At 47.0% G+C, this 144,179-nt stretch overlaps 1 protein-coding gene across 2 annotated transcripts; it reads left to right on the top strand.

The window, feature by feature from the left end:
* The first annotated feature begins 39,915 nt into the window (after positions 1-39,915).
* On the top strand, positions 39,916-127,784 carry P2RY2 (purinergic receptor P2Y2). 2 transcript variants are annotated; one of them, XM_063951219.1, is made up of 2 exons: positions 39,916-40,028; positions 125,445-127,784. In XM_063951219.1, the coding sequence occupies exon 2, from the start codon at positions 125,465-125,467 to the stop codon at positions 126,515-126,517; it is 1,053 nt and encodes a 350-aa protein (XP_063807289.1). In that variant the 5' UTR covers positions 39,916-40,028; positions 125,445-125,464; the 3' UTR covers positions 126,518-127,784. The 2 variants fall into 2 exon arrangements, with proteins under 2 accessions (XP_063807289.1, XP_063807288.1); XM_063951218.1 differs by having other exon boundaries at positions 125,442-127,784.
* The last annotated feature ends 16,395 nt before the right edge of the window (positions 127,785-144,179 follow it).

The following is a 144,179-nucleotide window of genomic DNA, read 5'->3' as shown; positions in this document are numbered from 1 at the left end:
TTACATACACTGCACTATGTATGGCTGGTACTACTGCCGCATATACCGGGTTACTGTGATCGCTGTACCTGTATATGTCTGATATATTACATACACTGCACTATGTATGACTGCTCCTACTGCAGCATATACCGGGTTACTGTGATCACTGGTCCTGTATATGTCTGATGTATTACACACACTGCACTATGTATGGCTGCACTACTGCCGCATATACCGGGTTACTGTGATCACTGGTCCTGTATATGTCTGATGTATTACATACACTGCACTATGTATGGCTGGCACTACTGCTACATATACCGGGTTACTGTGATCACTGGCCCTGTATATGTCTGATGTATTACATACACTGCACTATGTATGGCTGGCACTACTGCTACATATACCGGGTTACTGTGATCACTGGTCCTGTATATGTCTGATGTATTACATACACTGCACTATGTATGGCTGGCACTACTGCCACATATACCGGGTTACTGTGATCACTGGTCCTGTATATGTCTGATGTATTACATACACTGCACTATGTATGGCTGCTCCTACTGCCGCATATACCGGGTCACTGTGATCTCTGGCCCTGTATATCTCTGATGTATTACATACACTGCACTATGTATGGCTGGCACTACTGCCGCATATACCGGGTTACTGTGATCACTGGTCCTGTATATGTCTGATGTATTACATACACTGCACTATGTATGGCTGGTGCTACTGCCACATATACCGGGTTACTGTGATCACTGGTCCTGTTTATGTTTGATGTATTACATACACTGCACTATGTATGGCTGGCACTACTGCAGCATATACCGGGTTACTGTGATCACTGGCCCTGTATATGTCTGATGTATTACATACACTGCACTATGTATGGCTGGCACTACTGCCGCATATACCGGGTTACTGTGATCACTGGTCCTGTATATGTCTGATGTATTACATACACTGCACTATGTATGGCTGGCACTACTGCCGCATATACCGGGTTACTGTGATCACTGGTCCTGTATATGTCTGATGTATTACATACACTGCACTATGTATGGCTGGCACTACTGCCGCATATACCGGGTTACTGTGATCACTGGTCCTGTATATGTCTGATGTATTACATACACTGCACTATGTATGGCTGGTGCTACTGCCACATATACCGGGTTACTGTGATCACTGGTCAAGTATATGTTTGATGTATTACATACACTGCACTATGTATGGCTGGCACTACTGCTACATATACCTGGTTACTGTGATCACTGGTCCTGTATATGTCTGATGTATTACATACACTGCACTATGTATGGCTGGCACTACTGCCGCATATACCGGGTTACTGTGATCACTGGTCCTGTATATGTCTGATGTATTACATACACTGCACTATTTATGGCTGGCACTACTGCCGCATATACCGGGTTACTGTGATCACTGGTCCTGTATATGTCTGATGTATTACATACACTGCACTATGTATGGCTGGCACTACTGCCGCATACACCGGGTTACTGTGATCACTGGTCCTGTATATGTCTGATGTATTACATACACTGCACTATGTATGGCTGGCACTACTGCTGCATATACCGGGTTACTGTGATCGCTGGTCCTGTATATGTCTGATGTATTACATACACTGCACTATGTATGGCTGGCCCTACTGCCGCATATACCGGATTACTGTGATCACTGGCCTGTATATGTCTGATGTATTACATACACTGCACTATGTATGGCTGGCACTACTGCCACATATACCGGGTTAGTGTGATCACTGGTCCTGTATATGTCTGATGTATTACATACACTGCACTATGTATGGCTGGCACTACTGCCACATATACCGGGTTACTGTGATCACTGGTCCTGTATATGTCTGATGTATTACATACACTGCACTATGTATGGCTGGCACTACTGCCACATATACCGGTTTACTGTGATCACTGGTCCTGTATATGTCTGATGTATTACATACACTGCACTATGTATGGCTGGCACTACTGCCGCATATACCGGGTTACTGTGATCGCTGGTCCTGTATATGTCTGATGTATTACATACACTGCACTATGTATGGCTGGCACTACTGCCACATATACCGGTTTACTGTGATCACTGGTCCTGTATATGTCTGATGTATTACATACACTGCACTATGTATGGCTGGCACTACTGCCGCATATACCGGGTTACTGTGATCACTGGTCCTGTATATGTCTGATGTATTACATACACTGCACTATGTATGGCTGGCACTACTGCTGCATATACCGGGTTACTGTGATCGCTGGTCCTGTATATGTCTGATGTATTACATACACTGCACTATGTATGGCTGGCACTACTGCCGCATATACCGGGTTACTGTGATCGCTGGCCCTGTATATGTCTGATGTATTACATACACTGCACTATGTATGGCTGGCACTACTGCTGCATATACCGGGTTACTGTGATCACTGGTCCTGTATATGTCTGATGTATTACATACACTGCACTATGTATGGCTGGCACTACTGCCGCATATACCAGGTTACTGTGATCACTGGCCCTGTATATGTCTGATGTATAACATACACTGCACTATGTATGGCTGGCACTACTGCCACATATACCGGGTTACTGTGATCACTGGCCCTGTATATGTCTGATGTATAACATACACTGCACTATGTATGGCTGGCACTACTGCCACATATACCGGGTTACTGTGATCACTGGTCCTGTATATGTCTGATGTATTACATACACTGCACTATGTATGGCTGGCACTACTGCCACATATACCGGGTTACTGTGATCACTGGTCCTGTATATGTTTGATGTATTACATACACTGCACTATGTATGGCTGGTGCTACTGCCACATATACCGGGTTACTGTGATCACTGGTCCTGTATATGTTTGATGTATTACATACACTGCACTATGTATGGCTGGCACTACTGCTGCATATACCGGGTTACTGTGATCACTGGTCCTGTATATGTCTGATGTATTACATACACTGCACTATGTATGGCTGGCCCTACTGCCGCATATACCGGGTTACTGTGATCACTGGTCCTGTATATGTCTGATGTATTACACTGCACTATGTATGGCTGGCACTACTGCCGCATATACCGGGTTACTGTGATCACTGGCCCTGTATATGTCTGATGTATTACATACACTGCACTATGTATGGCTGGCACTACTGCCGCATATACCGGGTTACTGTGATCACTGGCCCTGTATATGTCTGATGTATTACATACACTGCACTATGTATGGCTGGCACTACTGCTACATATACCGGGTTACTGTGATCACTGTACCTGTATATGTCTGATGTATTACATACAGTGCACTATGTATGGCTGGTACTACTGCCTCATATACTGGGTTACTGTGATCACTGGTCCTGTATATGTCTGATGTATTACATACACTGCACTATGTATGGCTGGCACTACTGCCGCATATACCGGGTTACTGTGATCACTGGCCCTGTATATGTCTGATGTATTACATACTCTGCACTATGTATGGCTGGTGCTACTGCCGCATATACCGGGTTACTGTGATCACTGGCCCTGTATATGTCTTATGTATTACACACACTGCACTATGTATGGCTGGCACTACTGCTGCATATACCGGGTTACTGTGATCACTGGTCCTGTATATGTCTGATGTATTACATACACTGCACTATGTATGGCTGGCACTACTGCCACATATACCGGGTTACTGTGATCACTGGTCCTGTATATGTCTGATGTATTACACATACACTGCACTATGTATGGCTGGCACTACTGCCACATATACCGGGTTACTGTGATCACTGGCCTGTATATGTCTGATGTATTACATACACTGCACTATGTATGGCTGGCACTACTGCCACATATACCGGGTTACTGTGATCACTGGTCCTGTATATGTCTGATGTATTACATACACTGCACTATGTATGGCTGCTCCTACTGCCGCATATACCGGGTTACTGTGATCACTGGCCCTGTATATGTCTTATGTATTACACACACTGCACTATGTATGGCTGGCACTACTGCTGCATATACCGGGTTACTGTGATCGCTGGTCCTGTATATGTCTGATGTATTACATACACTGCACTATGTATGGCTGGCACTACTGCTGCATATACCGGGTTACTGTGATCACTGGCCTGTATATGTCTGATGTATTACATACACTGCACTATGTATGGCTGGCACTACTGCCACATATACCGGGTTACTGTGATCACTGGTCCTGTATATGTCTGATGTATTACATACACTGCACTATGTATGGCTGGCACTACTGCCACATATACCGGGTTACTGTGATCACTGGTCCTGTATATCTCTGATGTATTACATACACTGCACTATGTATGGCTGGCACTACTGCCACATATACCGGGTTACTGTGATCGCTGGCCCTGTATATATCTGATGTATTACATACACTGCACTATGTATGGCTGGCACTACTGCCGCATATACCGGGTTACTGTGATCGCTGGCCCTGTATATGTCTGATGTATTACATACACTGCACTATGTATGGCTGGCACTACTGCCGCATATACCGGGTTACTGTGATCACTGGATCTGTATATATCTGATGTATTACATACACTGCACTATGTATGGCTGGCCCTACTGCCGCATATACCGTGTTACTGTGATCACTGGTCCTGTATATGTCTGATGTATTACATACTCTGCACTATGTATGGCTGGCACTACTGCCACATATACCGGGTTACTGTGATCACTGGCCCTGTATATGTCTGATGTATTACATACACTGCACTATGTATGGCTGGCCCTACTGCCGCATATACCGTGTTACTGTGATCACTGGTCCTGTATATGTCTGATGTATTACATACACTGCACTATGTATGGCTGGCACTACTGCCACATATACCGGGTTACTGTGATCACTGGTCCTGTATATGTCTGATGTATTACACACACTGCACTATGTATGGCTGGCACTACTGCTACATATACCGGGTTACTGTGATCACTGGTCCTGTATATGTCTGATGTATTACATACACTGCACTATGTATGGCTGGCACTACTGCTCCATATACCGGGTTACTGTGATCACTGGTCCTGTATATGTCTGATGTATTACATACACTGCACTATGTATGGCTGGCACTACTGCCGCATATACCGGGTTACTGTGATCACTGGTCCTGTATATGTCTGATGTATTACATACACTGCACTATGTATGGCTGGCACTACTGCCGCATATACTGGGTTACTGTGATCGCTGGCCCTGTATATGTCTGATGTATTACATACACTGCACTATGTATGGCTGGTACTACTGCCGCATATACCGGGTTACTGTGATCGCTGTACCTGTATATGTCTGATATATTACATACACTGCACTATGTATGGCTGGCCCTACTGCCGCATATACCGGGTTACTGTGATCACTGGCCCTGTATATGTCTGATGTAAAACACACACTGCACTATGTATGACTGCTCCTACTGCAGCATATACCGGGTTACTGTGATCACTGGTCCTGTATATGTCTGATGTATTACATACACTGCACTATGTATGGCTGGCACTACTGCCACATATACCGGGTTACTGTGATCACTGGTCCTGTATATGTCTGATGTATTACATACACTGCACTATGTATGGCTGGCACTACTGCTGCATATACCGGGTTACTGTGATCACTGGATCTGTATATATCTGATGTATTACATACACTGCACTATGTATGGCTGGCCCTACTGCCGCATATACCGTGTTACTGTGATCACTGGTCCTGTATATGTCTGATGTATTACATACTCTGCACTATGTATGGCTGGCACTACTGCCACATATACCGGGTTACTGTGATCACTGGCCCTGTATATGTCTGATGTATTACATACACTGCACTATGTATGGCTGGCCCTACTGCCGCATATACCGTGTTACTGTGATCACTGGTCCTGTATATGTCTGATGTATTACATACACTGCACTATGTATGGCTGGCACTACTGCCACATATACCGGGTTACTGTGATCGCTGGTCCTGTATATGTCTGATGTATTACACACACTGCACTATGTATGGCTGGCACTACTGCTACATATACCGGGTTACTGTGATCACTGGTCCTGTATATGTCTGATGTATTACATACACTGCACTATGTATGGCTGGCACTACTGCCGCATATACCGGGTTACTGTGATCACTGGCCCTGTATATGTCTGATGTATTACATACACTGCACTATGTATGGCTGGCACTACTGCTGCATATACCGGGTTACTGTGATCACTGGTCCTGTATATGTCTGATGTATTACATACACTGCACTATGTATGGCTGGCACTACTGCCGCATATACCGGGTTACTGTGATCACTGGCCCTGTATATGTCTGATGTATTACATACACTGCACTATGTATGGCTGGCACTACTGCCGCATATACCGGGTTACTGTGATCACTGGCCCTGTATATGTCTGATGTATTACATACACTGCACTATGTATGGCTGGCACTACTGCCACATATACCGGGTTACTGTGATCACTGGTCCTGTATATGTCTGATGTATTACATACACTGCACTATGTATGGCTGGTACTACTGCCGCATATACCGGGTTACTGTGATCGCTGTACCTGTATATGTCTGATGTATTACACACACTGCACTATGTATGGCTGGCACTACTGCCGCATATACCGGGTTACTGTGATCACTGGCCCTGTATATGTCTGATATATTACATACACTGCACTATGTATGGCTGGCACTACTGCCGCATATACTGGGTTACTGTGATCGCTGGCCCTGTATATGTCTGATGTATTACATACACTGCACTATGTATGGCTGGTACTACTGCCGCATATACCGGGTTACTGTGATCGCTGTACCTGTATATGTCTGATATATTACATACACTGCACTATGTATGGCTGGCCCTACTGCCGCATATACCGGGTTACTGTGATCACTGGCCCTGTATATGTCTGATATATTACATACACTGCACTATGTATGGCTGGCACTACTGCCGCATATACCGGGTTACTGTGATCACTGGCCCTGTATATGTCTGATATATTACATACACTGCACTATGTATGGCTGGCACTACTGCCGCATATACCGGGTTACTGTGATCGCTGGTCCTGTATATGTCTGATGTATTACATACACTGCACTATGTATGGCTGGCACTACTGCTGCATATAACGGGTTACTGTGATCACTGGCCCTGTATATGTCTGATGTATTACTAGAGATGAGCGGGTTCGGTTTCTCTGAATCCGAACCCGCCAGAACTTCATGTTTTTTTTCACGGGTCCGAGCGACTCGGATCTTCCCGCCTTGCTCGGTTAACCCGAGCGCGCCCGAACGTCATCATGACGCTGTCGGATTCTCGCGAGGCTCGGATTCTATCGCGAGACTCGGATTCTATATAAGGAGCCGCGCGTCGCCGCCATTTTCACACGTGCATTGAGATTGATAGGGAGAGGACGTGGCTGGCGTCCTCTCCGTTTAGAATAGATTAGAGAGACACTTGATTTACTAATTTTGGGGAGCATTAGGAGTACTCAGTACAGTGCAGAGTTTTGCTGATAGTGACCAGTGACCACCAGTTTTATTTATAATCCGTTCTCTGCCTGAAAAAAGCGATACACAGCACACAGTGACTCAGTCACATACCATATCTGTGTGCACTGCTCAGGCTCAGGCCAGTGTGCTGCATCATCTATTATCTATATATAATATTATATATATCTGTCTGACTGCTCAGCTCACACAGCTTATAATTGTGGGGGAGACTGGGGAGCACTACTGCAGTGCCAGTTATAGGTTATAGCAGGAGCCAGGAGTACATAATATATTATATAGTGAGTGACCACCAGACACACAGTGCAGTTTATTTAATATATCCGTTCTCTGCCTGAAAAAAGCGATACACACAGTGACTCAGTCAGTCACATACCATATCTGTGTGCACTGCTCAGGCTCAGGCCAGTGTGCTGCATCATCTATATATATTATATATCTGTCTGACTGCTCAGCTCACACAGCTTATAATTGTGGGGGAGACTGGGGAGCACTACTGCAGTGCCAGTTATAGGTTATAGCAGGAGCCAGGAGTACATAATATTATATTAAAATTAAACAGTGCACACTTTTGCTGCAGGAGTGCCACTGCCAGTGTGACTAGTGACCAGTGACCTGACCACCAGTATATATAATATTAGTAGTATACTATCTCTTTATCAACCAGTCTATATTAGCAGCAGACACAGTACAGTGCGGTAGTTCACGGCTGTGGCTACCTCTGTGTCGGCACTCTGCAGCCCGTCCATAATTGTATATACCACCTAACCGTGGTTTTTTTTTCTTTCTTTATACATACATACTAGTTACGAGTATACTATCTCTTTATCAACCAGTCTATATATTAGCAGCAGACACAGTACAGTGCGGTAGTTCACGGCTGTGGCTACCTCTGTGTCGGCACTCGGCAGCCCGTCCATAATTGTATATACCACCTAACCGTGGTTTTTTTTTCTTTCTTTATACATACATACTAGTTACGAGTATACTATCTCTTTATCAACCAGTCTATATATTAGCAGCAGACACAGTACAGTGCGGTAGTTCACGGCTGTGGCTACCTCTGTGTCGGCACTCGGCAGCCCGTCCATAATTGTATATACCACCTAACCGTGGTTTTTTTTTCTTTCTTTATACATACATACTAGTTACGAGTATACTATCTCTTTATCAACCAGTCTATATATTAGCAGCAGACACAGTACAGTGCGGTAGTTCACGGCTGTGGCTACCTCTGTGTCGGCACTCGGCAGCCCGTCCATAATTGTATATACCACCTAACCGTGGTTTTTTTTTCTTTCTTTATACATACATACTAGTTACGAGTATACTATCTCTTTATCAACCAGTCTATATATTAGCAGCAGACACAGTACAGTGCGGTAGTTCACGGCTGTGGCTACCTCTGTGTCGGCACTCGGCAGCCCGTCCATAATTGTATATACCACCTAACCGTGGTTTTTTTTTCTTTCTTTATACATACATACTAGTTACGAGTATACTATCTCTTTATCAACCAGTCTATATATTAGCAGCAGACACAGTACAGTGCGGTAGTTCACGGCTGTGGCTACCTCTGTGTCGGCACTCGGCAGCCCGTCCATAATTGTATATACCACCTAACCGTGGTTTTTTTTTCTTTCTTTATACATACATACTAGTTACGAGTATACTATCTCTTTATCAACCAGTCTATATATTAGCAGCAGACACAGTACAGTGCGGTAGTTCACGGCTGTGGCTACCTCTGTGTCGGCACTTGGCAGCCCGTCCATAATTGTATATACCACCTAACCGTGGTTTTTTTTTCTTTCTTTATACATACATACTAGTTACGAGTATACTATCTCTTTATCAACCAGTCTATATATTAGCAGCAGACACAGTACAGTGCGGTAGTTCACGGCTGTGGCTACCTCTGTGTCGGCACTCGGCAGCCCGTCCATAATTGTATACTAGTATCCAATCCATCCATCTCCATTGTTTACCTGAGGTGCCTTTTAGTTGTGCCTATTAAAATATGGAGAACAAAAATGTTGAGGTTCCAAAATTAGGGAAAGATCAAGATCCACTTCCACCTCGTGCTGAAGCTGCTGCCACTAGTCATGGCCGAGACGATGAAATGCCAGCAACGTCGTCTGCCAAGGCCGATGCCCAATGGCATAGTACAGAGCATGTCAAAACCAAAACACCAAATATCAGTAAAAAAAGGAATCCAAAACCTAAAATAAAATTGTCGGAGGAGAAGCGTAAACTTGCCAATATGCCATTTACCACACGGAGTGGCAAGGAACGGCTGAGGCCCTGGCCTATGTTCATGGCTAGTGGTTCAGCTTCACATGAGGATGGAAGCACTCAGCCTCTCGCTAGAAAACTGAAAAGACTCAAGCTGGCAAAAGCACCGCAAAGAACTGTGCGTTCTTTGAAATCCCAAATCCACAAGGAGAGTCCAATTGTGTCGGTTGCGATGCCTGACCTTCCCAACACTGGACGTGAAGAGCATGCGCCTTCCACCATTTGCACGCCCCCTGCAAGTGCTGGAAGGAGCACCCGCAGTCCAGTTCCTGATAGTCAGATTGAAGATGTCAGTGTTGAAGTACACCAGGATGAGGAGGATATGGGTGTTGCTGGCGCTGGGGAGGAAATTGACCAGGAGGATTCTGATGGTGAGGTGGTTTGTTTAAGTCAGGCACCCGGGGAGACACCTGTTGTCCGTGGGAGGAATATGGCCGTTGACATGCCAGGTGAAAATACCAAAAAAATCAGCTCTTCGGTGTGGAGGTATTTCACCAGAAATGCGGACAACAGGTGTCAAGCCGTGTGTTCCCTTTGTCAAGCTGTAATAAGTAGGGGTAAGGACGTTAACCACCTCGGAACATCCTCCCTTATACGTCACCTGCAGCGCATTCATAATAAGTCAGTGACAAGTTCAAAAACTTTGGGTGACAGCGGAAGCAGTCCACTGACCAGTAAATCCCTTCCTCTTGTAACCAAGCTCACGCAAACCACCCCACCAACTCCCTCAGTGTCAATTTCCTCCTTCCCCAGGAATGCCAATAGTCCTGCAGGCCATGTCACTGGCAATTCTGACGAGTCCTCTCCTGCCTGGGATTCCTCCGATGCATCCTTGCGTGTAACGCCTACTGCTGCTGGCGCTGCTGTTGTTGCCGCTGGGAGTCGATGGTCATCCCAGAGGGGAAGTCGTAAGCCCACTTGTACTACTTCCAGTAAGCAATTGACTGTTCAACAGTCCTTTGCGAGGAAGATGAAATATCACAGCAGTCATCCTACTGCAAAGCGGATAACTGAGTCCTTGACAACTATGTTGGTGTTAGACGTGCGTCCGGTATCCGCCGTTAGTTCACAGGGAACTAGACAATTTATTGAGGCAGTGTGCCCCCGTTACCAAATACCATCTAGGTTCCACTTCTCTAGGCAGGCGATACCGAGAATGTACACGGACGTCAGAAAAAGACTCACCAGTGTCCTAAAAAATGCAGTTGTACCCAATGTCCACTTAACCACGGACATGTGGACAAGTGGAGCAGGGCAGGGTCATGACTATATGACTGTGACAGCCCACTGGGTAGATGTATGGACTCCCGCCGCAAGAACAGCAGCGGCGGCACCAGTAGCAGCATCTCGCAAACGCCAACTCTTTCCTAGGCAGGCTACGCTTTGTATCACCGCTTTCCAGAATACGCACATGGCTGAAAACCTCTTACGGCAACTGAGGAAGATCATCGCGGAATGGCTTACCCCAATTGGACTCTCCTGTGGATTTGTGGCATCGGACAACGCCAGCAATATTGTGTGTGCATTAAATATGGGCAAATTCCAGCACGTCCCATGTTTTGCACATACCTTGAATTTGGTGGTGCAGAATTTTTTAAAAAACGACAGGGGCGTGCAAGAGATGCTGTCGGTGGCCAGAAAAATTGCGGGACACTTTCGGCGTACAGGCACCACGTACAGAAGACTGGAGCACCACCAAAAACTACTGAACCTGCCCTGCCATCATCTGAAGCAAGAAGTGGTAACGAGGTGGAATTCAACCCTCTATATGCTTCAGAGGTTGGAGGAGCAGCAAAAGGCCATTCAAGCCTATACAATTGAGCACGATATAGTAGGTGGAATGCACCTGTCTCAAGTGCAGTGGAGAATGATTTCAACGTTGTGCAAGGTTCTGATGCCCTTTGAACTTGCCACACGTGAAGTCAGTTCAGACACTGCCAGCCTGAGTCAGGTCATTCCCCTCATCAGGCTTTTGCAGAAGAAGCTGGAGGCATTGAAGAAGGAGCTAAAAGGGAGCGATTCCGCTAGGCATGTGGGACTTGTGGATGCAGCCCTTAATTCGCTTAACAAGGATTCACGGGTGGTCAATCTGTTGAAATCAGAGCACTACATTTTGGCCACCGTGCTCGATCCTAGATTTAAAGCCTACCTTGGATCTCTCTTTCCGGCAGACACAGGTCTGCTGGGGTTGAAAGACCTGCTGGTGACAAAATTGTCAAGTCAAGCGGAACGCGACCTGTCAACATCTCCTCCTTCACATTCTCCCGCAACTGGGGGTGCGAGGAAAAGGCTCAGAATTCCGAGCCCACCCGCTGGCGGTGATGCAGGGCAGTCTGGAGCGACTGCTGATGCTGACATCTGGTCCGGACTGAAGGACCTGACAACGATTACGGACATGTCGTCTACTGTCACTGCATATGATTCTCTCAACATTGATAGAATGGTGGAGGATTATATGAGTGACCGCATCCAAGTAGGCACGTCACACAGTCCGTACTTATACTGGCAGGAAAAAGAGGCAATTTGGAGGCCCTTGCACAAACTGGCTTTATTCTACCTAAGTTGCCCTCCCACAAGTGTGTACTCCGAAAGAGTGTTTAGTGCCGCCGCTCACCTTGTCAGCAATCGGCGTACGAGGTTACATCCAGAAAATGTGGAGAAGATGATGTTCATTAAAATGAATTATAATCAATTCCTCCGCGGAGACATTGACCAGCAGCAATTGCCTCCACAAAGTACACAGGGAGCTGAGATGGTGGATTCCAGTGGGGACGAATTGATAATCTGTGAGGAGGGGGATGTACACGGTGATATATCGGAGGGTGAAGATGAGGTGGACATCTTGCCTCTGTAGAGCCAGTTTGTGCAAGGAGAGATTAATTGCTTCTTTTTTGGGGGGGGTCCAAACCAACCCGTCATATCAGTCACAGTCGTGTGGCAGACCCTGTCACTGAAATGATGGGTTGGTTAAAGTGTGCATGTCCTGTTTTGTTTATACAACATAAGGGTGGGTGGGAGGGCCCAAGGACAATTCCATCTTGCACCTCTTTTTTCTTTTCTTTTTCTTTGCATCATGTGCTGATTGGGGAGGGTTTTTTGGAAGGGACATCCTGCGTGACACTGCAGTGCCACTCCTAGATGGGCCCGGTGTTTGTGTCGGCCACTAGGGTCGCTAATCTTACTCACACAGTCAGCTACCTCATTGCGCCTCTTTTTTTCTTTGCGTCATGTGCTGTTCGGGGAGGGTTTTTTGGAAGGGACATCCTGCGTGACACTGCAGTGCCACTCCTAGATGGGCCCGGTGTTTGTGTCGGCCACTAGGGTCGCTAATCTTACTCACACAGCTACCTCATTGCGCCTCTTTTTTTCTTTGCGTCATGTGCTGTTTGGGGAGGGTTTTTTGGAAGGGACATCCTGCGTGACACTGCAGTGCCACTCCTAGATGGGCCCGGTGTTTGTGTCGGCCACTAGGGTCGCTTATCTTACTCACACAGCGACCTCGGTGCAAATTTTAGGACTAAAAATAATATTGTGAGGTGTGAGGAATTCAGAATAGACTGAAAATGAGTGTAAATTATGGTTTTTGAGGTTAATAATACTTTGGGATCAAAATGACCCCCAGATTCTATGATTTAAGCTGTTTTTTAGTGTTTTTTGAAAAAAACACCCGAATCCAAAACACACCCGAATCCGACAAAAAAAATTCGGTGAGGTTTTGCCAAAACGCGTTCGAACCCAAAACACGGCCGCGGAACCGAACCCAAAACCAAAACACAAAACCCGAAAAATTTCAGGCGCTCATCTCTATGTATTACATACACTGCACTATGTATGGCTGGCACTACTGCCGCATATACCGGGTTACTGTGATCACTGGTCCTGTATATGTCTGATGTATTACATACACTGCACTATGTATGGCTGGTGCTACTGCCACATATACCGGGTTACTGTGATCACTGGTCCTGTATATGTCTGATGTATTACATACACTGCACTATGTATGGCTGGCACTACTGCTACATATACCGGGTTACTGTGATCACTGTACCTGTATATGTCTGATGTATTACATACAGTGCACTATGTATGGCTGGCTCTACTGCCACATATACCGGGTTACTGTGATCACTGGTCCTGTATATGTCTGATGTATTACATACACTGCACTATGTATGGCTGGCACTACTGCCGCATATACCGGGTTACTGTGATCACTGGTCCTGTATATGTCTGATGTATTACATACACTGCACTATGTATGGCTGGCACTACTGCCGCATATACCGGGTTACTGTGATCACTGGCCTGTATATGTCTGATGTATTACATACACTGCACTATGTATGGCTGGCACTACTGCTGCATATACCGGGTTACTGTGATCACTGGTCCTGTATATGTCTGATGTATTACATACACTGCACTATGTATGGCTGGCACTACTGCCGCATATACCGGGTTACTGTGATCGCTGGCCCTGTATATGTCTGATGTATTACATACACTGCACTATGTATGGCTGGTGCTACTGCCGCATATACCGGGTTACTGTGATCACTGGTCCTGTATATGTCTGATGTATTACACACACTGCACTATGTATGGCTGACACTACTGCCACATATACCGGGTTACTGTGATCACTGGTCCTGTATATGTCTGATGTATTACATACACTGCACTATGTATGGCTGGCACTACTGCTACATATACCGGGTTACTGTGATCACTGGTCCTGTATATGTTTGATGTATTACATACACTGCACTATGTATGGCTGGCACTACTGCTACATATACCGGGTTACTGTGATCACTGGTCCTGTATATGTCTGATGTATTACATACACTGCACTATGTATGGCTGGCACTACTGCCGCATATACCGGGTTACTGTGATCACTGGTCCTGTATATGTCTGATGTATTACATACTCTGCACTATGTATGGCTGGCACTACTGCCGCATATACCGGGTTACTGTGATCACTGGTCCTGTATATGTCTGATGTATTACATACTCTGCACTATGTATGGCTGGCACTACTGCTGCATATACCGGGTTACTGTGATCACTGGTCCTGTATATGTCTGATGTATTACATACACTGCACTATGTATGGCTGGCACTACTGCCGCATATACCGGGTTACTGTGATCACTGGTCCTGTATATGTCTGATGTATTACATACACTGCACTATGTATGGCTGGCACTACTGCCGCATATACCGGGTTACTGTGATCACTGGCCCTGTATATGTCTGATGTATTACATACACTGCACTATGTATGGCTGGCACTACTGCTGCATATACCGGGTTACTGTGATCACTGGTCCTGTATATGTCTGATGTATTACATACTCTGCACTATGTATGGCTGGCACTACTGCCGCATATACCGGGTTACTGTGATCACTGGTCCTGTATATGTCTGATGTATTACATACACTGCACTATGTATGGCTGGCCCTACTGCCCCATATACCGGGTTACTGTGATCACTGGCCCTGTATATGTCTGATGTATTACATACACTGCACTATGTATGGCTGGCCCTACTGCCACATATACCGGGTTACTGTGATCACTGGCCCTGTATATGTCTGATGTATTACATACACTGCACTATGTATGGCTGGCACTACTGCTGCATATACCGGGTTACTGTGATCACTGGTCCTGTATATGTCTGATGTATTACATACACTGCACTATGTATGGCTGGCCCTACTGCTGCATATACCGGGTTACTGTGATCACTGGTCCTGTATATGTCTGATGTATAACATACACTGCACTATGTATGGCTGGCACTACTGCCGCATATACCGGGTTACTGTGATCACTGGCCCTGTATATGTCTGATGTATTACATACACTGCACTATGTATGGCTGGCACTACTGCCACATATACCGGGTTACTGTGATCACTGGTCCTGTATATGTCTGATGTATTACATACACTGCACTATGTATGGCTGGCCCTACTGCCGCATATACCGGGTTACTGTGATCACTGGCCCTGTATATGTCTGATGTATTACATACACTGCACTATGTATGGCTGGCACTACTGCCACATATACCGGGTTACTGTGATCACTGGTCCTGTATATGTCTGATGTATTACATACACTGCACTATGTATGGCTGGCCCTACTGCCGCATATACCGGGTTACTGTGATCACTGGCCCTGTATATGTCTGATGTATTACATACACTGCACTATGTATGGCTGGCACTACTGCCGCATATACCGGGTTACTGTGATCACTGGCCCTGTATATGTCTGATGTATTACATACACTGCACTATGTATGGCTGGCACTACTGCTACATATACCGGGTTACTGTGATCACTGGTCCTGTATATGTCTGATGTATTACATACACTGCACTATGTATGGCTGGCACTACTGCCGCATATACCGGGTTACTGTGATCACTGGTCCTGTATATGTCTGATGTATTACATACACTGCACTATGTATGGCTGGCACTACTGCCGCATATACCGGGTTACTGTGATCACTGGCCCTGTATATGTCTGATGTATTACATACACTGCACTATGTATGGCTGCTCCTACTGCCGCATATACCGGGTTACTGTGATCACTGGCCCTGTATATGTCTGATGTATTACACACACTGCACTATGTATGGCTGGCACTACTGCTGCATATACCGGGTTACTGTGATCGCTGGTCCTGTATATGTCTGATGTATTACATACACTGCACTATGTATGGCTGGCCCTACTGCCGCATATACCGGGTTACTGTGATCACTGGCCTGTATATGTCTGATGTATTACATACACTGCACTATGTATGGCTGGCACTACTGCCACATATACCGGGTTACTGTGATCACTGGTCCTGTATATGTCTGATGTATTACATACACTGCACTATGTATGGCTGGCACTACTGCCACATATACCGGGTTACTGTGATCACTGGTCCTGTATATGTCTGATGTATTACATACACTGCACTATGTATGGCTGGCACTACTGCCACATATACCGGGTTACTGTGATCACTGGTCCTGTATATGTCTGATGTATTACATACACTGCACTATGTATGGCTGGCACTACTGCCGCATATACCGGGTTACTGTGATCGCTGTACCTGTATATGTCTGATGTATTACATACACTGCACTATGTATGGCTGGCACTACTGCCGCATATACCGGGTTACTGTGATCACTGGCCTGTATATGTCTGATGTATTATATACACTGCACTATGTATGGCTGGCACTACTGCCGCATATACCGGGTTACTGTGATCGCTGGTCCTGTATATGTCTGATGTATTACATACACTGCACTATGTATGGCTGGCCCTACTGCTGCATATACCGGGTTACTGTGATCACTGGTCCTGTATATGTCTGATGTATTACATACACTGCACTATGTATGGCTGGCCCTACTGCTGCATATACCGGGTTACTGTGATCACTGGTCCTGTATATATCTGATGTATTACATACACTGCACTATGTATGGCTGGCACTACTGCCGCATATACCGGGTTACTGTGATCACTGGCCTGTATATGTCTGATGTACTACATACACTGCACTATGTATGGCTGGCACTACTGCCGCATATACCGGGTTACTGTGATCACTGGTCCTGTATATGTCTGATGTATTACATACACTGCACTATGTATGGCTGGCACTACTGCTGCATATACCGGGTTACTGTGATCGCTGGTCCTATATATGTCTGATGTATTACATACACTGCACTATGTATGGCTGGCACTACTACCGCATATACCGGGTTACTGTGATCACTGGTCCTGTATATGTCTGATGTATTACATACACTGCACTATGTATGGCTGGCCCTACTGCCGCATATACCGGGTTACTGTGATCACTGGTCCTGTATATGTCTGATGTATTACATACACTGCACTATGTATGGCTGGCACTACTGCCGCATATACCGGGTTACTGTGATCACTGGCCCTGTATATGTCTGATGTATTACACACACTGCACTATGTATGGCTGGCACTACTGCCGCATATACTGGGTTACTGTGATCGCTGGCCCTGTATATGTCTGATGTATTACATACACTGCACTATGTATGGCTGGTACTACTGCCGCATATACCGGGTTACTGTGATCGCTGTACCTGTATATGTCTGATATATTACATACACTGCACTATGTATGGCTGGCCCTACTGTCACATATACCGGGTTACTGTGATCACTGGCCCTGTATATGTCTGATGTATTACACACACTGCACTATGTATGGCTGGCCCTACTGCCGCATATACCGGGTTACTGTGATCACTGGTCCTGTATATGTCTGATGTATTACATACACTGCACTATGTATGGCTGGCCCTACTGCCGCATATACCGGGTTACTGTGATCACTGGTCCTGTATTTGTCTGATGTATTATATACACTGCACTATGTATGGCTGGCACTACTGCTACATATACCGGGTTACTGTGATCACTGGCCCTGTATATGTCTGATGTATTACATACACTGCACTATGTATGGCTGGTACTACTGCCTCATATACCGGGTTACTGTGATCACTGGTCCTGTATATGTCTGATGTATTACATACACTGCACTATGTATGGCTGGTACTACTGCCTCATATACCGGGTTACTGTGATCACTGGTCCTGTATATGTCTGATGTATTACATACACTGCACTATGTATGGCTGGCACTACTGCTACATATACCGGGTTACTGTGATCACTGGCCCTGTATATGTCTGATGTATTACATACACTGCACTATGTATGGCTGGCCCTACTGCCGCATATACCGGGTTACTGTGATCACTGGTCCTGTATATGTCTGATGTATTACATACACTGCACTATGTATGGCTGGCACTACTGCTACATATACCGGGTTACTGTGATCACTGGCCCTGTATATGTCTGATGTATTACATACTCTGCACTATGTATGGCTGGTGCTACTGCCGCATATACCGGGTTACTGTGATCACTGGTCCTGTATATGTCTGATGTATTACATACACTGCACTATGTATGGCTGGCCCTACTGCCGCATATACCGGGTTACTGTGATCGCTGGTCCTGTATATGTCTGATGTATTACATACACTGCACCGTGTATGGCTGGCCCTACTGCCGCATATACCGGGTTACTGTGATCACTGGCCTGTATATGTCTGATGTATTACATACACTGCACCGTGTATGGCTGGCCCTACTGCCGCATATACCGGGTTACTGTGATCACTGGCCCTGTATATGTCTGATGTATTACATATACTGCACTATGTATGGCTGGCACTACTGCCACATATACCGGGTTACTGTGATCACTGGTCCTGTATATGTCTGATGTATTACATACACTGCACTATGTATGGCTGGCACTACTGCTGCATATACCGGGTTACTGTGATCACTGGTCCTGTATATGTCTAATGTATTACATACACTGCACTATGTATGGCTGGTGCTACTGCCGCATATACCGGGTTACTGTGATCACTGGCCCTGTATATGTCTGATGTATTACATACACTGCACTATGTATGGCTGGCACTACTGCCACATATACCGGGTTACTGTGATCACTGGTCCTGTATATGTCTGATGTATTACATACACTGCACTATGTATGGCTGCTCCTACTGCCGCATATACCGGGTTACTGTGATCACTGGCCCTGTATATGTCTGATGTATTACATACACTGCACTATGTATGGCTGCTCCTACTGCCGCATATACCGGGTTACTGTGATCACTGGCCCTGTATATGTCTGAAGTATTACATACACTGCACTATGTATGGCTGGCACTACTGCCGCATACACCGGGTTACTGTGATCACTGGTCCTGTATATGTCTGATGTACAGTGGTGCAAGTGGGCGGGTACGGGTGGGTACGGCGTACCCGTAAGAATTTAGCCGTGGGTACGCCGTACCCACACCGACGGGCCGCCGCTCCTCGCACCGCCGCTGATGTGAGGGAAGGAGAGCGCAGCCTGTGCCAGTCCTTCCCCTCAGTCTCCGGCGGCTGTCATAGTTTAATTCAGCGCCGATCCGTGAGCCAATCAGAGCTCGCGGTGCGAGCTCTGATTGGCTCACGGATCGGCGCTGAATTAAACTGTGAGACACCCGCCGGAGACTGAGGGGAAGGAGAGGCACAGGCTGCGCTCTCCTTACCTCACACAGGACGGCAGCGGCCAGCGGCAGCGGTGAGCAGGGAAGGGGGGTTATACCTGGCACTGGGGGATATCTGGCACTGGGGGGGCATTTCTATCTGGCACTGGGGGATATCTGGCACTGGGGGGCATATATACCTGGCACTGGGGGGCATATATACCTGGCACTGGGGGATATCTGGCACTGGGGGGGCATATATACCTGGCACTGGGGGATATCTGGCACTGGGGGGCATATATACCTGGCACTGGGGGATATCTGGCACTGGGAGGCATATATACCTGGCACTGGGGGATAGCTGGCACTGGGGGGCATATATACCTGGCACTGGGGGGCATATATACCTGGCACTGGGGGATATCTGGCACTGGGGGGCATATATACCTGGCACTGGGGGATATCTGGCACTGGGAGGCATATATACCTGGCACTGGGGGATATCTGGCACTGGGGGGCATATATACCTGGCACTGGGGGGCATATATACCTGGCACTGGGGGATATCTGGCACTGGGGGGCATATATACCTGGCACTGGGGGATATCTGGCACAGGGGGGCATGTATACCTGGCACTGGGGGATATCTGGCACAGGGGGGCATGTATACCTGGCACTGGGGGATATCTGGCACAGGGGGGCATGTATACCTGGCACTGGGGGATATCTGGCACTGGGGGGGCATGTATACCTGGCACTGGGGGATATCTGGCACTGGGGGCATATCTGGCACTGTAGGGGCATTTCTGTATCTGGCACGGGGGGCAATGTATATCTGACACAGTGGGGGCATTTGTGTATCTGGCACTGTGGGGCAATGTGTATCTGGCACTGTGGGGCAATGTATATCTGGCACTGTGGGGCAACGTGTATCTGACACTGCGAGGCAACGTATATCTGGCACTCTGGGGGCATTTCTGTATCTGGCACTGTGGGGCAATGTGTATCTGGCACTGTTAGTCAATGTGTATCTGGCACTGTGGGGCAATGTATATCTGTCACTGTGGGGCAATGTGTATCTGACACTGCGAGGCAATGTATATCTGGCACTCTGGGGGCATTTCTGTATCTGGCACTGTGGGGCAATGTGTATCTGGCACTGTGGGGCAATGTATATCTGGCACTGTGGGGCAATGTATATCTGGCACTGTGGGGCAACGTGTATCTGACACTGCGAGGCAATGTATATCTGGCACTCTGGGGGCATTTCTGTATCTGGCACTGTGGGGCAATGTGTATCTGGCACTGTGGGGCAATGTATATCTGTCACTGTGGGGCAATGTGTATCTGGCACTGTGGGGCAATGTATATCTGGCACTGTGGGGCAACGTGTATCTGGCACTATTGGGGTCATACGTGTATCTGCCCCTCCCCCATATGTGTACCACGCCCCCATTTCCATTGGCCACGCCCCATGTGGCATTTGGCCACACCCATTTGGTCCTGTATATGTCTGATGTATTACATACACTGCACTATGTATGGCTGGCACTACTGCCGCATATACCAGGTTACTGTGATCACTGGTCCTGTATATGTCTGATGTATTACATACACTGCACTATGTATGGCTGGCCCTACTGCCGCATATACCGGGTTACTGTGATCACTGGCCTGTATATGTCTGATGTATTACATACACTGCACTATGTATGGCTGGCACTACTGCCACATATACCGGGTTACTGTGATCACTGGTCCTGTATATGTCTGATGTATTACATACACTGCACTATGTATGGCTGGCACTACTGCCACATATACCGGGTTACTGTGATCACTGGTCCTGTATATATCTGATGTATTACATACACTGCACTATGTATGGCTGGCACTACTGCCACATATACCGGGTTACTGTGATCACTGGTCCTGTATATGTCTGATGTATTACATACACTGCACTATGTATGGCTGGCACTACTGCCGCATATACCGGGTTACTGTGATCACTGGTCCTGTATATGTCTGATGTATTACATACACTGCACTATGTATGGCTGGCACTACTGCCGCATATACCGGGTTACTGTGATCACTGCCCTGTATATGTCTGATGTATTACATACACTGCACTATGTATGGCTGGTACTACTGCCGCATATACCGGGTTACTGTGATCACTGGTCCTGTATATGTCTGATGTATTACATACACTGCACTATGTATGGCTGGCACTACTGCCGCATATACCGGGTTACTGTGATCACTGGTCCTGTATATGTCTGATGTATTACATACACTGTACTATGTATGGCTGGCACTACTGCTGCATATACCGGGTTACTGTGATCACTGGCCTGTATATGTCTGATGTATTACATACACTGCACTATGTATGGCTGGCACTACTGCTGCATATACCGGGTTACTGTGATCACTGGCCTGTATATGTCTGATGTATTACATACACTGTACTATGTATGGCTGGTACTACTGCCTCATATACCGGGTTACTGTGATCACTGGTCCTGTATATGTCTGATGTATTACACACACTGCACTATGTATGGCTGGCCCTACTGCCGCATATACCGGGTTACTGTGATCACTGGCCCTGTATATGTCTGATGTATTACATACACTGCACTATGTATGGCTGGCACTACTGCTGCATATACCGGGTTACTGTGATCACTGGCCTGTATATGTCTGATGTATTACATACACTGTACTATGTATGGCTGGTACTACTGCCTCATATACCGGGTTACTGTGATCACTGGTCCTGTATATGTCTGATGTATTACATACACTGCACTATGTATGGCTGCCACTACTGCCGCATATACCGGGTTACTGTGATCACTGGTCCTGTATATGTCTGATGTATTACATACACTGCACTATGTATGGCTGGCACTACTGCCGCATATACCGGGTTACTGTGATCACTGGTCCTGTATATGTCTGATGTATTACATACACTGCACTATGTATGGCTGGCCCTACTGCCGCATATACCGGGTTACTGTGATCACTGGTCCTGTATATGTCTGATGTATTACATACACTGCACTATGTATGGCTGGCACTACTGCCGCATATACCGGGTTACTGTGATCACTGGTCCTGTATATGTCTGATGTATTACATACACTGCACTATGTATGGCTGGCACTACTGCCGCATATACCGTGTTACTGTGATCACTGGTCCTGTATATGTCTGATGTATTACATATACTGCACTATGTATGGCTGACACTACTGCCACATATACCGGGTTACTGTGATCACTGGTCCTGTATATGTCTGATGTATTACATACACTGCACTATGTATGGCTGGCCCTACTGCCACATATACCGGGTTACTGTGATCACTGGTCCTGTATATGTCTGATGTATTACATACTCTGCACTATGTATGGCTGGCCCTACTGCCGCATATACCGGGTTACTGTGATCACTGGTCCTGTATATGTCTGATGTATTACATACACTGCACTATGTATTGCTGGCACTACTGCCGCATATACCGGGTTACTGTGATCACTGGTCATGTATATGTCTGATGTATTACACACACTGCACTATGTATGGCTTGCCCTACTGCCGCATATACCGGGTTACTGTGATCACTGGCCCTGTATATGTCTGATGTATTACATACACTGCACTATGTATGACTGGCACTACTGCCGCATATACCGGGTCACTGTGATCACTGGTCCTGTATATTTCTGATGTATTACATACACTGCACTATGTATGACTGGCACTACTGCTGCATATACCGGGTTACTGTGATCACTGGTCCTGTATATGTCTGATGTATTACATACACTGCACTATGTTTGGCTGGTACTACTGCCGCATATACCGGGTCACTGTGATCACTGGTCCTGTATATTTCTGATGTATTACATACACTGCACTATGTATGGCTGGCACTACTGCCGCATATACCGGGTTACTGTGATCACTGGTCATGTATATGTCTGATGTATTACATACACTGCACTATGTATGGCTGGCCCTACTGCCGCATATACCGGGTTACTGTGATCACTGGTCCTGTATATGTCTGATGTATTACATACACTGCACTATGTATGGCTGGCACTACTGCCGCATATACCGGGTTACTGTGATCACTGGTCCTGTATATGTCTGATGTATTACATACACTGCACTATGTATGTCTGGTACTACTGCCGCATATACCGGGTTACTGTGATCACTGGTCCTGTATATGTCTGATGTATTACACACACTGCACTATGTATGGCTGGTACTACTGCCGCATATACCGGGTTACTGTGATCACTGGTCCTGTATATGTCTGATGTATTACATACACTGTACTATGTATGGCTGGCCCTACTGCCGCATATACCGGGTTACTGTGATCGCTGGTCCTGTATATGTCTGATGTATTACACACACTGCACTATGTATGGCTGGTACTACTGCCGCATATACCGGGTTACTGTGATCACTGGCCCTGTATATGTCTGATGTATTACATACACTGCACTATGTATGGCTGGTACTACTGCCGCATATACCGGGTTACTGTGATCACTGGTCCTGTATATGTCTGATGTATTACATACACTGCACTATGTATGGCTGGCACTACTGCCGCATATACCGGGTTACTGTGATCACTGGCCCTGTATATGTCTGATGTATTACATACACTGCACTATGTATGGCTGGTACTACTGCCGCATATACCGGGTTACTGTGATCGCTGGCCCTGTATATGTCTGATGTATTACATACACTGTACTATGTATGGCTGGCACTACTGCCGCATATACCGGGTTACTGTGATCACTGGTCCTGTATATGTCTGATGTATTACATACACTGTACTATGTATGGCTGGCACTACTACCGCATATACCGGGTTACTGTGATCACTGGCCCTGTATATGTCTGATGTATTACATACACTGCACTATGTATGGCTGGCCCTACTGCCGCATATACCGGGTTACTGTGATCACTGGGCCTGTATATGTCTGATGTATTACATACACTGCACTATGTATGGCTGGCACTACTGCCGCATATACCGGGTTACTGTGATCACTGGTCCTGTATATGTCTGATGTATTACATACACTGTACTATGTATGGCTGGCCCTACTGCCGCATATACCGGGTTACTGTGATCACTGGCCCTGTATATGTCTGATGTATTACATACACTGTACTATGTATGGCTGGCCCTACTGCCGCATATACCGGGTTACTGTGATCACTGGCCCTGTATATGTCTTATGTATTACATACACTGCACTATGTATGGCTGGCCCTACTGCCGCATATACCGGGTTACTGTGATCACTGGTCCTGTATATGTCTGATGTATTACATACACTGCACTATGTATGGCTGGCACTACTGCCGCATATACCAGGTTACTGTGATCACTGGTCCTGTATATGTCTGATGTATTACATACACTGCACTATGTATGGCTGGTACTACTGCCGCATATACCGGGTTACTGTGATCACTGGTCCTGTATATGTCTGATGTATTACATACACTGCACTATGTATGGCTGGCACTACTACCGCATATACCGGGTTACTGTGATCACTGGTCCTGTATATGTCTGATGTATTACATACACTGCACTATGTATGACTGGCACTACTACCGCATATACCGGGTTACTGTGATCACTGGTCCTGTATATGTCTGATGTATTACATACACTGCACTATGTATGGCTGGTGCTACTGCCGCATATACCGGGTTACTGTGATCACTGGTCCTGTATATGTCTGATGTATTACATACACTGCACTATGTATGGCTGGTACTACTGCCGCATATACCGGGTTACTGTGATCACTGGTCCTGTATATGTCTGATGTATTACATACACTGTACTATGTATGGCTGCTCCTACTGCCTCATATACCGTGTTACTGTGATCACTGGTCCTGTATATGTCTGATGTATTACATACACTGCACTATGTATGGCTGCTCCTACTGCCGCATATACCGGGTTACTGTGATCACTGGCCTGTATATGTCTGATGTATTACATACACTGCACTATGTATGGCTGGTCCTACTGCCGCATATACCGGGTTACTGTGATCGCTGGTCCTGTATATGTCTGATGTATTACATACACTGCACTATGTATGGCTGGCACTACTGCCGCATATACCGGGTTACTGTGATCACTGGCCCTGTATATGTCTGATGTATATTACATACACTGCACTATGTATGGCTGGCACTACTGCCGCATATACCGGGTTACTGTGATCACTGGTCCTGTATATGTCTGATGTATTACATACACTGCACTATGTATGGCTGGCACTACTGCCGCATATACCGGGTTACTGTGATCACTGGTCCTGTATATGTCTGATGTATTACACACACTGCACTATGTATGGCTGGCACTACTGCCGCATATACCTGGTTACTGTGATCGCTGGCCCTGTATATGTCTGATGTATTACATGCACTGCACTATGTATGACTGGCACTACTGCCGCATATACCGGGTTACTGTGATCACTGGTCCTGTATATGTCTGATGTATTACATACACTGCACTATGTATGGCTGGCACTACTGCCGCATATACCGGGTTACTGTGATCACTGGCCCTGTATATGTCTGATGTATATTACATACACTGCACTATGTATGGCTGGCACTACTGCCGCATATACCGGGTTACTGTGATCACTGGTCCTGTATATGTCTGATGTATTACATACACTGCACTATGTATGGCTGGCCCTACTGCCGCATATACCGGGTTACTGTGATCACTGGTCCTGTATATGTGTGATGTATTACATACACTGCACTATGTATTGCTGGCACTACTGCCGCATATACCGGGTTACTGTGATCACTGGTCATGTATATGTCTGATGTATTACACACACTGCACTATGTATGGCTTGCCCTACTGCCGCATATACCGGGTTACTGTGATCACTGGCCCTGTATATGTCTGATGTATTACATACACTGCACTATGTATGACTGGCACTACTGCCGCATATACCGGGTCACTGTGATCACTGGTCCTGTATATTTCTGATGTATTACATACACTGCACTATGTATGACTGGCACTACTGCTGCATATACCGGGTTACTGTGATCACTGGTCCTGTATATGTCTGATGTATTACATACACTGCACTATGTATGGCTGGCCCTACTGCCGCATATACCGGGTTACTGTGATCACTGGTCCTGTATATGTCTGATGTATTACATACACTGCACTATGTATGGCTGGCACTACTGCCGCATATACCGGGTTACTGTGATCACTGGTCCTGTATATGTCTGATGTATTACATACACTGCACTATGTATGTCTGGTACTACTGCCGCATATACCGGGTTACTGTGATCACTGGTCCTGTATATGTCTGATGTATTACACACACTGCACTATGTATGGCTGGTACTACTGCCGCATATACCGGGTTACTGTGATCACTGGTCCTGTATATGTCTGATGTATTACATACACTGTACTATGTATGGCTGGCACTACTGCCACATATACCGGGTTACTGTGATCACTGGCCTGTATATGTGTGATGTATTACATACACTGCACTATGTATGGCTGGCCCTACTGCCGCATATACCGGGTTACTGTGATCGCTGGTCCTGTATATGTCTGATGTATTACACACACTGCACTATGTATGGCTGGTACTACTGCCGCATATACCGGGTTACTGTGATCACTGGCCCTGTATATGTCTGATGTATTACATACACTGCACTATGTATGGCTGGTACTACTGCCGCATATACCGGGTTACTGTGATCGCTGGCCCTGTATATGTCTGATGTATTACATACACTGTACTATGTATGGCTGGCACTACTGCCGCATATACCGGGTTACTGTGATCACTGGTCCTGTATATGTCTGATGTATTACATGCACTGCACTATGTATGACTGGCACTACTGCCGCATATACCGGGTTACTGTGATCACTGGTCCTGTATATGTCTGATGTATTACATACACTGCACTATGTATGGCTGGCACTACTGCCGCATATACCGGGTTACTGTGATCACTGGCCCTGTATATGTCTGATGTATTACATACACTGTACTATGTATGGCTGGCACTACTGCCGCATATACCGGGTTACTGTGATCACTGGTCCTGTATATGTCTGATGTATTACATACACTGTACTATGTATGGCTGGCACTACTACCGCATATACCGGGTTACTGTGATCACTGGTCCTGTATATGTCTGATGTATTACATACACTGCACTATGTATGGCTGGCACTACTGCCGCATATACCGGGTTACTGTGATCACTGGTCCTGTATATGTCTGATGTATTACATACACTGCACTATGTATGGCTGGCACTACTACCGCATATACCGGGTTACTGTGATCACTGGTCCTGTATATGTCTGATGTATTACACACACTGCACTATGTATGACTGGCACTACTGCCGCATATACCGTGTTACTGTGATCACTGGTCCTGTATATGTCTGATGTATTACATACACTGCACTATGTATGGCTGGCCCTACTGCCGCATACACCGGGTTACTGTGATCACTGGTCCTGTATATGTCTGATGTATTACACACACTGCACTATGTATGGCTGGTACTACTGCCACATATACCGGGTTACTGTGATCACTGGCCCTGTATATGTCTGATGTATTACATACACTGCACTATGTATGGCTGGTCCTAATGCCGCATATACCGGGTTACTGTGATCACTGGTCCTGTATATGTCTGATGTATTACATACACTGTACTATGTATGGCTGGCCCTACTGCCGCATATACCGGGTTACTGTGATCACTGGTCCTGTATATGTCTGATGTATTACATATACTGCACTATGTATGGCTGGCACTACTGCCGCATATACCGGGTTACTGTGATCACTGGCCCTGTATATGTCTGATGTATTACATATACTGCACTATGTATGGCTGGCACTACTGCCGCATATACCGGGTTACTGTGATCACTGGTCCTGTATATGTCTGATGTATTACATACACTGCACTATGTATGGCTGGTACTACTGCCACATATACCGGGTTACTGTGATCACTGGTCCTGTATATGTCTGATGTATTACATACACTGCACTATGTATGGCTGGCACTACTGCCGCATATACCGGGTTACTGTGATCACTGGCTCTGTATATGTCTGATGTATTACATACACTGCACTATGTATGGCTGGCACTACTGCCGCATATACCGGGTTACTGTGATCACTGGTCCTGTATATGTCTGATGTATTACATATACTGCACTATGTATGGCTGGCACTACTGCCGCATATACCGGGTTACTGTGATCACTGGCCCTGTATATGTCTGATGTATTACATATACTGCACTATGTATGGCTGGCACTACTGCCGCATATACCGGGTTACTGTGATCACTGGTCCTGTATATATCTGATTTATTACATACACTGCACTATGTATGGCTGGCACTACTGCCGCATATACCGGGTTACTGTGATCACTGGTCCTGTATATGTCTGATGTATTACATACACTGCACTATGTATGGCTGGCACTACTGCCGCATATACCGGGTTACTGTGATCACTGGTCCTGTATATGTCTGATGTATTACACACACTGCACTATGTATGGCTGGCCCTACTGCCGCATATACCGGGTTACTGTGATCACTGGCCCTGTATATGTCTGATGTATTACATACACTGCACTATGTTTGGCTGGTACTACTGCCTCATATACCGGGTTACTGTGATCACTGGTCCTGTATATGTCTGATGTATTACATACACTGTACTATGTATGGCTGGCACTACTGCCGCATATACCGTGTTACTGTGATCACTGGCCCTGTATATGTCTGATGTATTACATACACTGCACTATGTATGGCTGGCACTACTGCCACATATACCAGGTTACTGTGATCACTGGTCCTGTATATGTCTGATGTATTACATACACTGTACTATGTATGGCTGGCACTACTGCCGCATATACCGGGTTACTGTGATCACTGGCCCTGTATATGTCTGATGTATTACATACACTGCACTATGTATGGCTGGCACTACTGCCGCATATACCGGGTTACTGTGATCACTGGTCCTGTATATGTCTGATGTATTACATACACTGCACTATGTATGGCTGGCCCTACTGCCACATATACCGGGTTACTGTGATCGCTGGTCCTGTATATGTCTGATGTATTACATACACTGCACTATGTATGGCTGGCACTACTGCCACATATACCGGGTTACTGTGATCACTGGTCCTGTATATGTCTGATGTATTACATACACTGCACTATGTATGGCTGGCACTACTGCCGCATATACCGGGTTACTGTGATCACTGGCCCTGTATATGTCTGATGTATTACATACACTGCACTATGTATGGCTGGCCCTACTGCCGCATATACCGGGTTACTGTGATCACTGGCCCTGTATATGTCTGATGTATTACATACACTGCACTATGTATGGCTGGCCCTACTGCCGCATATACTGGTTACTGTGATCACTGGTCCTGTATATGTCTGATGTATTACATACACTGCACTATGTATGGCTGGCACTACTGCCACATATACCGGGTTACTGTGATCGCTGGTCCTGTATATGTCTGATGTATTACATACACTGTACTATGTATGGCTGGCACTACTGCCGCATATACCGGGTTACTGTGATCACTGGCCCTGTATATGTCTGATGTATTACATACACTGCACTATGTATGGCTGGCGCTACTGCCGCATATACCGGGTTACTGTGATCACTGGCCCTGTATATGTCTGATGTATTACATACACTGCACTATGTATGGCTGGCACTACTGCCTCATATACCGGGTTACTGTGATCACTGGTCCTGTATATGTCTGATGTATTACATACACTGCACTATGTATGGCTGGCACTACTGCCGCATATACCGGGTTACTGTGATTACTGGCCCTGTATATGTCTGATATATTACATACACTGTACTATGTATGGCTGGCACTACTGCCACATATACCGGGTTACTGTGATCACTGTACCTGTATATGTCTGATATATTACATACAGTGCACTATGTATGGCTGGCACTACTGCCGCATATACCGGGTTACTGTGATCACTGGTCCTGTATATGTCTGATGTATTACATACACTGTACTATGTATGGCTGGCCCTACTGCCCTATATACCGGGTTACTGTGATCACTGGTCCTGTATATGTCTGATGTATTACATACACTGCACTATGTATGGCTGGCACTACTGCCACATATACCGGGTTACTGTGATCACTGGTCCTGTATATGTCTGATGTATTACATACACTGCACTATGTATAGCTGGCCCTACTGCCGCATATACCGGGTTACTGTGATCACTGGTCCTGTATATGTCTGATGTATTACATACACTGCACTATGTATGGCTGACACTACTGCCACATATACCGGGTTACTGTGATCACTGGTCCTGTATATGTCTGATGTATTACATACACTGCACTATGTATGGCTGGCCCTACTGCCGCATATACCGGGTTACTGTGATCACTGGTCCTGTATATGTCTGATGTATTACATACACTGCTCTATGTATGGCTGGCACTACTGCCACATATACCGGGTTACTGTGATCGCTGGTCCTGTATATGTCTGATGTATCACATATGGTACATAAATTAGACCCTAAGCCTTAGTTTGTAGAGATGAGCGGGTTCGGTTTCTCTGAATCCGAACCCGCACGAACTTCATGTTTTTTTTCACGGGTCCGAGCGACTCGGATCTTCCCGCCTTGCTCGGTTAACCCGAGCGCGCCCGAACGTCATCATGACGCTGTCGGATTCTCGCGAGACTCGGATTCTATATAAGGAGCCGCGCGTCGCCGCCATTTTCACACGTGCATTGAGATTGATAGGGAGAGGACGTGGCTGGCGTCCTCTCCATTTAGATTAGGAGAGAGAGAGAGAGATTGACCTGAGGCTGATACTGTAGAAGAGAGTGCAGAGTTTAGTGACTGACCACAGTGACCACCAGCAGTGCAGTTGTTTTATTTAATATATCCGTTCTCTGCCTGAAAAAAACGGTACACACAGTGACTCAGTCACATACCATATCTGTGTGCACTGCTCAGCCCAGTGTGCTGCATGCCTGCATCATCTATGTATATATTATATATCTGACTGTGCTCAGCTCACACAGCTTATAATTGTGGGGGAGACTGGGGAGCACTGCAGTGCCAGTTATAGGTTATAGCAGGAGCCAGGAGTACAAGACAGTCACATACCATATCTGTGTGCACTGCTCAGCCCAGTGTGCTGCATCATCTATGTATATATTATATATCTGACTGTGCTCAGCTCACACAGCTTATAATTGTGGGGGAGACTGGGGAGCACTGCAGTGCCAGTTATAGGTTATAGCAGGAGCCAGGAGTACATATTATATTAAAATTAAACAATGCACACTTTTGCTGCAGGAGTGCCACTGCCAGTGTGACTGACCAGTGACCTGACCACACTGACCACCAGTATAGTTAGTAGTATACTATATTGTGATTGCCTGAAAAAGTTAAACACTCGTCGTGTGACTTCACTTGTGTGGTGTTTTTTTTTTATTCTATAAAAAACTCATTCTGCTGACAGACAGTGTCCAGCAGGTCCGTCATTATATAATATATATACCTGTCCGGCTGCAGTAGTGATATATATATATTTTTTATATCATTATTTATCATCCAGTCGCAGCAGACACAGTACGGTAGTTCACGGCTGTAGCTACCTCTGTGTCGGCACTCGGCAGTCCATCCATAATTGTATACCACCTACCCGTGGTTTTTTTTTCTTTCTTCTTTATACATACATACTACTACATCTCTTTATCAACCAGTCTATATTAGCAGCAGACACAGTACAGTACGGTAGTTCACGGCTGTGGCTACCTCTGTGTCGGCACTCGGCAGTCCGTCCATAATTGTATACCACCTAACCGTGGGTTTTTTTTCTTTCTTCTTTATACATACATACTACGACATCTCTTTATCAACCAGTCTATATTAGCAGCAGACACAGTACAGTACGGTAGTTCACGGCTGTGGCTACCTCTGTGTCGGCACTCGGCAGTCCATCCATAATTGTATACCACCTAACCGTGGTTTTTTTTCTTTCTTCTTCATACATACATACTACGACATCTCTTTATCAACCAGTCTATATTAGCAGCAGACACAGTACAGTACGGTAGTTCACGGCTGTGGCTACCTCTGTGTCGGCACTCGGCAGTCCGTCCATAATTGTATACCACCTAACCGTGGTTTTTTTTTCTTTCTTCTTCATACATACATACTACGACATCTCTTTATCAACCAGTCTATATTAGCAGCAGACACAGTACAGTACGGTAGTTCACGGCTGTGGCTACCTCTGTGTCGGCACTCGGCAGTCCGTCCATAATTGTATACCACCTACCCGTGGTTTTTTTTTCTTTCTTCTTTATACATACATACTACTACATCTCTTTATCAACCAGTCTATATTAGCAGCAGACACAGTACAGTACGGTAGTTCACGGCTGTGGCTACCTCTGTGTCGGCACTCGGCAGTCCGTCCATAATTGTATACCACCTACCCGTGGTTTTTTTTCTTTCTTCTTCATACATACATACTACGACATCTCTTTATCAACCAGTCTATATTAGCAGCAGACACAGTACAGTACGGTAGTTCACGGCTGTGGCTACCTCTGTGTTGGCACTCGGCAGTCCGTCCATAATTGTATACCACCTAACCGTGGTTTTTTTTTCTTTCTTCTTTATACATACATACTACGACATCTCTTTATCAACCAGTCTATATTAGCAGCAGACACAGTACGGTAGTTCACGGCTGTGGCTACCTCTGTGTCGGCACTCGGCAGTCCGTCCATAATTGTATACCACCTAACCGTGGTTTTTTTTTCTTTCTTCTTTATACATACATACTACGACATCTCTTTATCAACCAGTCTATATTAGCAGCAGACACAGTACAGTACGGTAGTTCACGGCTGTGGCTACCTCTGTGTCGGCACTCGGCAGTCCGTCCATAATTGTATACCACCTAACCGTGGTTTTTTTTTCTTTCTTCTTCATACATACATACTACGACATCTCTTTATCAACCAGTCTATATTAGCAGCAGACACAGTACAGTACGGTAGTTCACGGCTGTGGCTACCTCTGTGTCGGCACTCGGCAGTCCGTCCATAATTGTATACCACCTAACCGTGGTTTTTTTTTCATTCTTCTTCATACATACATACTACGACATCTCTTTATCAACCAGTCTATATTAGCAGCAGACACAGTACAGTACGGTAGTTCACGGCTGTGGCTACCTCTGTGTCGGCACTCGGCAGTCCGTCCATAATTGTATACCACCTACCCGTGGTTTTTCTTTCTTTCTTCTTTATACATACATACTACTACATCTCTTTATCAACCAGTCTATATTAGCAGCAGACACAGTACAGTACGGTAGTTCACGGCTGTGGCTACCTCTGTGTCGGCACTCGGCAGTCCGTCCATAATTGTATACCACCTACCCGTGGTTTTTTTTCTTTCTTCTTCATACATACATACTACGACATCTCTTTATCAACCAGTCTATATTAGCAGCAGACACAGTACAGTACGGTAGTTCACGGCTGTGGCTACCTCTGTGTCGGCACTCGGCAGTCCGTCCATAATTGTATACCACCTAACCGTGGTTTTTTTTTCTTTCTTCTTCATACATACATACTACGACATCTCTTTATCAACCAGTCTATATTAGCAGCAGACACAGTACGGTAGTTCACGGCTGTGGCTACCTCTGTGTCGGCACTCGGCAGTCCGTCCATAATTGTATACTAGTATCCATCCATCTCCATTGTTTACCTGAGGTGCCTTTTAGTTGTGCCTATTAAAATATGGAGAACAAAAATGTTGAGGTTCCAAAATTAGGGAAAGATCAAGATCCACTTCCACCTCGTGCTGAAGCTGCTGCCACTAGTCATGGCCGAGACGATGAAATGCCAGCAACGTCGTCTGCCAAGGCCGATGCCCAATGTCATAGTACAGAGCATGTCAAATCCAAAACACCAAATATCAGTAAAAAAAGGACTCCAAAACCTAAAATAAAATTGTCGGAGGAGAAGCGTAAACTTGCCAATATGCCATTTACCACACGGAGTGGCAAGGAACGGCTGAGGCCCTGGCCTATGTTCATGGCTAGTGGTTCAGCTTCACATGAGGATGGAGGCACTCAGCCTCTCGCTAGAAAAACGAAAAGACTCAAGCTGGCAAAAGCAGTAGCACCGCAAAGAACTGTGCGTTCTTCGAAATCCCAAATCCACAAGGAGAGTCCAATTGTGTCGGTTGCGATGCCTGACCTTCCCAACACTGGACGTGAAGAGCATGCGCCTTCCACCATTTGCACGCCCCCTGCAAGTGCTGGAAGGAGCACCCGCAGTCCAGTTCCTGATAGTCAGATTGAAGATGTCAGTGTTGAAGTACACCAGGATGAGGAGGATATGGGTGTTGCTGGCGCTGGGGAGGAAATTGACCAGGAGGATTCTGATGGTGAGGTGGTTTGTTTAAGTCAGGCACCCGGGGAGACACCTGTTGTCCGTGGGAGGAATATGGCCGTTGACATGCCTGGTGAAAATACCAAAAAAAATCAGCTCTTCGGTGTGGAACTATTTCAACAGAAATGCGGACAACAGGTGTCAAGCCGTGTGTTCCCTTTGTCAAGCTGTAATAAGTAGGGGTAAGGACGTTAACCACCTCGGAACATCCTCCCTTATACGTCACCTGCAGCGCATTCATAATAAGTCAGTGACAAGTTCAAAAACTTTGGGTGACAGCGGAAGCAGTCCACTGACCAGTAAATCCCTTCCTCTTGTAACCAAGCTCACGCAAACCACCCCACCAACTCCCTCAGTGTCAATTTCCTCCTTCCCCAGGAATGCCAATAGTCCTGCAGACAATGTCACTGGCAATTCTGACGAGTCCTCTCCTGCCTGGGATTCCTCCGATGCATCCTTGCGTGTAACGCCTACTGCTGCTGGCGCTGCTGTTGTTGCTGCTGGGAGTCGATGGTCATCCCAGAGGGGAAGTCGTAAGACCACTTTTACTACTTCCACCAAGCAATTGACTGTCCAACAGTCCTTTGCGAGGAAGATGAAATATCACAGCAGTCATCCTACTGCAAAGCGGATAACTGAGGCCTTGGCATCCTGGGTGGTGAGAACCGTGGTTCCGGTATCCATCATTACTGCAGAGCCAACTAGAGACTTGTTGGAGGTACTGTGTCCCCGGTACCAAATACCATCTAGGTTCCATTTCTCTAGGCAGGCGATACCGAAAATTTACACAGACCTCAGAAAAAGACTCACCAGTGTCCTAAAAAATGCAGCTGTACCCAATGTCCACTTAACCACGGACATGTGGAGAAGTGGAACAGGGCAGGGTCAGGACTATATGACTGTGACAGCCCACTGGGTAGATGTATGGACTCCCGCCGCAAGAACAGCAGCGGCGGCACCAGTAGCAGCATCTCGCAAACGCCAACTCTTTCCTAGGCAGGCTACGCTTTGTATCACCGGTTTCCAGAATACGCACACAGCTGAAAACCTCTTACGGCAACTGAGGAAGATCATCGCGGAATGGCTTACCCCAATTGGACTCTCCTGTGGATTTGTGGCATCGGACAACGCCAGCAATATTGTGTGTGCATTAAATATGGGCAAATTCCAGCACGTCCCATGTTTTGCACATACCTTGAATTTGGTGGTGCAGAATTATTTAAAAAACGACAGGGGCGTGCAAGAGATGCTGTCGGTGGCCAGAAAAATTGCGGGACACTTTCGGCGTACAGGCACCACGTACAGAAGACTGGAGCACCACCAAAAACTACTGAACCTGCCCTGCCATCATCTGAAGCAAGAAGTGGTAACGAGGTGGAATTCAACCCTCTATATGCTTCAGAGGTTGGAGGAGCAGCAAAAGGCCATTCAAGCCTATACAATTGAGCACGATATAGGAGGTGGAATGCACCTGTCTCAAGCGCAGTGGAGAATGATTTCCACGTTGTGCAAGGTTCTGATGCCCTTTGAACTTGCCACACGTGAAGTCAGTTCAGACACTGCCAGCCTGAGTCAGGTCATTCCCCTCATCAGGCTTTTGCAGAAGAAGCTGGAGACATTGAAGGAGGAGCTAACACGGAGCGATTCCGCTAGGCATGTGGGACTTGTGGATGGAGCCCTTAATTCGCTTAACAAGGATTCACGGGTGGTCAATCTGTTGAAATCAGAGCACTACATTTTGGCCACCGTGCTCGATCCTAGATTTAAAGCCTACCTTGGATCTCTCTTTCCGGCAGACACAAGTCTGCTGGGGTTGAAAGACCTGCTGGTGAGAAAATTGTCAAGTCAAGCGGAACGCGACCTGTCAACATCTCCTCCTTCACATTCTCCCGCAACTGGGGGTGCGAGGAAAAGGCTCAGAATTCCGAGCCCACCCGCTGGCGGTGATGCAGGGCAGTCTGGAGCGACTGCTGATGCTGACATCTGGTCCGGACTGAAGGACCTGACAACGATTACGACATGTCGTCTACTGTCACTGCATATGATTCTCTCACCATTGAAAGAATGGTGGAGGATTATATGAGTGACCGCATCCAAGTAGGCACGTCACACAGTCCATACTTATACTGGCAGGAAAAAGAGGCAATTTGGAGGCCATTGCACAAACTGGCTTTATTCTACCTAAGTTGCCCTCCCACAAGTGTGTACTCCGAAAGAGTGTTTAGTGCCGCCGCTCACCTTGTCAGCAATCGGCGTACGAGGTTACATCCAGAAAATGTGGAGAAGATGATGTTCATTAAAATGAATTATAATCAATTCCTCCGCGGAGACATTGACCAGCAGCAATTGCCTCCACAAAGTACACAGGGAGCTGAGATGGTGGATTCCAGTGGGGACGAATTGATAATCTGTGAGGAGGGGGATGTACACGGTGATATATTGGAGGGTGATGATGAGGTGGACATCTTGCCTCTGTAGAGCCAGTTTGTGCAAGGAGAGATTAATTGCTTCTTTTTTGGGGGGGGTCCAAACCAACCCGTCATATCAGTCACAGTCGTGTGGCAGACCCTGTCACTGAAATGATGGGTTGGTTAAAGTGTGCATGTCCTGTTTTGTTTATACAACATAAGGGTGGGTGGGAGGGCCCAAGGACAATTCCATCTTGCACCTCTTTTTTCTTTTATTTTTCTTTGCGTCATGTGCTGTTTGGGGAGGGTTTTTTGGAAGGGACATCCTGCGTGACACTGCAGTGCCACTCCTAAATGGGCCCGGTGTTTGTGTCGGCCACTAGGGTCGCTAATCTTACTCACACAGTCAGCTACCTCATTGCGCCTCTTTTTTTCTTTGCGTCATGTGCTGATTGGGGAGGGTTTTTTGGAAGGGACATCCTGCGTGACACTGCAGTGCCACTCCTAAATGGGCCCGGTGTTTGTGTCGGCCACTAGGGTCGCTAATCTTACTCACACAGTCAGCTACCTCATTGCGCCTCTTTTTTTCTTTGCGTCATGTGCTGATTGGGGAGGGTTTTTTGGAAGGGACATCCTGCGTGACACTGCAGTGCCACTCCTAAATGGGCCCGGTGTTTGTGTCGGCCACTAGGGTCGCTAATCTTACTCACACAGTCAGCTACCTCATTGCGCCTCTTTTTTTCTTTGCGTCATGTGCTGATTGGGGAGGGTTTTTTGGAAGGGACATCCTGCGTGACACTGCAGTGCCACTCCTAAATGGGCCCGGTGTTTGTGTCGGCCACTAGGGTCGCTTATCTTACTCACACAGTCAGCTACCTCATTGCGCCTCTTTTTTTCTTTGCGTCATGTGCTGATTGGGGAGGGTTTTTTGGAAGGGACATCCTGCGTGACACTGCAGTGCCACTCCTAGATGGGCCAGGTGTTTGTGTCGGCCACTAGTGTCGCTTAGCTTAGTCATCCAGCGACCTTGGTGCAAATTTTAGGACTAAAAATAATATTGTGAGGTGTGAGGTATTCAGAATAGACTGAAAATGAGTGGAAATTATGGTTTTTGAGGTTAATAATAATATGGGATCAAAATGACCCCCAAATTCTATGATTTAAGCTGTTTTTTAGTGTTTTTTAAAAAAAACACCCGAATCCAAAACACACCCGAATCCGACAAAAAAAATTCGGTGAGGTTTTGCCAAAACGCGGTCGAACCCAAAACACGGCCGCGGAACCGAACCCAAAACCAAAACACAAAACCCGAAAAATTTCAGGCGCTCATCTCTATTAGTTTGTTAATATCTCAGAGTTAATCCTTTGTGTGGTTACAGAACTCCAGCACTGGGAGTACAGCTGTAACACAGCAGATTCCAGGAGACGTCTTCGGAAGTTTTGGAATCTTCCAGTAATCCTGTTCGCACTGTCAGACCAGCTCCTAGTAGTGAGACAGACCTGTTTCTGTAAAGGCTGATCCTTTGATCCCTGATCCTGCGATTTTTATGTGATTCTATGACAGCAGCTCAGTCAGTGTGAGATCAATGTGCTGTGTTTATTACCAGCATGCCTGGAGATCAGTCCCAGTCACTCCCAGTCACTCCCAGTCACTCCCAGTACTCTGCCTTCCACCCACTGGCTCTATGAGAGGAGGGGACGAGCCTGGGCTAGTGAGCAGGCACACCATGCTTTCTCTAGACTTTGGATCCAAGGCTCGGTCTATGGCAAGACATGTAGCCTGCTGGGGTCTACAGGAGCATCAAGGAACTAGGCTGGACCTGTCCTGGTGAGGCTGTGCTCTGTGGGGTCATCTCATGTATACAGTGTGGGGTAATCTCATGTGTACAGTGTGGGGATTATCTCCTGTATACAGTGTGGGGATTATCTCCTGTATAAAGTGTGGGGTCATCTCATGTATACAGTGTGGGGTCATCTCATGTATACAGTGTGGGGTTATCTCATGTATACAGTGTATATGCCTGAGCTGGTGAGGCTGTGCTCTGTGGGGTTATCTCATATATACAGTGTATGTGCCTGGGCTGGTGAGGCTGTGCTCTGTGGGGTTATCTCATGTATACAGTGTATGTGCCTGGGTTGGTGAGGCTGTGCTCTGTGGGGTTATCTCATGTATACAGTGTATATGCCGGGGCTGGTGAGGCTGTGCTCTGTGGGGTCATCTCATGTATACAGTGTATGTGCCTGGGCTGGTGAGGCTGTGCTCTGTGGGGTTATCTCATGTATACAGTGTATATGCCGGGGCTGGTGAGGCTGTGCTCTGTGGGGTTATCTCATGTATACAGTGTATATGCCGGGGCTGGTGAGGCTGTGCTCTGTGGGGTCATCTCATGTATACAGTGTATGTGCCTGGGCTGGTGAGGCTGTGCTCTGTGGGGTCATCTCATGTATACAGTGTATATGCCTGGGCTGGTGAGGCTGTGCTCTGTGGGGTTATCTCATGTATACAGTGTATGTGCCTGGGTTGGTGAGGCTGTGCTCTGTGGGGTCATCTCATGTATACAGTGTATGTGCCTGGGCTGGTGAGGCTGTGCTCTGTGGGGTTATCTCATGTATACAGTGTATATGCCGGACCTGGTGAGGCTGTGCTCTGTGGGGTTATCTCATGTATACAGTGTATATGCCGGGGCTGGTGAGGCTGTGCTCTGTGGGGTCATCTCATGTATACAGTGTATGTGCCTGGGCTGGTGAGGCTGTGCTCTGTGGGGTTATCTCATGTATACAGTGTATATGCCGGGGCTGGTGAGGCTGTGCTCTGTGGGGTCATCTCATGTATACAGTGTATATGCCTGGGCTGGTGAGGCTGTGCTCTGTGGGGTCATCTCATGTATACAGTGTATGTGCCTGGGCTGGTGAGGCTGTGCTCTGTGGGGTCATCTCATGTATACAGTGTATATGCCTGGGCTGGTGAGGCTGTGATCTGTGGGGACATCTCATGTATACAGTGTATATGCCTGGGCTGGTGAGGCTGTGATCTGTGGGGACATCTCATGTATACAGTGTATGTGCCTGGGCTGGTGAGGCTGTGATCTGTGGGGACATCTCATGTATACAGTGTATATGCCGGGGCTGGTGAGGCTGTGCTCTGTGGGGTCATCTCATGTATACAGTGTATGTGCCTGGGCTGGTGAGGCTGTGCTCTGTGGGGTTATCTCATGTATACAGTGTATATGCCTGGGCTGGTGAGGCTGTGATCTGTGGGGACATCTCATGTATACAGTGTATATGCCTGGGCTGGTGAGGCTGTGATCTGTGGGGTCATCTCATGTATACAGTGTATATGCCTGGGCTGGTGAGGCTGTGCTCTGTGGGGTCATCTCATGTATACAGTGTATGTGCCTGGGCTGGTGAGGCTGTGCTCTGTGGGGTTATCTCATGTATACAGTGTATATGCCTGGGCTGGTGAGGCTGTGATCTGTGGGGACATCTCATGTATACAGTGTATGTGCCTGGGCTGGTGAGGCTGTGATCTGTGGGGTCATCTCATGTATACAGTGTATGTGCCTGAGCTGGTGAGGCTGTGCTCTGTGGGGTCATCTCATGTATACAGTGTATGTGCCTGGGTTGGTGAGGCTGTGCTCTGTGGGGTCATCTCATGTATACAGTGTATATGCCTGGGCTGGTGAGGCTGTGCTCTGTGGGGACATCTCATGTATACAGCGTATACGCCTAAGCTGGGGATCTGTCTCTTCCTCTCCCTGGAATGCAATCTGTAAACGCGAGACTTCCTGTAACTACAAATCCATCCTAGGACTTGTAGTTCCCCATCATCTGGACTGCTACAGGTGCGCTCTATCTGACAAGGTATTTGTGGTTCTCCAATATTTGGACACTGTCTAAAACTTACTTAGCTGCAATCTGTACACACAGCTATATAATCTATTCATACACCTATATAATCTATTCATACACATATATAATCTGGGCATACATTTATATAATATGTGCACACACATATAATCTGTGTATACACATATATAATCTGTGCATACTCCTAAACTGTTCATAAACCTATATGATTTAATCTGTGCATGCAGTGTGCACCAATATAATATGTGCACACATTTATAATCTGCACATACACCTCCATAAACTGTTCATACACCTATATATTGTAATCTGTGTATGCACCTATATAATAAGTGCACACACATATATAATCCATGCATACACCTATATAATATGCCCATACACCCCCATAAACTGTTCATACACCTATCTAATTTAATCTGTGCATGCACCTATATAATCTGTGCACACATACTGTATATAATCTGTGCATATACCTCTATAAACTGCGCATACACCTATATAAACAGTTCATACATATATAATCTAATCTGTATGCACCTATATAATCTGTGCACACATACTGTATATAATCTGTGCATATACCTCTATAAACTGCGCATACACCTATATAAACAGTTCATACACATATATAATCTAATCTGTATGCACATATATAATCTGTGCATACACCTATATAATCTGTGCATACACCTATATACACTGTTCATACACATATATAATCTAATGTGTATGCACCTACAGTATATAAGCATTGTACTGAGGCTAACACATGGGATACACTACCCCTGTGAGCTTACATTCTACTGCTGTTACTGTTTCTCACTGACCTGAATGTGTCACATAACCTGGAATGATATCATTTGTAAATATGTTTAAAAGACCCCCAACCCCCACTCAGGTCAGCTACATTCTGTGGTAGGAATAGGGGGGCTGTGATGACCTGTGTTTGTTATTGTTGTTGTGGTGAAATATTGTAACTGACCCGGGGTTATGGTGTGTGCGTGTGATATATTGTTACTTGGCGTGATACATTGTTACATTGCACTGTGGGTTACAGGAGCTGGGAGGGGAAGGGGGGGGGGGGGGGTACATACTTGGTATTTACAGCTCATCCTTCTGATAAAGTTGTGTCTCTGGAACATGACCCTGACATCCAGCTCTCCTGCAGGTGTGTATCCTTTGTAATGACACTGTCCTCCACCTTCCTTTGTCACTTTGTATCCCCCCACCCTTTGTCACTTTGTATGCTCCCCTCCTTTTATCACTGCCTTGGTCTGGGTTACATAGAAAGTGGAGCTTCCTTTGTGATGACAGCAGGCGTGAGATAGATCTGATGAGATTTGGTAATTGCAGGTAGTGACATTCTTTAGAATGTAAGCTCTCACAAGCGGGGCCCTCTTCCCTCATGTGCTTTTACGTCTCTTACTTAACCTATCTTCTTTTCAATACTCCCTTTGATGGCACCAAATCCCTCGGTTTTCTGCCACCTTGATACTTATTTCAGTGTTGTCTGCTGACACAACTATGTTTATATACCCTGTACTTGTCCTGTATTGTATGGCATTGTAAGTCACAGTGACTTACAATGCCATACATTGTAAGACTTCATGTTTTGCTTATTTGTTTACTCTGTAATTGGGCGCTGCGGATCCCATGTGGCACCATATAAATAAAGGATAATAATGACAACAATATTATTATTATTAATAATAATAATAATAATAATAATAATAACCAGGACACTTCACTTTGTATTACTGGACATAATACATAAGTATCTGGCCACAGTTATGCTCCTGTGTCGTTGTGTCATTTACTGAAACAAGTGCCTCAGTGTTATATTGATCCCTGCTGTGTCCTCTGTGTATGTGCGACCATAGGTCAGCACCGAATATAAAGGAGGGGAGGGATCTGAAGAGATCCCTCTACATTCTCTGATAGATATTTGAATAGAAATAGGGTATTCAATTATCCGCAAATTCGCGGCAATTTTTAGCGGCAATTGGGCGAAAAGTGCCGCAAAAACGCTCCGTTTTTCGACCTACTTAATTCCAAACGGGTTTCACCTGAAAATTCTTGCAGTGAAAAGTGCAGGTGAAAATGGGGAAATCAGCCTGTACCTCAAAAAATGCTAAACTAACATAGGAAAACAGAAGAGAAGTGTATTAGAGATCACATTAGAGAGTTTTTGGGGACTTAAATTGTGTGAAATGGCTGTTATATGCATTTTTAAAAAAATGATAGAAAACAAGTTTTTTTTTTAGCAAAATAAATGCTCTCATTAAATTTGGGGTACATGAAAATGGGTATAAGTATATATTTGGGTCATTTTAGGGTACTTTAAAAAAAGTGGGAACAGACCGATTATTTCCATCTGCAAGCCTAAAAAACCTGTCCCACTCATAAAGCACCCCAATATACCTGTCCCATACTTTGAACCCCAATTTCCATCACTTTGTACTTTTTCACCCCAAAAATGACATGTCATTATTGGCCAATTAAAAATAATTAAAAACCTCAACGTGCTTAATTAGTCATTAAGGGAGGTGTCCCAGGAGTTCTGTACCATATCCAAACATTTTTACCTTAAAATAGTGACTTTTCCCAACTTTTCACCTGCTTCAGAGTAGGTGAAGTGAAATTAGTGAAAAAATGATCACCGATAAATTTTCCGGGAAAATTGAATAGGCTGTAATTGCGTTTCACAAAAAGTCCATTATCGCTGCTAATTGAATATACCCCAAAATGTCTAACACCATTATACCGAATGGTGTCGCCAGGTAGGGAAGTATGAGGGGGTGTGCTCCCGGTGCCAATGCCCGGGGTGGAGGGCTCTGGCAGTGTCGCTGCCCCGCGGTCTCAGCATCTGGCTTGCATGATGCCCACAGCTAGCAGTGCTGCTCTGAGAATCCCAAGGATGCTCCGGACAGGCACCCTGCAGTGTGTAATGCCACCTGGAGTGTCAGGGCAGAGCTCCACTTTCTCCTGCCAATGACCCCATCCCCTCGTGTGACTGCAAAGCCTTGATAAAGCAGCCCCTAGGGGAAACGCGTGTCGTCGTTTCTGCAGAAGACGGTGGTCATTATGTCATATATCAATATGTTGTTTGTGTGATGAAGCCGCCGATGGTGATGTGAGGCGGAGAAACGCGTTTTAGCAGCATCAGCAAACACGCATAACGGCTATCCTTGTAAGCCTTGTGAACCCACGTGGAACTGGATTTGGATCTCCAGACTTGGCTCAAGTAAATGGAATTTAGCTACCAGAGCCGGGAGTTCTACTGACCAGTGATAATTCTCCACGGACACCAAGAGGGGTAAAGTTGTTGCTTAATTTACACATGGCCATGTTCTAACATCATATGTGCAACTGACTTTTCTTGTGCTGGGAGACAGTTGAAATACCCTAGCAGCGTGCACGCTGTTCAATCTTTGAATCAAAGACTCCAACATACTGCAGTTCATTCTCCTGATTAAAATCTGGTGTCAGAACGTTAAACAAAATCCATTTACCAAGCAAAGAAAATCTTCATATTGTGGACCTTAGAATGTTATTATAAAAAAGGAGTGATATGGTGTTCTAATAAGAATAATTGGAAACCTTACATGTGTTTCTGTCCCGTACAAATAGTTACAAAGTTAGTAGAGATATTGTGTTGCAGGGAATAAGGAGCTTTTCTCTAACGTCCTAGTGGATGCTGGGGACTCCGAAAGGACCATGGGGAATAGCGGCTCCGCAGGAGACTGGGCACAAAGTAAAAGCTTTAGGACTAGCTGGTGTGCACTGGCTCCTCCCCCTATGACCCTCCTCCAAGCCTCAGTTAGATTTTGTGCCCGAACGAGAAGGGTGCAATCTAGGTGGCTCTCCTGAGCTGCTTAGAGTAAAAGTTTAAATAGGTTTTTTATTTTCAGTGAGACCTGCTGGCAACAGGCTCACTGCATCGAGGGACTTAGGGGAGAGAAACGAACTCACCTGCGTGCAGAGTGGATTGGGTTTCTTAGGCTACTGGACATTAGCTCCAGAGGGACGATCACAGGCCCAGCCATGGATGGGTCCCGGAGCCGCGCCGCCGGCCCCCTTACAGATGCTGAAGCAAGAAGAGGTCCATAAATCGGCGGCAGAAGACTTTCCTGTCTTCATAAGGTAGCGCACAGCACTGCAGCTGTGCGCCATTGCTCTCAGCACACTTCACACTCCGGTCACTGAGGGTGCAGGACGCTGGGGGGGGGGCGTCCTGGGAAGCAATGAATTTACCTTAGTTGGCGAAAAATACATCACATATAGCTCCTGGGCTATATGGATGTATTTAACCCCTGCCAGTTTTCCAGAAAAAAGCGGGAGAAGAGCCCGCCGTGAAGGGGGCGGGGCCTATCTCCTCAGCACACAGCGCCATTTTTCCCACACAGCTCCGCTGGTAGGAAGGCTCCCAGAATCTCCCCTGCATCCTGCAACTACAGAAACAGGGTAAAAAAGAGAGGGGGGCACATATTTGGCAAAATAACAGATATAAGCAGCTATAAGGGATAGACACTTATTGTAAGGTTGTCCCTATACATATATAGCGCTCTGGTGTGTGCTGGCAAACTCTCCCTCTGTCTCCCCAAAGGGCTAAGTGGGTCCTGTCCTCTATCAGAGCATTCCCTGTGTGTGTGCTGGGTGTCGGTACGTGTGTGTCGACATGTATGAGGAGGAAAATGATGTGGAGGCGGAGCAATTGCCTATAATGGTGATGTCACCCCCTAGGGAGTCGACACCTGAATGGATGGCCGTAATTAAGGAATTACGTGACAGTGTCGGCACGTTACAGAAAACTGTTGACGACATGAGACAGCCGGCAGCTCAGTTAGTGCCTGTCCAGGCGTCTCAAACACCGTCAGGGGCTATTAAACGCCCATTACCTCAGTGGGTCGACACGGACCCAGACACAGACACTGACTCCAGTGTCGACGGTGAAGAAACAAACGTATTTTCCAGTAGGGCCACACGTTACATGATCACGGCAATGAAGGAGGTTTTGCACATCTCTGATACTGCAAGTACCACAAAAAGGGGTATTATGTGGGGTGTGAAAAAACTACCCGTAGTTTTTCCTGAATCAGATGAATTGAATGAAGTGTGTGATGAAGCGTGGGTTACCCCCGACAGAAAACTGCTAATTTCTAAAAAATTATTGGCACTATATCCCTTCCCACCAGAGGTTAGGGCTCGTTGGGAAACACCCCCTAGGGTGGATAAGGCGCTCACACGCTTATCAAAACAAGTGGCGTTACCGTCTCCAGAAACGGCCGCCCTTAAGGAGCCAGCAGATAGGAGGCTGGAAAATATCCTTAAAAGTATATACACACATACTGGTGTTATACTGCGACCAGCAATCGCCTCAGCCTGGATGTGCAGTGCTGGGGTGGCTTGGTCGGATTCCCTGACTGAAAATATTGATACCCTGGACAGGGACAATATATTATTGACTATAGAGCATTTAAAGGATGCATTCCTATATATGCGAGATGCACAGAGAGACATTTGCACTCTGGCATCAAGAGTAAGTGCGATGTCCATTTCTGCCAGAAGAGGATTATGGACGCGACAGTGGTCAGGGGATGCGGATTCCAAACGGCATATGGAAGTATTGCCGTATAAAGGGGAGGAGTTATTTGGGGGCGGTCTATCGGACCTGGTGGCCACGGCAACGGCTGGGAAATCCACCTTTTTACCCCAAGTCACCTCGCAGCAGAAAAAGATACCGCCTTTTCAGGCTCAGTCCTTTCGTCCCCATAAGGGCAAGCGGGCAAAAGGCCACTCATATCTGCCCCGGGGCAGAGGAAGGGGAAAAAGACTACAACAGACAGCTTCTTCCCACGACCAGAAGCCCTCCCCCGCTTCTGCCAAGTCCTCAGCATGACGCTGGGGCCTTACAAGCGGACTCAGGCACGGTGGGGGCCCGTCTCAAGAATTTCAGCGCGCAGTGGGCTCACTCGCAAGTGGACCCCTGGATCCTGCAGGTAGTATCTCAGGGGTACAAATTGGAATTCGAGACGTCTCCCCCTCGCCGGTTCTTGAAGTCTGCTTTACCAACGTCTACCCCCGACAGGGAGGCGGTATTGGAAGCCATTCACAAGCTGTATTCCCAGCAAGTGATAATCAAGGTACCCCTCTTACAACAGGGAAAGGGGTATTACTCCACGCTGTTTGTGGTACCGAAGCCGGACGGCTCGGTGAGACCTATTTTAAATCTGAAATCCTTGAACACTTACATACAAAGGTTCAAATTCAAGATGGAGTCACTCAGAGCAGTGATAGCGAACCTGGAAGAAGGGGACTACATGGTGTCTCTGGACATCAAGGATGCTTAGCTCCATGTCCCAATTTGCCCTTCTCACCAAGGGTACCTCAGGTTTGTGGTACAGAACTGTCACTATCAGTTTCAGACGCTGCCGTTTGGATTGTCCACGGCACCCCGGGTCTTTACCAAGGTAATGGCCGAAATGATGATTCTTCTTCGAAGAAAAGGCGTCTTAATTATCCCTTACTTGGACGATCTCCTGATAAGGGCACGGTCCAGAGAACAGTTAGAGGTCGGAGTAGCACTATCGCAAATAGTACTACGACAGCACGGATGGATTCTAAATATTCCAAAATCGCAGCTGATTCCGACGACACGTCTGCTGTTCCTAGGGATGATTCTGGACACAGTACAGAAAAAGGTGTTTCTCCCGGAAGAGAAAGCCAGGGAGTTATCCGACCTAGTCAGGAAACTCCTAAGACCAGGCCAGGTGTCAGTGCATCAGTGCACAAGGGTCCTGGGAAAGATGGTGGCTTCTTACGAAGCGATTCCATTCGGCAGATTCCACGCAAGAACTTTTCAGTTGGCTCTGCTAGACAAATGGTCCGGATCGCATCTTCAAATGCATCAGCGGATAACCCTGTCTCCAAGGACAAGGGTGTCTCTCCTGTGGTGGTTACAGAGTGCTCATCTCCTAGAGGGCCGCAGATTCGGCATTCAGGATTGGGTCCTGGTGACCACGGATGCCAGCCTGAGAGGCTGGGGAGCAGTCACACAGGGAAAAAATTTCCAGGGCTTGTGGTCAAGCATGGAAACGTCACTTCACATAAATATCCTGGAACTAAGGCCCATTTACAATGCCCTAAGTCAGGCAAGGCCTCTGCTTCAGGGTCAGCCAGTATTGATCCAGTCGGACAACATCACGGCAGTCGCCCACGTAAACAGACAGGGCGGCACAAGAAGCAGGAGGGCAATGACGGAAGTGGCAAGGATTCTTCGCTGGGCGGAAAATCATGTGATAGCACTGTCAGCAGTGTTCATTCCGGGAGTGGACAACTGGGAAGCAGACTTCCTCAGCAGACACGATCTTCACCCGGGGGAGTGGGGACTTCACCCGGAAGTCTTCCACATGATTGTAAACCGTTGGGAAAAACCAAAGGTGGACATGATGGCGTCTCGCCTCAACAAAAAACTGGACAGATATTGTTCCAGGTCAAGGGACCCTCAGGCAATAGCTGTGGACGCTCTGGTAACACCGTGGGTGTACCGGTCAGTGTATGTGTTCCCTCCTCTTCCTCTCATACCAAAAGTACTGAGAATCATAAGAAGGAGAGGAGTAAAGACTATACTCGTGGCTCCGGATTGGCCAAGAAGGACTTGGTACCCGGAAATTCAAGAGATGCTCACGGAAGACCCGTGGCCTCTACCTCTAAGACAGGACCTGCTCCAGCAGGGACCATGTCTGTTCCAAGACTTACCGCGGCTGCGTTTGACGGCATGGCGGTTGAACGCCGGATCCTGAAGGAAAAAGGCATTCCGGATGAAGTCATCCCTACCCTGATCAAAGCCAGGAAGGATGTAACCGTACAACATTATCACCGTATTTGGCGTAAATATGTTGCGTGGTGCGAGGCCAGGAAGGCCCCTACGGAGGAATTTCAACTGGGTCGATTCCTGCATTTCCTGCAAACAGGACTGTCTATGGGCCTCAAATTAGGGTCCATTAAGGTTCAAATTTCGGCCCTGTCGATATTCTTCCAAAAAGAACTAGCTTCTGTACCTGAAGTTCAGACGTTTGTCAAGGGAGTACTGCATATACAGCCTCCTTTTGTGCCTCCAGTGGCACCTTGGGATCTCAATGTAGTGTTGGGATTCCTAAAATCACATTGGTTTGAACCACTCACCACTGTGGACTTGAAGTATCTCACTTGGAAAGTGGTAATGCTGTTAGCCCTGGCTTCAGCCAGGCGTGTATCAGAATTGGCGGCTTTATCCTATAAAAGCCCTTACCTAATTTTTCATACGGACAGGGCAGAATTGAGGACTCGTCCTCAATTTCTCCCTAAGGTGGTTTCAGCATTTCACTTAAACCAACCTATCGTGGTGCCTGCGGCTACTAGGGACTTGGAGGATTCCAAGTTGCTGGACGTAGTCAGGGCCCTGAAAATATATGTTTCCAGGACGGCTGGAGTCAGAAAATCTGACTCGCTGTTTATCCTGTATGCACCCAACAAGCTGGGTGCTCCTGCTTCTAAGCAGACGATTGCTCGTTGGATTTGTAGTACAATTCAGCTTGCACATTCTGTGGCAGGCCTGCCACAGCCAAAATCTATAAAAAGCCCATTCCACACGGAAAGTGGGCTCATCTTGGGCGGCTGCCCGAGGGGTCTCGGCTTTACAACTTTGCAGAGCAGCTACTTGGTCAGGGGCAAACACGTTTGCTAAATTCTACAAATTTGATACCCTGACTGAGGAGGACCTGGAGTTCTCTCATTCGGTGCTGCAGAGTCATCCGCACTCTCCCGCCCGTTTGGGAGCTTTGGTATAATCCCCATGGTCCTTTCGGAGTCCCCAGCATCCACTAGGACGTTAGAGAAAATAAGAATTTACTTACCGATAATTCTATTTATCATAGTCCGTAGTGGATGCTGGGCGCCCATCCCAAGTGCGGATTGTCTGCATTACTTGTACATAGTTATTGTTACAAAAATCGGGTTATTGTTGTTGTGAGCCATCTTTTCAGAGGCTCCTTCTGTTATCATGCTGTTAACTGGGTTCAAATCACAAGTTGTACGGTGTGATTGGTGTGGCTGGTAATGAGTCTTACCCGGGATTCAAAATCCTTCCTTATTGTGTACGCTCGTCCGGGCACAGTATCCTAACTGAGGCTTGGAGGAGGGTCATAGGGGGAGGAGCCAGTGCACACCAGCTAGTCCTAAAGCTTTTACTTTGTGCCCAGTCTCCTGCGGAGCCGCTATTCCCCATGGTCCTTTCGGAGTCCCCAGCATCCACTACGGACTATGAGAAATAGAATTATCGGTAAGTAAATTCTTATTTTCTGCTCCACAGAGACTTAATTGACACAATTGTGTTTAGAATAAAGTAACCAGTAGTTGCTATCAGTCTCTAGGGACCAGAAAAGAGGGTTATATACATGGTTTACTATATGGACAAATTGTGTTTTTAAATGTATTGCTGATTTTATATTTCTTGAATTTTATTGTGTGGAATTAAGAAACTCAAGTTAAAATAAATAAATAAATATATTTTATATATACATATATACAGAGTGTCAGCGCTTTCAAATCTTCTTGTGTTTTATTGTGTGAGAGATGTTGGACAATAGCGGAGGTGCAATATTTTGCTTCAGCGATATCCCATAGAAGCAGCAGCAGCAGCGGAGAGAGAGGAGACAGAACCTTAGACTGCACACTGTGCACAGTCACCAGCAATCTTAGAAATGGGATTAGGGGGTCTATTTACTAAGCCTTAGATGGTCAACGGAGGTAAAGCACCAGCCCATCCGCTCCTAACTGACATGTCACAGACTGTGGGGCAGATGTATTAAGCCCGGAGAAGTGATAAAGCAGTGATAAGTGGAAGGTGATAACGCACCAGCCAATCAGTTCCAATATGTAAATTGCCAGGTAGAAGCTGATTGGCTGGTGCGTTGTCACCTTGCACTTATAACTGCTTTATCACCGCTTTATCACTTCTCCAGGCTTAATACATCTGCCCCTGGGTTTGATAAATGACAGTTAGGAGCTGATTGACTGGCACTTTATCTCCGTCCACTTTATCTCTATTATCCAAGGCTTAGTAAATAGACCCCTGAAGCTATTAAATTTTACTTAACACGGAAACATCTAAGATACAAAGCAAACGCTGCTTTAGGGAGGAGGTTTAACAATAATCACAGAGACTAACGTGACAAAGGGATCTATGTACTAAGCCCTGGAGAGAGATAAAGTGGATGGAGATCAAGTGCCAGCCAATCAGCTCCCAACTGTCATTTTTCAAACACAGCCTGTCACATGGCAGTTAAGAGCTGATTGGCTGGTACTTTATCTCTCTCCAACGCTTAGTACATCCCCCCCATAACCTGATAAAATTTCGGACTGTGATAACACTGGGACTGCCTAAATATTACGAGTCAGAGATTTCCTTGAAACTGTACTAAATAATTTCCGTTGTGAACATAAAATCATCCTATATAATAAAAGGCTATCGCTGCTCCTCATCTCTATGGGGGAATTCAAGTGTTTCCCGCACCGGTGGCCACTAGATGGCGCCCAATGGAGCATGTTAAGTGTTGCTCTGAGCTAAGATACCTGTGACTAGGCAGCCTAATCATTGATGGATTTGGCTGCTGCAAATCATACAATAGTATTGGATTACATAGCTGTATAATAATCTGATTATTTGGAACCGTATATGGAGAATAAGCAAACACATGACTGCCAGTCATTTACATCACACTACAGTAATAAAGTGAATATCACTTATTATACATATATCTGACCAGCGGTGAAAGGAACTATTTTTAAAACATGTTTCTCATTCCTTACAAACGAGTGGCGCACGCAGGGGGGGGGGGGGGGGGGTTCCGAGTACCTGGAAACCCCCCTGATGAGACAATTTTTAAAACACGTTTCTCATTCCTTACAAACCTATTCTACAATCTTGGCCCTCATTCCGAGTTGTTCGCTCGCAAGCGGATTTTAGCAGATTTGCTCATGCTAAGCCGCCGCCTACTGGGAGTGAATCTTAGCATCTTAAAATTGCGAACGATGTATTCGCAATATTGCGATTAGCACACCTCGTAGCAGTTTCTGAGTAGCTCCAGACTTACTCGGCATCTGCGATCAGTTCAGTGCTTGTCGTTCCTGGTTTGACGTCACAAACACACCCAGCGTTCGCCCAGATACTCCTCCGTTTCTCCGGCCACTCCTGCGTTTTTCCCAGAAACGGTAGCGTTTTTATCCACACGCCCATAAAACGGCCTGTTTCCGCCCAGTAACACCCATTTCCTGTCAATCACATTACGATCGCCAGAACGATGAAAAAGCCGTGAGTAAAATTCCTAACTACATAGCAAATTTACTTGGCGCAGTCGCAGTGCGGACATTGCGCATGCGCATTAAACGGAAAATCGCTGCGATGCGAAGATTTTTACCGAGCGAACAACTCGGAATGAGGGCCCTTATTTTAACATATTTCACCTTTTTGACAATCCCTGAACATTTTATTGTAATAGATATTAATAAAGCTTTACAGAATTTTAACAGTATTGTATATACTGTTATCTTGTTCTTCCTTCTTAGAAAACATGTCAGTTTTGCCTGTATAATGCAGGGCAGCTTTCTGTGGCGTAGCCGGGACATTTGAGGACAATTTCCTGAATATCTTGTTATTCAAGGTCTATAGTTAATTTCATGAATATGTAATGTATATGTTGTTTCCAGTGCTGTAAATAGGGGGGGGGGGGGGGGGGGGGGTGCGCGAGCCCTTGCATCTGAAACCGTACCCTGCAGCCAGAATCGCTACTGGAGTGCTGGCCGGAGTGTCCTGATGATGCTTTGGGTAGTGCTGTAGTTACCGACGCTGGCGCCCCGCCCCCTTTGGCTTACGCCATTATGTTATGAATTCAGGGGCCCAGCACATGGTGCAGTAAAGCCGTGTTATGGCACTGGTTGATTCTACATCACTCCTCAGATATTGTACAGTATGACTGATCCTCAATGGGAAACTATTTGTAGGTGGTCATTTAAAAGAAATGAAGGCAAATTAAATAGACAGTACTTTATATTCGCTCTACAGCACGGTGGAACACAAGTCATTTTTTTCTTCTAGTTCGCGACGTGCCACTGCTTCCAGTAGAAGTAATTGAATTTTATTACGCAAGTTCAGTTTCGTGGTAGGACAGTCCACAGGCGGAATGGGCTCACCTCCCAACTTTTTCAAAATCTCTGCGCAAAAATAGTTTGCGCAAAATGGGGCGTGGCCAGGATACAATGTGCTATGCTGCCTGCAAGCCTCTTTTCACATCCACGGCCTACTGACATAACCAAACCAGAGAAGGAATGTCATTCCTTTACAGTAACCTTTGTTTTGAACAATATATATTAAAGGCAGTATGTCCAATATATATATATATATATATATATATATATATATATATATATAGTGAACGTAGAGACTGCGGCACTCAGTTTCAAAATAAGGCTTTTTACTGAAGCATGTTAGAAAGTTACAGGATGCCTAGACAAGGCCGACGTTTCGGTGCTGCAAGCACCGTTTTCAAGGCAGGCATGAAATGCTGGGTAAGAATAGCTAACAAGACTAACAAACATGGATTTCTTACCTAAATAGGGGAACAGCCATCACGCCGCTGGAGAGCCGGGACCGGCGTCCGCTTCCGCCCGCCGCAGCTGCGTATGCGTCACTTCCGGTGACGTCAGTCGGCTTCCTCTCACGTTACCATGGCGATGCGTCCCGTAGTCACGGCGACGCGTCTAAATGCCTGGCCGCCTCTGTGGAGCCGCTGACTAATCTCCCCGGCCCTCCATGCAGCGCTCTGCTCTTGTGTTTTGTGGCAGAGCGCTGTTAGTCTTGTTAGCTATTCTTACCCAGCATTTCATGCCTGCCTTGAAAACGGTGCTTGCAGCACCGAAACGTCGGCCTTGTCTAGGCATCCTGTAACTTTCTAATATGCTTCAGTAAAAAGCCTTATTTTGAAACTGAGTGCCGCAGTCTCTACGTTCACTATCCACTATTTCTACTGAGGGCACCAAGGAGTAACTTTTTCCAGCACGGAGTGACGGTTCATACCAGTTCTATATATATATATATATATATATATATATATATATATATACTGTGTATATATAAAGTATAAAGAAAATATAATACTTGATTTTAGTATGTGTCAGAGGGTGTGTAATACTGAATTGTATAATATACATTAAATAACAGCAGTGTTCATACAGCTAAATACACCCCTTACGTACAGCAGGTTGTAATGGTAAGAAGGAGCTTCACCAACAGAGCAGATAGGGAGTGACTGACAGCTTGGCAGACTTGCTTTGTAGGATTGGTTGAATCATTCATTGTCTAATATTGAGTAACATTTCTCCATAAAATCTCTATACACACAGCTCAGTATACTAGGCCTAATTCAGACCTGATCACAACAGCAAAATCTTTCTCTATACACACAGCTCAGTATACTAGGCCTAATTCAGACCTGATCACAACAGCAAAATCTTTCTCTAATGGGCAAAACCATATGCAGTGCAGGGGGGGGGGGGGGGGGGGGGGGGCAGATGTAACATGTGCAGAGAGAGTTAGATTTGGGTGTGGTGTGTTCAAACTGAAATCTAAATTGCAGTGTAAAAATAAAGCAGACAGTATTTACCCTGCACAGAAACAAAATAACCCACCCAAATCTAACTCTCTCTGCACATGTTACATCTGCCCCACCTGCAGTGCACATGGTTTTGCCCATTAGAGAAAGATTTTGCTTTTGCGATCAGGTGTGAATTAGGCCCACTGAATTATACCGATTGACTAATTTCCGAAGTGAGGTCATATTGCTACCCAGAATGCGTCTCTGTAGGTAGAATTAGCGTGGTAATCCTCCCGCACTGTGCAGAGGGATGGGTACATGACATTACATTATGTAAAACATGGAAATGATTAGTGTCACGCAGGGATGTAAGGGAGGTGTAATGGGCTGTATATGTGTATATATACAGGGAGGTGGGAGTTATCTCAGAATTTCCAACTACACGTCTCTGAGACATTATCCGGCTACATAGACTGAAGGGGTTCTCATCAGAGAGAGGTAATCTGTATATCTGTATATCCTGCATGTGTGGCATCTGCATATCTTCTATGTAATATGTTCTATCTATCTATCTATCTATCTATCTATCTATCTATCTATCTATCTATCTATCTATCTCATTTCAGATCTCTCTGTCTCTCAAATGTACATCATAGCTATGCCACACCTCTTGCATATATATATATATATATATATATATATAGTATATTTCAAATGGTGAATGCTGTAAATGGAAAAAGAATGGAGAAGTATAACATGCAACTTTTCCTCTGCAGTAATCTAAATGGTTTTATTTTAATTTTTTTCTTTCCAACCCGTCAGATCCCAAAAGATTCTTGGGATTGGGGTCCTGTTGGTATCCGAACTGACATAATAAAGCACTTTAATAATTATTTATTTTCTATCACTCGGTATCTTCCTCTCACTTCTCTCTCACCCTCCTACTTTCACCTATACTCTTTCTCTTTCCCTCTTTATCCCTCTTTTTCTTCCTCTTTTCCACTTCATCTCCCTCTCCCCCTGTCTTTCCCTCTCTCCCTCTGCCTTGCCTTTCTCTAACACCCACTCCTTCCCCCTCTCTCTTTCTCACTACCATCCTCTTTCCCTCTCTCCCTCTGCCTTGCCTTTCTCTAACACCCACTCCTTCCCCCTCTCTCTTTCTCACTACCATGCTCTTTCCCTCTCTCCCTCCGCCTTGCCTTTCTCTAACACCCACTCCTTCCCCCTCACTCTTTCTCACTACCATCCTCTTTCCCTCTCTCCCTCCGCCTTGCCTTTCTCTAACACCCACTCCTTCCCCCTCTCTCTTTCTCACTACCATCCTCTTTCCCTCTCTCCCTCCACCTTGCCTTCCCCTAACACCCACTACTTCCCCCTCTCTCTTTCTCACTACCATCCTCTTTCCCTCTCTCCCTCCGCCTTGCCTTTCTCTAACACCCACTCCTTCCCCCTCTCTCTTTCTCACTACCATCCCCTTTCCCTCTCTCCCTCTACCTTGCCTTCCCCTAACACCCACTCCTTCCCCCTCTCTCTTTCTCACTACCATCCTCTTTCCCTCTCTCCCTCCGCCTTGCCTTTCTCTAACACCCACTCCTTCCCCCTCTCTCTTTCTCACTACCAACCTCTCTCCCCTCTCTCTCTCTCTCTCTCTTCCTTTGTCTATCTATGTTAGATTATACTTTTATATTAATAATAATATATTATATTTATATCAATATATTTAATATTAGTATACTTTGATCATGTATACATATACACACTATAAATATGGGATCGGTATGATTTACCTATAATCAAAATCCCAACGGTCAAACTGGTATCCGGATGATAGATAGACGTGTTTAGTTAGAAAGTCAATAGATAGACACCACGGGCTAAATTTACTAAGATGGGAGTTCTATTTAAGATGGGATGTTGCCCATAGCAACCAATCAGTCTACATCTCATTTATCTAGCACCATCTAGAAGATAATACCTGGAATCTGATTGGTTGCTATGGGCAACATCCCATCTTAAATAGAACTCCCATCTTAGTAAATTTAGCCCCACATGTTAGACAGCCATTAGGTAGACAGGGTCAAAAGGGATTGGTTGCTATGGGCAACATCCCATCTTAAATAGCACTCCCATTTTAGTAAATTTACCCTATTGTGTTCTATTATGACTTGTAATAAAAGCCGTTACATTAATTCTGATAGTAACACTGATCACAATGTGATTATCTATAGCGTTCAATTATCTCACAATAATTAGGGGCAAAGTTACTAATTATCGGATTTTAGACCTGATAATTAAAATTTGTTATTGCTGCTATTCGTGACAGAAAGAAATTAACTTTCCCCTAAATGTACTAAACTTCACATGCAGGGAGAGCGGTTCCGGGTGGAGCCAATCCCTGCGATGTGTAGACAAGAGAAATGATCGCAACAGAAATAATTTCCCTACTACATCGGGAGCCGTTCTGTGCATTCGCAGTCAGCAGACCAGACTGGGCGTTGGCTATTGGCGAGGAGGGTTCCAGAGGAGCCCTTTGCTGTATTTTTAAAGAAATAGTATCCCATATGCTACTATAGGATAATGCTATCTTGGGCTATATTTACTAAAGTCATATTGGGTCAATGTTGAACGATTTTTGGTCGATGTTGGGTCGATTTTCGATCAATTTTGTGTTTCAGGGTGTAAATCACACATTTACAGATAATTTTTGAAATCCTTTAAAAAAAAATATGTCAAAAATCATCTGTTAGTAAATGTGGTATTTAATGGTACTGTATATTTACTAAAAATCATTCTGGGTTGATTGTTGATCGATGTTTGTTCGATTTTATTTTTCAGGGTCTAAGGGGTCTATTTACGAAGTCTTGGATGGAGATAAAGTACCAGCCAATCAGCTTCTAACTACCATGCCACAGGCTGTGTTTGAAAAATGACAGTTAGGAGCTGTTTAGCTGGTACTTTACCTCCAGCGACTTTATCTCCATCCAAGGCTTAATAAATAGACCCCTAAATTCCATTATTTTTTTTAAACAATGTCAGAAATCTTTTGTCAGTAAATGTGTGATTTAGACCCTCAAACACAAAATCAATCAAACATCGACTTTTAGTAAATATACCCACTGGGGAGCATTCCGCAGCTTGGTGAATTTGATAACGTTGCTGCTTCCATAGTAACTCACGTGCGTTAGTAGTAATAAAACGACAGCGTTTGTGATAAATTGCTGCAAAACAGTAGTTTTATATTTTTTCATGTCAGAGACTTTGGTCGTGGGATGCGGAACCATCCAGACAGCTGCGTATACATAATATTCCGGCCATACAAGTGCACCGATAGCCCGGGAAGAAATCCGAAAACTTTTGTGTCCTTCATGTTGAAGTTTAAGCAGCAAAATGATTTACAAGACGTTACATAAATAATGTATAAAGGATGAATAAATAATGTATAAAGTAAATATTGTAAACAACAGATTCCATTAAGAGTTCTGTTTCTAATTAATAAGTACTTCACCCTCCCCCCCCCCCTACCCCACCCCCGGGAATTGCAGAGTATTAGTAAGTGGAGATTGTATTACAGAAATTGTGGCGCGCTCCAGGCCTAACGATTTCCCATAGAGATGACTGAGCGGCTGTGATTAGTGATTCATTCCTCGGGAATGCGGTTCCCGGATTATCTGCCTCCACTTTTTGATGGGGAAATTATTTTATCCCTGGCACTGAAGGGATTAGCCATTGTAAACGCGCAGACAATGCCATTTAGTGGTGCGTGCAAAACTGCTTCCCAAACAAATGCTACCGTTGCCCTAATTATTCTCATTTAATAGCGCTGACATAGTCTGTCACGTAGCAGAGTTTATGGCATTACATAAATATGGCAGCGAGCACTGCACAACATGATTTTCTGAGCAAAACTGAGATATTCAAGGAATGGCAGTGTAGTATAGTCAATCACTTGACGTCTGCAGTCGTTCTGCTTCTGACGATGCAGGACGCGTACCGGTACTGCACATGCGCACAGTACCAAACATTGGCACTTTGCAACATGTACAGCAGGAGCAATGGGATCTGAATCAGGCCCAAGGTACAAAAACTCAAACTATCACCTAGATCCACTTAGCCACTCTGCCCAAGATTCCTGGTGACAGAGCACGTTTTCCCGGCTGCCCCTATTGCCTAAGTCGCCAGTTACACAGTTCACGCAAAACTTACATGTGTTCATTTTCTCTTTCTATACCCAAGCAACCCTCTGACGCATAGATGAACATTGCTGAGCGACTTGATCACTGAGCCTCACTAAGCACTTTTGTCCCCATAAAATTTAATGACATCTGTGGCACTTAACCTCAGGTACCAGGCTCCTGTTATTCTCTAGAATGTGAGTAGTGTGTGCGTCGTCTTACCACTTTGTCGTGTCCCATTACTGTGTTTGCTCTCAATGGTAAAGTGCTGCGGAGTATATTGGCGCTATATAAATAAATGGTAATCATAGTTCTATAACTTGTCTATGCCCAAAGAGCAGCAATGCTAAATATTTCTGGCAGCCCCAGGCTAGTTCAGGGTCAGTGATACAACCAGCATCCCTATGGAGCCATATAGCCACCCACTGACAGCTGTTCCCCGGATCAGGGACCAGGCTGCAGAAGTAACTAGCGCTCAGCGTCGCACTGATGGCTGTTAGGAGACGTAAAAATCCGTCACATGACATCAATTCATTCATTTCATATGGAAAAAGTGAGGCTGTTGTTAGAAGTCATTGAACTTTTATGATGCATTATGGGAGATTTTTTTGTATCTTCCAGATTTTAAACTTGTTTTAAACACGTCTGTAGTCATATTACAACGTGGGATCCTGTCAGTACACGAGCTGTTCTCTCATTAATACTCTGATTTCATGCGGACACTCTGCACCGAGTCTCAGGCTGTCAGAGAGTGAAGTTTACAGAAAACCTGGCTGGCGTTTGCCCAAAAAGTTTTGGGGGTAAATCAAGTGGTTTAGTGACTGGCTGGCTTTTGTTTTGTTTGTTTTTTTGCCAGAAGAGTTAAATAAATCTTTTGGTTTTTTGAGCATTTGGGAAAAATGGAGCAAACAGGGAGGGGGGGGGGGGGGATTGTAACGAGTCAATTTTTCGCAGTCCTTCCACTGATTACGTTTGCGCAATTTGCTCTACCCCAGACATTTCTTCCACACTGAAGTTAGCGACTGAGTATAAGGTTCACAATACACATGTTCTGCTACCGATACATAGTAGGGTCTCATTCTGAAGTTGGGAGCATTGCAAAGTAACTTTGCACTTGGACAAACCATGCTGCAATGCAAGGGGGGGGGGCAAATTCATTAATTACGTGTGCATGCAGGGTGAATACTGCTTGCTTTTGCATGTAGCCCACAAATGTTAGCTTTATTCTTACACTGCAATTTAGATTTCAGCTAGGACACACCCCTCCCACATCTAACCCTCTATGCACGTGTTACATCTGCCCCCCTGCAGCGCAGCATGGTGTTACTCAGGTACAAAATGACTGGCTTTTTTTTTTTTGGTTTGTTCCCCCATCCATAGTGTACAGCGCTAGATATATACCATTTATGTTTGTTATCCCAACAGGCTGTATGATTTCATTACAAATTCCTAGTCCAAGGCAATGTTTTATATCCGGCTCAGCTGATGCACTTGTTGTGTTATCGTTGGACTTTGGTTCCGGTTTCTATTGCCTGAATTAGTATCTCATCCCGGTGATGTGCATAACCCGCTATCTCCAACACTCTGCCACCTGCTGCTGCTGGCACCGCTGTGCTGCCCTTATCTGTAATCGCCACACGTCCGAACAGCTGGCATTTATCTTTATTGTGTGACATGAAGCACAATTGCATTGTGCGATGCCTAATTATGCCCAGGGAACAGCTTCTGGAGAGGTTCTGTAAGAACAAGAGTGGGTGATGACCATCTGAATGGGTTTGGAGAATGGTGAACACTTTGCCAAGGGCCCTAGGGCCACAACATGATCTTGCAGGAGCAGTTTTTATTATTCGTCCCACTATTTATTTTATGCCATAGCTCGGACTGATACATATTTTCTATGTATCATCCACAAACAATGCCAACATCTGCACGTACGCTAATAAACAATAATCTGATACAATATATATGATTACAGTGTTTATTCTAGCACCCTGCACCAGTCACAACTCGTGCAGTTCCTCTTTCCCGCCTGGGATGTTGCTCTCTGCTCTGGTGCTTTTAGCACACTCTGGGGTGCATCTCAGTACTGAGATACAGACTAGAGTGTGCTAGAAGTACCAAGCAGAGAGCGACACCCCAGACACAGTGGCGTAACTAGGGGGCCGCAGCCACTGCGGTCGCTTGGAGGCGCACAGGGGTGCGGGGTCGCCGCCACCGCCAGTGATTGAAGCTGTTTTAGGAAGGAGGACACGGAGGGCACAGCGTGCGCCTCTCCTGTGTGCCCCTCCTTGGTCTCCGGTGGCAGCGGCGTGTCTGTTAAATGAAGTGCCCGTCCGTGAGCTCTGATTGGCTCATGAACCGGCACTTCATTTGACAGACATGCCGCTGCCACCAGAGACCCAGGAGGGACACACAGGAGAGGCGCGCGCTGTGCCCTCCGTGTCCTCCTTCCCAAAACGCACAGCAGTGGGGGAGCCCAGGGGGGGGGGGGGTACCTGGCACTTGGGGAGCATATTTGGCACGGGGGGGCATATTTGGCACTGAGGGAGCATATTTGGCACTGGGGGGGTATATGTGTATCTGGCACTGGGGGGGGGGCATATTTGGCACTGGTGGTACATGTGTACCTGGCACTTGGGGGGGCGGGCATATTTGGTACTGGGGATATATGTGTACCTGGCATTGGAGGGGCATATGGGGCACTGGGGGCATATGTGTACCTGGCACTGTTGGGGAATATCTGGCACTGGGGGCATATGTGGCACTGGGAGCACAGCCCTAGCAACAAGCATTACCCCCCAGTTACAAGCACAACACCCAGCTCATGAAATCCCTGGCAACAAGCATTACCCCCTAGCAACGAGCATGACACCCAGTGCATGAAACCCCTGGCAACGAATATTACCCCCTGGCAACAAGCTTGAAACCCAGCACATGATACCTCTGGCAACAAGCATAACACCTACCGCATGAAACCCCTGGCAACGAGCATGATACCCTGAGCATGAAACCCCTGGCACCGTGCATGGAACCAAGAGCATGAAACCCCTGGCAACGAGCAGGTAATTTAAAAGTATTTAGAAGCCTTACTGTAGGACTTAATGTGTAATGGGCATTGCGGTGTGTGGCATAATGTATCACGGACATTGCGGTGTGTGTCATAATAATGTGTCACAGGCATTATGGTGTGTGGCATACTATATCACGGGCATTGTGGTATGTGCTATAATGTGTCAGGGGCATTGCAGTGTGTAGCATAATGTGTCACAGGCATTACGGTGTGTGGCATAATGTGTCGGGGGCGTTATGGTGTGTGGCATATTGTGTCATGGGCATTATTGTGTGTGGCATAATGGCTAAGGGCTATTGCAGTATGTGGCATAATGTATACTGGGCATTACTATAAGGAGGAGAAATGACAAATAATGTAAGTGCATGAATCAGGATTATTTTTCTTTCCTGTGGTGGCTAACGTCTGGGCGTGCAGGTTGCAAAACTGGGGTATAAGGTAGTATTTTCCTGCAATGCCACGCTCCTTTATGCAAAGCCACGCCCATGTCAACAAGGCCACGCCCTTTTTTTTGCAGATTCATAACTTTACTAGTGGCAATTATGGGGGGGGGGGGGGAGAATGTTTTGGCTTGGGGGAGAAAAATTTCTAGTTAGACAGGAAAGAGGAACTGCACGGGTTGTGACAGATACAGGGTGCGAGAATGACCGCTGCTATTAAATATTAACAGATGGTTTATCGGCTTCCGCAGTCACACTGGGATTGGAAGATGGGATTTCCAGTTCCAAAGTTGATATAAAAAAATCAAATTAATATGCAAAAGTCCTAAATCTTGCAAAAAAAGTTACATTTTTAGTTTTCACAGGATTTAGGGCTGTGAGCCTTTGATAAATAGACACATTGGGGGTAATTCCAAGTTGATCGCAGCAGGATTTTTGATAGCAATTGGGCAAAACCATGGCCCTCATTCCGAGTTGATCGGTCGCAAGGCGAATTTAGCAGAGTTACACACGCTAAGCCGCCGCCTACTGGGAGTGAATCTTAGCTTCTTAAAATTGCGACCGATGTATTCGCAATATTGCGATTACTAACTACTTAGCAGTTTCAGAGTAGCTTCAGACTTACTCTGCCTGTGCGATCATTTCAGTGCTTGTCGTTCCTGGTTGACGTCACAAACACACCCAGCGTTCGCCCAGGCACTCCCACCGTTTCCCCGGCCACTCCTGCGTTTTTTCCGGAAACGGTAGCGTTTTCAGCCACACGCCCCTGAAACGCCGTGTTTCCGCCCAGTAACACCCATTTCCTGTCAATCACATTACGATCGCCGGAGCGAAGAAAAAGCCGTGAGTAAAATTACTTTCTACATAGTAAAGTTACTTGGCGCAGTCGCAGTGCGAACATTGCGCATGCGTACTAAGCGGATTTTCACTGCGATGCGATGAAAAATACCGGCCCTCATTCCGAGTTGTTCGCTCGTTCTTTTTCATCGCATCGCAGTGAAAATCCGCTTAGTACGCATGCGCAAAGTTCGCACTGCGACTGCGCCAAGTAACTTTACTATGAAGAAAGTATTTTTACTCACGGCTTTTTCTTCGCTCCGGCGATCGTAATGTGATTGACAGGAAATGGGTGTTACTGGGCGGAAACACGGCGTTTCAGGGGCGTGTGGCTGAAAACGCTACCGTTTCCGGAAAAAACGCAGGAGTGGCCGGAGAAACGGTGGGAGTGCCTGGGCGAACGCTGGGTGTGTTTGTGACGTCAACCAGGAACGACAAGCACTGAACTGATCGCACAGGCAGAGTAAGTCTGGAGCTACTCAGAAACTGCTAAGTAGTTAGTAATCGCAATATTGCGAATACATCGGTCGCAATTTTAAGAAGCTAAGATTCACTCCCAGTAGGCGGCGGCTTAGCGTGTGTAACTCTGCTAAATTCGCCTTGCGACCGATCAACTCGGAATGAGGGCCACCGAGCGAACAACTCGGAATGAGGGCCCATGTGCACTGCAGGGGAGGCAGATATAACATGTGTAGAGAGAGTAAGATTTGGGTGGGTTATTTTGTTTCTGTGCAGGGTAAATACTGGCTGCTTTATTTTTACACTGCAAATTAGATTGCAGATTGAACACACCCCACCCAAATTTAACTCTCTCTTTACATGTTATATCTGCCTCCCCTGCAGTGCACATGGTTTTGCCCAATTGCTAACAAAAATCCTGCTGCGATCAACTTGGAATTACCCCCATTATTTACACTATTAGTGCCGGGCAATACAGACACTACTGCTGATTGCATTTCCAGGCGTCCACCATGGCGCCGCGCCACGAGAAGTCTGTCCGTGCATGACAATTTGGAATGCGCCACAATCTGGTATACATGTACAAAGCAACACATATATCGGATTGCTTATATGGATAAAACAAACTAATGTAATCCCGGGAACATAAAATGTATAACCCTGGGTATGAATGTGTCACTTTGTAACAGTTTAATTATAGGAAATTAAAATAACAGCACCCCCCCCCCCCCCCCCCCCTTCCATTCCTTTTTTGTTTTTGCACAATAATTTGGTCTTAATTGCTTTCCCAAATAGTTTGGAAGTTTTAACTCCGATGATGGACCTAATTCAGACCTGATTGCTGTTGTGCGATTTTGCATGACGGGCGATTAGCGATCGGCTGCGCATGCGTATAGATTGCAATGTGCATGCGGCCAAACAGCGACAGGATGGTGCAAAAATTTTGATCGCTAGGCGTACACAAGGTGATTGACAGGAAGAGGACGTTTGTGGGTGGTAACTGGACGTTTTCTGGGAGTGTCAGGAAAAACGCAGGCGTTCCCAAGCGTATTCAGGGCGGGTGTGTGACGTCAGCTCCGGCCCCGATCAGCCTGTGTGTATCGCGCTGTAGGAGTAAGTCCTGGGCTGCGCACAGACTGGAAAATCATTCGATGGTGAGTGTGATGCGAATAGATTTGCAGCTGACCACTGACTGGCGGAATTTTTGCACGGCGTACGCATGCATTCGCACACTTGCAGGGTGACATAACAGTGATGCACTGTTGACATTATGCATGTCAAAGTCGTAACTGCATCCCACCTACGCAATGTGTTTATTTCCATACTTACCCTGACTGAACCGATTACCCATAGACGGGAAGATCTTGGCTCTCGTCCACCCACGGATATAGGCAAATGCATGGGGGTTTCCAGTTGCCCGGAAGCCACCCACCTCTTGGCCTGCATCTTAATGTATGACAACAGCAACAGTATATAATAGGATTACTAGATCTGCCGCCACATCATACAGTTTAAGGGACAGAGCAGAGCCCAGTGGTAGCAGCTTCTTCTACCAAGTTTGCTGTGTGTGTGGATTTGAGCATTCAATCAGTGCACTGGACCAGAGAGTAGCTACCAGCAAGAAGAGACAGGAGCCTTACCCTGAGGTGGGAGAATGTGTGATTAGAAAGTGCAGTTCTGTCTTCTACTGGTTCTATTATGTTTGTGTATTTATTCATTATGGGATGTTTAACTTTTTTCCTGATCACTTTTTTTTTTTATATTAGTTAAATATGTTTGATACAGCCTGTACTACAGACCATCTATTATGTAAAATATTAATACTGTATTCCATATAGTATCCAGTGTATAAAAAGACCAATGTGTATATCAATGTCCAGGGTTGGTACTAGGTTCTTCTACCGCTCCCCCAGACTCCCTTGCTCGTGCCAATGTTCCGCAGAGTGGGAGATTAAAAACCCTCCTCTGGAAGTCCCGGAACCCTCCTCTGCACATGCGCAGGTCTCCGAAAGCACAGTGCCTGCCATGTTCCGGAGACCAATTTGAATACTGCGCATGCGCGGCGGCCATTTTGGCTGTGATTTTTGCCGCAACTGCAGCGCCCAACGCTGGACTCCGGAAAGGTAAGTATTAAAATATGGGTGCAGTGTTTGCGGTGTGGCCCCCCCTGGACCCAGAGACCCATGTGCAGCGCACACATTACACCCATTGTAGAAACGCCAATGTGCGTTGGTTTTCTAGGCTTGGCAGAGCTTGGCCGGCCGGATCGCTGCTCATCTTGAACGTCTGTCCTGCCGTTATCAAAGGAGGTGCACCAAACCCCAACCTGTTTCCGTGACATGACGTTATTATTACCGTACACCACGACAAGTTGGCGATGAATGCAAAATGCTGATGTGCCCTTTAGATGTAGAAATCTAGTCACACTACGCACCTCAATGTGTGACCACCGGATTAGCTGTGTCACACGTCACGTATCTCTCCCGTCACCACACTCACCTACTGCCAAAGTATCACCAAGGCACGGTGAACGTGTAAGCCGGGTGATGGCCCATTATAATGACATACCTGACACCTCTGAAGAGATGAGATCTTTATGGGCTGGTGATAAATAGGTGCATCGCTGTTTCATACTGGTTAGTATTACCACCGCACAGCATTGGGAGTTATGGATTTGATTCCCTCCAACGGAAATATCTGTGTACGTTTATTGTGTTTGCGTATAATTCCCCTGGGTACTTCTCATACACTCCAAAATCATACTGGTAGGTTAATTGGCCGGTGGAAAAATATGAACCCTAGTGTGTGTGTCCATAAGGTAGAGAATATAGGGGGAGATGTATCGAACTGCTGAGAGAGAGAGAGAGAGAGAGAGAGAGAGAGAGATAAAGTACCAACCAACCAGCTCCTAACTGTCATTTTTCAAACACAAGGATTCATTCAAACCCATTGGGAACAGAGGGTTCTATTAACTAAGCCTTGGATGGAAATAAAGTACCAGCCAATCAGCTCTCAACTGTCATTTTTCAAACACAGCCTGTAAGATGGCAATTAGAAGCTAATTGGTTAGTACTTTGTCTCTCTCCACTCTATCTCTCTCATTGTTGGTTACATCTCCCCAATACAGTGTAAGTTCCAGTGGGACAGGGATTGATGTCAATGACTGTAATATTCTCTGTAAAGTGGGGCATATAACAATAGCTGTTAATAAATAAATAATGGAGCTCTGAGTCCAGCTACAGAACAGAGAGTCCCTCGGCCTGGGTGGTGGAGTAAACTGAAGCGGCGCCAAAAGGCAGGGAAATTTATGGCACTGCTGAGGTTTGTTACTGCCCTTCCACTGGCCCTGGTAGTAAGTATCACAGTGGTGCAGTGGTTAGCATTCCTGACTCGCAGCACTGTGTTCTTGGGTTTGATCCCACCAAGCACTGGTGTATTTATAATGGGTGCAGTGTGTGCGGTGCACCTGGGCCCCTGAGTCCAGAGGGGGCCCCCACCGCACACACAGCACCCATTTTTTAAATACTTACCTCTCCCCCCCCCCCGAGTCCCCCCCGCCCGCCGATGTCAGCAGTGCTTTGGAATCACCGTGAAAATGGCACATTGGCTATTTTCACAGTGTTCTGCTCATGCGCAGCACAGAAATCACTGGAAAAATGGCCGCCAAGCCATTTTCCCGGTGATCTGCGCATGCACAGTAGAGTCTGAGCCCTCTAGTGCTCAGACTCTCTAGCGCTGCCGGCAGAGAGGGAGGGGCTCTAGCGGAGGAGGCTGCACACGGACTCCTCTCTTAAAGCGCCCATGCCACCTAGGACCTATCTGTGTGAAGTTTGTTCATTCTCCCATGTTTGTGTAGACTCCTGGTTGCATTTCACATAGTTCAAAAACATACTGGTAGATTACTTGGATTCTGGCTAGTACATGTGTGTTAGGGAATTTAGACTGTAAGTTCGAATGAGCTATATTTACGGAGCTTCTCAGTGGGTTGGAGCGGAAAATTTAAAGCGGGATGCTTTACACTGAATTTCAGCTCCAATCCACCGAGAGGTGATACCTTACAAAACCTTCATACTGTACATATATCCCAATGCCTCAATGTGAGCACAGCCTGCAATAATTTAATATGATTTGAGTCCTAAGGGGGAGAAAGTCATTATATAATATACTGTACCATTAATTACTGCTCTGGACAGTAATACAAAAATAAATACTGTACTGTAAATACCTGGGTAATTATTAGATGAAAGGTGTATACAATTAGAAAGATCCATTGGAAGGGATCGGTATGAAATACCTCCAATCAAAATCCCGACAAGGTCGAAATCCCAACATGGACAAAATACCGACATTTAAAATACCGATAAGGTCAAAATACCGACATGTAAAATGCCGACAGGGCAAAATACCGACATGCGGTTTCATTGTTTTTGTGTATGTTGACATAGGTCGACATGGACACCATATAAGTGTACCACGTCCCCTCGCATGGCGAGCGCTTCGGGCACGGTGCTCCGCTGTGCTTGGCACACTATTATATTCCCCCTCCACTGGGATGGTAAAGTATGAACAAGTCTGTTTCAATGAAAAAATCACGACAAACTCATGTCGGCATTTTGACCTGTCGGTATTTTAAATGTCGGTATTTTGTCCATGTCGGGATTTTGACCTTGTCGGGATTTTGACCGTCGGGATTTTGATTGGTGGTAAAATTAATTCATCCCTATTGGAATGTATTACAGAAAGAGGTTTGTGATAAATAAAACAAAAAAATTCCAGAAACGGTAAAATCAGGAAACAAAAAATAAAATTTAACTATATAACACGTTAAATGAATGACACCTCGTAAACGTTTGTTAGTACAATATAGAGTAATCAAGGGGGATTATATAATGGCATGTCCGTCTTTCAGCATAGAGAATCCCCCCCCCCCAAAAAAAAAAAAAAAAACATCTCATAGATTTTTTATTTTTTTGTTGTAAAGGAAATTGTCTTTTTTTTTTCTCACAGATAACATGAGATCTATTAAGGAATTCCCCCCGTATATTGTATTTTGTCATTTCCTTGTGTAATGTCCTTTCATACAACTCCGGTTCCTGGTAATATTGTTATCGGTCATCTCCTCCCCCCAAGAGAGAGGAATAGCAGAATTTCCACATCCAGATCTTTTGTCACGTCCGTCTTTTTCCTCTAAATTCAGATCATACGATGATCAATGCCGTCTTACTAACGGAGAAACAATCAGCAGAAGCAGTAACATGACATCATTCTTAGAGTATTATAAGTAAGCCAAATAATACTCTAAAAAGGCCCGTAAAATAAATAGTAAAATGTTGGTCCATAGACATGAAAAAAATAATAATAAAGATTCCCATTTCTAAAACAAAATAAAAAATCCTTAGTCCTTAAGAACAAAAAAAAAAAAAAAAAAATTGACATACAGTACGGGGGAGTGTATCAAACGTTGGAGAGAGATAAAGTACCAACCAAATTGCTCAACTGTCATTTCTCAAACACAGCCTGTAACAGTAAGGAGCTGATTGGCCGACACTATGAGGCCCATTTATGAACGAGTGATAAAACTTGTTACATACGAGAAATGATGCTCCAGCCAATCAGCTCCCAATTGTCATGTTATAAGCACATGACAGTTAGGAGCTGATTGGCCAGAGCACCATGAATCATATGCAACTAATTTTTATCACTCATTGATAAATGAGCACCTAATATCGCTCTCCATTTTATCTCTCTCTAAACTTTGTTACTTTGTTCCTGTATGTCATATCTTTTTGTTCTTTAGGATTTATTTATTTTTTACTTCGTTGCAGATGTTTTTTTCTTCTTGTCACTGTATTAGCTGATTATAGATGTTATGTTACTGCACGGCCAGGCCTGACTCCAGGGACATGTCGGGGATCTTAGGATTTGCCTCCTGTTATTTAATTATGAAAACCACCATCATCATCGTTGCTTATTTATCGAGCGCCGCAAACTCTACTGCGCCTGCCGGACGGATTCACTGGTCATTTCAAAAGCAAGTAATCCATAGAAACAGAAAGAGGGTTTGGGTATATTTAAAACTCAAAAGAGTTCTTCACAATCAGATTCTGTAATGATGGGGACTGTAGGGCTACAAGGACCGCCAGTAGCCTCTAGTATTGCTCGAGATGTGGTCAGATCCCGCTGCTAGCTGCGTGGAAGATGGCCTCCCTTTGGGGGTAATTCAGACATGGAGGTAATTCCAAGTTGATCGCAGCAGGAATTTTTTTAACAGTTGGGCAAAACCATGTGCACTGCAGGGGGGGGGGGCAGATATAACATGTGCAGAGAGAGTTAGATTTGGGAGGGTTATTTTATTTCTGTGCAGGGTAAATACTGGCTGCTTTATTTTTACACTGCAAATTAGGTTGCAGATTGAACACACCCCACCCAAATCTAACTCTCTCTGTACATGTTATATCTCTCCCCCCTGCAGTGCACATGGTTTGCCCAACTGCTAACAAAATTCCTGCTGCTATCAACTTGGAATTATCCCCCCCCCCCCCCCCCCCCCCTAATCGCAGCAGCAAATTTGTTAGCAGTTGGGCAAAACCATGTGCACTGCAGGTGGGGCAGATATAACATGTGCAGAGAGAGTTAGATTTGTGTGGGTTATTTTGTTTCTGTGCAGGGTAACTACTGGCTGCTTTATTTTTACACTGCAATTTAGATTTCAGTTTAAACACACCACACCCCAAATCTGACTCTCTCTGCCACATGTTACATCTGCCCCCCCCCCCCCTGCAGTGCAGTATGGTTTTGCCCAACTGCTACAAAGTTGCTGCTGCGATCAACTCAGAATTACCCCCTTTGTGTGAGTGTCAGTGGCCTCCGTATTCTCGCTATACAGGGCCCACCTTACCCTTGTCTTAAGTGCCCTGGGTTCCCCCAAAGCTTATTCCGTCTCAGGCAGATGGGTTGGGAAATTGGTGCAATGTAACATGAAAATATGGCCTGATGCTGACAGACCTTGCTGTGTGCTATGTCACCACTTCCACTAAGGGGGTAATTCCAAGTTGATCGCAGCAGGAAATTTTTTAGCAGTTGGGCAAAAACCATGTGCACTGCAGGGAGGCAGATATAACATGTGCAGAGAGAGTTAGATTTGGGTGTGGTGTGTTCAATCTGCAATCTAATTTGCAGTGTAAAAATAAAGCAGCCAGTATTTACCCTGCACAGAAATAAAATAACCCTCCAAATCTAACTCTCTCTGCACATGCTATATCTGCCCCCCTGCAGTGCACATGGTTTTGCCCAACTGCTAAAAAAAATCCTGCTGCAATCAACTTGGAATTACCCCCTAAATCAACAGGTTTGGGATTTTCCAGCTGTCTCCATTTTATTTCGCATACAATAAATAGAATTGATAAAACTATCTATGGTCAATACAGCCTTGCAAACACTTAGCAGTGTTTATGTAGTGTTTATTTGGTGATATGTATTAATGCAGAGTTGACATCATGTATACAAAGTAATATTTGCTCTTCACTAACACTGCATTTCTGCTAGACATTAATATAAATCAGTGAATGCATTAAGTTGCCTGAATGTGCTGTCTGTCCATACTGCGGCCGGTTACACACTGTGGCCGAATGGTTATCATTTGCACAGTCAGACATTCAGCAGTTCAGGCTGTGGGTCATTTCCAGTCATAATTACTGTCAGTGTGTTGGGGTTTTGTTGTCTTACATTGTAATTAGAGCCATAGTGATGTATGCTACTCTCAGACTACAGTTACAGTAGGAGAGACAATTCCTTTGCTTACTAAATACAAACTTGTCATGCAGCATTACATGGCTAAGTACACTATTGCTTAATAGCAAAGGCTGCAGATTATACTGTATTATTACCAGTTATTTATATAGCGCACACATATTCCGCAGCGCTTTACAGAGAATATTTGGCCATTCACATCAGTCCCTGCCCCAGTGGAGCTTACACTCTATGTCTATGGGGGACATTTACTAAGCAGTGATAAGAGCAGAGATAGTGAGCCAGTGGAGAAGCTGCCCATGGCAACCAATCAGCACTGAAGTAACATCTATAATTTGCATACTATAAAATGATACAGAGGGCTGCTGATTGGTTGATGGGGAAATTTCTCCACTGGCTCACTTCTCCGCTCTTATCACTGCTTAGTAAATGTACCCTATATTCCTTATCACATGTACACACACACATACACGTTAGGGTTAATTTTGTTGGGAGCAATTAATCTACCTGTATATATATTTTTGGGATTGTGGGAGGAAACCGGAGTACCCGGAGGAAACCCATGCAAGTACGGGGAGAATATACAAACTCCACACAGTTTGGGCCATGGTGGGAATTGAACCCATGACCTCAGCGCTGTCAGGCTGTATGTCATTTTGTAGAAAGACACTGTTACGTATGTGGCATGCCATGGACTGACATTTTTGTTTATGTTCATACAGTTGGATCAGTCATTATTTAGTTGAATGATGTGGTCCGAATGGGTATGGGTCATTAGGTTGAACCACTATTGGTCGACAGGCATTGGTCAACATGGTCACTTCGCGGGTGCGACCTGGCATTAGACCCTTTCAGACTAGCTTCCGACTCGGCAATATGCCGGCAAGGTTGCCATTGGGGCAGGACAGAGGCGGCATCGGGGGCGGGTGTGGAGGTGGCGTAGAGAGAAGAGATCATCTCCACACCACCTCTGCCTATACTGTGATCGGGTCCTGGGTCGCATCAACCCGGCAACCCGTTCACACTGTACATGACCCGGTAATAACCCGGGGAATAACACTTCTTTATTTCCGGGTTGAAATACCGGGTTAGGCAATCTGGGAATTCGGCAGTGACCCCTTTCACACCACACCTGCGACTCGCGTCGACCCGGCAATATACTGGGTCGATACCGGATGTGAAAGGGGTAGAAGAGATCTTTGAAAGTTTTTAGACTGATGGTCTGATACATGAAGGGTCAGAGTTCCTGAAAGGGGTGCAGCCTGGAAGAAGTCAATTAAGAGACCAGCTTTTCCTCACACCAAGTTCTGTTGTGCCTCATTTGCGACTTTGAACGTGTGTACGCCCAACTCCTGCGCAGTTACCGGCCAGCGTCTTTACTACACTGTGAGCGGCTTTTTGCTGTTTCTGTATTGCGCATATGACGCAAAATATAAGGAAATATCCAGTATGCTACTCTCTGTTGCACATCCACTTGTTTCATCCATTTATCTCAGTTATCATTATCTGTAGAGGTTTAGTTTGTGCTTTCTGTATCCACGGCACCAAATAATACGAAACGCGCGTCTCTCGTGCATTGTGCATTGTTATAGGTCATGTGATCCGTGTGCGCTGTCTGTAGCAACATCTCATTTGGTTGCACAGTAATTATCTAATTTCTTAGTTTGCGAGATGGAATAACGCTGAACACTTGAAAGGGGACAGACAATTAGAGAACGTGATCTTAAGACGGGTTGCCCTATGTCACGCAACCAAGTCAGATGACAACAGCTGACTGTGGGGGAAGCTTATCAAAGCTTGGAGAAAGATAAAGTGGAGAGAAACGTGCTCAGCGCAGTTTTTCCCAATCCTTGATGAATACCATTTCCATTTAAGCTAAGAGTGGGTTGTCATTCCTAAAGTGCCTAATAGACAGATTTAGGGGGAGATGTACTAAGCAGTGAAAAGAGCAGAGAAGTGAGCCAGTGGCCCATGGCAACCAATCAGCACTGCCGTAACATTTATAATTTACATACTATAAAATTAGACAGAGCAGCTGATTGGTTGCCACAGGTTTCACACACTTAGGGGTATATTCAATTGGCGTCGGATCCATTCCGACATGCATTTGTCGGAATGGATCCGACAACCCCTATTGTATCCCATCTCAAGTCGAATTGAGATGAGGAACCCAGAGGAGGAGAGGGGGGGGGGGGGGGCGGGGAGACGCGGGGAGACCAGCCGGGGGGAGCCGACGGCAGACGCAGGAGATCACGCTACAGTAGCACTGCAGGAGGATGTCACACAGCCGCCCGACCTCACGGCAGTGTCCACCCGGCTCCAGCAAGCGTGATCTCATTTGCTGGAGCCGGGTGGACGCTGCCGCGAGCGGCGCGGGTGTGTGTCATCCTGCTGCAGCGCTACTGTAGCACTGATCTCCCCTGTATGCCCGCGGCTGTCCCCCCCGTCTCCCTGCGGCTCTCCTCCTCTCCTGCTCTAATCCCTCATCTCAGTCCGACATTTTTTTATGTCGGACTGAGATGATCGAAAAGAGGGCCAAAACCTATCGGTTTTGGCCCCGTTTTCGACACAAGCACGTGGATCGGTAGCTATTTCGCCGATTCACGTGCTTTTAGACAAGTCAAATTCATCGACTTGCCGAAATTTTTTGGGAAATATTGAATAGGTCGAAATTCGACCTTAAAAAGTCGAAAACTGCCGTCTTTTCGACAGACGGCAGTTTTCGACTTCAATTGAATATACCCCTTAGTGCAACTCGCCCTCAGACCAGTTTAGAGACCTGATCAGCCCCCGATTGTCCAGCGTTTGATTCGATCTCACGGGAAAGGAGCAATTCCTCAAGTGTCCATTAGTTTTGTTCCCATGATGGGAAATATTTGTCTTTGCAATGACAGACTTCTCTTATCGCGAGTTACGTGAGTTCATTTGATAAGGCAGATTAGTCTGTTTGAGACACAATGAACGTAATATCAGTGCTTGCCAACGTGGAACACTTAATCCTCACCAAGACGCATGTTGACCTACGATGGCCGCCTTTCAGAAAGGCGTATCATCAAATACCCGCTGTGCGGTCAGTTCCCTGCCAGTTGGATACGGGGCCCCTGCGTTTAAAGGCCAATCAATCACTTGACAACACTGCAAACACCTAAACGAACGTGGAACCTCCAATCCTTAAATATGCACAGCACAAAGGCTTGTAGTGTAAATATATGAAATGCCACATAAATCCCTGAGGCCTTAGTCTGCAGGGACTGTCACCTAGCATGTCAGACTGGAAGCACCTTCCTCACTACCTGTGTAAAACACAAAAAGCCGCTAATATCCGTGTGTAACGCCTTATACTGCTAGATAAGAAACTGATAATAAATAATAAAATAACAAAAAATAATAATACAACTGACTGATTGTAAATCTGTGAATAGCATCCGACAGTTTTTTGGGAGCGCCTGTGCCAGACATATACGGAATTTCCTCTTCACCCGTCCTGTCCAGGGTGCTGCTGTGTACAGAGGTCACTGCAGCGGATGTGATTACAGTGATGCTCATACGGGATACTAGAACCTCAGACGGAGAGCACTGCGCCCGGCCTAGGCCGTCTCTCAGCCATAGCTTCCGGTCATAAATCCTGACATGCTTATATGTACAGTAACTAAGGGGGACATTTACTAAGCAGCGAAGAGCGGAGAAGTGAGTCAGTGGAGAAGTTGCCCCATCAACCAATCAGCAGCTCTGTATCATTTTAAAGTATGCAAATTCTAGATGTTACTTCAGAGCTGATAGGCTGCCATGGGCAACTTCTCCACTGGCTCACTTCTCCGCTCTTATCACTGCTTAGTAAATGTTCCCCTAAGGCTGTTGTTTATTTCAGCACTTCCTTAATGCTGGTATCCATCCTTGTTCTAAACAATAATTTGTATTTGTTCTAAGGACATCTTTTCCCACTTTGCCAGCTCTTATGACGTTGAATACCCTCAATTCTCATGAAAACCCGGGAACAGTGGCGGATCCAGGGGGGGGGCACTCTGGCCCGTGCCCCCCGTCATTTGTGGCCCCATCCCCCCCCCCCCCCCCTGCTTGTGTCACTGAGACACGCTGCCGCTCAGTCCAGCGGCAGCGTGTCTCAGCTGTCAGGAGGAGAGCGCGGCTATCTGGCGGCGTGTTGCGGACTTCAAACCAGCCGCCGGTTCGTGAGCCAATCAGAGCTCGCGGACCGTCAGCCAATCTGGAGTTGCCGGTCTGCGAGCTCTGATTGGCTCACGAACTGGCGGCTAGTTTGAAGTCCTACACGCCGCCAGACATAGCCGCGCTCTCCTCCTGACACCCTCAGAGCCGGCAGAGAAGCAGCAGCAGCGGTAAGCAGCTGCAGAACTGCTGTGGGGGCATTTGTATACCTGCTGTGGGGGCATTTGTATACCTGGCACTGTGAGGGCAATTGTATATCTGGCACTGTGGGGGCAATTGTTTACCTGGCACTGTGGGGGCATTTGTATACCTGACACTGTGGGGGCATATTTGGATCTGGCACTGTAGGGGCATTTTTGGATCTGGCACTGTAGGGGCATTTTTGGATCTGGCACTGTAGGGGCATTTTTGGATCTGGCACCGTGGGGGCATTTGTATACCTGACACTGTGGGGGCATTTTTGGATCTGGCACCGTGGGGGCATTTGTATACCTGACACTGTGGGGGCATTTTTGGATCTGGCACTGTAGGGGCATTTTTGGATCTGGCACTGTAGGGGCATTTTTGGATCTGGCACTGTGGGGGCATTTTTGGATCTGGCACTGCGGGGGCATTTGTGGATCTGGCACTGTGGGGGCATTTGTGGATCTGGCACTGTGGAGGCAATTGTGGATCTGGCACTGTGGGTGCAATTGTGGATTTGGCACTGCACTATTGGGGGCATATGTCTGTGTATCACGTCTCATTTTAATTGGCCACACTCACTAAATGACTGCGGGCATTACTACAGGCAACATTACTACTGGGGGCAATACAGGCATTGCATAAGGGGCACCACTACTATGGGGTCTATATAAGGGGCACTACCAGTACAGTGGACATTGCATAATGAACGCTACAACTGTGGGCATTGTATAAGAAGCACCACCTCACATGCACCGAAGCCGCACGCAAATGACGCAAATGTACTTCCCCTTCCATGGTGCCCCCCTATCATTTTCTTCTGGATCCGGCCCGCCCCTGCCCGGGAACGTGATATAGCAGCATTCAAATATAAAAATATTCTCTCTCTCTCTCTTTCTCTCTCTCTCTCTATATATATTTGTTAAATCCAGCAGTTTTGGTGCTTGCTTAACCATACCTCCCATCTGCCCTGCTTTCAGCAGGACTATCCCGTTTTTCTCGGACTGCCCAGCTCCCCCACCTGCGGGCCGCAGCGGGTGAATAGATGAGCACAGCATCTATTCGCAGTGCTGGGAGAGCCTGGGTGCAGCTGGGCACGCCCCCACTGTGACAGGAACGGGGGATGCTGCAAAGCTCCACACCCTTTACCCAGAGGCTCCTCCCCCTTTGCTGGTGCCGCAACGGGCAGCGCACAGGGTCCCGCTCCATGAACCACCAATGTTACTTGGGAGGTATGGCTTAACAAATGTGTAAACAGGAAGAGAATGTAGAGCGTTATCACACATTGGGCAAAACGCCATCCAACTGCAAAAATGACAAAGACGATGCAGGTGCACCGCAGTAAAAGCAAAAGGCGTTCGTGGGGCGGCATTGCTCCGTTTCCTAGGTGGAGATGGAGCGTTGAAACATAGAAATAGAAACAAATAGCAGCGCTAACGGTTTGATATTTAAAAAAACGGAGGCAGAGCATTGCAGGGGCGGCGTCAGAGAAACAGAGGAGGGGGTGTGGCCGTGATCGAGGCAACTGCGTGGCATCACACGCAACAGCTGCGATCACAAAGATGGTGGCGGCCTTCCTCCCGTCGCTGCCTGGCAGGAGGCATCAACAAATTCTGCGATCATTTGTGGTGCGACCGCAATTTCAGTGTGGTCGCAGGGGGGAGGCGGCGGGTAGCATGCTGGATTGCCTTGCCCTGCGATCAAAAGGATTGCAAATTCTGATAACAAGCAGAAATGGCAATCCTTACTGGATAGGGTCCATTGTGCCCACAATTGATCCAAGGCAGTGAGCTGGAATGTGGAGAAGACTTTCACAGATGGCAGCTCCTTAGTGACTATTACTGTAGCGCTGTCTGACCTGAAGTTAAATGTGAACGTATGAGACTAGAATCTTCCTCGCACTACAGCCGATCAAATATTTATTCTCAGTCTGTGCCGTGGAGTTGTGCCCACTTACTCTGGCATTTACTAGGGATAGCTGCACAGTGACACAAATCAAGGACAATCTCCGATACCGCTGTGATGTCACTTTATTACCCTAGTACATGCCAGGGGTAACAGGATGATTACTCATTCACTGGACATACCATTTTCTGATGGTTCTTTTCTTACTGGCCCGTAGTAGAATGTAACACCATACTGCAACAGGCCCCATATGCAGAAAGGCTCTGATGTCTCTTGATTATAATAGTATATAGAGAGAGATGTATCAAGCCTTGGGGAGTGATAAAAGTAGTTGCCCAAAGCAACCAATCGCCTTGAAACTGACATTTACAGTATAAAGTACAGACTTTGAAATGACAGAAGCCGTTGATTTGCAAAACTATTCCATTTTATTTCTCTCTCCAAGGATAGACTGCAGCCAGTGCACACGCGTGACCTTACACATTGCGGCTACATCCCGAAAGGACGCAGTTGCAGTGTGATTTACAGGGGCGAGTGTTCCCGGGGCGTAGATGCGGCATTCGGGGGGGGGGGGCGATCTGAACGGGGGTGGGCTGGGACTGTTTTTGGGGCAGCTGCTTGACGTCAAATGCAGCCACAAAAAAATGGCTGCGCTGTCAGAGGTCAACTTTAGTTCCGATGCATCCGCAATCTAATTGTGGACGCATCGGGAGGCAGCCTTACACATTCTGGGCGGCCTTACCCTGTTCTGGGTGGCCCCCAGCATGTGAGGAGATGGACGCAGATCTGGCTGCGTATTCAGTAATCTGCGTCCATTTCTGTATAAGGAACTATGTCCTGTAGCTTCTCTTCCGTAGGAAAACAAAATAGTATCCAGAATCCCGTAGTCCTGATCAACACTAGGCATGCAAGCAATTCAGCACTATCATAGACTATTGTTCTCTATAAGAATGCTAGTAAATAATAGGTCAACAAGTACTTAAATGTAAAATCTTCCCAATATACCCTAAGTCATTAAAGTAACGCAGTTCAGCTGATATCTGTATGGTGGTGCACTTAGGTGGATAATTATTTAATTCCTCTTAGTAGAGATGGAGACACAGCCTCTTTTATGTAAGCTATACAATGATGTTGAATCCTAGTAGTAGTAGCCTTGGTGTTGCTATACTGATGCTTGTATGGTGCAAGCCCGGGCCTGAAAACTGACTGCCTCTCTCCGTGTTTAGGGCCTAATTCAGTAAGGATTGCAAATTCTGCTAATTAGCAGAATTTGCTATTTTTTTCCTAGCATGCTAGGGGCCGGTCAGCATGCTGACCGCCGCCTCCCGCCCTTGATGAAGCAAAAATTGCGATCGTCCGCCCCAAAAATGCACAGCAGCGATCAGATCTAAATTACACCCTCAGTTATAAGTCTTGACATATATTTCAGTAAGGTCAGCTTTTGCACAGCAGGTTGCGGTCTGCGGGTATATACAGATGTGTCCTCATACATCTTGCCTCAATATGCCATGCAGTGTGAGTGATCCGCAAGGTCCCGTGTAACTCTAACGTTAGCCCTTTTTTTTTGGTTGCAACACAATGCAACTTGGAAGTTCAAGGAGACTAATGTGATATATGAAACGTGTATATTGTGTGTGACGGAGTCTGTATATGGAGCAGAACAGAACTTTATTGTAGCACTTCGTGTACAGATTCAGAGACTCAGCCGCACACAGATATACAAGGGTCATATATCACATTAATCAGCACAGTCTCCTCATGTGTTTTAGTCACATTGCATTGTGACTAAGATGCATTTTTGGCAAAAAAAGAAGCAAAAAAGACGCCCAGCACTAGAAGATCCTGACTTGATCGGGCGTGCCAAGAGCAAACTTGCCTACTCTCCTGGAAAGGCTAGGAGGCTCCCAAAAATTGCAGCGTATAAAGGTCCCTCTTTACATCTGATAAATGTTGGGACGTATGCCGTACCACCTCATCCACGCCCACCTCCTGTGTGACTCGGCTGCTCCCTCCCGGAGGGAGCAGTAAGGAAGTAGGGAAGTATGGCCAAGAGGGGCTATTTGGCGTGACCGCAGCAAAGATATATAAGGACACATCTGCATGTTCATACATGTATGTCTAGCTGCAGAGGCGGATTGGCCATAGGGTCCACAGGGAAGATTCCAGGTGGGCCGACGCACATGGGTGGGGCCTGTTTTGTTTGAGGACATGTGGTCCTATTAATAGATATAATGAATAAGATGCAAAATGATTTGCATATATGAAAATGACTTTGCCACTTAGCCTGTGATTGCAGATGATCTAGTGTATGCTCTGCCTGCCTGCTTGGCTGACATATAAGATTGAGTGAATGGTGATTGGGATACGGTTGGTGTAATAAGCAAGAAAATACATCTTTCTAAAGAATGATATAGTTTCCTAAATTCTGAAGGTGTATCATATAATGTGCTCATAATATGTAATTTTATTTCTTTTTAATTTCCCCCTTGATGCTGGACATGCCCACTATCTGGAAAGTCTTGGGGGGGAGGGTGCTGCTGCCATGGCCCATGGCTAGACCTTACACCTCTGGTGCTGCCCATGTGGGGCCACTAGTACAAATTTTTCCAGGGCCGCTTTTTGTTCCCAATCCGCCCCTGTCTAGCTGACCACTGGCGCTCAGAACTTGTGTACATAGGATTATAGTCTGCAAGTATAGATGTTTGACTAATTGTACACAGGATTAAGTATTCACCTTTGGAATTCAATGGAATGTAATATCCCAGAAACTCTCTTGTAGTTTAAAAGCTGTGGTGAGTATGGGTTTATAAAGAGATTGCAATTTCCTGCATGAAACCAGAATATTCTCTCCTGACTGAGCTGTTCTAAACCCTGTCAGCAGATCTTACCCACTTATTCTACACAGATCTGCTATTGCACTGAGAACTCAGGGGTCTATGTACTAAGGGGGTAATTCAGATCTGATCGTTGCTGTGCGTTTTCACACAGCGGGCAATCAGATGCTCAGGTGCGATGGACGGCTGCAAAGGGGATCGCCGATCAGCGACGGGTTTATGCAAAGAATCCATTCGCACGGGCGTTCGCAAGGAGATTGACAGGAAGAGGGCGTTTGTGGGTGACAACTGACCATTTTCAGGGAGTGTCTGGAAAAAAAGCAGGCGTGTCCAAGCGTTTGCAGGGAGGGTTCCTGACGTCAAATCCGGTCCCGAACAGGCTGAAGTGATTGCAGCGACTAAGTCTTGAGCACAAAATCAGTTTCTGCAGCTCGGCTACACATGCGTTCGCACACATGCACAACGAAAATACACCCCCCTGTAGGCGGCGGCTATCTGATCGCAGGACGGCAAAAAATAAGAATTTACTTACCGATAATTCTATTTCTCGGAGTCCGTAGTGGATGCTGGGGTTCCTGAAAGGACCATGGGGAATAGCGGCTCCGCAGGAGACAGGGCACAAAAAGTAAAGCTTTAGGATCAGGTGGTGTGCACTGGCTCCTCCCCCTATGACCCTCCTCCAAGCCTCAGTTAGGTACTGTGCCCGGACGAGCGTACACAATAAGGAAGGATTTATGAATCCCGGGTAAGACTCATACCAGCCACACCAATCACACTGTACAACCTGTGATCTGAACCCAGTTAACAGTATGATAACAGCGGAGCCTCTGAAAAGATGGCTCACAACAATAATAACCCGATTTTTGTAACTATGTACAAGTAATGCAGATAATCCGCACTTGGGATGGGCGCCCAGCATCCACTACGGACTCCGAGAAATAGAATTATCGGTAAGTAAATTCTTATTTTCTCTATCGTCCTAGTGGATGCTGGGGTTCCTGAAAGGACCATGGGGATTATACCAAAGCTCCCAAACGGGCGGGAGAGTGCGGATGACTCTGCAGCACCGAATGAGAGAACTCCAGGTCCTCCTTAGCCAGGGTATCAAATTTGTAGGATTTTACAAACGTGTTTGCCCCTGACTAAATAGCCGCTCGGCAAAGTTGTAAAGCCGAGACCCCTCGGGCAGCCGCCCAAGATGAGCCCACCTTCCTTGTGGAATGGGCATTTACATATTTTGGCTGTGGCAGGCCTGCCACAGAATGTGCAAGCTGAATTGTATTACACATCCAACTAGCAAAAGTCTGCTTAAAAGCAAGAGCACCCAGTTTGTTGGGTGCATACAGGATAACAGCAAGTCAGTTTTCCTGACTCCAGCCGTCCTGGAACCTATATTTTCAGGGCCCTGACCTCATCTAGCAACTTGGAGTCCTCCAAGTCCCTAGTAGGCGCAAGACACCACAATAAGCTGGTTCAGGTGAAACACTGACACCACCTTAGGGAGAGAACTGGGGACGAGTCCGCAGCTCTGCCCTGTCCGAATGGACAAACAGATATGGGCCTTTTTGAGAAAAAAACCACCAATTTGACACTCGCCTGGTCCAGGCCAGGTCCAAGAGCATGTTCACTTTTCATGTGAGATGCTTCAAATCCACAGATTTGACTGGTTTTAAACCAATGTGTTTTGAGGAATCCCAGAACTACGTTGAGATCCCACAGTGCCACTGGAGGCACAAAAGGGGGTTGTATATGCAATACTCCCTTGACAAACTTCTGGACTTCAGGAACTGAAGCCAATTCTTTCTGGAAGAAAAATCGACAGGGCCGAAATTTGAACCTTAATGGACCCCAATTTGAGGCCCATAGACACTCCTGTTTGCAAGAAATGCAGGAATCGACCGAGTTGAAATTTCTTCGTGGGGCCTTCCTGGCCTCACACCACGCAACATATTTTCGCCACATGTGGTGATAATGTTTTGCGGTCACCTCCTTTCTGGCTTTGACCAGGGTAGGAATGACCTCTTCCTGAATGCCTTTTCCCTTAGGATCCGGCGTTCCACCGCCATGCCGTCAAACGCAGCTGCGGTAAGTCTTGGAACAGACATGGTACTTGCTGAAACAAGTCCCTTCTTAGCGGCAGAGGCCATAAGTCCTCTGTGAGCATCTCTTGAAGTTCCGGGTACCAAGTCCTTCTTGGCCAATCCGGAGCCATGAGTATAGTTCTTACTCCTCTACGTCTTATAATTCTCAGTACCGTAGGTATGAAAAGCAGAGGATGGAACACATACACCGACTGGTACACCCACGGTGTTACCAGAACGTCCACAGCTATTGCCTGAGGGTCTCTTAACCTGGCGCAATACCTGTCCCGTTTTTTGTTCAGACGGGACGCCATCATGTCCACCTTTGGTAATTCCCAACGGTTTACAATTATGTGGAAAACTTCCCCATGAAGTTCCCACTCTGCCGGGTGGAGGTCGTGCCTACTGAGGAAGTCTGCTTCCCAGTTTCCATTCCCGGAATGAAACACTGCTGACAGTGTTATCACATGATTTTCCGCCCAGCGAAAAGTCCTTGCAGTTTTTGCCACTGCCCTTGCTAAGCTTAGAGCATTATAAATTTACCCTTAGCTATATTTATTAGAGATGAGCGCCTGAAATTTTTCGGGTTTTGTGTTTTGGTTTTGGGTTCGGTTCCGCGGCCGTGTTTTGGGTTCGAACGCGTTTTGGCAAAACCTCACCGAATTTTTTTTGTCGGATTCGGGTGTGTTTTGGATTCGGGTGTTTTTTTCAAAAAACACTAAAAAACAGCTTAAATCATAGAATTTGGGGGTCATTTTGATCCCAAAGTATTATTAACCTCAAAAACCATAATTTACACTCATTTTCAGTCTATTCTGAATACCTCACACCTCACAATATTATTTTTAGTCCTAAAATTTGCACCGAGGTCGCTGTGTGAGTAAGATAAGCGACCCTAGTGGCCGACACAAACACCGGGCCCATCTAGGAGTGGCACTGCAGTGTCACGCAGGATGTCCCTTCCAAAAAACCCTCCCCAAACAGCACATGACGCAAAGAAAAAAAGAGGCGCAATGAGGTAGCTGTGTGAGTAAGATTAGCGACCCTAGTGGCCGACACAAACACCGGGCCCATCTAGGAGTGGCACTGCAGTGTCACGCAGGATGTCCCTTCCAAAAAACCCTCCCCAAACAGCACATGACGCAAAGAAAAAAAGAGGCGCAATGAGGTAGCTGACTGTGTGAGTAAGATTAGCGACCCTAGTGGCCGACACAAACACCGGGCCCATCTAGGAGTGGCACTGCAGTGTCACGCAGGATGTCCCTTCCAAAAAACCCTCCCCAATCAGCACATGATGCAAAGAAAAAGAAAAGAAAAAAGAGGTGCAAGATGGAATTGTCCTTGTGCCCTCCCACCCACCCTTATGTTGTATAAACAAAACAGGACATGCACACTTTAACCAACCCATCATTTCAGTGACAGGGTCTGCCACACGACTGTGACTGATATGACGGGTTGGTTTGGACCCCCCCCCCAAAAAAGAAGCAATTAATCTCTCCTTGCACAAACTGGCTCTACAGAGGCAAGATGTCCACCTCATCTTCACCCTCCGATATATCACCGTGTACATCCCCCTCCTCACAGATTATCAATTCGTCCCCACTGGAATCCACCATCTCAGCTCCCTGTGTACTTTGTGGAGGCAATTGCTGCTGGTCAATGTCTCCGCGGAGGAATTGATTATAATTCATTTTAATGAACATCATCTTCTCCACATTTTCTGGATGTAACCTCGTACGCCGATTGCTGACAAGGTGAGCGGCGGCACTAAACACTCTTTCGGAGTACACACTTGTGGGAGGGCAACTTAGGTAGAATAAAGCCAGTTTGTGCAAGGGCCTCCAAATTGCCTCTTTTTCCTGCCAGTATAAGTACGGACTGTGTGACGTGCCTACTTGGATGCGGTCACTCATATAATCCTCCACCATTCTATCAATGTTGAGAGAATCATATGCAGTGACAGTAGACGACATGTCCGTAATCGTTGTCAGGTCCTTCAGTCCGGACCAGATGTCAGCATCAGCAGTCGCTCCAGACTGCCCTGCATCACCGCCAGCGGGTGGGCTCGGAATTCTGAGCCTTTTCCTCGCACCCCCAGTTGCGGGAGAATGTGAAGGAGGAGATGTTGACAGGTCGCGTTCCGCTTGACTTGACAATTTTGTCACCAGCAGGTCTTTCAACCCCAGCAGACCTGTGTCTGCCGGAAAGAGAGATCCAAGGTAGGCTTTAAATCTAGGATCGAGCACGGTGGCCAAAATGTAGTGCTCTGATTTCAACAGATTGACCACCCGTGAATCCTTGTTAAGCGAATTAAGGGCTGCATCCACAAGTCCCACATGCCTAGCGGAATCGCTCCCTTTTAGCTCCTTCTTCAATGCCTCCAGCTTCTTCTGCAAAAGCCTGATGAGGGGAATGACCTGACTCAGGCTGGCAGTGTCTGAACTGACTTCACGTGTGGCAAGTTCAAAGGGCATCAGAACCTTGCACAACGTTGAAATCATTCTCCACTGCACTTGAGACAGGTGCATTCCACCTACTATATCGTGCTCAATTGTATAGGCTTGAATGGCCTTTTGCTGCTCCTCCAACCTCTGAAGCATATAGAGGGTTGAATTCCACCTCGTTACCACTTCTTGCTTCAGATGATGGCAGGGCAGGTTCAGTAGTTTTTGGTGGTGCTCCAGTCTTCTGTACGTGGTGCCTGTACGCCGAAAGTGTCCCGCAATTTTTCTGGCCACCGACAGCATCTCTTGCACGCCCCTGTCGTTTTTTAAAAAATTCTGCACCACCAAATTCAAGGTATGTGCAAAACATGGGACGTGCTGGAATTTGCCCATATTTAATGCACACACAATATTGCTGGCGTTGTCCGATGCCACAAATCCACAGGAGAGTCCAATTGGGGTAAGCCATTCCGCGATGATCTTCCTCAGTTGCCGTAAGAGGTTTTCAGCTGTGTGCGTATTCTGGAAAGCGGTGATACAAAGCGTAGCCTGCCTAGGAAAGAGTTGGCGTTTGCGAGATGCTGCTACTGGTGCCGCCGCTGCTGTTCTTGCGGCGGGAGTCCATACATCTACCCAGTGGGCTGTCACAGTCATATAGTCCTGACCCTGCCCTGCTCCACTTGTCCACATGTCCGTGGTTAAGTGGACATTGGGTACAACTGCATTTTTTAGGACACTGGTGAGTCTTTTTCTGACGTCCGTGTACATTCTCGGTATCGCCTGCCTAGAGAAGTGGAACCTAGATGGTATTTGGTAACGGGGGCACACTGCCTCAATAAATTGTCTAGTTCCCTGTGAACTAACGGCGGATACCGGACGCACGTCTAACACCAACATAGTTGTCAAGGACTCAGTTATCCGCTTTGCAGTAGGATGACTGCTGTGATATTTCATCTTCCTCGCAAAGGACTGTTGAACAGTCAATTGCTTACTGGAAGTAGTACAAGTGGGCTTACGACTTCCCCTCTGGGATGACCATCGACTCCCAGCGGCAACAACAGCAGCGCCAGCAGCAGTAGGCGTTACACGCAAGGATGCATCGGAGGAATCCCAGGCAGGAGAGGACTCGTCAGAATTGCCAGTGACATGGCCTGCAGGACTATTGGCATTCCTGGGGAAGGAGGAAATTGACACTGAGGGAGTTGGTGGGGTGGTTTGCGTGAGCTTGGTTACAAGAGGAAGGGATTTACTGGTCAGTGGACTGCTTCCGCTGTCACCCAAAGTTTTTGAACTTGTCACTGACTTATTATGAATGCGCTGCAGGTGACGTATAAGGGAGGATGTTCCGAGGTGGTTAACGTCCTTACCCCTACTTATTACAGCTTGACAAAGGGAACACACGGCTTGACACCTGTTGTCCGCATTTCTGGTGAAATACCTCCACACCGAAGAGCTGATTTTTTTGGTATTTTCACCTGGCATGTCAACGGCCATATTCCTCCCACGGACAACAGGTGTCTCCCCGGGTGCCTGACTTAAACAAACCACCTCACCATCAGAATCCTCCTGGTCAATTTCCTCCCCAGCGCCAGCAACACCCATATCCTCCTCATCCTGGTGTACTTCAACACTGACATCTTCAATCTGACTATCAGGAACTGGACTGCGGGTGCTCCTTCCAGCACTTGCAGGGGGCGTGCAAATGGTGGAAGGCGCATGCTCTTCACGTCCAGTGTTGGGAAGGTCAGGCATCGCAACCGACACAATTGGACTCTCCTTGTGGATTTGGGATTTCAAAGAACGCACAGTTCTTTGCGGTGCTTTTGCCAGCTTGAGTCTTTTCAGTTTTCTAGCGAGAGGCTGAGTGCTTCCATCCTCATGTGAAGCTGAACCACTAGCCATGAACATAGGCCAGGGCCTCAGCCGTTCCTTGCCTCTCCGTGTGGTAAATGGCATATTGGCAAGTTTACGCTTCTCCTCCGACAATTTTATTTTAGGTTTTGGAGTCCTTTTTTTACTGATATTTGGTGTTTTGGTTTTGACATGCTCTGTACTATGCCATTGGGCATCGGCCTTGGCAGACGACGTTGCTGGCATTTCATCGTCTCGGCCATGACTAGTGGCAGCAGCTTCAGCACGAGGTGGAAGTGGATCTTGATCTTTCCCTAATTTTGGAACCTCAACATTTTTGTTCTCCATATTTTAATAGGCACAACTAAAAGGCACCTCAGGTAAACAATGGAGATGGATGGATTGGATACTAGTATACAATTATGGACGGGCTGCCGAGTGCCGACACAGAGGTAGCCACAGCCGTGAACTACCGCACTGTACTGTGTCTGCTGCTAATATATAGACTGGTTGATAAAGAGATAGTATACTCGTAACTAGTATGTATGTATAAAGAAAGAAAAAAAACCCACGGTTAGGTGGTATATACAATTATGGACGGGCTGCCGAGTGCCGACACAGAGGTAGCCACAGCCGTGAACTACCGCACTGTACTGTGTCTGCTGCTAATATATAGACTGGTTGATAAAGAGATAGTATACTCGTAACTAGTATGTATGTATAAAGAAAGAAAAAAAAACCACGGTTAGGTGGTATATACAATTATGGACGGGCTGCCGAGTGCCGACACAGAGGTAGCCACAGCCGTGAACTACCGCACTGTACTGTGTCTGCTGCTAATATATAGACTGGTTGATAAAGAGATAGTATACTCGTAACTAGTATGTATGTATAAAGAAAGAAAAAAAAACCACGGTTAGGTGGTATATACAATTATGGACGGGCTGCCGAGTGCCGACACAGAGGTAGCCACAGCCGTGAACTACCGCACTGTACTGTGTCTGCTGCTAATATATAGACTGGTTGATAAAGAGATAGTATACTCGTAACTAGTATGTATGTATAAAGAAAGAAAAAAAAAACACGGTTAGGTGGTATATACAATTATGGACGGGCTGCCGAGTGCCGACACAGAGGTAGCCACAGCCGTGAACTACCGCACTGTACTGTGTCTGCTGCTAATATATAGACTGGTTGATAAAGAGATAGTATACTCGTAACTAGTATGTATGTATAAAGAAAGAAAAAAAAACCACGGTTAGGTGGTATATACAATTATGGACGGGCTGCCGAGTGCCGACACAGAGGTAGCCACAGCCGTGAACTACCGCACTGTACTGTGTCTGCTGCTAATATATAGACTGGTTGATAAAGAGATAGTATACTCGTAACTAGTATGTATGTATAAAGAAAGAAAAAAAAACCACGGTTAGGTGGTATATACAATTATGGACGGGCTGCCGAGTGCCGACACAGAGGTAGCCACAGCCGTGAACTACCGCACTGTACTGTGTCTGCTGCTAATATATAGACTGGTTGATAAAGAGATAGTATACTCGTAACTAGTATGTATGTATAAAGAAAGAAAAAAAAACCACGGTTAGGTGGTATATACAATTATGGACGGGCTGCCGAGTGCCGACACAGAGGTAGCCACAGCCGTGAACTACCGCACTGTACTGTGTCTGCTGCTAATATATAGACTGGTTGATAAAGAGATAGTATACTCGTAACTAGTATGTATGTATAAAGAAAGAAAAAAAAACCACGGTTAGGTGGTATATACAATTATGGACGGGCTGCCGAGTGCCGACACAGAGGTAGCCACAGCCGTGAACTACCGCACTGTACTGTGTCTGCTGCTAATATAGACTGGTTGATAAAGAGATAGTATACTCGTAACTAGTATGTATGTATAAAGAAAGAAAAAAAAACCACGGTTAGGTGGTATATACAATTATGGACGGGCTGCCGAGTGCCGACACAGAGGTAGCCACAGCCGTGAACTACCGCACTGTACTGTGTCTGCTGCTAATATAGACTGGTTGATAAAGAGATAGTATACTACTACTAATATTATATATACTGGTGGTCAGGTCACTGGTCACTAGTCACACTGGCAGTGGCACTCCTGCAGCAAAAGTGTGCACTGTTTTAATATAATATTATGTACTCCTGGCTCCTGCTATAACCTATAACTGGCACTGCAGTAGTGCTCCCCAGTCTCCCCCACAATTATAAGCTGTGTGAGCTGAGCAGTCAGACAGATATATAATATATATAGATGATGCAGCACACTGGCCTGAGCCTGAGCAGTGCACACAGATATGGTATGTGACTGACTGAGTCACTGTGTGTATCGCTTTTTTCAGGCAGAGAACGGATATATTAAATAAACTGCACTGTGTGTCTGGTGGTCACTCACTATATAATATATTATGTACTCCTGGCTCCTGCTATAACCTATAACTGGCACTGCAGTAGTGCTCCCCAGTCTCCCCCACAATTATAAGCTGTGTGAGCTGAGCAGTCAGACAGATATATATAATATTATATATAGATAATAGATGATGCAGCACACTGGCCTGAGCCTGAGCAGTGCACACAGATATGGTATGTGACTGAGTCACTGTGTGCTGTGTATCGCTTTTTTCAGGCAGAGAACGGATTATAAATAAAACTGGTGGTCACTATCAGCAAAACTCTGCACTGTACTGAGTACTCCTAATGCTCCCCAAAATTAGTAAATCAAGTGTCTCTCTAATCTATTCTAAACGGAGAGGACGCCAGCCACGTCCTCTCCCTATCAATCTCAATGCACGTGTGAAAATGGCGGCGACGCGCGGCTCCTTATATAGAATCCGAGTCTCGCGATAGAATCCGAGCCTCGCGAGAATCCGACAGCGTCATGATGACGTTCGGGCGCGCTCGGGTTAACCGAGCAAGGCGGGAAGATCCGAGTCGCTCGGACCCGTGAAAAAAAACATGAAGTTCTGGCGGGTTCGGATTCAGAGAAACAGAACCCGCTCATCTCTAATATTTATGTGGAGAAAAATCTCCAGACTTGATCACACTCCCTGGAAATTTTTTCCTTGTGTGACTGCTCCCCAGCCTCTCGGGCTGGCCTCCGTGGTCACCAACATCCAAAACTGAATGCCGAATCTGCGGCCCTCTAGAAGATGAGCACTCTGTAACCACCACAGGAGAGACACCCTTGTCCTTGGATATAGGGTTATCCGCTGATGCATCTGAAGATGCGATCCGGACCATTTGTCCAGCAGATCCCACTGAAAAGTTCTTGCATGAAATCTGCCGACTGGAATTGCTTCGAAGGAAGTCACCATTTTTATTTACCATGGCCCTTGTGCAATGATGCACTGATTTTAGGAGGTTCCTGACTAGCTCGGATAACTCCCTGGCTTTCTCTTCCGGGAGAAACACCTTTTTCTGGACTGTGTCCAGAATCATCCCTAAGCACAGGAGACTTGTTGTCGGGATCAGCTGCGATTTTGGAATATTTAGAATCCACTCCTGCTGTTGTAACAGTATCCGAGATAGTGCTACTCCGACCTCCAACTGTTCCCTGGACTTTGCCCTTATCAGGAGATCGTCCAAGTAAGGGATAATTAAGACGCCTTTTCTTCGAAGAAGAACCATCATTTCGGCCATTACCTTGGTAAAGACCCGGGGTGCCGTAGACAATCCAAACGGCAGCGTCTGAAACTGATAGTGACAGTTCTGTACCACGAACCTGAGGTACCCTTAGTGATAAGGGCAAATTTTGGACATGGAGGTAAGCATCCCTGATGTCTCGGGACACCAGATAGTCCCCTTCTTCCCGGTTCGTTATCACTGCTCTGAGTGACTCCATCTTGATTTGAACCTTTGTAAGTGTTCAAATTTTTTTAGATTTAGAATAGGTCTCACCTAGCCTTCTGGCTTCAGTACCACAATATAGTGTGGAATAATACCCCTTTTCTTGTAGTAGGAGGGGTAATTTAATTATCACCTGCTGGGAATACAGCTCGTGAATTTTTTCCCATACTGCCTCCTTGTCGGAGGGAGACCTTGGTAAAGCAGACTTCAGGAGCCTGCGCAGGGGAAACGTCTCGACATTCCAAACTGTACCCCTGGGATACTACTTGTAGGATCCAGGGGTCCTGTACGGTCTCAGCGTCATGCTGAGAGCTTGTCAGAAGCGGTGGAACGCTTCTGTTCCTGGGAATGGGCTGCCTGCTGCAGTCTTCTTCCCTTTCCTCTATCCCTGGGCAGATATGACTCTTATAGGGACGAAAGGACTGAAGCTGAAAAGACGGTGTCTTTTTCTGCAGAGATGTGACTTAGGGTAAAAACGGTGGATTTTCCAGCAGTTGCCGTGGCCACCAGGTCCGATGGACCGACCCCAAATAACTCCTCTTCCTTTATACGGCAATACACCTTTGTGCCGTTTGGAATCTGCATCACCTGACCACTGTCGTGTCCATAAACATCTTCTGGCAGATATGGACATCGCACTTACTCTTGATGCCAGAGTGCAAATATCCCTCTGTGCATCTCGCATATATAGAAATACATCCTTTAAATGCTCTATAGTCAATAAAATACTGTCCCTGTCAAGGGTATCAATATTTTTAGTCAGGGAATCCGACCAAGCCACCCCAGCTCTGCACATCCAGGCTGAGGCGATCGCTGGTCGCAGTATAACACCAGTATGTGTGTATATACTTTTTATGATATTTTTCCAGCCTCCTGTCAGCTGGCTCCTTGAGGACGGCCCTATCTATAGACGGTACCGCCACTTGTTCTGATAAGCGTGTGAGCGCCTTATCCACCCTAAGGGGTGTTTCCCAACGCGCCCTAACTTCTGGCGGGAAAGGGTATACCGCCCATATTTTCTATCGGGGGGAACCCACGCATCATCACACACTTCATTTAATTTATCTGATTCAGGAAAAACTACGGTCGTTTTTTCACATCCCACATAATACCCTCTTTTGTGGTACTTGTAGTATCAGAAATATGTAACACCTCCTTCATTGCCCTTAACGTGTGGCCCTAATAAGGAATACGTTTGTTTATTCACCGTCGACACTGGATTCAGTGTCCCTGTCTGTGTCTGTGTCGACCGACTAAAGTAAACGGGCGTTTTAAAAACCCCTGACGGTGTTTTTGAGACGTCTGGACCGGTACTAATTGTTTGTCGGCCGTCTCATGTCGTCAACCGACCTTGGCGCGTGTTGACATTATCACGTAATTCCCTAAATAAGCCATCCATTCCGGTGTCGACTCCCTAGAGCAGCGGTGGCCAACCTGTGGCTCTTGAGCCGCATGTGGCTCTTTCTTTATTCAAATGTGGCTCCCAACACTCTAAATCATGTGACCACAACAGATACAGAAACCGCTGCACTCCAGCCAGACACACAGCAGCACTACAGGTACTGAAAACTGAAGGAGTCAGATACTAGCGGTGAGACACCCACAAGCAAACAGAGGACACATTAGGGACTGCTGCAATGGCATGAGTTGATGGGGGGCTGTAGTGATACATGAGGGTGGGCTAGAGTGACACATGGCAGAGTTGGCTGGAGAGACACAGGAGGGTCCTGGCAGGAGTGACATGGGAGGATGCTGGAAGTAGTGACACATGGGAGATATGGCTGGAGTGACATAGGAGGGTGGTAGCAGGAGTGACACATGGGAGAGCTGGCTGAAATGACATAGGAGGGTGGTAGCAGGAGTGACACATGGGAGAGCTGGCTGGAGTGACATAGGAGGGTGGTAGCAGGCGAGACACATGGGGGTGCTGGCTGGAGTGATATAGGAGGGTGGTAGCAGGAGTCACACATGGGGGAGCTGGCTGGAGTGACAGGAGGGTGATGGAAGTAGTGACACATGGGGGTGCTGGCTGGAGTGACATAGGAGGGGGGTAGCAGGAGTGACACATGGGAGAGCTGGCTGGAGTGACATAGGAGGGTGGTAGCAGGCGAGACACATGGGGGTGCTGGCTGGAGTGATATAGGAGGGTGGTAGCAGGAGTCACACATGGGGGAGCTGGCTGGAGTGACAGGAGGGTGATGGAAGTAGTGACACATGGGGGTGCTGGCTGGAGTGACATAGGAGGGGGGTAGCAGGAGTGACACATGGGAGAGCTGGCTGGAGTGACATAGGAGGGTGGTAGCAGGCGAGACACATGGGGGTGCTGGCTGGAGTGATATAGGAGGGTGGTAGCAGGAGTCACACATGGGGGAGCTGGCTGGAGTGACAGGAGGGTGATGGAAGTAGTGACACATGGGGGTGCTGGCTGGAGTGACATAGGAGGGGGGTAGCAGGAGTGACACATGGGGGAGCTGGCTGGAATGACATAGGAGGGGGGTAGCAGGAGTGACACATGGGGGAGCTGGCTGGAGTGACAGAAAGATGTTGGCTGGAGTGACACATGGGGGAGCTGGCTGGAGTGACATAGGAGGGGGGTAGCAGGATTGACACATGGGGGAGCTGGCTGGAGTGACAGAAAGATGTTGGCTGGAGTGACACATGGGGGAGCTGGCTGGAGTGACGCAGCAGGGTCTTGGCAGTAGTGACACATGGCTGGAGTGACACATGGGGAGCTGAAGTTTATTATGTGAATCTGTCTTTTTCAATTATTTTTTGTGAAAATGGCTTTTTTCAATGGATCTGGCTTTAAAAAATGTATTTTATGTCGTTCTGGCTTTTTCAATGTATTTTATACCAGGGGTGTGGTCTAGCAGGCACGAGGCCACATTCCATTTTTGCATGCGCGCCATCAGCTCGATGTCGGCTCTTTGACGTACCTAACAAGGTTTTTTGGCTCTTTGTCACTGACTGGTTGGCCACCCCTGCCCTAGAGAGTGACATCACCATTACAGGCAATTGCTCCGCCTCCTCACCAACATCGTCCTCATACATGTCGACACACACGTACCGACACACAGCACACACACAGGGAATGCTCTGATAGAGGACAGGACCCACTAGCCCTTTGGAGAGACAGAGGGAGAGTTTGCCAGCACACACCAAAAACGCTATAATTATATAGGGACAACCTTATATAAGTGTTTTCCCTTATAGCAGGGGTGTCAAACTCGCGGCCCTCCAGCTGTTGTGGAACTACACATCCCAGCATGCCTTGCCATCTATTTTGTATTAGGGATGGCTGCAACTGTGGCAAGGCATGCTGGAATGTGTAGTTCCACAACAGCTGGAGGGCCATGAGTTTGACACCCCTGCCTTATAGCATCTTTTTTATATATTTCTAACGCCAACTTAGTGTCCCCCCTCTCTGTTTTAACCCTGTTTCTGTAGTGCAGTGCAGGGGAGAGCCTGGGAGCCTTCCCTCCAGCCTTTCTGTGAGGGAAAATGGCGCTGTGTGCTGAGGAGATAGGCCCCGCCCCTTTTTCGGCGGCCTCGTCTCCCGCTCTTAACGGATTCTGGCAGGGGTTAAATATCTCCATATAGCCCCCGGAGGCTATATGTGAGGTATTTTTAGCCAAAAAAGGTTTTCATTTGCCTCCCAGGGCGCCCCCCTCCCAGCGCCCTGCACCCTCAGTGACTGCCGTGTGAAGTGTGCTGAGAGGAAAATGGCGCACAGCTGCAGTGCTGTGCGCTACCTTAAGAAGACTGAGGAGTCTTCTGCCGCCGATTCTGGACCTCTTCTCGTTTCAGCATCTGCAAGGGGGCCGGCGGCGAGGCTCCGGTGACCATCCAGGCTGTACCTGTGATCGTCCCTCTGGAGCTAATGTCCAGTAGCCAAGAAGCCAATCCATCCTGCACGCAGGTGAGTTCACTTCTTCTCCCCTAAGTCCCTCGTTGCAGTGATCCTGTTGCCAGCAGGACTCACTGTAAAATAAAAAACCTAAGCTAAACTTTTCTAAGCAGCTCTTTAGGAGAGCCACCTAGATTGCACCCTTCTCGGCCGGGCACAAAAATCTAACTGAGGCTTGGAGGAGGGTCATAGGGGGAGGAGCCAGTGCACACCACCTGATCCTAAAGCTTTACTTTTTGTGCCCTGTCTCCTGCGGAGCCGCTATTCCCCATGGTCCTTTCAGGAACCCCAGCATCCACTAGGACGATAGAGAAATCGCAGCCCAGCGATCAGATCTGAATTAGGCCCTAAGCCTTGGATGGAGATAAAGTGTACGCAGATAAAGTACCAGCCAATCAGCTTCTAACTGCCATGCTACAGGCTGTGTGTGAAAAGTGACAGTTGGGAGCTGATATCTTGCATTTTATCTTTCTCCACTTTATCACTCTCCAAGGTTTAGTACATCTGTCCCATATATCCGTAAAACCACATTGCGGGGCTCCCCAGCCCTAAGCTGTTCAGTATAGGGCCAAAAATCCCTATTAGCATTGGGCCGCAGTAAAAATCCGGGCCCCTTCCCCTCGGACAAAGCCGCCCCGCCATGCTGAGAGCACTCCTGCGTTAGGCATTTGTTATATTGCCCTGGTTCTTAAAGCTGCCTGGTCAGAGTCATCTCCGCATGTTTAGAGGCTTCGGGAACCAATGATCTGTCTGGTTTGGCCACAGAGAACTAGGCTATGTGTGAGCGGGTTCATGTAGTCATACCAGGTAGCGTGCCGGCCTGCATCAGATAAGAGTTATAAAACAGGGTGCCGCACCGCGTAAAATAACACTTTATCACATCTGGTATATACACGGCTTTATCCTTTGTAAATACAGGAGAAATAAACAGCTGCCTCATTATTTGTGTGGGGAGAGCAGATGTGTCTCCAGGACCAATTACACAGCTATAAAGATTCATGTCACTGGTGAAGTCCGGAATGACAGTAAAATATTGTGTGATGGGGTCTAATTTGCTCCATTTCTCCCCAGCCCCACGCAGCTGTTCCCTGAGATTCTCTTTCCAGCAGGCACTCACTACCGGGCTTCAGATTTCAGACATTTGTCAGAGTTTATTCAGCTTTATGTCATGTTTCTGTCACATATTATCACCGTCTGTTTGATTGCAAACTCTAGTCAATAAATCTTTCTGGCAACATTTATCAAGCTTGCCTAGAGCCTACCTATCACATCTCTAATAATGTTATTTAAATAGCACTTTCCTGAAAATAGGGTCTTATTCAGGTTTGTTATCAGACAAAAAAAGCAAGCAACTAGGCTAAACTGTGTTGCATTGCAGGTGGGCAGATGTAACATGTGCAGAGAGAGACAGATTTCGGTGGGGTGTGTTCAAACTTTACTGAAATCTAAATTGCAGTGTAAAAATAAAGCAGCCTGTATTTACCCTGCACAGAAACAAAATAACCCACCCAAATCTAACTCTCTCTGCACATGTTACATCTGCCCCGCCTGCAGTGCAGCATGGTTTTGCCCTTTAGAGAAAGTTTTTGCTTTTGCGATCAGGTCTGAATAAGTAAAATTCACACCTCAAAATGTGACCTTGTTTATTTCATGAACAATCTTTATTCCAGGCTCCAGTGGCACTTTATAAGAGCAATTATTATAATTCAAGTTAGACTGGGGTACATTTACTAAGATGGGAGTTCTATTGAAGATGGGTTGTTGCCCATAGCAACCAATCAGTCTACTTCTCATTTAGCTAGCCCCTTCTAGAAGATAACACCTTGAATCTGATTGCTTGTTATGGCCAACATCCCATCTTAAATAGAACTCCCACCTTAGTACATTTACCCCATTGTATCTATCCTCTGAGCATTATTAGGGCAAATCAATTTTCCATGTGCGACAGATAATTGTAGCAAGCGCTGGACAAACATGTCTCATACCCATTGTGATTTGTTTATATCCAGACAGACAGACATTATCTATAAACACCGTCCAGTATTACTAACCCAGGTCTCTGAGATTTATTGCACATTACAGCAATAACAGGAAACTCAGACACTTACAAGTAGCTGGGAACTGTGACATTCCAGCAACCTGATAACCTGGCATGTATCTGACATTTCCTGGGTTTGTCTCTATGTCATACTTACCTACTTTGCTGCCCCCTCCTCCGGGAGGAGGCAGCGTTGTAGGTGCATGGGGGCGTGGCCGGCAGCAGGATGGGCGTTCTGGGGGGCGTGGTCAACAGGGTAGTGGACAGTCCGGGGGCGTGGCACCAGGATCGCGTCATCGTGGCTCCACCCCCCGCTATGCAGTGCCGAGAAAAGAGGCGCTGTATAGCGGAGGGCGGAGCTACGATGACGCGATTCAGCGCGAATCGCGTCATCGGACCCTCTCGGACCGCCCACTTGTTCTCTGCTGCGGGCGGCCGAGGAGGGTCATGGAGGGGCAGCACGGAAAGTGTGAGGCTTGCCCAACTTTCCTGGGGGCCGGGAGGGCCACCTGATTTTCGGGTGCCTCCCGGCCATTCCGGGCAGGGTAGGCAAGTATGCTCTATGTTTGTGGTGCGGTTATTATTCAGGACAACTCACAACAGCACAATGAGTGTTACTCCAGCCTGCACTTGGCCCGGGCTAGTGGGAGCAGGCTCATGAACCCATGCCGAGTTACAGATAGGGGGACATTTACTAAGCAGTGGTAAGAGCGGAGAAGTGAGCCAGTGGAGAAGTTGCCCCATCAACCAATCAGCAGCTCTGTATCATTTCATAGTATGCAAATTATAGATGGTACTTCAGTGCTGATTGGTTGCCATGGCTAAAGGTGGTCATCCACTACTCAGACTTGTCTGAACTGCAGATAGCATCAGATTTCTCTTGAACTCTCACGGGAGATTCCCAGGAATTGGATCTGACCCTGGGCTTAATTTTCACTACATTCACTTCAGATATATCTGATGCACACATGCTACATGCGATTGATCTGATGCTGCTGCTGCTGCCGCCCCGTCCTGTGGTGGGTGGGAGTGGCCAGGGAGATGCCAGTCAAGTGACGCTTCAGATGAATCTGATCAGATACATCTGAAGTAAAAAAACACTCCGATGTGCACCTGATTTCTTCAGATTCAGATAAATAGTTGGGGCAGCCTCAGAGCTCTATAGTTCAGACAAATCTGACACGGGAGTGCGCATCGGATCGGAAGAGCCATCCAATGTGACACTTTTCTTCAGACTTGACGGTCAGATGCGTCGAAATCTGAAGAAAACTGCCCAAATCTGACTAGTGGATGGGGGCCTTAATTTCTCCACTGGCTCACTTCTCCGCTCTTATCACTGCTTAGTAAATGTACCCCTTAGTCTTGTCTGTGTCTCTGTAGGTGAGACAGGAGCGTTCTGACATAAGCAAATTACAATAAGCCTGTGTTTGCGCAATTGTGCATGGATGCAGCCAGGGGTGTATCTAGGGGACCGAGCGCCCCTGGCAAAGTAAGGGACTGGCACCCCCCATATTTGTAATAGGGAAGGTGCATGTGCAAAAAAGGGACATGATCTTGTGGGAAAGGGGAATGGCCATACAATAGTTCCCCCAATTCAAATTACGCTACACAGTATACACATCATGCCCACACAGTAGCAGTTCCATTTACACATTATGCCCACACAGTAATTCTTATAACACTGAGGAGACATCAGCAGTGCCTGGCCTGGCTGAGTACGCAATGCCACCCAAGGACAGGTAGTATAATCAAATAGTAGTGCAAAGAGGTGCAGTGCAGAGCACTACCCAGTGGTGCAAGAAGAAAAAAAATGTTAGCGGTACTGTGTGTGTGCCAAAGGCGCGCACCGCCCAAAAAATGTGTATGGCCACATGCCACATGGGGCGTGGCCAATTAAAATGGGGGCGTGATACACATTTGACCCCAATACTGCAGTGCCAGATACACACATGCCCCCAATAGTGCCAGATACACATATGCACCCACAGTGCCAGGTACACATATGCCCTCATAGTGCCAGGTACACACATGCCCCCGCAGTGCCAGATATGCCCCCACGGTGCTAAATATGCCCCCACGGTGCCCCCACAGTGCCAGATACACATATTCCCCCACGTTGCCAGATATGTCCCCACGTTGCCAGATATGCCCCCATGTTGCCGGATACACATGCCCCCACAGTGCCAGATGTGCCCACACAGTGCTAGATATGCCCCCACAGAACCAGATACACATATTCCCCCACAGTGCCAGATAAGCCCTCACGGTGCCAGATATACACCCACAGTCATATAGTCCTAGTCCCCAGCACATAGCCATAGTCTCCTCCCAGTAAATAGCCATAGCCCCCACCTCCCCAAGCAATAACCGTAGTCTCCCCAGCACATAGCCGTAGGCTCCACCTCTCCCAAGACAGTCATACAGTAGTCCCCACCCCCCTCCCACCACATAACAATAGTTCCCTGCCAGCATAGATAGCCATAGTCCCCCTCCCTGCACATAGCTGCACATAGCCCCTCACCTCCCCAAGCACATAGCCAAAGTCCCCATCCCCCTCCCAGCAAATAGCTGTAGTCCGACCTTAGCACATTGTAGTAGTCTCCCCCACTCCCAGCACATACATAGCCTCCCCACACAGCACATAGCCCTAGTCCCCACCCCACAACATCCCAACAGATAGCCGTAGTGTCTAGCAATACCTGCTGTGCCAAGCTGCCTGGAATGGAGGGCAGAGGATCGCTCTGCAGGCAGGAGCTGGCGCCGGTGTCCGGTACCACACCAAACTACGTGAAGGAACTCAAAATAGCTAGAGCTCCCAGCAGCCCTTGCCGCCGGGAGCTCCCGACAGCAAAGGTTGCTGGGAGTTGTAGTTTATTTTCAATTTCTTCCCTGTAGTGCATTGCTGTGCTGGACACCGGCGCCAGCTCCTGCCTGCTGAGTGATCCTCCGCCCTCCATCCCAGGCAATGCACAGGCAACTCGGCAAGGAATTGCCAGACACTGCGGCTTAAGGAATTCCACCCAATGGCCGAGGGTGGCACCGTTGGGCGGCGCCCCCTGATCAGCTGGCGCCCCTGGCGAGTGCCATCCTGGCCAATAGGTAGATACACCCCTGGATGCAGCCCTGTACACACCGGATTATACACTTATTATTTGCGTGTGCTCTGGGGCAGGTGCGACTAGTGGAAGATGACTATGATGATGCCAGCCCAAACGCTGGCGGGCGGCTTGTGATTGGTTGATTGTGAACATTCTCCTGGCGCTTATCCATGGTTTATTTATTATTCTGTGTGCATGTTTTAGCAAACTGTCTATGTACACAGGAGCGGGGGTTGTTTCTGCTGCCTTACAGAGGTTTCATTGACTAATATTGAACACTTTTGATGCAAATGATAATAAATGGTTAATTGTGCATTACATGAGCCCAGCGTACACCCGACTCTCATACGGTATTGTTGCTGTCCGGCATGCACCTGTAAGACGGTGCTTTGCATATACACTACATGCAACTGCACCTTTTTTAAATGAATGCTTATTGCGCCTGTGATCTGAGACTCAATTGCACCCAACTCTGCCTCATTCCCAAAGTCTTTAGTTTCAAACAAATATAATTTACACCTATACCATTGTGGTCATGTGATCTGGGTGATCGACCAGTAAATCCATCTTTTATTGAAACATAATTTTTCCTGAAAAGTAGTATTCTTCGTACAGGTATGGAGTCTTCATCTAATAGGAGCAGCTGATCGCTGCACCATGGGATATTGGCCCTCATTCCGAGTTGATCGCTCGCTAGCAGTTTTTAGCAGCTGTGCAAACGCTATGCCGCCGCCCACTGGGAGTGTATTTTAGTTTAGCAGAAGTGCGAATGTTTTTATCGCAGAGGGCCTGCAAATTTTTTTGTGTAGTTTCAGAGTAGCTCAAAACCTACTCAGCGCTTGTGATCACTTCAGACTATTCAGTTCTGGATTTGACGTCACACACCCGCCCAGCCACGCCTGCATTTTCCCTGGCACGCCTGCGTTTTTCCGCATTTTTCCGCACACTCCCTGAAAACGGTCAGTTGCCACCCAGAAACACACCCTTCATGTCAATCACTCTGCGGCAACCAGTGTGGCTGAAATGCATCGCTAGACCCTGTGCAAAACTGCATCGTTCTTTGTGCCCATACATCGTGCGTGCGCATTGCGCTGCATACGCACGCGCAGAACTGGCAATTTTTAGCCTGATCGCTGCGCTGCTAACAAATGCAGCTAGCGATCAACTCGTAATGACCACCCTTGTACATAGATGCCAGAGAGCGATCATTCCCTTTCCACGTTAACAACGTATGCACACTTCACAACTTTCCTCCCAATGTGCCTCTCAACATACCTTCTAACACACCTCAACATATCTACCAACACACCTCCAAATTACTACACAATATAAATCCCCACACACCTCCCAAAATCCCCCCAACATTACCTTCTAGACACCTCTCAACATACTTTCCAACACACCTTCCAACATATCTACCAACACACCTCCGAATTACTACCCAATATAAATCCCCACACACCTCCCAAAATCCCCCCAACATTACCTTCTAGACACCTCTCAACATACCTTCCAACACACCTCCAAATTACTACCCAATATAAATCCCCACATACCTCCCAAAATCTCTCCAACATAGCTCCAAGACACCTCTCAACATACTTTCCAACTCTCCTCCAAATTACTACCCAATATAAATCCCCACACACCTCCCAAAATCCCCCCAACATTACCTTCAAGACACCTCTCAACATACCTTCCAACACACCTTCCAACATATCTACCAACACACCTCTGAATCACTACCCAATATAAATCCCCACACACCTCCCAAAATCCCCCCAACATTACCTTCTAGACACCTCTCAACATACCTTCCAACACACCTCCAAATTACTACCCAATATAAATCCCCACATACCTCCCAAAATCTCTCCAACATAGCTCCAAGACACCTCTCAACATACTTTCCAACTCTCCTCCAAATTACTACCCAATATAAATCCCCACACACCTCCCAAAATCCCCCCAACATTACCTTCAAGACACCTCTCAACATACCTTCCAACACACCTTCCAACATATCTACCAACACACCTCTGAATCACTACCCAATATAAATCCCCACACACCTCCCAAAATCCCCCCAACATTACCTTCTAGACACCTCTCAACATACCTTCCAACACACCTCCAAATTACTACTCAATATAAATCCCCACATACCTCCCAAAATCTCTCCAACATAGCTCCAAGACACCTCTCAACATACCTTCCAACTCTCCTCCAAATTACTACCCAATATAAATCCCCACACACCTCCCAAAATCCCCCCAACATTACCTTCAAGACACCTCTCAACATACCTTCCAACACACCTTCCAACATATCTACCAACACACCTCTGAATCACTACCCAATATAAATCCCCACACACCTCCCAAAATCCCTCCAACATTACCTTCTAGACACCTCTCAACATACCTTCCAACTCTCCTCCAAATTACTACCCAATATAAATCCCCACACACCTCCCAAAATCTCTCCAAGACACCTCTCAACATACCTTCCAACTCTCCTCCAAATTACTACCCAATATAAATCCCCACACATTTCCCAAAATCTCTCCAACATACCTCCAAGACACCTCTCAACATACCTTCCAACTCACCTCCAAATTACTACCTAATATAAATCCCCACACACCTCCCAAAATCCCCCCAACATTACCTTCTAGACACCTCTCAACATATCTTCCAACACACCTTCCAACATATCTACCAACACACCTCTGAATCACTACCCAATATAAATCCCCACACAACTCCCAAAATCCCTCCAACATTACCTTCTAGACACCTCTCAACATACCTTCCAACTCTCCTCCAAATTACTACCCAATATAAATCCCCACATACCTCCCAAAATCTCTCCAACATACCTCCAAGACACCTCTCAACATACCTTCCAACTCTCCTCCAAATTACTACCCAATATAAATCCCCACACACTGCCCCCCAACATTACCTACAAGACACCTCTCAACATACCTTTGAATTCCCCACCAAATTACTACCCAATATAAATCCCCACACACTTCCCCCCAACATTACCTCCAAGACACCTCTCAACATACCTTCCAACACACCTCCAAATTACTACCCAAAATAATCCCCAAATGCCTCCTAATTGCTCCCAACATACCACTAAGACACCTCTCAATATACATTCCAACACACCTCCAAATGACTACCCAATATAAATCCCCACATACCTCCCAACACACCTCCCAACATACCTCCAAGACACCTCTCAACATATCTTCCAACATACTACCCAATGTACTGCCCAACACACCTCCCAACATACCTCTCAACACACCTCCCCACATACCTCCCAACACACCTGCCAACATACCTCCCAACACACGTCCCCACATACCTCCCAACACACCTGCATACATACCTCCCGACACACCTCCCAACATCCCACCTGACACACCTCACAAATTACCTTCCAACATACTAGTCAATGTACTGCCCAACACACCTCCCAACATACCTTTCAACTCACCTCCCAAGAGACCTCTCAACAAACCTTCCAACATACCTCCCAACATACAGTACTACCCAATATACCTCCCAACACACCTCCCCACATACCTCCCAACACATCTCCCCACATACCTCCCAACACAGCTCCCCACATACCTCCCAACACACCTCCCCACATACCTCCCAACACAGCTTCCCTCATACCTCCCAACATACCTCTCCACATACAGTACTACCCAATATACCTCCCAACACACCTCCCCACATACCTCCCAACATACCTCTCAACACACCTCCCCACATACCCCCCAACACTCCTGCCCACATACCTTCCAACACATTTCCCCACATACCTCCCAAAACACCTCCTCACATAGCTCCCAACACACCTCCCCACATACCTCCCTACACTCCTGCCCACATACCTCCCCACATACCTCCCAACATACCTCCCCACATACAGTACTACCCAATATACCTCCAAAAACACCTCCACACATACCTCCCAACACTCCTCCTCACATACTTCCCAACACACCTCCCCACATACCTCCTAACACACCTCTCCACATACCTCCCAACACACCTGCCCACATACCTCCTAACACACCTCCCCACATACCTCCCCACATACCTCCCAACACACCTCCCCACATACCTCCTAACACACCTCCCCACATACCTCCCAACACACCTCTTCACATACCTGGCAACACACCTCCCCACATACCTCCCAACATACCTCCCCACATACTGTACCTCCCAACATAGCTCCCCACATACCTCCCAACACACTTCCTCACATACCTCCCCACATACCTCCCAACACACCTCCTCACATACCTCCTAACACACCTCCCCACATACCTCCCAACACACCTCCCAACACACCTCCCCACATACTGTACCTCTCAACACACCTCCCCACATACCTCCCAACACACCTCTCAACACACCTCCCCACATACTGTACCTCCCAACACACCTCACATACCTCCCAACACACCTGCCAACATACCTCCCAACACACCTCCTCACATACCTCTCAACACTTCTCCACATACCTCCCAACACACCTGCCCACATACCTCCCAACACACCTCCCCACATACCTCCCAACACACCTCTCAACACCCCCCCCACATACTGTACCTCCCAACACACCTCCTCACATACCTCCCAACACACCTGCCCACATACCTCCCAACACACCTCCTCACATACCTCTCAACACTTCTCCACATACCCCCCAACACACCTGCCCACATACCTCCCAACACACCTCCCCACATACCTCCCAACACACCTCCCCACATACCTCTCAACACTTCTCCACATACCACCCAACACACCTGCCCACATACCTCCCAACACACCTCCCCACATAACACCCAACACACCTCCCAACATACCTCCCAACACACCTCCCCACATACCTCCCAACACACCTCCCTACATAACACCCAACACACCTCCCAACATACCTCCCAACACAGCTCCCCACATAACACCCAGGTTTCCTTCTCCTGGGTGGTATTCAGTATGCCGGCTGTTGGGATCCCAGCGCTCAGTACACCGACAACTAGTCTCCCTCTTGGGGGTCCACGACCCCCCTGGAGGGAGAATAAATAGCGCGGCGCGCATATCGCGCCACTGTGCCCGCAGCGTGGTAAGCACAGCGAGCCTGCAAGGAGCTCAGTTGCGCTCGCCCAGCTGTCGGTATGTCGGCGGTCGGTATGTCAGCGGTTGGTATGCTGGCCTCCAGGATCCTGGCCGTCGGCATACCATACTACACCCCTTCTCCTTCTGTCTCTAGCCCTAGCACTTACCATTACCCTGGTGACATTTCCAGGAGGTTTAGGATAACTAAGCCTCCTGGGAATGTCAACAGTTCTGTCAATGTCACTATGCTTCAGATGTCAACATTAACGATGTTGACATTTTAACCAGGTTGATATCATCGATGTTGAGTTTCTGCTGTCGTCATGTTAGCCGCCGACACAGAGACTGTGTACCCGTCATACATTTATTGGGAATGTCCTTTTGCGCTAGATAAAATATGGATTAGGGTGGCCCAGAGTTAGGGCACCGGGTCATCATTCATCTGTGCAGCCAAATCAGTCAAGAGCCAATCACTGGGCTGGAGAACACACCTGGCTTCACTGCATTGTGAGCAAGAGGCCTAAATACAGAGAACGCAAACATGCAGAAACAAGTCTACATACCTGTTGGGAGGCATACTAGGTTACACCGTGGATCTGCCCTAAAACTAATTGCTGGTTTAAATTTAGTGGCTACTTCTCCGAAATCAGTGTCAGTGCCCACAAATTCTAGCGTATCACATATGGCCCAATATTTCTGCTATTCTAAAAAAATACTGAAAACTTTTTTTCCCCTTAAAACATTTCATCAGTCACCAACACGCACTACATTGCGGAGCTCATTATCCTCCAGCTAATGTAAACATTAGAACGTACGCGTAGTGTATTTGTTTTAGACTGTGCTACATTTATAATGGATCTATCGATTTTAATTTCATGCCTTAATGAAATATTGATCTTTGCTGGAAGCTGGTATCAATGGATTTCTGCATAATTCACCTCCGATCTTCTGCGGTGCGCACCAGGCGGGTACTAGCTATGAATATTTAAATGCCCAAAGGTAGCAGCATTGAATAATTCCAATAGAACGCTATTATCCTTCCTAGACCAATAATATTCTCAATGCAGGTGTTAGCAGTAACAGAAAGATTGCGTAGGTCATGAATGTGGCCGAGACAACATAAACTCACCGCTGGGCATGCAGCGCGCCTCTTAATGCATACTCTGGCACGGAAGGGGTTACAGTTTTTGTGGGAGGAACATAAGGGAAACTGCCTGGATGTTGATTGGCTGGATTCTGTATAGGGGCCGGTCTGACATACATATAGTCTTCAGACCTAGGAAATACTGCCTCTCTCAAGTTTTTCCGTGGACCTGTTGAGTACATCTTATATCACAGTGTTTTATTGCTGCATATTAATTATTTTATCCTCACATCTTTCCCTCTGCTCTCCTTATCTATACCTCTCTCTGTATCTTCTACTAATCTCTACTCCTGTTCTACCTCCTTCCCCCCTACTTTACCCCTTCTCCTTTCTTTTTCTCTGTGCTATTTGGGGACGGGTGCTGCTTATGGCCGCCAGACCCAGCCCAGCGCTGCCTGGCTGCTGGGCTTCTCAGGGTCCGGCCGAGCGGAGCGGCCCTGCAGCGCCTACAGCGGCTGTACTTGCCCGCCCGCGCTCCCGGACTCTTATGTGGTCCGGCCGGCTCAGGGCAGGCATGCCGTGTCTGCCATGCGGGAGACCCGTGGCGTGCGCGGCCGGGCTCGGCTGCCCGCCCGCGGTTCACTTCCTCTCTCTCCGTCTCCGTCCCCGCTGCTGGCTGCGGCCGGGGACAGAGCGCCGGGGGTCCAGGGGTGGCTGAGGCGGCCTGCAGGGGACGGGGTTGTGCTGTCCCTGCACCCGCCACTGTGAGGCATTACCATCACGTTGGGCGGCTGGCTGGCGCGCTGGTCCTGCTCTGACGGATCGGCGCTCCCGCCCAGCTGCCCGGCGCGCCCCCCCCCCCCTCCATCCATCCATCCATCCCTCCCTCCCTTTCCAACTACAGCATTCAAGGGGCGGGCGGGTGGTCGCACGGCTGCCGGACGCGGTGGGTCCGGCCAGCACGCGCGTGCGGCATGATGTTTTACTCTCCTCTCCACTAGGGGGACGGGGGGGGGGGGGTCGCGCGGCTGCCGAACGCGGTGTGTCCGGCCAGCGCGCGCGGCCTGCATTTCAGTTAGCACACCACAGTGGGGGCGGGCTCCATGACCCATGCCCCTCTCCTCTGAACGGGCAGGGGGTCGCGCTGCTGCCGACACAGTGGGTCCGTGCGGCGCGCGCGTGCTTCCATATCTCGATCCCGCACCTGGGAACCCCTAGGGAGATCTTCTCTTGCGGGGCCCGGTGGCGATCGTACTGTCCCTGCTCATGGACCGGGTTGCGAGCGGCGGGGCGGCGTGCTGCGCCCGCTCTGCCGTGGCTTATGGGGCGGTTCTGCCTGTGTAACTTTCAGGGGCTGTTGCGACGCTCCGCGTCCGCCCGCAGTGAGAGAGGCCACCAGCCTTCTCCTGCCGTGGTTGGACCCATGACTCCGCCCCCATCTGGGGTTACACTGTGACGCCACCAGCCGTGGCCGTGCGGTCCCGGCCGGTCCTAGGCTAAGGTGCCCGGCCGCAGCGTTCACTGGCGCATACAGGGTTGTCTGTCCCTCACTGGGTCCCTACTGAGAACTCGGACGCTGCTGCGGACAGCCCTCTGTCGGACGATGCATTGCATCTTTCTAGTAGCTACGGCGCTCGGGTATTTTATCATAGGCCAATTATCAAGAGGATGGGGTCGCAGCGCAGGCGGTCAGGCAGAGCTCATTGCAGCTGGACTGCAAAGACGTTATACCCGACTGCGAGGGTTCGTCCGGGTCCTGGCTCCCTACGGGTGATTTGTGAACCTACTGTGGGGCCGCGGGACTCACGTGCCGTGTCTGAACTTAGAGCGACGGTGTCCGCACCTTTGGTGGACGTCAACGCCTTGTCCGCCATTCGGCCCTCAGTCGTGTCGGAGGTGCCCCCCCTTGTATACTCCGTACCCGGGGGTCAGGGGGCCGGCTACCGCTTCTTTGGCTGATAGCATCGTGCAGACACTTCTGCCGCTCCTGTCCTCTGGTGGAAAGCTCGCAGCGGCTGCGCGACCGATGTGGGCCACGGGAACAATGTCTCTTTTGTTTCCCCAGTCATGTACGTCGGGACTGGAATTGAGTCGGCCGGTGCCGCAGCAAGTCATCCGGTGGGTGCAGGGACGGACGGAGTTGCTTCCCGTGCAGGTGAGCTTCATCGCACCCTGACTGGTCCCGATGTAGTGCGGTTACCCCCCGTAGCGGTTGGGATCTAGTACTCAGCCCGCTCCTCTAGCGTGGGTGACAGTACGCGTAAAGATTTTCCGGCAAGCGCTGTAGACGCAGGCGTAGGCATCGGGGCACGGACTCATCCCTTGTATCCACGTCCTCGGAGGGGGTGTCCTCCGACGGCGGTTTAGATAGGGTCCAACGCAGTGTGCGTTGGTGTCCAACCTCTTCCACCTCGCAAGTGTCGGTTGAGTCGGACACCGGTCACGGCGCTAACAAGGCAGTGCAATGTGGTTTTAGGCCCCAGGTCTGGGGCTGGATCCCTAAGGGCCAATACGTCCATATCTTTGCCCTTCCGGGCGATGCTCCTAAAGCTTTGCTTTCGCCTAGCAAACAGGACTGGGCAGCAAAGACGCTTTGCGATCCCCCCTACTTGAGTTAGGTGCATGTTAATCTGTATGGCGTGTTCTTTTAGAAGCGTCCGGACGAGCACAGGAACCTTGTGCGCTACCAATTCCTTATACACGTACTGTACCATGAGTATAAGGGGTCGGCTTGGCGACGTTACGGTAGGGCCTTCCGGCGCAAACAGCATGGCCGGGAGATCTACTAAAGGATGTCGAATTGGGCTCGGAAGTCACACAAGGTTCCGAGGAACCGAGGACGGCGAGACGATGGCCGAATTGGCCTGGCTCTCGTTTTTGCCGTTCTTCGAGCGAGTCCATCACGCACGAGGATGGTGAATGCTTCTATTTCCGTAATGCCCACTGTGAGTTAGGTGGTCGGTGTCGTTTTTTATCACTCCTGCATTCGGAGGTGGCGGAGCCCATGGAATCAAGGACTGCAGCAGTCCTGGGACAATGGGTAATTCGGGACCGCAGGCCTGGCAGAGTCGCGTTCCCACAGCCCCAGGCGCTGGCCTTGGCCCCCATCCCAATTCAGATTACTGGCGCTCATACCCTGGCTGCAAGGGTTCCCGCGGCGGGTGGCCGCCCAATTTTTGGTCTCGGGTTTCACCTCCGGTTTCCCATTGCCGATATGTGGGCTAGTAGGTCCCAGGGCTGGTACGAACCTGCGTTCAGCTCGGGAGTTTCCGGACATGCTCCGCTGAACCTTCCGGGTGAGCTGTTGTTGGGCCGGATGATAAACCCCACCCCCCCTTACCGGGTTTGATCTTGTTCCCCATCGGGATAGTGCCCCAGAAGTCCGCGGCCACATTTAGGCTCCTACAACATCTTCTTGTCCCCTGGGGTCATCAGTACATGATGACCCCGATGATCGGTGTAGGGTAATTTCCCTGTCCTTTGATTCGGCCATAGCCGCCATTAGGTTCTTTGGGACGGGGGGTCGTAACTTGCCCATCCGGTCAGCAGTTCGTCTTCTCCCTCTGCACCCTTCCACCTTTCGGTTTATGGGTTTTCTATATTTGGCGATGGATATTACTTAGATCGGTACCTCCCTATGGGTTGTCTCTCTCTTGCGCATACTTTGAGGGATTCAGTTCTTTCCTCCATTGGTGCCTGGAGCGTAGTACGGGCGAACAGCAAATTTTCGCACGGCTTGGATGATTTCCTTTTGATCGTACCACAGGCCTCGGATCGCTGCACTAGCTTCTTGTGGAGGGCACTTGCCCTCTTCGCACACTTTGGTGTTCCGGTGGTGCCTGAGCGGCTTTATGGCCTTCTGCATCCTTAGTTTATCTCGGAATTCAGATTGATTCTGTCGCCGGGCTCTGTAGTCTCCCAGTGGATACGGTGTTAAGTCTTCACTATGACAATCTTTATGCACCTGCTGCGGCCAAGCTTCCTTTCATGTGGGCTCAATCCCTATTGGGCCTGTTTAATTTTGCTTGCAGGATTGGAGCGGGCGACAGTTGGGATTCGACGCCCGCATCACTTTTCTCAGATTGTCCCTCGAAATTTGGTGGAATTACGTACAAGGGATGAATTTCTAGGTTGTTTCAGCGATGTCTGTGTTGGGTGGGAGGCGGTCGTGTCTGGCGCCTCCCTGGAGCTTTTCACGGACACCTCTGGTGCTTGCGATTAGCGAGCGCTTCCTGACACACTTGCTATTGCTGGGTATTTTTACCGTACTGGGCGCATCGGAGCTCTGGCGCAATGCCCTGCGTAACACACAAGGGGTCTTCTGGTTCTACCAGTTGGGCGTGGCTTTTGCCATCGTTAGGCAGGAGTCCACATCCTTGCCGGTAATGCGGGTCTTCGCACAGATAGTCTTGCTATGCTGGGTGAACTACATTACGTTGTGAGCCGCGCATGTCCCGGCCGAGTGCAACGACATTGATGATACCTTTTTCTCGCGTCAACTGGCAGCGGTTTAGGCAGTCGGCTCCTGCATCTCAAATCCAAAGGGACTCCTGTCCTGCTTCAGTGTGCGGATTGGAGGACTTAGCCCACAGGTTTTTTTTTTCCTGCAACTTTCGCGGCTTGTCTGGCCGCTTGGGAGCGGTGGAGTCGCTACCTTCTGGATTGGGGCCATAGTGGTAAGACCCCTAACGAGGCAGATGGCCCATAGTTGCATTGGATTCGGGATGTCAGGGATGGTGGCAGCAGGCCAATCCCTGCACATCTGGGCAGCCGGCCTTCAGGGATGGTGGCAGAAGGCCAATCCCAGAACATCGGGGCAGCGGGCCCTCCAACATTTAAGATATGATTTCACTTATAATTTTGAGATATTTAATTTTTATGTGCTGTATGCTTTCTGCTATGGGTGATAAATATTTCAACCGTCCCCCAGTTAGTGAGGGATTTTCATCCAAGTTTGGATTTAATAGGCCTTCCTTTCCGTCAATAACAGCCGTCGACATACGCCGCAACGGTTTGCGCTGTAGGATTCAGCACTCACTAAACGGGGATACAATGCGGGGATACGAGGTTCGCCTCTTCATGGCGGCCTTTACGAGGGCCTTCCACAGTGGGTTCAGGGTGGGTGAGCTGGTGTCCGTCTCCCGGACTTCTGCCTCGCCCATGCTGGCGGCCCACGTCGTCGTACGCCCCGACGGTTTGTGGTGTGGGATTCAGCGCTCCAAGACCGACGTAGTGGGCAGGGGGCTGTGGGTTCGAGTGGGGTCGGGCCCGTGTGCGGGGCATTTGTCCAGTTCCCACGGCCCGGTCTTATTCGTCTGTACGGCCTCCAGCGCCTCCCGGGTGGCTCGTCCATTGTGGCGGTTCCCCGTTGACTAGGTAACAATTCCGGTTGGTTTTGGGACGTTGTATTTTATACCTGGGTCTATCTCCGGCTGGCTATGGGGCTCACTCTTTCCGCATCAGCCCTGCTTCGGCAGCCGCTGCGGCGGGTTGGTCCGAAGTCGATGTCCGGGCACTGGGTAGGTGGAGGTCTGGTGCAGTCCGGCGCTATATCAGGCCTTTTCCTCCCAGTGCGCCCCTTTGAGGATTAGCCGCTCGTCGCAGTTGCACTTTGCGATTGCGGGGGCCTTGAGGAATTTTTGTTTTATCGTTGGTTTTAATTACGGCTTTTGCCGGCTGACGAAGTTTTGCGTTTTTGCCTCAAGTCAAATTGGGCGACCCCCCCCCTTCCTGTTAGGGATGTAGGTTAGGTTACCCAATTTCTCCTTATATTTCGTTTCTTAAACATCGGTGTTGGGCCTAACACCCTTCTTTTGCAGGCAGGCGGCTGGATCCGCGCTTATCTGGTGCACCGGGTCTTCAGGTCTTTTTAGTTTCGTATTCTGTTTTCTTTAGTTTGAGTTTAGTGAGTTTTCTTTGTATTCTGCTTTGTTTAGTTGAGTCGAGTTTTCGGGTCAGGTGGCGGTGGCAGGTTGGTAACCTGGCAGTTGGCCGGTTTCTGAACGGTTATTTTAGTTCAACTTAAGGAGTTTATTTTTAGTAAGTTCGGGTGAACTTTTAGGTAATTTTATAGTCTTATTATTAATTGATGGGCACCACCGTACCTGGTGGACCCATATGATAGATCATAAACATGTGTGGATATCGGGGCCGGTGGCCCTATTTTTTAACCCGTAGGGGCAGAGCGTACCTCTGTCCCTACAACTGTTGGTGGACAGGGGTAGTGGCAGAAGGTCGACCCCTGGCCTTGGATTTTTGGATTTACGATGTCTGGGATGGAGGCAGGAGGCCGATCCCGGAACATCTGGGGCAGAAGGCCCCCTCACACTTATGTTTTTATTGCTCGGGATGGAGGCAGGAGGCCTATCCCGGAACATCTGGGGCAGAAGGCCCCCTCACACACACATGTTTATTGCTCTATTTCGTCATATAATTTTGGATTACCCTTATTAAGTTGTTTATCATGCTTAACCGTTCTTCTCCCCGCCACCTTAGTTAGAGAGGGAAGTCTGCATTTTTAGTTTTAGTATTAATAGGCCTCCCTCTCAGTCAAAATAAAAAGCTGACCCCTTTCACGCCAATTACGGTTGTTGTGTCTTTATTTACTAAGATAAGTGTGCTTGAGTGGCGTGCGTATGCATCTGACGTGTGAAGTTTAAGATTGCGTAGGTCATGAATGTGGCCGAGACAACATAAACTCACCGCTGGGCATGCAGCGCGCCTCTTAATGCATACTCTGGCACGGAAGGGGTTACAGTTTTTGTGGGAGGAACATAAGGGAAACTGCCTGGATGTTGATTGGCTGGATTCTGTATAGGGGCCGGTCTGACATACATATAGTCTTCAGACCTAGGAAATACTGCCTCTCTCAAGTTTTTCCGTGACCCACCCTCCCGCCCTGGGGAGTTGGTTTTTTGTTGCTCCAATGGGGTTACTTGTGTCGGCTTTTGGTGGCCGGTTTCTGAATGGTTATTTTAGTTCAACTTAAGGAGTTTATTTTTAGTAAGTTCGGGTGAACTCTTAGGTAATTTTATAGTCTTATTATTAATTGATGGGCACCACCGTACCTGGTGGACCCATATGATAGATCATAAACATGTGTGGATATCGGGGCCGGTGGCCCTATTTTTTAACCCGTAGGGGCAGAGCGTACCTCTGTCCCTACAACTGTTGGTGGACAGGGGTAGTGGCAGAAGGTCGACCCCTGGCCTTGGATTTTTGGATTTACGATGTCTGGGATGGAGGCAGGAGGCTGATCCCGGAACATCTGGGGCAGAAGGCCCCCTCACACTTATGTTTTTATTGCTCGGGATGGAGGCAGGAGGCCTATCCCGGAACATCTGGGGCAGAAGGCCCCCTCACACACACATGTTTATTGCTCTATTTCGTCATATAATTTTGGATTACCCTTATTAAGTTGTTTATCATGCTTAACCGTTCTTCTCCCCGCCACCTTAGTTAGAGAGGGAAGTCTGCATTTTTAGTTTTAGTATTAATAGGCCTCCCTCTCAGTCAAAATAAAAAGCTGACCCCTTTCACGCCAATTACGGTTGTTGTGTCTTTATTTACTAAGATAAGTGTGCTTGAGTGGCGTGCGTATGCATCTGACGTGTGAAGTTTATCACATAAGGAAATAATCACTATCAGTGGGAGTGACGTTAGTAAAGCAAGAAACAATTCACTTGAAACTAAGGGGGACATTTACTAAGCAGTGATAAGAGCGGAGAAGTGAGCCAGTCCAGAAGTTGCCCATGGCAACCAATCAGCACTGAAGTAACATCTATAATTTGCATACTATAAAATGATACAGAGCTGCTGATTGGTTGATGGGGAAATTTCTCCACTGGCTCACTTCTCCATTCTTATCACTGCTTAGTAAATGTACCCCTAAGTTCCTAATTCAGGTTGGATCGACTGGGCCCGTCCTGTCCATGCACCCACATTTACTGCAGGCACCCTGCAGTAAATGCGAACGCCTCTGCCTGACAGGCGGAAGAGGGGCGGCAATGCTCGGTTTCCAAGGCAGAGACAGAGCGTTGCAGCGGAAGGGAAATGAGACTTGGCAACACGAACGGGGGGTGTCGGCGGCGTTATTAGGGTGGCTATGTGTTGTCATACGCAATCGCATTGAATAAAAAAGATGGCGATCTAAGCCAGGCTGCGCTGGCAGGAGGCTTCCCTAATTTCTGAAACCGCGCACTAATTGTGAAGTGATCACAATTAGCGTGGGTCGCACATGGGGGGGGGGGGGCAGCGGGTAGCACGCTGGGCGGCCTTGTCCTGCGATGGGCGGCCCCCAGCATGCGAGGCAATGGATTGCAGGTTCTGGTAAAAAGCTGAATTTGCACTCCTTACTGAATAGGGTCCTAAGTTCATGAGATAATAACACCTGCGTGCTCCATGACCTCCCTGGAAATAGGCACAATATGGCCGTTCTGATAAAGGTTTGGGTGGATTGTGGATGTTGCATAATTTGTCATACAGTTACTATTATTATTATCCTTTGTATGGCGCCACAAGGGTTCCACAGCGACTAGCAATGTACATAAACATAGCATTAGACAAGGAAACAGAGACTTACAGTACAAGACCTTGCGGGACAAGTACAGGGTATATAAACAGTTAAGAATGTTGCTGGGTACGGAGAGAACTCAACAATTTCAATTAAGAAGGGATCAGGGCTGTGATGAAATAGCGACACAGCGGCACGTAAGAATTATTATTATAAGTACCTGTCCCACCACACTCGGATGTGGACCACAGGGAAGAATGAAATTTATACTAAAATGTAAGTGCACTGAGGAGGATGTTGGGTGATGGTGTTATACAAACTCACTCAACCCAATAGGGATGATTTACTCGGAAGCGAGGGCGATCCTGGAACCGGGGAGAGGGGGGTAAACTTGGTGATGGAGGGGGTGGTTTTGGTTGTCCAGTAGGGGATCCGGTCTGAAGATCGACAGTGTCTAGGTCGACAATGTTTAGGTCGACCACTATAGGTCGACAGTCACTAGGTTGACATGGATGGAAGGTCGACAGGGTTTCTAGGTCGACATGTGCTAGGTCGACAAGTCTAAAGGTCGACATGAGTTTTTCACATTTTTTATTTTTTTTGGGATTTTTTTCATACTTAACGATCCACGTGGACTACGATTGGAACGGTAAAGTGTGCCGAGCGAAGCGGTAGCAGAGCGAAGGCACCATGCCCGAAGGGACGCGGTGCACTAATTTGGGATCCCGGTCACTTTACGAAGAAAACGACACACACACACAAAAAATCCTCATGTCGACCTTTAGACCTGTCGACCTAGCACATGTCGACCTAGAAACCCTGTCGACCTTCCATCCATGTCGACCTAGTGACTGTCGACCTATAGTGGTCGACCTAAACATTGTCGACCTAGACACTGTCGATAAAACGAACCACACCCGTCCAGTAGGGCTACCCATGACTGTGTGGACGTAGACATGTTCCCAGTACAGCCAGTATTTGGTGGCTATTACACCGCCCTTAACACAGGGAAATGCCTTGCCCTGTTACCCGCTGGAGACTAGCAGCACGGAAAGGAGGCCTTATAGTACCAAATTGCCATTAGTCAAAATGCCCTCCGCTGACAGATACCAGCGCTTGCTAACCCCTGCATGTCAGGCATATACACCGGCGGCATCACAGGGGTTTGGACTTCCGTTGGCCATACGTCAGTGGTTTCCCGTCCTTAGTATCATGACGGCTCTGTTTCCTCAGGAGATAATGCTGAGCTCTCACCCATTACTGTGATATCTCTGCTGTTGGGGGCGTTCCTCCTGCTTGAGGTCTTGAGATGTGGGATAAATGTGATGGAGACAGAGGGGCAGATGGACTCATCCTTGGAGAGTGATAGTGGAGAGAGATAAAATACCAGTCAATCAGCTGACTAATCTGTGTTTGAAAAATGACAGGAGCTGATTGGCCGGTACTTTATCTCTCTCAACTTAATCTCTCCATCTGTCTATTTGGCAGGTATATATGTTGATTCTGTATTATTATTATTTTTTTTAAATTACATTTACATTTTTTTCAAACACAGCCTGTAACATGGCAGTTAACAGTGCCGTTTCTAGCGGCGGGCGAGCCGGGCAACCGCACGGGGCGCCCGCCGCAGCACTTTGTGACTACTCCTCTCCTCCCTCTCTCATCCCCCGAGCGCTCCTGCTCGGGGGGCGGGGCTTCGCGGAATGACGCGTTTGCGTCGTGACGTCATGACGCAAACGCGTCATTTCGCGAAGCCCCGCCCCCCGAGCAGGAGCGCTCTGGGGATGAGAGAGGGAGGAGAGGAGGACTGGAGATAACCATCGTCAGAGGAGGCGGCCGGCGCGCGGGACCCGAAGAGCGGCAAGTTGTAAGTATACTATTCTCTCTCTCTCCCTCCCTCCCTCCTCCCACTTGACACCTGCCGCACTGTGTAAAATGGGGGCACCTGCCGCACTGTGTAAATGGGGATACCTGCCGCACTGTGTAAAATGGGGGCACCTGCCGCACTGTGTAAATGGGGATACCTGCCGCACTGTGTAAATGGGGATACCTGCCGCACTGTGTAAATGGGGATACCTGCCGCACTGTGTAAATTGGGATACCTGCCTGCGTACTGTGTAAAATGGGGGCACGTGCCTGCGTACTGTGTAAAATGGGGACACCTGCGTGCGTACTGTGTAAAATGGGGACACCTGCGTGCGTACTGTGTAAAATGGGGACACCTGCCAGCGTACTGTGTAAAATGGGGACACCTGCCTGCGTACTGTGTAAAATGGGGATATCTGCCTGCGTACTGTGTAAAATGGGGACACCTGCCTGCGTACTGTGTAAAATGGGGATATCTGCCTGCGTACTGTGTAAAATGGGGACACCTGCCTGCCGCACTTTGTAAAATGGGGACACCTGCCTGCCGCACTTTGTAAAATGGGGACACCTGCCTGCCGCACTTTGTAAAATGGGGACACCTGCCTGCCGCGCTGTGTAATATGGGGACACTTGCCTGGTGTAATGTGTAAAAAGGGGACTTTTTTATTTTTTCCCCCTGTGGTGGGTGTGATATCAGACGAGGCCACGCCCACTGTAATGAGACCACGCCCATTTCAATCAGGCCACACAGCCTTGTCGGGAGCGCGCGCATGCTTTTTTTCTGGCTATATGGGGGGGGGGGGGGGCACGCAATTTTTTTTTATAGCAATGGGGGGGGGGGGGGCGCATTTTGAAATCTCGCACTGGGAGCCAAATTGTCTAGAAACGGCCCTGGCAGTTAAGAATGGATTGGCTGGTACTTTAGCACTCTCCACTTTATCACTTCTCAAGGCTTAATACTTCTTCCCCAATATGTGTTATAAAGTTCCGTGTTTCAGGATGGCCCAAGGTACATAGCCTGCCCCGCGGTACATAGCCTGCCCCGCGGTACATAGCCTGTCCCAAGGTACATAGCCTGCCCCACGTTTCTGCTGCTCCACATTCCGCTGACAGCGATCACACACTCACTACCTCGTCAGAAGCGGTTTATGACCTTTTTATTTATTTTGCGTGTTTGCATCTCACGGTCATGCATCTTTTGTTTGCTCTGTTTGATAGGTAATTACAGCTGGGAATTGCCGTTACAATGGAATGCTCTCTGCTCTAAGTATACACAGCGCAGCGCTGTACTACCTAGGGAGATATCACGGCAGAACCAGTCAGTAATGCCTGAGACTGTATGACATTCACATAGCAAGTATAAAATGCTCATTTATCACTTTGAAGTATGTCTGGCTCTTACGCTGGGCTTGAGCCAGCCCTCACCAATTTGGTGCCCTAGGCAAGATTTCAGCCGGTCCCCTTAGATTGCAGCCAGTCCCACCACAAAGCACTGTGTTACTTGCTCGGCACCCCTGGAGCAGTGGTGCCCTAGGCATTCGCCTGTATGGCCTATACCGATGGCCAGCTCTGTGCTGAGGACGCATGGTGCAAAATTCATACAGTGTACAGTATATCTCTGAAGCAGACACATACCAGTAATGGGATACGGTCGTTAGGTCGACACAGCTTAGATCGACAGTCATTAGGTCGACCACTGAAGGTCGACATGCATTAGGTTGACATGGTCAATAGGTCGATATGGTCATTAGGTCGACATGTACTAGGTCAAAAGGTCGACATGAGTTTTTCACATTTATTTTTTTTTGGACTTTTTCATACTTGACGATCCATGTGGACTACAATTGGGAACGGTAACCTTGTCCGAAGCATGGCGAGCAAGGAAAACGATACCAAAAAAAGGACAAAAACCCATGTCGACCTTTCGTCCTGTCGACTTAGTACATGTCGACCTAATGACCATGTCGACCTAATGACCCTGTCGACCTAATGCATGTCGACCTTCCACGGTCGACCTAGGTTGACCTAAGTTGAGTCGACCCAACGGCCCATACCCCCATTAATGGGGGTCATTCCAAGTTGATCGCTAGCTGCTTTCGTTCGCTCAGTAGCGATGAGGGGAAAAAAAGGCTCTTCTGCGCATGCGTATGCGGCGCAGTGTGCACGCGCAAAGTAATTTTACAACGAACGATGTAGTTTCACACAAGGTCTAGCGATGCTTTTCAGTCGCACTGGTGGCCGCAGAGTGATTGACAGGAAGGGGGCGTTTCTGACCGTTTTCAGGGAGTGTTCGAAAAAACGCAGGCGTGCCAGGAAAAACGCAGGCGTGGCTGGGTGAACGCAGGGCGTGTTCATGACGTCAAAACAGGAACTGAACAGTCTGATGTCATCGCAGTATGTATTGAGCTACTCTAAAACGGCACAAAATAATTATGCCGGCGCTCTGCGATCCTTTCGTTCGCACTTCTGCTAAGCTGAAATACACTCCCAGTGGGAGGCGGCATAGCGTTTGCACGGCTGCTAAAAACTGCTAGCGAGCGATCAACTCGGAATGACCCCCAATAACCCTATAGAAATCATTAAGGAACTTGTTGGTAAATGTGGGGTGCATATAACACTATCAGCCCGTTTGTGGGCTCTCCTACTAACTGGGACGCAGTAACACTGGAAGTGGTCCACTGCGAGTGGCCGATCAAGCAGTGATCCCGTCACTTGGCTATCGGACAAGCCTGTGTGACCAGCTTTATACGGAGTTGCACTGTTTAGTATTGTGTTTATCTATGTAGAGTCAGAATTGTGAAGACACACGAGTTGTGAAGGAGCCGCCAACACACACCAAGACGGCTGTAGCTAAAAGGCTGGATCCTGGTGCCGCGCGTGGGCTGGGCCACGACACAAACAGACCTTGAAGCCTCTGTGTAACAGTGGTCTCCCTTGCTGCTTATAAGTAGGGGGGCTTTTGACTTGTGTTCTGATCGGGATCCTATCTGCGTGGAATTCACGTCTGAATAAATTGGCCTTAGTGTACGGTGGCACACGGAAAATAGAGGAAAGCCACGTAGACATACAAACTCCACACCGAATGGACTTTGGTGGGAATCGAATTCAAGAGTTCAGTGCCACGAGTTAGTTTGCTAACCACTGTGCCGCCATGCTGCTAAACAAAACGCATGTGGAATTCACTTCTGAATAAATTGGCCTTCGTGCACGGTGGTGTACGGTATGGAAAAGAGAGGAAACCCGTGTAAACATACAAACTCCACACAGAATGGACTATGGCCCTCATTCCGAGTTGTTCGCTCGCTAGCTGCTTTTAGCAGCATTGCACACGCTAGGCCGCCGCCCTCTGGGAGTGTATCTTAGCTTAGCAGAATAGCGAACAAAAGAGTAGCAGAATTGCGATTAAATAATTCTTAGCAGTTTCTGAGTAGCTCGAGACTTACACCTACACTGCGATCAGCTCAGCCCGTTTCGTTCCTGGTTTGACGTCACAAACACGCCCTACGTTCAGCCAGCCACTCCCCCGTTTCTCCAGACACTCCTGCGTTTTATCCTGGCACGCCTGCGTTTTTTAGCACACTCCCGGAAAACGGTCAGTTTCCGCCCAGAAACACCCACTTCCTGTCAATCACACTCCGTTCACTTCAACGATGAAAATTCTTCATTCGGACGTGAGTAAATCTACTAAGTTTTGTGCTAAAATACTTAGCGCATGCGCGCTGCGTACCATGCGCATGCGCATTTTTGCCTTAATCGCTCCGTTGCGAAAATCGGCAACGAGCGAACAACTCGGAATGACCCCCTTTGGTGGGAATCGAATTCAAGAGTTCAGTGCCATGAGTCAGCAAACTAATCATTGTGCCGACATGCTGCTAAACGCGTGGCACCTGCCCTGTGCATGATCACTCCACAGATCAGACTGCGGCTCCCCAATTGTGGGAGCTGCACAAAATAAGCCCTGGTCCCCTATAACTATAGGGTAATAATGATATATGATGGATAATAATACAGCACACTGAGTTTATAAAAATTCACTAGAAACAAAATAATTACCGTCCACAGCAATGGTTATGGGATATAGGGAGTGTGTGGGCCGACATTATGGCGGAACAAAGATCAGCTAATCTTGTGTCACATGCAGAGGTTCTAGAGTTCATATCTCAGATAAGGTAAACTGATGAGATCTGACTGTAACCTTGGTGTCACCAGGTTTGTATGGAGCGATATATTATATTCCTCCCTGGTGGGAGAAATGCCAATTACTGCAATAACACTGCTGTTATCTATGGAAAATTTTTGGACTAAGCTCTTATAAAACTGTAAATCTCCAAACCAGCTCAGTCTTGTATATTCTGCACATGCTAGGGCAAATTAAATATCCAGGGTAAAACTACCACTCCCAGGATTCAGTGATGCCTCCCTTTCCTGACTTCAGCTACAGCTTTGCCTTCACAAGAACATGCCTAGCCTCCGAAGCAGTGAGAAGTAGCTTCCAACACTGGAGATCTTTAAATTGGCACAGTCTTTGGAAGGGGGTGTTATGCCAGGTATTGCCCCTTACACACGTTATGCCAGGTAGAGCCCTGTACACAAATTATACTGTGTAGAGCCCCTTAAACACATTGCGCCAGGTAGAGCCTCTTATACACATTGCGCCAGGTAGAGCCCCTTAATAACATTATGTCAGGTAGAGCCTCTTAAACACATTACGCCAAGTAGAGCCTCTAATACACATTATGCCAGGTAGAGCCCCTTATACACATTATGCCAGGTAGAGCCTCTTAAACACATTACGCCAGGTAGAGTCCCTTATACACATTATGCCAGGTAGAGCCTCTTAAACACATTATGCCAGCTAGAGCCCTCTCTACACATTCCACCAGGTAGAGCCCTTCTACACATTACACCAGGTAGAGCCCCTTCTACACATTACGCCAGGTAGAGCCTCTAATACACATTGCGCCAGGTAGAGCCCTTCTACACATTACACCAGGTAGAGCCCCTTCTACACATTACGCCAGGTAGAGCCTCTAATACACATTGCGCCAGGTAGAGCCCCTTAAACACATTATGCCAGGTAGAGCCCCTTAAACACATTATGCCAGGTAGAGCCCCTTAAACACATTACACCAGGTATTGCCTCTTATACACATTGCACCAGGTAGAGCACTTTATACACATTACACCAGGTACAGCCCCAAAGAGAGAGAGAGAGAGAGAGAGAGAGAGTGTGAGTGTGTGTGTGTGTGTGTGTGTGTGTGTGTGTGTGTGTGTGTGTCATACACCATCTTACTCCCTGGGCAGCACTGCAGCACACTGGGTCACTGTCTCTCCGGAGGAGGAGCGCACCACACATGCCGGGGGAGAGCGCATGGCACACTGGAACAGCGCTGCCATCCAGCGACCACCGCCAGTCGATGCACCCGCAGTAAAACTGCGCTATGTGCAAGGCACCATCTGCCCTATCCTAGTTAAGGCCCTGTTGTTATGTGTAGTGTTTGATTAAGGTGTCCATGAATGGTATGGGGAAGAGATTCCTCAAACTGGGACTGTCCCACCAAAATCGGGCCAGTTGAGAGGTACAGTATGACGAAGCAGTGCCCATCTCGATCAACCATAGCCTAAAAATTCAGCCTTGACATATGGCAATGTGCATGCAGCACAGTTCTTGGCGCTTAGCAGGACGTTGCTCCTTCCAGTCCTAGCTGTCAGCACAATAGCCCTGATCATCAGGACCGACTGATCAAAATTGGGACTTCCCTGTGTAAATCAGAGCAGCTGTAATAACACTGTGCCTCGTCCTCGTGTTTGGCATTATTAAACGTCAGCCTTGTGTGTGCGGTTGCACACTTGTCTGATTAGACATACAGTACTAAGTCGCAGCAAGACTTTTAAATCGGAAAAGATCATTCATTACCTATAAACTGCAAGCTCATCTGTTATTCCAGCCCGTGGTGAATGAAAAAATGAAAAAACACAACTGCACTCGTTTATCACCCCATCTGATAGGAGGGGGAATATATGGTTATTGGCGTTGTCATTCATGTGACTTAGCTGTGATAGTGGAGAACTGTTTTCTTGACCTTGCAGCTGAGAAATGATTTATAACATAGCAATGTACTATCACACCTCGTTGTCATACAGCATGTGTTTCGCTCATTAAAGAGAATTCATTGAGCTTGGATGCAACTTGGCTTGTGGCTGTGAGTATTGTGTTGGCACTGGCTGTAGTGATCCATCATCACTGTTTCATTAATAATCTAGTTCAGTGGGTTTTTTTTATCACGGCATCCTAGAGTATCAGAATTTTTTTTACGGCACCTCTAAGTCAAAAGTTTTTTTACTGAGAAATCATACAATATGTCTTCTTTAGTTTTAGGTATGTGGTGGGGGATAAGATTTGCTTCTGTTTGTCCACATATTTTATAACTGGAAAGCACTGGAAGCACTGGTTTTGCCTATTACATCCATAGGCAAACGCAGGGGGGGTTTCCGGTTGCACGGAAACTCCCTCCTCTTGGCAAGTGGCTCAAATGATGACAACAATGGTCATGGTAAATAATACTATTTACTAGAACTGCCGTCACATCATGCAATTTTTGGGACAGCAGAGCTGCTGCACGTGCCCAGTGGTAGCAGCTTCTTCTACCAAGTTTGCTGTCTGTGTGTGGATCTGAGTCCTCAATCAGTGCACTGGATAAGAGTGTAGCTACCAGGAAGAACAGACAGGAGCCTCACCATGAGGTGGGAGAATGTGTGCTTAGAAAGTGCAGTACTGGTTCTATTATGTTTGTGTCTTTATTTATCATGGCATGTTTAACCTTTTTCTGACCACTTATTTATATTATTTAAGTATGTTTGATACAGCCAATAATAGAGACCATCTATAGGGTTAAATATAAATACTTTATTCCATACAGTATACAGTGTATAAAAAGACCAATGTTCAGAGTCGTTACTAGTTTCTTCTACCGCTCCCCCAGACTCCCGCACTTGCTCCAATGTACCGCAGAGTGGGAAATTGTGGACTGCATTTGGAACCCCCCCCCTCAATAAATCCTGCGTTTGCCACTGACATCGACCGTAAATAATTTAAATTGGTCCTGGACCACTAGCCCAGGGCACCCCTGCAAGTGCACAGAGGCAAACCACGGTGCCACGGCACCCAGTTTGGGAACCTCTGGTCAAGTAGCATTGAGCTGAGCTTTTATGGACCACCAAAAAGAAAAACAAAATCTATGGGTTTGAGGGGATCTACAAGTTAAGTTAACAGACACCTTTTTTTTAAACAAATTTCCATTGTGTACCATCATGTTTAGTTACGGGATCAAGTGGATAACTGGCTAAGGAACGCAGCACAGATGAAATAACTTTGGGGGAAATTCAGACCTGATCGCTAGGCGGCGTTTTCGCACCGCGGGTGATCAGGTCTAAACTGCGCATACGTATGCACCGCAATGCGCAGGCGCATCGCACGGGTACAAAGCGGATCACCGCTCAGCGATGGGTTTGTGCAAAGAATCCATTCACACGGGCATTCGCAAGGAGATTACCAGGAAGAGGGCGTGAGTGTTTGGAAAAACGCAGGTTTGTCCAAGTGTTTGCAGGGAGGGATCCTGACGTCAATTCCGGTCCCGGACAGGCTGATGTGATCGCAGCGGCTGAGTAAGTTCTGGGCTGCGCAGAGACTGCACAAGATCTGTTTGTGCAGCTCTGCTACACATGCGTTCGCACACTTGCACAGCGAAAATACATCCCCCCCCCCCTCCCGTAGACGGCGACTATCTGATTGCAGGTCAGCAAAAATCGCTTGCTAGCGATCAGGTCAGAATTACCCCCTTTGTTATATAGTATTTGGGAATACTTACATATTGTTAGATGGTAATGACATATTGCATTAATGAATTGTATCTTTTGTGGGGTTTTTTTACAACTTTTTAACATGTCAGATAATTTTTTTCATGTTAACTAAATTCTGTCCTCTTTCTGTTTGTCGTAGAAGAACAGGACAGTGAACGCACCATGAATAACACAGGAAGTTCCGGAAATTCCACTTACAAGTGTATATTCGACGAAGACTTTAAATATGTTCTCCTTCCGGTGTCCTACGGGATTGTGTTCTGCGTGGGGATAATACTCAACGTCCTATCTCTATATATCTTTCTGTTCCGGGTTAAGCCCTGGAATGCGTCTACCACCTACATGTTTAACTTGGCTATATCGGACATGATGTACGTCATCTCCTTGCCCCTCCTAGTGTACTATTATTCTAAGGGCGACGACTGGCCGTTCGGAGAGGCCTTGTGCAAAATTGTCAAATTTCTGTTCTACACCAACATGTACTGCAGCATCTTATTCCTGTTGTGTATCAGCATCCACCGCTTCCTGGGAATCTGCTACCCAATGAAATCTCTTGGTTGGCTAAAGGTGCGGAATGCCCGGATCGTATCGGTCATTGTCTGGATTGTGGTAATTGCCTTCCAGTCCCCCATACTCTACTTCGTGACCATCAGCGCCAATGGGGACACCACCATCTGCCACGACACATCCAGCGTGGACTTGTTTGACAACTTTGTGATTTACAGCACCGTGAACCTGGTCCTGCTGTTCTGTGTCCCTTTCGTCACCATCATCATCTGTTATGTTTTAATGACTCGAGCCCTTCTTCAGCCGGCGGCAGCCTCTTCCGACACGACCAATTCCAAGAGGAAGTCTATTAAAATGATCATTATTGTAATGTCGGTGTTCATCATTTGCTTTTTGCCTTTCCATGTGAACCGTACCTTGTACTACTACTTCAGGAAGTTAGACCTTGACTGTAGCGTTTTGAATGCAATCAACGTAGCCTACAAAGCTATGCGACCCCTGGCCTGCGCCAACAGCTGCCTGGACCCCATCTTGTACTTTCTTGCCGGACAAAGTGTTCGCAGGAATATTATTTCCAGGAATGGGATCACCAAACTAAAGAGCAAGTTTGCATCCTACCATAATAACTCCAGTTTGGTTACGAACGTAAATGCCACTGACAGTAGCCCCGCCCCCTGCCCCAGTCCGGCTACAAGCACCAAGGTGTGAATAGACCGCCATACTTGTGCGTCACTGGAGAAAATGATGTAGGACTTGGAAGCTGTTATGTCACAGTACGTGGCGTCGGTTCTTTAGCAACTCATGGACAATCCATTATTCCAGGTGGTGGACATGTTTTTAGAAGAAAACAATCACTGTACGAGGGCTGCATCCATAACGCATTTAAATGAAGTTATCTATTTATTTAGAAAGGGAATGGCCGAGTAGGATTGGCTGCAGAGCTGGTCAAGAAACGATAGGGGATCTGTCTTTGGAGAATGACAGGTCAACAGTTATATCTGTCAGTAGAGAGTATATTCAGAGCGAGAGAGAGAGAACGTGCTGAATTTCATGGATCTGTGGGTCTATGTTCTAACCCTTAGAGAGAGATAAAGTGGACTGAGATAAAGTACCAGCGAATCAGCTCCTAACTGTCACTTTACAGGCTGTGTTTGAAAAATGACATTTAGGAGGTGGTTGGTTGGTACTTTGGGGGACATTTACTAAGCAGTGATAAGAGAAGTGAGCCAGTGGAGAAGTTGCCCATGGCAACCAATCTGCACTGAAGTAACATCTGTAATTTGCATACTATAAAATGATACAGAGCTGCTGCTTTGTTGATGGGGCAACTTCTCCACCTGCTCACTTCTCCGCCCTTATCACTGCTTAGTAAATGTCCCCCTTTTTTATCTTTGTCCACTTTATCTCTCTCCAAGGCTTAGTACATAGAGTCCTGTTTTCTCAGCCTGAGGGGGAGATGTATCAAGCCTTGGAGAGAGATAAAGTGGAACTAATTAGCTTCTAACTGTCATTTACCTAGCACAGTTTTTTTTTATGAAAAGCTGATTGGTTGCTATATCTCCATGGCTTGATACATTTCCCCCTGTGTCTGAATGAGCCTTTTTACTTGCTTCTTCAGACTCTAAAGGGGTGATTCAATTCCAGGTGATGTGCCGACAAACATCACTGCACACATTACTGCCTATTTCGGTAGTAAATCACTGATTATCCTGTACAGTTCTATGGGGTGAGAAGCTAAATTAGCGAAGATGGATGATTGGCCCTCATTCCGAGTTGTTCGCTCGCAAGCTGCTTTTAGCAGCATTGCACACGCTAAGCCGCTGCCTACTGGGAGTGAATCTTAGCATAGTAAAATTGCGAACGAAAGATTAGCAGAATTGCGAATAGGGGGTAATTCCAAGTTGATCGCAGCAGGAAAATTTTTAGCAGTTGGGCAAAACCATGTGCACTGCAGGGGGGCAGATATAACATTTGCAGAGAGAGTTAGATTTGGGTGGGTTATTTTGTTTCTGTGCAGGGTAAATACTGGCTGCTTTATTTTTACACTGCAATTTAGATTGCAGATTGAACTCACCACACCCAAATCTATCTCTCTCTGCACATGTTATATCTGCCCCCCCCTGCAGTGCACATGGTTTTGCCCAACTACTAAAAAATTTCCTGCTGCGATCAACTTGGAATTACCCCCTGACACCTCTTAGCAGTTTCTGAGTAGCTCCACACTTACTCGGCAACTGCGATCAGTTCAGTCAGTTTCGTTCCTGGTTTGACGTCACAAACACACCCAGCGTTCGCCCAGACACTCCCCCGTTTCTTCAGACACTCCCACGTTTTTCCCAGAAACGGCAGCGTTTTTTCACACACACCCATAAAACGGCCAGTTTCCGCCCAGAAACACCCACTTCCTGTCAATCACATTACGATCACCAGAACGAAGAAAAAACCTCGTAATGCCGTGAGTAAAATACCTAACTGCATAGCGAATTTACTTGGCGCAGTCGCAGTGCGAACATTGCGCATGCGCAATTAGCGGAAAATCGCTGCGATGCGAAGAAAATTACAGAGCGAACAACTCGGAATGACCAGCATTGCGTAGTGTACTCCATTACCGGTGCACATTGCCGGGAATTGGCTCTTCCCCCTAAATGACACTGGAGCTTATAGACTGAATGGTTCTCCCTAATGAACGTACATGTTTAGAAAGTAAGTGGTTGGAGGTAAATCTTCCTCCTGCTAGGATTGGCCTCAGATAAAGTAGCACATTGTATTGAAGGATTCAGAACTGTGGATATCTCAAACAGCTCACAATCTGTTATGAGCAAACAAAGAATGTGTCACAATATAATCATTAATATTGCAGTAAAAATATGCAATATTTGATATTTACTATACTGCAGATCTGTTTTCATGAGACACAACCTGTCAAAAAAAAAATACAATGAACCCATATTATTTTAAATAGATAGTATGTAACGAATTATTATTACTATTGTTTGTGGTACGGTATATTGTGATGTGTAGAATGTTCTGCTATGTTTGGATCATATTACAGTCCTTTTGAGATTTTCACCATGTCCGATTGTGGGTATCCGTTCACATGGTCAACCATGTTATGGTCGACAGTCATTAGGTCGACCACTATTGGTCGACATTGACATGGTCGACATGGACACATGGTCGACACATGAGAATGGTCGACACATGAAAGGTCGACATATGAAAAGGTCGACATGAGTTTTTTGAACTTTTGTTTCTTTTGGGGAACTTTTCCATACTTTACGATCCACATGGACTACGATTGGAACGGTAAAGTGTGCCGAGCGAAGCGAAGGCACCATGCCCGAAGCATGGCGAGCGAAGCGAGCCATGCGAGGGGACGCGGTGCACTAATTGGGGTTCCCAGTCACTTTACGCAAAAAAACGACACCAAAAAAAGTAAAAAAACTCATGTCGACCTTTTCATATGTCGACCTTCCATGTGTCGACCATTTTCACGTGTCGACCATGTGTCCACGTCGACCATGTCAATGTCGACCAATAGTGGTCGACCTAATGACTATCGACCATAACATGGTCGACCATTCATACCGGAACCCCGATTGTGACAGGAACGGTCTAAGACCACAATTTTGTGAGTTATAACAATAATCACACGCCTCCCAAAATATGCAGTTGGGGGATCAGTGAGTGAGTGAGTGTGAGAAGGGCTCACTTCTCTACTCTTTTCACTGCTTAGTAGTACATCTCCCCTAGTCTAGGGGGTAAATTTACTAAGATGGGAGTTCTATTTAAGATGGGATGTTGCCCATAGCAACCAATCAGATTCCAGGTATTATCATCTGGAAGGTGCTAGATAAATGAGAAGTAGAATCTGATTGGTTGCTGTGGGCAACATCCCATCTTAAATAGAACTCCCACCTTAGTAGATTTACCCCTAGGAGAGAGATAAAGTGCCCGGAGATAAAGTACCAGCCAAACAGCTCCTAACTGCCATGTTCCAGGATTTGTATGAAAAATGGCCAGAGCTGATTGGCTGGTACTTTATCTCTTTCCCCTTTAACTCCACCCAATGCTTAGAAAATAGACCCCTTAGTACATACTGTAGACCCCACTGTCACAGACATGACACGCACAGGAATTAGCCAGTTCTGCCTAGTTGTGATTGGTCAGATCCTGTCACCTCCTTACCACAGCCATGGGGACAACAGGGTATGGCAATCAGTGTGTACCGACATATAGCGGTACATGTCGTCAACTTGAAAAAGTCTGTCATGCCTGCGTTTATCTAATAAATCTTAGCCAGAGGACGCAGATTGTACACCTTACTACGCCTATGTATATACAGTATGTACGAATGCATGTGAGTATATAAACCTATATTTATAGGATATCACAAGCATATAAAATTATTTATTTTAAAATAAATATAACTATCGCTTTCAGCGCGTCATGGGCCTAATCCAGGGGTGGACACGGTGGCAACGTCGGATGGCGAAATTGTACCTGCAACAGTGCTGATGCAATCTCTCATGTTGCGACCGATGGCGCAACGCTGGCGCGTCTTAGTACGTGCGGCGACTGAATACCTCCCCTGCCAGTGGGCGTCTCTGTAGGATGAGAATCGGTTGCGGAATATGCAAATATAAGCAGATGCTGTTGCGTATAAAGACGCAGTTCCGGCTGCCGCTGCCTCCACCTCCTAATCAGGACGTACAGTAACCAGTCAGTAAATGAATGAGAGCTGACATTTATGGGAAAGGGTGAGACTGACCCGTATGTTCCGCAGCTCATTTCTCCTGTGTGCCCTACCGTTCTGTTTTAGAACACGAGGGGAGATCCCGAAATCCTGCGATATTACATATGTGTATATTTTCCATGTTATATGTCATGTTGTAAATAATTGTACTCGGACTAGAATTGTACTAGAAATTCTATTTCAGAAATACTGATATCGTACTGATGTACTCCGCAAGAGGAAGCCGCAAATCCTCTTAGAAAACTCGTTTATTATAATTCACCTTATTTTCATAGGTAAAACAAATTTTTGTTTTCTTGTACAAAAAACAACACAGTTGTTTTGTAATAAATTGAACTAACCTGTTTAAATACATGTGATCTTTGTGTGATGTCTTATTCTATGTAGGGCATGTCGTGTTTTTCCCAGGTAATATTGTTTATAATAAAGGATATGACATCATTATCCTCTGCGGGGGCATTCCACCGCCAGATAATCACAACATTTATTTCCTGCTGTGCGCATAACTTGCTTCGTGTCTCCTCTCTGTGCTTTTCAACATTGTATTTATATCATTTACACTGCGGCGCCTGTGTAGCCCCCAGTTACGCATATAATGTAACTGCCGGACTCACAATCCCTTCCTTGTCGTATCTAAGGGACTATTCTGAGCTGTATTGAGGCATTGGTTGGTAATTTGCCTGGAGGCCCCCTGTAAAATGAGACACCGCATACCATATAACTAGAGATGAGCGCCTGAAATTTTTCGGGTTTTGTGTTTTGGTTTTGGGTTCGGTTCCGCGGCCGTGTTTTGGGTTCGAACGCGTTTTGGCAAAACCTCACCGAATTTTTTTTGTCGGATTCGGGTGTGTTTTGGATTCGGGTGTTTTTTTCAAAAAACACTAAAAAACAGCTTAAATCATAGAATTTGGGGGTCATTTTGATCCCAAAGTATTATTAACCTCAAAAACCATAATTTACACTCATTTTCAGTCTATTCTGAATACCTCACACCTCACAATATTATTTTTAGTCCTAAAATTTGCACCGAGGTCGCTGTGTGAGTAAGATAAGCGACCCTAGTGGCCGACACAAACACCGGGCCCATCTAGGAGTGGCACTGCAGTGTCACGCAGGATGTCCCTTCCAAAAAACCCTCCCCAAACAGCACATGACGCAAAGAAAAAAAGAGGCGCAATGAGGTAGCTGTGTGAGTAAGATTAGCGACCCTAGTGGCCGACACAAACACCGGGCCCATCTAGGAGTGGCACTGCAGTGTCACGCAGGATGGCCCTTCCAAAAAACCCTCCCCAAACAGCACATGACGCAAAGAAAAAAAGAGGCGCAATGAGGTAACTGTGTGAGTAAGATTAGCGACCCTAGTGGCCGACACAAACACCGGGCCCATCTAGGAGTGGCACTGCAGTGTCACGCAGGATGTCCCTTCCAAAAAACCCTCCCCAAACAGCACATGACGCAAAGAAAAAAAGAGGCGCAATGAGGTAGCTGTGTGAGTAAGATTAGCGACCCTAGTGGCCGACACAAACACCGGGCCCATCTAGGAGTGGCACTGCAGTGTCACGCAGGATGTCCCTTCCAAAAAACCCTCCCCAAACAGCACATGACGCAAAGAAAAAAAGAGGCGCAATGAGGTAGCTGACTGTGTGAGTAAGATTAGCGACCCTAGTGGCCGACACAAACACCGGGCCCATCTAGGAGTGGCACTGCAGTGTCACGCAGGATGTCCCTTCCAAAAAACCCTCCCCAATCAGCACATGATGCAAAGAAAAAGAAAAGAAAAAAGAGGTGCAAGATGGAATTGTCCTTGGGCCCTCCCACCCACCCTTATGTTGTATAAACAAAACAGGACATGCACACTTTAACCAACCCATCATTTCAGTGACAGAGTCTGCCACACGACTGTGACTGATATGACGGGTTGGTTTGGACCCCCCCCAAAAAAGAAGCAATTAATCTCTCCTTGCACAAACTGGCTCTACAGAGGCAAGATGTCCACCTCATCTTCACCCTCCGATATATCACCGTGTACATCCCCCTCCTCACAGATTATCAATTCGTCCCCACTGGAATCCACCATCTCAGCTCCCTGTGTACTTTGTGGAGGCAATTGCTGCTGGTCAATGTCTCCGCGGAGGAATTGATTATAATTCATTTTAATGAACATCATCTTCTCCACATTTTCTGGATGTAACCTCGTACGCCGATTGCTGACAAGGTGAGCGGCGGCACTAAACACTCTTTCGGAGTACACACTTGTGGGAGGGCAACTTAGGTAGAATAAAGCCAGTTTGTGCAAGGGCCTCCAAATTGCCTCTTTTTCCTGCCAGTATAAGTACGGACTGTGTGACGTGCCTACTTGGATGCGGTCACTCATATAATCCTCCACCATTCTATCAATGTTGAGAGAATCATATGCAGTGACAGTAGACGACATGTCCGTAATCGTTGTCAGGTCCTTCAGTCCGGACCAGATGTCAGCATCAGCAGTCGCTCCAGACTGCCCTGCATCACCGCCAGCGGGTGGGCTCGGAATTCTGAGCCTTTTCCTCGCACCCCCAGTTGCGGGAGAATGTGAAGGAGGAGATGTTGACAGGTCGCGTTCCGCTTGACTTGACAATTTTGTCACCAGCAGGTCTTTCAACCCCAGCAGACCTGTGTCTGCCGGAAAGAGAGATCCAAGGTAGGCTTTAAATCTAGGATCGAGCACGGTGGCCAAAATGTAGTGCTCTGATTTCAACAGATTGACCACCCGTGAATCCTTGTTAAGCGAATTAAGGGCTGCATCCACAAGTCCCACATGCCTAGCGGAATCGCTCCCTTTTAGCTCCTTCTTCAATGCCTCCAGCTTCTTCTGCAAAAGCCTGATGAGGGGAATGACCTGACTCAGGCTGGCAGTGTCTGAACTGACTTCACGTGTGGCAAGTTCAAAGGGCACAACGTTGAAATCATTCTCCACTACGCCTGAGACAGGTGCATTCCACCTACTATATCGTGCTCAATTGTATAGGCTTGAATGGCCTTTTGCTGCTCCTCCAACCTCTGAAGCATATAGAGGGTTGAATTCCACCTCGTTACCACTTCTTGCTTCAGATGATGGCAGGGCAGGTTCAGTAGTTTTTGGTGGTGCTCCAGTCTTCTGTACGTGGTGCCTGTACGCCGAAAGTGTCCCGCAATTCTTCTGGCCACCGACAGCATCTCTTGCACGCCCCTGTCGTTTTTAAAAAAATTCTGCACCACCAAATTCAAGGTATGTGCAAAACATGGGACGTGCTGGAATTTGCCCATATTTAATGCACACACAATATTGCTGGCGTTGTCCGATGCCACAAATCCACAGGAGAGTCCAATTGGGGTAAGCCATTCCGCGATGATCTTCCTCAGTTGCCGTAAGAGGTTTTCAGCTGTGTGCGTATTCTGGAAACCGGTGATACAAAGCGTAGCCTGCCTAGGAAAGAGTTGGCGTTTGCGAGATGCTGCTACTGGTGCCGCCGCTGCTGTTCTTGCGGCGGGAGTCCATACATCTACCCAGTGGGCTGTCACAGTCATATAGTCCTGACCCTGCCCTGCTCCACTTGTCCACATGTCCGTGGTTAAGTGGACATTGGGTACAGCTGCATTTTTTAGGACACTGGTGACTCTTTTTCTGAGGTCTGTGTACATTTTCGGTATCGCCTGCCTAGAGAAATGGAACCTAGATGGTATTTGGTACCGGGGACACAGTACCTCCAACAAGTCTCTAGTTGGCTCTGCAGTAATGATGGATACCGGAACCACGTTTCTCACCACCCAGGATGCCAAGGCCTCAGTTATCCGCTTTGCAGTAGGATGACTGCTGTGATATTTCATCTTCCTCGCAAAGGACTGTTGAACAGTCAATTGCTTACTGGAAGTAGTACAAGTGGGCTTACGACTTCCCCTCTGGGAGGACCATCGACTCCCAGCGGCAACAACAGCAGCGCCAGCAGCAGTAGGCGTTACACGCAAGAATGCATCGGAGGAATCCCAGGCAGGAGAGGACTCGTCAGAATTGCCAGTGACATGGCCTGCAGGACTATTGGCATTCCTGGGGAAGGAGGAAATTGACACTGAGGGAGTTGGTGGGGTGGTTTGCGTGAGCTTGGTTACAAGAGGAAGGGATTTACTGGTCAGTGGACTGCTTCCGCTGTCACCCAAAGTTTTTGAACTTGTCACTGACTTATTATGAATGCGCTGCAGGTGACGTATAAGGGAGGATGTTCCGAGGTGGTTAACGTCCTTACCCCTACTTATTACAGCTTGACAAAGGGAACACACGGCTTGACACCTGTTGTCCGCATTTCTGGTGAAATACCTCCACACCGAAGAGCTGATTTTTTTGGTATTTTCACCTGGCATGTCAACGGCCATATTCCTCCCACGGACAACAGGTGTCTCCCCGGGTGCCTGACTTAAACAAACCACCTCACCATCAGAATCCTCCTGGTCAATTTCCTCCCCAGCGCCAGCAACACCCATATCCTCATCCTGGTGTACTTCAACACTGACATCTTCAATCTGACTATCAGGAACTGGACTGCGGGTGCTCCTTCCAGCACTTGCAGGGGGCGTGCAAATGGTGGAAGGCGCATGCTCTTCACGTCCAGTGTTGGGAAGGTCAGGCATCGCAACCGACACAATTGGACTCTCCTTGTGGATTTGGGATTTCGAAGAATGCACAGTTCTTTGCTGTGCTGCTTTTGCCAGCTTGAGTCTTTTCATTTTTCTAGCGAGAGGCTGAGTGCTTCCATCCTCATGTGAAGCTGAACCACTAGCCATGAACATAGGCCAGGGCCTCAGCCGTTCCTTGCCACTCCGTGTGGTAAATGGCATATTGGCAAGTTTACGCTTCTCCTCCGACAATTTTATTTTAGGTTTTGGAGTCCTTTTTTTACTGATATTTGGTGTTTTGGATTTGACATGCTCTGTACTATGACATTGGGCATCGGCCTTGGCAGACGACGTTGCTGGCATTTCATCGTCTCGGCCATGACTAGTGGCAGCAGCTTCAGCACGAGGTGGAAGTGGATCTTGATCTTTCCCTAATTTTGGAACCTCAACATTTTTGTTCTCCATATTTTAATAGGCACAACTAAAAGGCACCTCAGGTAAACAATGGAGATGGATGGATTGGATACTAGTATACAATTATGGACGGACTGCCGAGTGCCGACACAGAGGTAGCCACAGCCGTGAACTACCGCACTGTACTGTGTCTGCTGCTAATATATAGACTGGTTGATAAAGAGATAGTATACTCGTAACTAGTATGTATTGACAATGCAGAATTCCTTTGTCGTATAAACAACCCTTTATGAAGTCTAAGAACACTGTACGCTGTTTGCTTAAGAAGTACCGTAATGGTACGCTAGTTGCGTAACGATCGCTCAGCCGTAGGCGAGACGCTCAAGCGTCACGTTCGCTCACGGCCCAGTGATCACAGGACACGTTATTGGCTATGACTAGAGTAATGATTCGCTATGGCGTGGCTTACGCTCAAGACCACGAGGAGGTCACCAGCGGCGCAGACGCTCACAATGCTATACCTTTATGTCTAAACCTTATACCAATGAAATACACAGAATACCTTAATGTGAATACAGGGTGTACGTGCAACCTTGTGTAACCTGACTAACTACAAAGCTGCTTGAGCGTCACCGACGCTCAAGTGAACACTTAACACTATAGAAAATACACAGATACTGGTTTAGGGTCCGAAGCCTATTAACTGTATTATATCTAATATACTTGTAAAAAGGGGATAACAGTACAAATGATACACTACAATATAACAAAGACTTCCTAACCACAGAACTAAACAATAAATACAAAAAGACAATACTACACTGACCTAAATGCAATACAATACAATGCTATAATACTATGAGAGATATAAGAGAAAAGAGGAGAGAGAGAGAGAGACGGAGAGAGATGAGAGAAATTGGCTCACAGTAAGACAATGATTACGGAGAGAAAACTTACGCACAAAGGGTATGATCGCATGCGCCTCGATATCCAGCTCCCGGCTATCAGCAGATAACCGTTGATGAGAGAGTGAAGTTGGATATGGTCGGCCTGCCTATTTATGCCCCACACACAATGCAATCTCATAGTCCCTACAATCCCATTGTCCATTGGCCGAAGGAATTCGGCCCTGCATCATAACAAAAGGTCATAGGGTGATTCATACAGGTGGGCTGTGACGATTTCCAACAGCTCAGGTGGGTGGGAAACTAGGTTTCCCGCCGCATACCTGAGTATGAGTAAATAATAGAAATGGACATAAACTTCTTATGTCCATAACTATTCGCACGAGCGATTAATACGCTCCAAACCAACACCGGAATATTGCTAATTAAATACTCTTCCGATGGGTACCAAACACTGCTGTATGATTCCTGTTAGACCCTTCGTACGATGCAAAGAGGGATTCCTCAGCTCAGGGACATTCTATTTTAACCAAACTTTCAGAATCTATCAAAGGGACCATGATCTATAAACTACATTAATTGTGAACATTTGTAACGAATGAGTCGCACGCTACGACTACATACTCTTTACCGTAAATACGCATACCGTGCGAGCGGGTGCACGCAATAGCGGGTATGCGCAGTCACGGGAAAGCGCACGCATGCGCAGCATGTACCAGTGTGCGGTGCAAATATGGCAGTGTGCATAGAGACATTTTTCTGACTTTGACAGTCCACCCTTTGGCAGTCAATAATAACTGCCACCTTCTAAAATATTTAAGGAGAAAAATGTAAGTCAGGGGTTAATTGATTTCCATGGTGGGGTAAGGAAGAAGAGAGGAGTAGGTGTGAAAAGGGTATGACCTAGTGAGAAAGTAGAAGCATGTGTGTATGAGTCCATGTTTGGAGGGTCATGTATCATCGTGCCGTACGTGTGGTAAATCAAGCTTCGAGGTATTGCGAAGTATACATTTGAATTCCTTCTTATCCCGTACTAAGGGTCTGTGGATGGGCTGTCAAACTCTACCGAGCTCATTTCGGCTATGGTTGTAACAAAATGGGGATGCACATTTTAGTTGATGATACATGAATGGGGGAGGTATGTGGTTGCTGATATCTGTGCCTGTATTCCCTATCGACTATGTGTGTCGTTACCTGAGGGTTGTAGAGATGAAGATAAAGAACACTTATGGAAAATGCAATGATATTCTATGTCAGGGAAATGTACATCTGTCGTCGAAGTTGTGTTCGGTATCTGTTGAGAGTCGTCTTCTTTGCGCTGTATTGCTCCTTGGGCATGAGCAAATAGCTTTGTCTGAGCCATCAGATTTACAAAAAATGTTGGGCTAGCGTGAGTTTAAAAATACTAGGGAAACTGGGGATCCATGGCAAAGTTCATCAAGTGTCCATATCATAGGTTGTCAAAACTTCATCTTTGGTGCTTGTCTGTTGTCTGTATAGCGTCTCGTCAACTTCCTCGTCCAAGGGGGTCTTTGTATCTTGGAGAAAAGCAGAAAAACAGGTGAAAGAAACGGACCGTATAATCGCATTTTCATCACATCCTGGTTTCTATCATTGGGTCATAAATCAAATCCAGGTTAATTACAGTTTCCTCGCTCCTCAAGCTCATCACTTTTGTACTTTGTTTGCACCTCATTAAAGCCTGCCCGCATCTAAATATCAATCCAATCGATATAATGACACCCAAGATACATAGTAGAAATTTTCCAACATCCATTATGACTCCTTGAGCCCAGTCTCCTAAACCGGAGAACCAATTTCGCGGGTTCAACCATGACACCCAACCAGTCAGCTCATTACCTACAGCAGCAAGGGTGAGATTGTGTTTTCGACGAAATTCCCACTTCAATTGGAGAATATCGTCCATCTTTTGGTCTATGACCTCTACCGGATCCTCGGTGCTATTTGTGATATACGTGCAACACTTTATGCCGTACTGTGTTGCCAATGTAACACAATATCCGCCTGTTACTGCTGTAAGATAATTAAGAACCATCCTATGCTGAACTAGTTCTGTTTTGTAAGCTTGAAGTTCTCTTCCAGTGTATCTAAACGTGTCATCATACATTTCAGTGATATTATCTAACAAATTGGCGAGTGCGGAAATGTATCTATAATTCATCACTCCTCGAGCGGTACGAGTGAAATCTAACGCTACCAGAACCTGAATCCCGGTGGATTCATGGATAAGATCAGAGGCCGGATGCTCTAACCTTTCTGACAGCTGTCTTTTAACTCGGTGCTCGTAATGAGTGTGAGTATAAGGAGCTTGGGCACCACGGTGTATGTCCTTCATTTTGTCATGTGTAACAGTCATCACTTCAGGCAATACTTTTCCAATATAACACAATCCTTCAGAGTTTGGGGCAAGCCACTTGTACGCCTTTCTCCCGCATATGAAATATGCATCATCGGGGAGAACATAAGGGACGGAGAAGGACATGACCATGTTACAAACCTTCCAGGTGAAATCTCCTGACCCTAATTCTTCCATCTGCTTAATGCACGTATCAGTTTGTACGATATGTGCACAGTATCCTGGTGATACCTCTCCAACTCTAGTAATCCTATTTCCTAAGGTATATCGATACCGAAAAGATTTTCCTCTACTGGCTATATGGCGTACGAGCTCTGTATCTGTAGGCATTCTATCTGCTCTGTGTGAAAAGGTCATGGTAAGGTTGCTCCATGACACTTCCCAATTTCCCGGTTTTCTGGGATTGGAGATGTTAAAACATATGAGGGACCTATCCACATGGTATTGGTGGAGCTTCAAACTAGGAGGGCTGGAGATGTTAAACCTCCGGTCCACCGGTCTCCCACCACTTAGCTCAAGTACCTCCCCTAACGTTAAAGGAAATGGTACTAGCCCTGATTTGCTGTGACCCTGAGGTACTTGAGAGCATACCCAACAATCTGTTTGGTTTAACACGTTACCCACTAAGGAGTGATAGTCACTCAATGGATGCCGGTCCATATGGATATTAAAACTGGATTGGCATTTCTTTATGCACCCATCTTCAACCAGATTATCACAGAGCCTACAGATACAATTTTCTTCAGCTAACAATCCATCACAATTTCTTCTATCGGATCGTTTTCTGATACTCGCCTTTGCTTGTTGGTTTGGTTGATCTTGGAAAACTACGCCTCCATCATCATAATCGGAACCCATTCCAGAACCTCTTTCGACCTCTATGGTACTCTCGCCGGAACAGACTGCTCTGGTCAACATCATGGTTAACATCAAAATCCGGATCACAGTCTCTTGGGGCAAGTCCATCTTTGAGGAGGAAATAGAGAAGAATGAGAAGGGGGAAAAAGAAATTTTAAGGGAGAGGGGCTGGGAAGTGGAGAAAAACAATAAAAGGGAGAAGGGAGTCGACAACTGCTTTCGGTCTTCAAGGCTCAGGTGCCGCCTCAGTCCTCCTGGAACAGACACTCCAGTGATACAACCTCTACCGTCTGTTCCTTATCACGGGACTTCTCTGGATCGGCAACCTTTTTGCAGTGGGATGAATGGACCCAAGTCTCTCTCTCAGCAACCTTCAATGCTGTGGTGCTAGTCAATAAGACCTGGTATGGTCCTTCCCATCTATCAATAAGACAACCTGAGCGTAGAAAATTTCGTATCATTACATAATCCCCAGGTTCAATGTCATGACAATTACTACCTGGTAAATCAGGAATCACCAACTTCAGATTATCATTTTGACTCCTCAACTGCTTACTCATGTTAATCAAGTACTTTACAGTTACTTCATTGTTACATTTCAAATCATCCTGAGGGTTAATCATGACATGCGGTTGTCGACCAAACAAGATTTCAAAAGGAGACAGATTAAGGGGGGACCTGGGAGTGGTTCTGATGCTATACAAAACAATGGGTAAAGCTTCTGGCCACGTCAATCCTGTCTCTGTCATTACTTTACTCAATTTATTTTTAATAGTGCTGTTCACTCTTTCGACCTTCGCACTCGCCTGTGGACGGTACGGAGTGTGCAGCTTACTATCAATTCCCATCAACTTACACATTCCTTGAAAGACATCACCTGTAAAATGGGTACCCCTATCACTTTCAATGATTCTAGGGATACCATATCTACATACAAATTCCTGCACAATTTTCTTAGCTGTAAACATAGCGGTATTTGTAGCTGCTGGAATAGCTTCGACCCAATTCCAGAAAACATCTATACAAACAAGTACATATTTCAAATTTCGACATGGGGGTAATTGAATGAAGTCAATTTGTATTACCTGGAAAGGGCCGCCGGCAGGTGGGATATGGGATGGTTCTGTAGGTATTGCTTTTCCAATATTCTTTCTCAGACAGGTAAGGCATGACATTGCTCTTTTACTCGCATGAGAGGAGAATCCTGGGGCGCACCAGTATGCTCTTACCAATTTGCACATCCCCTCCTTGCCTAGATGAGTCAGCCCGTGAGCTGCTTCAGCCAGACATGGAAGGTATGCCCTGGGGGCCACTGGTTTACCATGTCCATCCGTCCAGAGCCCTGAGGACTCCTGGCCATATCCCTTTGCCCTCCAGACTGCTCTTTCCTGTGTGGAACACAAATTCTGCATCTCACACAACTTCTGTGTGTTGATGGTATTAAATACCATCAGTTGTGTGGTGTCTGTCCGTATGGGGGTAGCAGCTGCAAGCTTTGCGGCCTCGTCTGCTCGGCTGTTACCAAGGGATACTGGGTCTTGGCTATATGTATGTGCTTTACATTTGATAACAGCCACTCTGTCGGGTTCCTGTATCGCTGTTAGAAGCCTTTTTATATAAGCTGCATGCGCTATCGGTGTACCAGCCGCCGTCATGAAATTTCTGAGCCGCCATAAGGCTCCGAAATCATGTACTACCCCGAAGGCGTATCTAGAATCGGTGTAGATATTGGCTGACTTACCCTTAGCCAATTCACATGCTCTGGTTAGGGCGACCAGTTCAGCAACCTGGGCTGAGTGAGGTGGGCCTAGCGGTTCCGCTTCTATGGTGCCTTGGTCATCTACGACTGCGTATCCAGTACACAAGTCTCCCGAGTCTGACTGTCTATGACAACTACCGTCCGTGTAGAACGTGAGTTCTGCATCTTCCAGTGGGTTGTCACTGATGTCAGGCCTTGCGGTAAAATTTTGGGTCAAATATTCCATACAATCATGTGTATCTTCCTTTGCATTAAATCCTCCTTCCCCATCACTCTCACCTTCCACCCTTTGTGCCTGACCAGGCACACCTGGGAGAAATGTTGCAGGATTTAATGCACTGCATCTCCTTATGGTGATGTTTACTGGGGCCATTAATGCCAATTCCCATCTTGTAAACCTTGCTGATGAGACGTGTCTGGTTTGGGCAGAATTCAATAAGGCAGATACCGCATGCGGTGTATGGATTGTGAGGTTGTGGCCTAGCACGACATCTTCGCTTTTCGTCACTAGCAATGCTATCGCCGCAACGCTACGCAAGCATGTGGGGAGGGATCGCGCTACCGTGTCTAGCTGGGCGCTGTAGTATGCAATTGGCCTGCTGGCGTCACCGTGTTTTTGTGTTAGTACACCTGCTGCGCACCCAGCACTTTCTGTTCCGTATAGTTCAAAGGGTTTCCCATAGTCTGGCATACCTAGTGCTGGTGCCTGCGTTAGACACTGTTTGAGTCTCTCAAATGCTGTTTCGGATTCGTCTGTATGCGAAATCCGATCAGGTTTGTTTGAGGAGACCATTTCCTGCAAAGGTAGCGCCAATATGGAAAACCCTGGGATCCAATTACGGCAATACCCACACATTCCTAAAAACGTCCTGATCTGTTGCTGGGTTTGTGGCAGTGTCATGTCTCTAATGGCTTGGATTCTATCAGCGGTCAGGTGTCTCAGTCCTTGTGTTAGACAGTGTCCCAAATATTTTACCTTAGTTTGGCATAATTGCAACTTGTCTTTGGAAACCTTGTGACCTGTGTCTGAAAGATGAAACAGGAGCTGTTTCGTATCCTTCAGGGATGCCTCCAATGAATCAGAACACAGTAGTAGATCATCCACGTACTGTATCAACACTGATCCACTCTCCGGTTGGAAAGACTGTAAACAATCATGCAAAGCCTGAGAAAATATACTTGGACTATCTATGAAACCTTGGGGTAACCGAGTCCACGTGTATTGGACTCCTCTGTATGTGAATGCAAACAAATATTGGCTGTCAGGGTGCAGAGGTACCGAAAAGAATGCGGAGCAGAGGTCAATAACAGTGAAAAATTTGGCAGTGGGAGGAATTTGCATTAGGATGACAGCTGGATTAGGCACTACGGGGAACTGACTCTCAACTATTTTGTTAATCCCCCTTAGATCCTGCACTAGCCTGTAACCCCTCCCCCCACTCTTTTTAACAGGGAAGATGGGACTATTTGCTGTGCTGGACGTTCTTACTAGAATGCCCTGTTGTAGCAAGCGCTCTATTACTGGGAAAACTCCTAACTCCACCTCTGGCTTCAGAGGATACTGTGGGATTTTTGGAGCTATCCTACCATCTTTTACTTGTACAACTACTGGAGCTACGTTTGCCATTAATCCAGTGTCCTGTCCATCTTTTGTCCAAAGTGACTCTGGTATCTGAGATGTCATCTCTTCTACTTGGGATGGGTTCCTATTTGTCATAATGGAATGTGACATTAATTTTGATGGGGAGTCTAACATGTCTCGTACTTCCTGAGCGTGATTCTCAGGGATGTCCAAGAATACACCTTCAGGAGTACAATAAATGACGCAACCCATTTTACATAGTAAGTCTCTTCCCAGGAGATTAGTTGGTGCCGATGCAGCCAGCAAAAAGGAATGCTTGGTATGCAAAGGCCCTATTGTAATCTCGGCTGGTTTGCTAACAGGGTAGTGCTGGACTACTCCTGTTACTCCCATGGCTGGAATTGTCCTACCAGTGGTTCTCATGCCCACTGTCGAATTTATCACTGACTTGGCCGCCCCTGTGTCTACAAGAAAGTTTAAAGTTTTACCAGCTACATTGATTGCAATCTCTGGTTCGCTTCCAAGACTAGCAATCAACTTAACTGGGTGCAGATTACAGGTATGGCCACACCCCTATTGGGTATGCTGACCTCCCTGAATCCTGCTGGCAGCGACTACTTGTGCGGGGGTTAGCTGGGAACTACCAGAGGCATGCCAATCTCTGTTCGGGGGATATCTTTTTGTTTCCCCTGTATGTGGCTCAAAACTCCGCCTCTGTGGACCCTGCTCCCAATGTCGTGTGTCGTGTCGTTGTCTAGGGGGTTGAAAAGATCTTTGTACACTCTTTGTTCTACATTCTCGTGCATAGTGTCCCGGTCTGTTACAAGAAAAACATGTTATTACACTTGCCTTACCCACAGGATTCGGTGGTACATACGCAGGCTGCCTTGTGGTCAGCGCCTGTATACTTACGGACATCAACTTATCACTTTGCGATTCCCTGTGCCTAGTGATGTTTCTGTCGTGATCAATAGCAGCCTCTCTCAATGTGGACACTGACAGACCTCGCCAACATGGCTGCGTGGTCTGTACCCTAGCTTTTAATGTTTCTTTCAAACCATCCATCAGTACAGATACTGCTACTTCTCGATGG

Source organism: Pseudophryne corroboree, chromosome 2 (assembly GCF_028390025.1).
Source record: "Pseudophryne corroboree isolate aPseCor3 chromosome 2, aPseCor3.hap2, whole genome shotgun sequence".
Lineage (NCBI taxonomy): Eukaryota > Metazoa > Chordata > Amphibia > Anura > Myobatrachidae > Pseudophryne > Pseudophryne corroboree.
Note: the sequence above shows the minus strand (reverse complement) of the source record. Positions and strands in the feature narration are given on the sequence as shown.

Excerpts from the sequence above, each read along its gene's own strand:
- P2RY2 (XM_063951219.1), top strand. The coding sequence starts at position 125,465 with ATGAATAACACAGGAAGTTCCGGAAATTCCACTTACAAGTGTATATTC.